Genomic DNA, 144,179 nt, shown 5'->3' with positions numbered 1-144,179 from the left:
GTGTGGTGTGTGTGTGTGTGTGTGTGTGGTGTGTGTGTGTGTGTGTGTGTGTGTGTGTGTGTGTGTGTGTGTGTGTGTGTGTGTGTGTGTGTGTGTGTGTGTGTGTGTGTGTGTGTGTGTGTGTGTGTGTGTGTGGTGTGTGTGTGTGTGTGTGTGTGTGTGTGTGTGTGTGTGTGTGTGTGTGTGTGTGTGTGTGTGTGTGTGTGTGTGTGTGTGTGTGTGTGTGTGTGTGTGTGTGTGTGTGTGTGTGTGTGTGTGTGTGTGTGTGTGTGTGTGTGTGTGTGTGTGTGGTGTGTGTGTGTGTGTGTGTGTGTGGTGTGTGTGTGTGTGGTGCGCGCGTGTGTGTGTGTGTGCACTGTGTGTGTGCGTGTGTGTGTGTGTGCACTGTGTGTACCGTGTTTATATGTGTGTGCATGTGTGTGTATGTGTACGTGCGTGTGTACTGTGTATGTGTGTATGTATGTGTGTGTGTGCGTGCGTGTGTTATTAATAGTGAACGTCCACATCGGATGATTAATTTAAGAGCGAGTTGGCTATGAACAGCACCGACAAAATCTTTTCACATGATCGCTTAAGCCCGTCGCGACATTCTAATGTAGACGAACGCTACAAATGGCAAACATGCTCTCACTAAAGTGTCACCCACATAATTTATTACATCCTTATGTACACGAACGCTACAAATGGCAAACATACTCACACTAAAGTGGCAGTTCCATAATTTATTACATCGTCTGAAATCTCGCTCAGTCACTGATTTGCTTGACTGTAAAGCTGCCTTCATTCGCAGGGCAGTAAAGTATGCAATAGGGCTCAACAACTCGCCGACGCGCTTTCAAAAAGCGAATGAAAAGATCGGGGTTAATTTTGCAGCAGAACGCACGGAAAGTTGGCCGAAGTTTCGCCCGCATAAATAATGAATACCGGATGATATACCACTTATTCGAAGAACTTTTAATTAAAATCCTAACTTCGTCGCACTGATGCGCTTTCTGCTCCGACCTACTGTGTAACAAGTATGCGTAGATAGGCGCAAAAAAAGGAAATGAAAAAAAGAAACGAATGTGTTACCTTATGGATATTAATGCGTCGCCTTGCGCAAGCTTTTAGTATGCGAAAAACTGTTTTGCTCTACACAGGCCCTGTTATGTTTCTTTTCCAGTTTCTACTCTTTAGAAAAACTGCGCCCTGATATCTCCAAATGCCGTCCTGTACCCGCATATCGCCTCACCAAAGACAAATATTCGCCCACAGTTTTGAGTGTCTGCACTAAGATGGAAATGCTAGATGGATAATTACCCAAGTTAACTGGGCCAGTCTAATGCGTATTTTACATTAATTTGCTCTCTGTGAATTGCGTATGATTTTATTATATTCCTAATGTACAAGCACCATAACAACCATAGTTAATTAAAGGTGTTTGCATATACAGGGTGTCCCAACTATGATGTACCAATATTTAAAGATATGCCAAATGCCACGTAGCTGAACAGAATCAAGATAGTGTTGTTTGCCGTCGCTTGGAGATACTAAGATTATTTTTGCATTCCGCCGAATTACATAATTAGTTTTAATTAACTAATCAACCTCTCAGATATTATAATTACATTAAAAGTGACAATGAGAATATTGTAGAGCAACACGAAAAACCCCTGATACAGCTTTCTGTTGCTCAATAGCTGCTACATAAAAGTGTTTTTCCGAGCGTGAAAGAAACCCGCGATCACGTACAAGCCAAGTGCCTCGAGCGGCCAGTCGCTCCCAACACACCCAACGTTCAGAGGGAGAGATAAACGAGATGGGAAAGGCAGGGACGTTCAGTACTTCTAAGCCCTATATGTCCTGTATATATGTCCTATCCTGTCCTGTCTATATGTCCTGGCTGCACAAATTCAACTCAAGGGTGATATCTGAGCTCGTATTGAAGGATTGCCGATATGCTAATGAAGCATTCTGCATCAGACTGCCTTTTTTTTACATTTTTACTAATGTGGGTGGCTTCAAGAGAAAGATATGGATGCAAGTCTAGATGATTGAATGCCTCTCAGTAAAATTACTGCAGTAGCATTACCTATATATAATCCCATCTATATATACTGTGCCGAGGAGAGCATATGTCGTTTTGAAGAAGACAAGTCCACTTGTCGAAACGTTTGCTCCTACTCTCACCTTGTTCTCGTTTTGCTCGTCGTCTTGAATTTCCATCTCCCGCATTCCCCGTGTTTTCCCTGCAATAACATTCGAGCCATCATTCAAATATATATATATATATATATATATATATATATATATATATATATATATATAACTCTCTCTATCTCTCTCTCGAGAGAGAGAGAGAGAGAGAGAGAGAGGGACGGAATTTTTGCTATTTTATCTTATCTGAAGCATAGAATAGCAGTCAGTTGCGAGCATTCGCTACGATCCAAACAAGGAAGCACATTTTAACTTCAACTAAAACGTAGGCAGGCATTTTAGAACGCTTTGAAAGCAAACTTAAGCTACTCAAAAAAAATAATTATATTTACGGGGGGGGCTCAAAACTAACGAGAATTCTTGTACTGAGGCGGACGGAAAAATAATACCAAAGCTTGTCACTAGGCTCGTGTTCTACACTACCCCCTGTATCATTTGGCTGAACAGTGTCCTCGTGTAAAATTTCATCCGCTTACTTCACTGCTGTCTTTTGAGCATCAGTCGCTTTCTGTGTTGGTTTAGCGATGACGGACGTCAATGAACGACATCTATACATGAAGTTCGGTGTCCTCTCGGAAAAGCTGACATCAAAAAGGTTGCTAATTTTTTATTTGTATCTGAAGTTCACACGGTGAATTGGTCTTATTTTGCGTTGAAGTGTCCAACCGGCTGCGTGATGGTAGTTTCAAGAAAACGCCCTGATTTGTGGAACTCACGCGAGTGGCTTGCATACCACAGAGCCTGACGCTCACACAGCAATAAGCGCGTGCCACTAATCGATAAATCGTGGGATGGGATGAGGGCATTGCGTCTAAGCGAAATCCTATTGAAATTAATTCATGTACGTCGGACAATGTTGGACGAAATGTTCGAATTTCAAAAGTGCTCATTACTTTTGGACCTCACCTGACGTGATAATTATGTTGCGACAATTCGGAAGAATCGTGGCACGTATGACTGCGAAAATGCTCTGTTAGGTACTTCCCGCGTGACTTTACTGCCTCCTGTGTCCGTAACCAAGAGGAAGGCCACGTATTCATCATTCAACATAACCACTCAACCTTCGAGAGCGCGTTTGGAACTACATGCAACACCGTTTGGAACTACATGCAACACGCGCTGGCGCTTATGAACAGTTTTCAAAAGCCCAGTGTAGCCCGCATAATATGTAGCGTCGTTTGCAGCGATGATAGCTTCTCAAGGTTCTTCCATGTAATGACCACTAAACAAGTATCTAGCGAGCTCATTATTTGTCTGAATATTCCGAGCGCATTCCTTTAATTACTCCCTCTTGCTGTTCCCACTGAATTATCAGCTTATGATTTTTGTGACGGCTTGTGACACAATCTCTCCAATGTTATTCACTGCATGCTTAGAAGTATTCAAGCTCTTAGGCTGGGAAGGCTTAGGAGTGAGGATCAACGGCGAATATCTCAGCAACCTTCGGTTTGCAGATGGCATTGTCCTATTCAGCAACAATGGGGATGAATTACAACAAATTATTGAGGACCTTAACCAAGAAAGTGTAAGAGTGGGGTTGAATATTAATATGCAGAAGACAACGATAATGTTCAATAGCGTGGCAAGGGAAAAAGAATTCAGGATCGCCAGTCAACCTCCAGAGTCTGTACAGGAGTACGTTTATCTAGGTCAAATACTCACAGGAAACCCTGATCACGAGAAGGAAATCTACAGAAGAATAAAATTGGGGTGGAGTGCATACGGCAGGCATTGCCAAATCCTGACTGGGAGCTTAACACTATCGTTGAAAATAAAAGTGTACAATCATTGCATTCTACCGGTGCTAACATATGGGGCAGAAACATGGAGGTTAACGAAGAAGATCGAGAGCAAGTCAAGGACCGGAAAAAGAGCGATGGAATGAAAAATGTTAGGCTTAACGTTAAGAGACAGGAAGAGAGTGGTGTGGATCAAAGAGCAAACGGGGATATCCGATATTCTAATTGACATTAGGAGAAAAAAATGGAGCTGGGTAGGCCATGTAATGCGTAGGATTGATAACCGGTGGATCATTAGAGTTACAGAATGGATACCAAGAGAAGGGAAGCGCAGTGGAGGACGGCAGAAAACTATAGGTGGGGTGATGAAGTTAGGAAATTTCCTGGCGCAAATTGGAATCAGCTAGCGCAGACAGGGGTAATTGGAGATTGCAGGGAGGGGCCTTCGTCCTGCAGTGGACACAAAATAAGATAATGATGGTGATGAAGATGATGATCATCATTTATGACAACGTTTTGCCATCAGTTGCAGCTTCTTCAAATGCACAAAGATCACACAGCGACCGGAAGCGACGACCGGGAGTGGCTAGCATTTGAAGGTCGGTACGTTGCTTTGCATAAATCTGTGTGGCGCGAACAGCGCATACTTTGCGACACAAGAAAGGCGGGGAAGGAAAAAAACGCAGCATTAAATATTTCAGTGCGTGTGTAATCAAACAAGCGCTCGTCCTCCTTTTCTTTCGTCTTTTTTTTTCTCTCTCTTTATTTAGTCTTCTTTTTTTAGTTTTTTAGCAACAAAAGAAATCTTGATGGTGTTCGGCGCCATCGTATTTTGTTCTGCTAAGAATCGCGATGTGAACCTCTGAGACGATGAGCAAGGATGAAACATGTTTTGCAAGTGCTTGATCCCTCTACGAGTTGTTACTGTTGTTACTGTCTTCATATCTCCATGGTCGCAAATATTTTCGCACGGACGCAGAAGCAGAGTGCCCCAAGGACTGCGCTCTTGGCTGGATATGCGTTCCACGAGGTCGCGTCGTGTTGCTTCTTTTCCACACTTCTTCTACGCCTATTCGCTTCATTTACGTCAGCCTGAACACGTATTTGAATAACATAGTCCAGTGTCTGCGCATCGTTTGTATGGAGAAAACCTTTTTGCTTATCTCATACGCGCAAAAAGCCATTATCTTTTTATGTCCATTTATTCAAAAAAGCAAAGTCCCGAAATTTTCTAAGGCACGCCGAAATGTGCTGAAAGCTTTTGCGTACGAGTTACCGCGACTTTGCCGCTATCTACTGTAGATAATCTATCTGTTACGTATGCACGCACTCTGTACCACTCTGGCCATTGGCTAACCAAAGCAACGTTTATGTATAATAACGCCTGATCTGGGTGCTTCAAAAAATGCGTGCTGTGCGTAAGTCCCCTAAGAATACGCCAATACTGACGGAAGTGAATATTTGGCAGCTGTACTCCCGTAATATACTCCGGCGAGAAGGAAATGGCGCAAGAACAGCACCAGCTCCGAAAAAAAATGGCAGTTTCGGCCCGGAAGGCGAAGCAATATGATAGCGAAGCTTCGAACGAAAAACGTGCCAACACCTATCGCCAGAGATATCAGTCACCTAGTAACTAGGTGAGGAGGGGACAAACACTGAAACTATAAAACCTGTGTGAAAAAGAAAATGTTCAAAAATATTTAATCAGAATATACCAGTAAATGTTTCGTTTCAATTATTTTTGATGTACTGTCGGATAAAACCACCGCGTTCAAGTGAGCAACGTCGTTCCGCACGAAATAATAGCTGGTTTGTGCAGTCTTGCTAGAGTGGTCAAGTCTTGCCAAGTCTTCGGCCACAATCGCTGGTTGGTATCACTATGACTCTATCACTATGAACGAAATAATAAATTGTAAAATAGAAAAAAAGTTATCATTTGTTGATAATTGTTATTTCCTTGCATACTTGTTCAAAGTGTGGTGTGCGCTTCACTTCAAATTTTGCGTGATCTAGCGCACGGCAATAATTGGTGGAAGGTGTGAGTGCAGGTTTGTTGTTATCATGCAAATTCACGCTGCGGCATCCGAGGCGCTGTGTTTCGTCACGGCGAGAAATGCGGAACGCCCCACGAAGAAACGTCGCGCTGTGTTCGTTCACTGTCCGTAACACAGGCTCTGAGTGTCCGACGGGCACCAAAATTAGTAAGTCGAAAGTTTTCTAAATGTAGGGCAATGCTGTCTTGTCTCATAACTGTTGGATATGAATACATGGTGTCGCACGGAATTGCGAATGATTCTGTGAAAAGGCTTCACATACGGTGCTATACGTTACGACTAAGAGCTACCCATAGCAGTTTTCATCCATTGAAACATGGTTTCTTTGGTCAGTTATATATTGGTTCCACTATCCTAGACGAATAAAAGTGAAGTTGCTTTTGAAACCCCGGTGGCACTGTCATTTATTTCCATCCTATTCACCCGCCTTCCTAAGGAACGTACTGGAGGAATTCCCGTCAATAACAGCCTAATTATGTTCAAATTAAGACATACGCCACTCCTATAGTTTAATGACACGCTGGCCCTTCAGCTGAGGCGAGTCACAAGCTCGCCTCAGCCTCATTAAGACATTCGCGCGAAGCAGCATAAGATCTTGACCTCGCTTCCATTTTCGATTGTGACGTCACTTTTTATATTCATTTTTTTTTTGCTTGCTGTTAGTTGTCCCCTCGATACGTAGATGGCCACAGTTGCAACGAGCAGCCAATTTCTTGACACGTGGGCTTCCATGGAAGCTTCGCTACCAGTGTACATATACCTCGACATGGCGCGAATCAGCACGCAAGGCAACTCCTGCTGTGCAGAAGAGACAGCGCTCCGGCAGCTACCAGGCGTCTCAGAACGCTGGCGCGATGAAGCGAGCCGCAGGTGGGCGTTGGAGGCGTCGAACCTCGATGATACTCGCTTCGCTTAAACTCTCCGCTTCGTTTCGTCGTTTTTAAGGCGCAAGCCTTATATGCCCCATGAAGCGAAAGATCCTGCGTCTGTCCGGCGTTAACGTACGATGGTACCAAAATCCACGTGACCAAGTGATGACGTCACGTTCCCGGAGCTGGACCTGGTGCGGCTCGCACTGCGAAATCCCACGGTGAAGTAGAGTGAATGAAGGTGAATTAATTGAAGTGGATTAAGGTGGATTAAGGTTGCTACAAATTAGAGGAAGGTGGATTAAGGGGGAGTTTCAATTTAAGGGGATAACTTTGACAAGTGCTCATGATTTCGCCTTCAAATCACGTTAAGAATACTTAAGTGACTGTCAACTTCCGCAGCCAAACGCGCGTCACTGGAGACCCTCTAACCTCTCCCGCGCGCGAGTCGCCAATCACTATCGCATTTGATTGCTTTCTTCAATTGGTTGTATCGGTTTCCTGATCGCTTATGTGCCTATCGTACCAAATGTCTTGTCGCGCCGGGGTGTCGAACGGGGTGTTCTATTGTATCGGTACCAGAATTTTTTTTTTTTAATTCACCCGTGACGTGTAGCACAATTCTACTTGTTGAGCTAGATTACTCTCATAGACAGGCATTATTTCCACAACAAATGAAAGTGAATGTCAGACTAATTAACAATTATCTTAATAATTAACTTCTATACTAATTGCTTTAGCCACATATTGCAATCTACAAATTGTAGCCGGTGACTTCCGATGATGACGACAGTTTCGAGATATGCTTTCCCAAAGTTTGTGACGAAATGAATTGGTGTTCCAGTAACTTTTCAGCTTCAGTGCACAAAAGAACGTCTTGTTAAAGAAATAAGTGAAACCACGGTGCATTTTTACGGCAAGCTTGACTGCTCTTACTTCAGAACTATCGCTAGCTTCAAAATTTGTTCCAAGTGGATGTGCCTTCTGAAATCACTGGTTTCAATTCTTGTATAGCGGTGCACTAATATAATTACTTGAAAAGTTGATTTGTAAAATCTTGTTAATTATTTATTATGCGTATTGATTTTCAATATAAGTAATTTATACCTACTCGAGTACTCCAGCTCAAAAAGTAGATTTGTACTAAATGTCCAGGCGATGTTTAAAAGTTTGTTCAACATTAAAATAAAACACCCGGTAAATTGCTCATCGATTCAAGCACGCCGACGCTAAGTGCTCTTCACTGTACACGTCGTGTGTGTGTGTGTGTCTATGTATGTTCTTGTTAGCTCATCGCTTGATGTAATTTCTGTATATTCGTTAGACAATGAAACATTGGGGAAAAGCCGGCGACGAAGGTTGCCAACGTTTTCAACATCATCAAACAAACCAAATCAAATCGAGCCACGACGCAATGGTGACGGCGGCATCGTTGTAATTGCTTTCCATTCATCAGGGATCAAATATGAAAGGCGCTCTTTCGTTCCCAGAAGCGTGTGCTGCGTGCCGTTGTAAGCACGCCTTGCCTCGCGGCCGGTGTTGTCATTAGACGACCACTCCCTGCCTTTCCCGCGTCCTCCAACTCTATCTACGGTATAGTCAGAGACGGCGGCAGACAGGCCCCGTTGCCTGATGAACAGAGCTTGCTATGCCATCCACTTACCTTTGTTGTATTCTTCTACTTCACTGGGATGGCAGCCTTCCTCTGATGCGTTTATGTTTCGCCCAAGTCAATAATAACACACGACAAGACTCGCCCATGTGTTTCCTCACTCGTTTCACGTACGCTACCTCGCTCTGGTCGGGAGATGCATTCCGAAGAAATTTGATTAATTGCTTCCTTAATGCGAGCGTACACCCCTTTCTGTGTGTCTATACGTTATGTTATTTGCTAAAAGCAAGCGCGTTTGGCAAACAGCGAAGCTCGTTAGGGTCTCCTGCTCTGCGTGGCCCGCTCTAGCGTCCTGCAAACTGGTTCCCATGACTTGCGTCTGCCTGCTTGTACCGACAGTAATGATGAAGCGAGCAAATCAGTATCGCGATGCGAGCTCAGTTCGCTGCGCCTGTTCGGCAGTGTTTGACTTTCCTGCGCTGTCTGACGTAAGGTTAGCAGTAAAAACGCGCTTTTTTCAAACACTCTGTCCTTGTACGCTCCTAGACAGAACGAAAGCAAGAGTGGTATGCCTCCTAGTTGTTGTCTGGGCAAACTTTCGGGGATATTGCGACGCGTGGAATTGTTCATCATCTTCCTACTCGCGAGGCGATGTAAGGCAAATACCGAAATATTTGTTGTTGCTTTTTGACGGCAGGGGTTATCGCCGGGATTCCTTAATTACTTGAAAAAGCATAAACTTTGTACGGCAAGGCGCTTTCCATGAAAAACGTTCCTCGTGCGCTTTGTTTGACGCTCTAAAGCTTGCCGGCTGAACAATGAGGGCCTTCAGAAATGATGAAGGAACTTATTATCACTGCTTATTTAAGTATAGTTAACGATGGTTTAATGAATACTTACTATTACACGAGACACCATCCAACAAGGCTACGTTAGTTTGACCAAACAAGAATGGGCGATTTTTTGTAAACCCGTATTATTACTACAGCGTACCGCGGCTTGCGGTATCTTAACCTCTGAAGTTCTGAACATGCCCATAAAACATACGATACTCAGGTACAACCACTGCGATTCCGAAGCCTTTGCGTCTGCAGTGAGCGCGAGTTTGAAAACAAGTTACTTTCCCCTTGCGTTAGACACACGACGTCAATGCGTCACCTCTGTGATCGTGCTACATAAGAAATATACACAAAAGAGCTGCCATCTCAGTGGCCATCATCCTTCATTCCTATGATTATTCCTCATTCATTTAACCATTTAACGCTGTGAAGAAGCATATCGACATACTGTACATGTTTCCAACATATTTATTTTATGACAAAAGAATAAATCAAATCAATCCCGTAGTACTATCAGGACAGAGGTTCAGAGGAAGATAGGGACTTAAGCAATCTACGGTGATTGAACAAGGGACCCAGCTCTGAGTTTGCAGCCAGGTTTCCGACAAGTGTGCTTCACTTTGTCAAGGTTTGACGGGAAGAAATAAAGATTAAAATAAGATCTGGCGCTTTAGGTACCAAGACCACGATCTGATTATGAGGCACGCCGTGGTGGTGGAGGGGGAACTCAGGATAAATTTTGACTACCTAGGGTTCTTTAGCGTGCAGCTAAAATCTCAGTACATGCGCGTTTTTATTGCGATAGCAATTATATGGACACTCCAAGCGGATTTCTGCCATCGGCGTCAGCCGTCACCGTGAGGTTCCGTATAAAGTTCAAGGGCGATAAAATCGTCGCCGCGCGCCGTACGCTGTATATGCGAATGAAAGCGCGCGAGGGACGCGCGCTTTCACGGAGGGCGAACGCACGGCGGAGAGCAAACGCGACGTCTTCCGTCAGCCGGAGGGCCGTGGGGGTATTGGGGGGAGGGAGGGAGGGGAGGCGACGCTGTGCTGCGGCACCAAATGCGTATCTTGCGACCGGGCGCAACGGGAACTGGCGACTCAATCTCCCACGCGAAAGGAGGAAAGCGGGAAGGCAGCGCAGGGGGTAGGGGGTGCGGCTTCTACTCTGCCAGCAACTGCGTATTTGTACGTTGCGCGGCTGCCTGCGGTCGCGCGCATCGTATCTTGAAAGCGATCTGCACATGGCTCCTATCTTTGTATGCGCTGTGCTTTCGCCGCTCGGTTTCCGTTGAAGCGATAGACCGCACGAACTTTCGGCTCGCTGCTGCTGTCGCGCTTGCTCACGCCAGCGTTTTGACAGTGGTTGTCTGCGGTCATCGAGTGTGATCGTATTCATATTTGCTTGTGCGCGCTGACACCAGGCTTGTTATATCAGTTAGTAAGCGAATGTGTCCAAGTTTATGTAGCCGATAAAACTACTATCCTTATTCCGCATAGCTCTCTACTAATTTGCTGTCGCAATTGATGCTTCGCCTTTCGGGCGAAACTACGACTTTTTTTTTCGCCCCCTTTTAAACACCCGCGACCTCGAGCTCAGCAGCGCAACGCCATAGCCACAGGGCTACCGCGGCACAGTGACGGAGGCAAGTCCCCTGGTCGAGACGTTCGTTAATCGCCAAGTGTTAATCACAGTAGTACTGTTAGTTCTTTAACGTGGCCCGTGTACAGCAAACACCGGCAGCACCTTCGCAAATCTAAAACCACGTGAAACAAGAGCACTACAGCACTGCCGCTAACGCCGATAGCACAAGCGCCAGCAGTGGCACGAACGGCGCTATGCCATAACGCTATCTGGCTGTGCCGTGTCGCATGGTCGGCCAGCGCTCGACGCGCTGTCGCTTCGTGATAGAAGATGGGACACCGGTAACAAGGCGGGAAAGAGGTGCAGAACGCAAATATGTGCCTCTCGGAAATGTGTGCTTTCTATCAGGCGCGATTGTAGCGACAGCAGCGTGAGCAATCGAATTAAGCGCTCGCATCTCACTCGAGACTCCACGGCCTGTGTTTGCGAAGGAATTTTTTTTTCTCTTCCCATCCCCATTGTTTGAGCACTGCCTATTTGCTCCGAACTATGCTCGTGGTAAGGCGCCGGCCGGCTCTGTTCAGTGAATCAGCGAAGTTCTCTTTTTATTCGGCTGCTAGTTAGTTTGCGTTGTGCGTGCGCCTCATTAAGCGCGGACCGTGACGGCACTGCTCCGTTAGAGCCTCTCATGAAACATAATGCTCACTCTGTCAGCCGTGCGTTTCCATGTATAACGACCTCCGCTCGCAAAGCTTCCCGCGTATTTGCTTTATTTCGTTTTTTTTTTCTTTTTTATGATAAAATAGCTTTCAAGGCGCCTCAATACAGCATGAATAACGAGGGCAAGCTTCAACAGTGCATAAATAGACATTTATCTGTCATTACCATCGTCATCATAAAAATTGTGCTAGAGCCAGTTCCACAAAATGTCAAACCTTCTGTCGTCGCAGAGGCGACTGACGTCACAACAAAGTTCTCTAACTTAACCGTAGAACTGGCTCTGTATTGAGGACACGACGGTGTGTGCAGCACGAAATAAGCGTTTACCGATCGAACGACCGCTTATCAAAGAGCGGTAAATCAGAGGAACCGTTTCTTCTCGTTGACCCATTAAAAATGAATTTCTGTACCTTCAAAAAAAGCTCGTCCAAAATTATAATGCAATAATATATAATGCTGTAACAATTCAGTAATATATAATTTAGTGTTATTATTTAAAGAAGATCGACACACTAGAAAGCGCCGTCGCCATCGCGTGTCTCGCTAACAATTCGCCCATCCAGCTGCGGCAACAACAAGAGTTCAACTACTACTACTACTCCTACTAACGACGACTAATACTACTACAACAACAACGACAGCAGAAGCGGCTGGTTGTTGTTGTTGTTGTTGTTGTTGTTGTTGTTGTTGTTGTTGTTGTTGTTGTTGTTGTTGTTGTTGTTGTTGTTGTTGTTGTTGTTGTTGTTGTTGTTGTTGTTGTTGTTGTTGTTGTTGTTGTTGTTGTTGTTGTTGTTGTTGTTGTTGTTGTTGTTGTTGTTGTTGTTGTTTTGAGACATAAACAGCAGCAGCTGAGCTCTTGTTGCTGCCGCTCCGTTTCTGGCTGTCGCTCGACGACTCCTACAAACATCGTCCCATAACGTTAACAATATAATGCGTGTCCTTTGCCGTTTTCATGTGTCCATGTCTGTCAGCCCTAAAACAGTTGTTCACCGGGAATAACCCACTGCCCCAAATTACCACACTCAACGGAGAACCCCCAGCTGTTAGGACAGAAACTTTCTGTTGACTCTGTCGAGCGAGAATTGCTAACAGCCTGGTTCGAGCAAAGCACAAGGTCCACTGGAAGACGGAGACTGGAATTGATAGTTGGCGAACATAAAAACTCTCAGACGGAGACAGGAATTTGACAAAAGGACTTTTCTTCGTCAGAGACTTGACGAAGACAAGTCTCTGACGAAGACAAGTTCACTTGTCGAAACGTTGGCTCCTGGTTCACACTTCCCTTGTTTGCCCTCTGTTGGTCATATAACAGCCTGTTTGACATCTGCAATAATACACTTCGAATGAAATAAGGATCTCGAAAGTACCCACAATACAAAGAACGTTTAGAAATCCACCCTCAAACCCCACTCCTTCGTTTAACACGAGGTCTGCAAAAAAAAGTATCAGGAAACGTGGGGAGAAGATAGCCAACAAAATGCAATAGCGAGCATTGCTACACTCATCATGCCGCCATTGCATTGTAATAAACGGAACAAGAACGAAGAAGCGTGTCATTAAAATTGGTAAACACGAAGTTAAATAGGAACAGGAAAGAGGGAAACGCACGCTTATGCAAGCATAAGAGAGGACAGGAATGACCGTCACCGCTGCAAGGCGGCCAAATCTTGTTTTATTACTGTCGTTTCATGAATAAGAGACAAACGAAGGCCACAGCGAGAACATGTTCATTAACTGAAGTAAGGTTTACAGATCAGAGACGCGTTAAGTGAGTGGACAAGAGAAGCAAGAGGACGGCGATAGCGAGGAAACAGAGAAGGCATAGGTAAAAATTCGGCAGGACTCCTCTCACGATGACTGTCGGCAGTTATTCGTTTAGCATTGAATCAATATAGCTACACAACGTATCGCCACCGTCGAAACGAATTATGTATGAGGCGTGTACTGCAAAGGGACTCCTCTTTCGCGCTTCCTTAAGAACACTCGGCGCCATCTGGCACTGCCATCGCGAAGCCTGTGCATGGCCTCCGAAATGCACGGCGCACCGATGCGTGCTAACGCTTAGAAACGCGTCATGCGGCAACCGGGCTCCTGCGTCGCGCTTCTTTCTGGACACGCCGCGCCATCAAGTGGCACTAACCAGAAGTCCGCGCGTGGCCTCAGAGACGAGAAGCGTGGCGCGCCGGTGCCTGAGAACGCTGAGAATGCTGCGAACGCTGTTCCCTCGCTTGCTGCATGATCAGTGGCACATATACTCTGTGCTCCAAGTCAGCGTCGAAATATTTTCGCCGCATAGCTGTACCTACCCAGTCCCCGCATCTACTGTGGCCCATGTCCGCGTGAAAGAGGTTCGTTGAAGAGTGGCACACGTGATATATACACATTGTCACATACTCAGCGACCCAAGTTGTTCCAGCGGTTGGCTTTGAACCCTGTTCTCTCAGCACAGTAACACGATGCGCTACCCGTTCGACCAGTGAATACCCAGTGACCCAGGTTCGCGGGAAAACGGGTAGATTCAAACATACCTAGATAGATATTTGGTCCCTGAAAGTGCGTGAAGTACCTTGAGAATGCTAACGCATCAAAGGCAGGTTAGTTGATTGATTGATTGATTGATTGATTTGTTCCAGAGCCACAGATAATTATTTATCTCGTGTTCAGTGGCTTTTTACGAGCCGCTCTGCAATCAAAGTGGTGATTTGGGCACGTTGGTTATGCATTTCGAAATGGTCTTTGCGCTAGAAGACGCGGACAAAGAAAGGAGCCATGTTGCGTGCACCAGTATCGCTGCCTGAACACAAACTCTGAAGAACTTTGTCTTGCTAGGCTACGGAAAGCCTACATAGAGCCTACGAGTTTTACATACACTCCTTGCACTGTTTATAGACAATTAGCCCATGTGTGGTCATAAGTCACCGAACCTCCTGTGACCCATGCATTGGAGTATTTACTTTATTAATTAACTATTGCACATGGGATACAAATACTTTATGCGTAAAAAGTACGGAAATACAGAGGGAAGTAAAGTTAAAACTTTTAAGGCGTCTAGATGCTGTCCATATGCCGTCGCTTTCTACACATATCACGCGAGACGTCGCGCGCTGTGCTTGGGAACGCATTGCAACGTCAGCAGTGCACTCAAGGAGCCATTTAAATAAGAGATCAAACCCTCCCAAAACCCGCAAACTATTTTTGGTGTGTGCCACAATCTCCATCTCGCCACGAATAACAAAGTACAGCTTAGTCCGTTCGCCCACGCAGAGAACGTCGCGCATGTATACCGCGGTCCGTACACGTCGAAGCCGCTCGGTGGTGTCCGATGCAAGCGCGTTGATGCCAGCAGTCGCTGTCGTCTTCCGGCAGCTCTTCGTCCCAGTCCGCGGGCACGCTACTGCACCTGCCAAACATGCGATCTCTCTTGCATACGGAACGCACCGACAGCGCTGCATAAGAAAGGCCATACATATTGTATCGACAAACCACCAACCCGGCGGCTACACGAAAAACGTCTCAACAAAGTCGCTGAAATAACACGCTCCTCAGAGAACTCCTAGCATCTTTGGTTATTGTCCCTGCATACGATATACAGGGGGACTACACTTTTGTACCTTCCAGCGCTATCACTTCTGAATTGTCCTTTTGCGTGCGTGCGTGCGTGCGTGCGTGCGTGCGTGCGTGCGTGCGTGCGTGCGTGCGTGCGTGCGTGCGTGCGTGCGTGCGTGCGTGCGTGCGTGCGTGCGTTTCGACTCTTTATGCACTCAAACAAAGCTTCTCTGTATATATAGATTCCAGCTTGTTGGATCTGCTGCATTTCTTTGTGTTGAAAAAGTAGCAGAAGAGCAACGCACAAACGAAGCGGAGCAGATATAGCTCACCAGATCACGCGCGTATCATGCTATTGGTTCTTTTCTTTTAAACTCTTTAGCACATTGCATAAGTACTCTGAAACAATGTTCACCAGCCTGCTGAATAAAAAGGCACATGTAACACTATCGGGGAATATGCAACCAAGCGGCTTTGCGAAACAACAGGTGCCACCCATAACTCGTAGGTACGTTTGTTCTTATCTCTCTCTCTTTCTATCTATATCTATCTCCCTTCCTCCCTCTCTCTCTATCTCATTATCTATCTATGTGTATGTTTGTCTGTGGCTTCCTTCCCTTCCTTCCTCCCAATCTCTGTTTCCTTCTCACGTCTGTCTGTCTATCTGTCTATCTATATGTCTGTCTGTCTGTGTCTCCATCCCTCGAATCCTCTCTCTCTCTTTCTTTCTCTCTCCCTTTGCGACTGAGCAACCGGAGAACTCTAACTATCGGCTCTTTCATTCTGCGTTGTCACAAAGAAAAGAAAAAAAAACAAAGCTGGTTTTGCATGCCGCTGACGACATCGCGGAGGGAGGCTCCACTAAATAGAGTAACTAAGTGCGAGCACAAAACGGAGTAGGGAACGCAGCGCTTGCTTCAGCAAATCAGTTACATTGTTGCGTATGTGCGGCGAGAAAGCGATACAGCGTCAACGGACTTTTGAAAAGCGAGGAAATTGATCGGACTGATATCCACCGTTTTTTTTTTTTTTTTTTTTTTTTTTTTCTGGGTGTGCACACGGTGGGAGGAGAACAACAGAACAGAGTCTATGAAGGTCTCCGGGCGCAACTTGCGAAAGAATGCGTTTGCAACAGCCCTTTTGTTTATATGCGTTACTTTATTCATCCGCGTCCTGAAAGTCGGTGTGAAACTCTGTGTGCATACATTGTTCAAAACTCTGTGCGCGAATATGGGATTCGCATTGTCTGCTCACCACAAGGCTGGGTATTGCCCCGCGTTCGCCTTTCTGCCTCTACTTCGTGTTTTCAATTGGCTGCAGGGTCGTCTGCGCTCCAATTCTTATCGTCGCTGCTCATTGCGCAGGATCTTCCTTCTTATGAACACATTGGACTGCATTCCGTGCATCTGCGGTTGAGAGTTTCTCTTCTGTTTTTCTTGCACGACGTTGATGCTGGACCGCGGAGCGCCTGCGTCTAGCTTCATTTCGTTTTTAAAAAAAATCCGCCAGAACCAACCTCACGATGACTGCGTACGTTTAATGCAACTGACATTCGAGCATTGTAGAGAACTCCGTATTGCTGAAGCCACGTTTATTGAAAATCTGTCGCGGTCACTCTGAGACCGCTCTTGCTTCTGGTATAAGTACATGCAGTGTTCTCGGTATCGGCCCAAGTTGCTATGGCACTCGATTTCCAAGGTCGGCCGTGAGCATCACGGCACGCCGACGACGTAGTGACGACGTCAGAATGACGAAGGAGGAGTGACGTCAATAGAACGACGAAGGAGGAATGACACGACGACGGCATGAGGACAATCGGATCACAACGAGTGTATGACGACGACGATCGCGTGACTACGACAGCCTGGAAGGCGGGCGGGCTAAAAGTGCTTGCAGTAGACAAACAATGATAACCGATTTCAAAAAGAAATGCGCATCCAGCGCACATGTCGAAATCTATCGGCCCATTTTACTCTGCTGGAAACAAACCGAGCAGACGCGCCAAGCACCGGGGAAAAAGAACTTAAAATGTTCGCTTTTTTAAATAAGAGAAATATGCGCCCGAATGCGTATATTTTACTTGGCCGTATTCGCAACACTGGCGAACTCTGGTCAACGTAGTTCCCAGGTGATTAAACCTCCCATTCCTTTGGGGATTTCTCTCTCTCTCTCTCTCTCTCTCTCTCTCTCTCTCTCTCTCTCTCTCTCTCTCTCTGCAAACACAAAGTACCGCATCGGGGCGTACAACCATAAATTCTAGCGCGCGTGCGCCAGCATGTACGGGCATACGCACCGATACGCTACATACGAGTGTGATGCCAAACAGAATGAGCTAACATGTAATTTAGCGAGCATAGCCTCCGAACCTGTGAATTTACCAACTGGAAACATTCATTTATGCGCCTACCTCGAAAGAGACCGATTCATTGGCACGTGGCGGATCACTGCGACTCGAATATTCGCTGGTGATGACGGGTAAGTCAAGGCGCACCATCAAGTCCGCAATCCTCCTGTCCCGTCACGCGTTACGGGTGCAGGATGAGTGGAATATAATAAACAAAACTGAACGCAAATGAGCGCAGTTTTTTTTTTTTTTTTTTTTTTGGGGGGGGGGGGGGGGTAGGGTGTTCGACACGGCATAGCTTCAGTATGAAATTAAATATAACCATGCAGGTTCGTTTCACGAAGATATACCGTCGGGATAGAGAAGAGCTTATTAGATCGATAGTTTCAGCGGACATCACGTGCACGCATCATGCAAATGAAAGGGTCGGAGCAGAAATCGTGCCTCGGCGACGTCGTTTGCGTGGCTCCAATTGGCATGCGCTTCCTTTCGCTTTCTGAGCGGCGGCACCTAGTAGACAGGATTCCTTTTCATGAGCGCTCCCTGGAATTGGAGACGAAAACGAAAGTCCATTAGAAGCGTGAAGGTATTTCGAAAGGAGTCGGCGCATCGAAGCAAGATATAAATGACAATGACGGTACAGTGGATTGAAGAAGAGCTTTCTGCGAACGCGAACGCAAATGGAGCGTGACTCACCCAAAGGCAAAAGCTGGCATGGCACTTTACGGTCAGTGTCCCCGAATGTGACGGTCACACGGTGGCTGAGCTGAAATTTGACGAAGAGGCACTTCCAGCGTATACGCGGGATATTCAGGAGTGAAGGAACGTTTCTCAAACAGCTCATGATTGAAGGATTTGTCGAGAAGCGTTACTCGAGCGCTGTGTCTGCTTCAGCGAGACGGCGGATCTGTACTATTACACATGGTGGAGTCAAGGAAAAGTTTCAAGCGACTGGCTTCTTTGTGAATAAGGAATTAGACCCCGGAGGAAGCCGGCGTGCTGTGATTCTTTGCATATGCACCGATGCTCTTTTCACTACCGTGCCGCACTCTTCGCGAGCGTCTGTTTGCGTCCCTTAGTGTTTCTTTGTTTCGGGTCCTCCTGCATAATGAATTCAATGTTACCCAATCAGCGCTCGTCACTAACGCGTCTCCTCTTTTTGTTGCAGTCATTAGAGAATGCCCGACAGTATTGTAAACATTCTGGGCTAACAGGCAGGGAGGGTTCGAGGGGAACAATAGCGAATCATGTGGGAGCAGGGGAAGGGAGCCCTTTATTTACGGTCCTTTCTTGCGGGACGGGTTTGGCGGTGACGACCCAACCTGGAAGAGTCCACGATCCAACGGCTGTTCCCATGGTCCTGGCTCGCGAAGGCCCAGCATGGAGACTCTCAACGCGGGCCCCGTGTCTTGACATTAGTCCTGATTAGCTCATTGACTTCAACTTGAGGATATTCTAGTACGTCCTCATATTCTTTATTATTTGCGCGAGGGTTGATGTTGAAGCGTTGAATTTTTGGTTTGAGTCTCGCGCGCAATCCCATATATATGCTGTCCGAGTAGGCCCGACAGTTGCAGCATGTATTCTGGAGAGAATACATGCTGCAATTAAATTAAATTAAATTAATTGGAAAGTGGTGTTGCCTGTACGGTGCGGAGAAATAGTAAACGTTTTCAGCCACGCGCCATGCGGTGGTATATATTGGTAAGAATGAGCGCCGACAAGTTTAAATAACTTATTGATTGATTAATTGATTGATTGATTGATCGATTGGTTGATTGATAATCATTCGTACCACGCTTCGCTTTGTGATAACGCCTACGTCACATGCGCTATCCCTCTTTCATCGCTAAACCATTTTATCAAATTGATTACATCTTGAAGCATCGCAAACGACGCCAGTGAGCAAAAAAAAAAAATAACCTGCAGCCCACCAGGAGGAACCCCCTGCTGAGTTTTCGCCGCACCACACCGGCGGAGGATTTACGACGACCGTAGGTGGGCAGGTAATCATCGCTTCGCCTGCTTCTGGGTGCCGTGATTTAGAGGCTGCTGCGCTTTATGACGGCCTCATGCCAGCCGAATAGCGTAATGCGTCATACGCACCCGAATAAAAGGTTAGCCGCGAAGCGCAAGTCCATTGACCATGCCGTGGAGCATTTTTATTACAGCTCGGCGTATTACTCGTAATACAAGCACGTGAATCTTTACATCGATTCCCACAGTGCGTGGGATTCGCTTCATTTTTTTTTCTTCCAAGCACAGCTAGCGTGCACTCAACTGACTCTTAACCCCGGCCCACATGGAGCGAACTTTCATGGCGAACTTCGCGCGGCCCGCACCAGCGTGGCGGAACACCAGCGTGCCGCCGCGGTGCTGCACCAACATGCTACGAAAAACAGTCGGCCACCGCCGCCACGATTTCAGTGTTGCTAGAAACAGCGTGATTCCATTCCCAGTAAAATGCAGTGAACAAAAAATAGTTTTTTATCTGCAACTGTACTATTAATCTGCAACTGAACCGTTAATCTGCAACTGAACCGTTCATCAGACACTGGACCATATTGGTCGCGCCTAGACAGCTGTGATCAGTCGATCATTGTACGCGATGCGCGCAGCTTTTGTCGCCATGTTCGCTCTAGGCTCTTTGGCTGGCTATCCGATTCAAATGCGGCGGCAGGAAGTCGGACGCGACCGCGCCCTGATTGGTCCTGCGCTGACAGCCGTCATTCGCCGCTTCCCACGAGCGGTTGACCGCCTGCGAACATATCTAGCCCGCCTTGATCGACGGCGAACAGCCGCCGGCCGCAGGGCGGACGCCAAGCGCGGCCGTTCGCCAGTTTCTCGCAAGAAAATAGCTCCATGTGGGTCGGGCTTTAGACCTATTGAAAAATCCCTTCTGTCCCATATGGCCTGTATATCCCTTATCCCATACTCTCACGTTGTAGTGACAGTGAAGAACGACGCGGTAGTGTCAAGACTGTGAATTATGAATTTAACTCTACCGGCCGAACTTGTACCCAGCAAAAACAAGTAGCACTCGAGCAAAACGATAGCGGCGAGCAAAGTCGGCTGGTCTGCTGATCAAGCGCGTCGGCTTTTATACGTGACTCGTAGAAGGTTTCACCGCAGTTGCTGATGTGCGCGTGCCTTCCAGAAAGTACTAAACAAGTCGTGTCGCGCATGCAATATGATTACACAAGGTTCAGTGACAACAGACAACGGATAGAGCCGGAAATACGATTCGAGAAACTTCCGATACAGAAAGGTGCGTCTTGCGCTGCGCGATAACATTGTAAGAGAGACTGACTCGTGAAAAACGGTCATCGATAACATATATAATTTATACGCATGTCAATAGGATCATATAGGACCCTGTATGAAAACTTGTATGTTCTTATATAAACCCATAAGTACGTATATGATTATGCTACAGGGCACATGGGCATTTTCCAATAGGGATAGAGAAGGTTCGAGTGACAACTTAATGTAACTCTGAATTGAAGTGGGGTTGCAGTTGTCGTGGAACTACAGAACCTGACCAGTGGAGTAGGGGTACCTCATTTTGCTCACCGACATTGGACCACAGTTGTAATGGAAGCTAAAAAGAAATTACATATGGACTCGAAGGACCATTTATAAGAGAAAACTCGCTTGTCTTTAAAACAATAAGTTGCGTTTTGGCCTCCTCGTCTGTAGTGTGCTTGGTGCCAGCCGCGCGAAAGAAACCTCTTCGGTTGTCAGCTGTTTGCACGGCCACGACAAATGTGCCATACCACGCATATATACATTTGTATACCGTACGCGCACTCGGACACGGGATTTGTGAGAAATAACGAAACAAATCCCTGCCAAGCGTGGGCTCAATAACCTTGAATTCAAAGTTTCAACATGTATTGTAGCTTTTGCGTCCTACGCAGTGATCAGTTAGAAGTTTCATTCCCTAACAGAGCAGATATTCACATTTGTCGTGGAACTTTCGTGCCCGGCTGTACAAGCAACAGGAACGACGGCGCTCGAGCTCTTGCCGATAGGACAAGAACCAAATATATGAGCTTGCTTTACTGGTTTTCTTCGCTCTTTGCTGTCTCACAAGACTTCAGTATATACGTACCACGTTCCCTATAGACATTTTTTTTTTTTTTCCTGGTGCACTTTAACGTCACGGGGCAACGCAACAGCGTCAAACAGGACGCGCACGCAGTCTACGCGGTCGTACATTATCCCCGGAGTTTATAGCGCGATAGTTCCCAGCGCAATATATTTTTTCTTGCGGTGTATGGCGGAAGTTGAACGAAATTTACGATCTGTGGGATATTGGTGAACGTCTCCCGAAGGTTCCGAGTAATTGACGCCCTCGAGAAGCCACATTGCGTGGCCCCATAGGAGCCGATTCCTCATCTCCGAAAGTGGGGCCAGTTTCAGGAACACACGTTCATTTCTCGGCAAGAAGAAGCATGGCGCGCCATCAAATCGGTGGGCCGCGAAGAACAACCGCGTCGACCGCGAGCAACCTGCGCCATCAATAGCGAGGGGAAAACGGATTCGTTTATTAAGGCGAAAGCCTTATATGTCGCATCGTTCAGTCGTCTTTCGATGTGATTGAGCGAAAACGCGTCGACGACACGAAACTATCATCATCAATGGCTCATACCCCCATATGTCTTACCGATATGCAAACGCTCACACAACAGTTTTGATGGTGTGCGGGTCACCGTCTTCGATTAGTAAGCGAATTAATACGAATAAGGGGGATGACTAAGCAACTTAGACTAAACGAAATAAGGTGGTCAGTATTTAATGCATCGGCACTTGGGCTTTCGCCTTAATGTCGCCTTAGGGATAACATAAGAGACCCTGCGAAGTTTACGGCTGCTTTTTTTATTTTTATTTTCATTGGCACTGCTCTTGATGTGGCGGATTGGCTTCGTGCTGTCTTTTACACCTGCATGGTGTAATTCAGTTGCGTGGACTTGACGTCAAGCTCTGCTTAGCTTGTTGAAGAAAAGGGCTTTAATTATAGAGCTCGTGGGGATTCGGTATTGTGCGACAAACGTGGACAACCCCTGTGATATCGTGCACCCGGATGGAAGAGGGGAAAGATCAAGAAACATAGCGCCGATGTAGTACTACTGTCCGGGACTTAGGAACCTCAACTTCCCCAGAAGCTGTAGATTTCGACCGATAGGCAGTCCTTTGTGTAATCTATATTATGCTAGTATACAGGCGGGAGATTGTTGGTATAGATAGAGATCTGCAATACTGCAAGCGTTGCCTCATTGAGTACTTTCTGCTGTTGCGCTCATGCGGAAATAACATGGCTCATGCCCACAAGGAAGACTCAGCAGCAGTACGCGTCTTTCTTTCTTAACTGTTGGCTATGAGAGGACGCAATATCGAACGTTATGAAGTCTAAAAAAAGAGACATCGCAGCTCCAGACCCTTAGGAATTATCTTCACATCTTGTTAGCGTCTCTACTTCGACAGCGAAGCTTTCTCTAAGAATCCTCCCGGACTCTCCTGGCTGTGGCTGATGAGTGCTGCGGCTGTGTCGCCGATTAGATCACACTTGAAAGAAATTGAGTAACGTGCCCGATGGTGAGATCGAAGCTCGGTTCCCCATCACAGCAACCCGATGCCCCAACCAGAAGGTCACAGTCTAGCGTATACTGTTGCGCATAATGTTTCCATCTTGTGTGTGTGTCTGCGTCTCTCAGTGTACGTTTATGTTTGCGGGATGTGGGGGAGGGGGAGGCTCGCATGCGTGCATGTGTGTGTGTTCGTGTTAGTGCGCGCGCTTTGGTGCGCGTCACACACGCGTCATGGATAACACTTGCGGGATCGTGTGTATGAGCTCGACCACGCGTCCGGTTACATACCGGAAACATCAATCTTTATAAATTGCTCAAAATAGCAAAGAACTGCCTCCCGGCTCTTGAGAATTGCGTGGCCCCGCCGGTAATATCTGCTCCACCCACGCCAGCGTGCGAGAAACGCTTTCTTGAAGTCGTCGCTACCGGGAAAGCATAGCTGATCATGCATCATCTCGTTCGGTGTCGCGCCGAGCGGCACAAAAAGTTTTGCCTTCGATGGGAAGCGGAGTGATGCGGTTCTATGAGAGACGATCGTCAATCAGAGTAACGGCAGAATAAAGTCGCACGAACTGCGCGGAAACGCGATATTTTATAACGATGCTGCAGACGCGAGGCAAGTATAAACATTGAGAGCTAGATATTTTAGAAGACGCTCCCCGAAGAAGTTTGCCATGCGTTTGGACCGAGGTGAAATAAATTCTCAGAGACAGTGCATACAACAGCGTGGCATCGACGCTCAAAGTTACAAGGCCCTTTGTTACCTATGAGGTCTTGGCCAATAGGAAATCAGGCATCAGCGTACGGACTAAGATCTAGTCCGTGCGAAGAAGCCTGTGAAGAAGCCTGCAGTGCTCTCACTGCATGCTGAACTCTTGATGATGATCGCAGTCAAGTAGCATCTATACACTGCGATTGTAGCCACAAGTGAGCTTAGCTTGACAATCCAAGCCTTCAACGACTCTGCTAGAGCCGATCTCTTACTTAATCCTTTCTAGTCTAAAATCCGCACTTTCTAATAACAATTGGTTTACAATCTGTGCGTCTGAACTGTAAAAGGGAGGAAATTTAAGAAAAAAGAAACATAGAGCATATATATATATATATATATATATATATATATATATATATATATATATATATAGAGAGAGAGAGAGAGAGAGAGAGAGAGATAATTTTTCTATCACGAGCTCTAAGATCCCAAGATACTAGTGGGCCATCATACTTGTCAATCGGCAATCATAAGGCTGTGAGGAATCCCAACAAATTATTTTGAAACTGCTATATACCTGGAGCCTAAGGCATGCTACATGTCTTAGGTGACATTCTTTAACGGTGCGGCTCAGATACTGCAACGCGGGAATAATTGAAAAATATTATAACGTTACAGGCACTCTGTTATGTTTTTTTTTTTCAGAATTGTGTCGGCCGATATTGTCTGTCTACTCACTTGTCTGTCTATTCACTTCGTCCCGTCCTAGCGCTGTTTGTTCCCGTCCTAACGATATTGTTATTCTGCGTCGAATATTCTTTGCAAATCATTATAACCAATGCAGGATTAATTGAATCAGAAAAGTTCGAACACTGATGCAAGTCAATAAATGTCCAGCAAACTGGTGTTGCCACAACAGAGCCACCAAAAGTCTGTCAAACCGGTGTCGTGCAGGAAAGCTACGATGGAGCCCCCAGGAAACGCCAAGTTGCAGCAACCAACAACTGCGTAATTTTACTACTTCCATCGTTTTACGCCCTTAAAACTGTTGAAGAGAACTGCCAGCTCAATCCTCCACATTCTCCACAGGGTTCAATCATCGGTAGTGCCACCGAATACCCGTCACACGAACTGCAGCAGCCGCGGTAGCTTAAACATTTGGGCGAATTGGTGTACATGGATTCATAATCAGTTTATGGTATCTTCCTTCATCTCAGTCTGTCTGGCTACCCTCAACGTAATATGAACTGCAGTATCGATGAGCAACTGCAGACTGGGTCTCGTATGAGATAGTATGCAAGGACTGAGCACGCTGCATCCCCTCATTATACGGTATATCATTATACAGGAAGCTGAAGCGTATAAGATCAAAGTATGCGCATAATATGTTTCTTCAAGAAAGCACTTAGCCAAGGACTGGGGTAATTAGAGGCTTGGTATGTGAGTGAGCCAGACAAGCCCGAGGCCCGAGGCTGGTTTGGTGGGTTAAGGTTGCTTACTATAAAAGCAGACGCGCTCGCGAGAAACAGGAAACGTAGTGTGCTATAGGCTGGTACCGCTACCGTGCCTCTTCGTAAAGTCTCGATACTGCAGATTCTGAGAAAACACACCCTTTTCACTCCTCAGCTATCTTCGCTGAAGGCAAACAGTGGTGAAGTCCCTACGTCATCGCGCATACAGATGGTAAAAGAGACTGTCTGCGAACGGGCCCATAGCGATTGGCACTATACTACCTACACTAGCTATCACGACTACTGTGACCTCTCGAGCATCGTTCACTGTACAGCACGGAAAAGACAGAATCAGGCATACCAACCTCAGAACTGAAGAAATACTGCAGTCGAAGCCAAAGAATACTAAAATTTGGTGGATCAAAAAAAGATGGCTGACTAATGGAGTAGCACACGAGGAATAAGGATTATAAACAGGGATAAGGTGCCTCAGAAAGGCTGGCCAACGTTTCGATAGGAGGACCTATCTTTGACGAAGATAGGTCCTCCTATCGAAACGTTGGCCAGCCTTTCTGAGGCACATTATCCCTGTTTATAAAATTTGGTGGAAAAATCTAAAAATTATTTGCATACTCAATATGTTAACTGTTTATTCGCAGGCCTTGTACTGATGCGAGCGCTGCGAACAAGCGCTCTGCTCTGTGGCCACAGCAAGAATGATCTGCACCAGGGACAATCGGAAACGTTTATGAGATTTAATCGTGAAATATTTACGTCACATACGAGATGGTACGAGTCCCAACACGTCTTCTGTCCCGTTAGTCACCTGACGTCGTCCAGCTGTATACTATCCTTCATCTGCTGCGACGCCTTCTGCAACAGCGGGTATACGTGAAACTCGATGATGATGATGATGATGATGATGATGATGATGATGATGATGATGATGATGATGATGATGATGATGATGATGATGATTCATCGGCACCTACCCATTCGGGGGGATTGGCAAGATATTGCCAGTGCACGAAATGAAGACGACGTCGCGGCTTGTTTCATGTAGGCTGGCTTCCATGTTGGCCAGTGCTTGCTATATCTGTCAACATACGTGTAAATAACTTCCCGCCTACTTTACTTCTACATAAGAATATTCACGTAACGGACGCCGAAATTTCGATTGCAGTTATGCATTGGTTCTACACCCGCCGTGGTTGCTTATGGGCTTTGGCGTTGCGCTGCTGCAGCAAGAGGCGGCGAAATCAAATCCCGGCCGCGACGGTTGCATTTCGATGGGGGCGAAATGCAAGAACGCCCGTGTACTGCGCATTGGGTGCACATTAAAGAACCCCAGGTGGTCTAAATTAATCCGAAGTCCCCCACAACGGCGTGCCTCGTAATCGGATTGTTACTTTTGACACGTAAAACCCTAGAACATTACATTGGTTCTATAAGCTGGTGTTACTGGTGCGCGGGTAAGTCAGTATATAATCGACGTGTTCCTAAATATAGGGCAAGAAAAGCTCACTCAGCGACTGCATTTGTATTATTTTTTAATTGGTTTTCCCTAAACTAAACACAGAGAGAAAAATTGTAAAATATTTGGCGTCAATACGACAATCGTAAACAATCTCTAAAAATTGGCCATAATTGCGACAATATCGCCAAAGTTATAGCCAATATCGTCATAACCCTAGAACTTTACATTGGCACTATAAGCTGGTGTTGCTTGTGCGCGTGTAAGTCCGTATATAATCGACGGGTCCGAAAAATTGGGCAATAAAAACTCATTCAGTGACAGCCTTTGTATTTTTAATTGATTTTCTCTAAGCTAAACCCAAATAAAAAATTGTAAAATATTTGGCGTCAATACGATAATTGTAAACAATCTCTAAACATTGGTCATAATGGACAGGGCGAAGGTAAGAGCGCTTCTTGTCACTGTCTTTCTGTTTATGACGATGATGATTATGATGATAATAATCCTCAACTATGCCACATACTCACCAAGGAGGTACGTGCCGGGATATACGCAAACAAAAAAAAATCGAGAATGGTATGTAATTAAGCACTGAGACCGACTAACCAAAACAAAATTACAAAAGAGGTGTGAAAAACGGAGAGATCGAAGGGTTCACGTCTTCTCTTACTTTTCTCTTCTTTTATTTTATTCATGCTTCCGTGGGCTTACGAGTAGTACAGAACATAGACATAAGCGTTACGTTTAATCGCAACTCGCACCTTTAATGTGTCGCCTCAACGGCACTCACGTCATATAGCACTCATGTCAATCTGCGTACGATAATATGCAGTTTCGCCCGTGGGCTACCACAGCGGCGGTCCCTGCAATCACTTCCTTGTTATTTATGCGCGTGTATTTGTGCACATGTATTTGTAACCTTGCTCTGGGGGTGTTAGCCAGCGCCATTCTCTCTCTCTCGGCAGCGAACGTGACACATCGGTCGATGAATAATTTAATGTGTTAGGCCATGACCTGTTGACCTGCCTTTATGTTTACTGAGGCAGCTTGCAGACACATACAGGCACATATAGACACACAGATGTATATATGGACATACATATACCGACACATACAGACGTACATAAACATTCCACAGACTTGTGGATAGTTAATAGGTTCTCTATAGAGAATCTATGGGTTTTATGCAGCTTGTAGATATTGTCTGCAGTCAAAAAAAATTAATCAGCACTGGCTTTCCCTGGAGTCACGAAGTAAACCTCCACAACAAACATTGACCAAAAAAAAAAAAAGGCTGGGGAGCAATAAAGTCATGTATTTAATCAGCGCCACAACCGATAAGAAAAAAAAATGGGGGGGGGGGGGGGGGGGGGGGAACTAGCTCGACGCAGCCAAACTGAGAGAAAATAAAACTGAAGGCTAATAATACAAAGTCACTTGCACAGCTCCTCACCGAATTTTTCGAAACACGGCATGCTGAAGTAAAGCTGAATTACGTCGAGGTCTATGCATGCGCTGCCCGTAACGAAGTGCACTAAAATTTTACGAAGTCTGCCCCGAAAGTTAACAAGTTTTGTAAATATGTGTTGTCTGCAATTTACTAGAAGCTATGAACTTTTTTTTTTGCCTTTGACACACCGCTACAAAAATCCCTGTGTACATCCTAACAATTACTGCTGAGATCCTATATCGTCCGATAAGCGTCATTTAGAGGGCGGAAAAAACATCAGCGCTTTTGTGGCTGTAGGAACTCTCCCTTTAACGCTCGATATTGAATGCTTCCCAACCCCGCTGTCAATTATTTTTTTTCTTTTATAGTGCGAGTGGACCCACACCGCTGACTTTACAAATTTATTTTAATTTGTGAAACAATCCTGAGGCCAGATAGCTTTAAGTTCGAACACTTTTTAAGGCTGTCATAGCGGTGCGATCAATTTCATTGCGAGAAACTCTTATCGGCAGTGACTCGCCGGGATGTGTGCTGTCGTGGGGGAGCATCCGCTTCCCTTATCTCCAAACCAGCTGCCTTTGCTTCCGCACTATCTCTCCAATAAGCTTCACAGCATCCGTATAACATTTCTTGTATATTTGATTTTTTTTCTGGAAGTTACTCACTACAAGTGACAAGTTCAAAACCGACAAAACTACGTTGATGGCACTCCTGAACGAACGTTATCTTCAGCATTCGTTTAGAGCGTTAGTTTAAAGCCTTCCCTCCGCTTTTTTTTTTTTTTTTTTTTTTGCGCTCCATAATCTGTGGGATAAATTTAACAGTGTTCTTTTAGACATCCGATGATCCAACCTCGGTAAAAAAATATATGCAGATCCAATGCACATGTTGGAACCAATGCGCAGCAAAGCTTAGCTAAAGAGAGAGAGAGAGAGAGAGAAATAGAAGAGAGGAAAGGCAGGTAGGTTAACCAGACGCACGTCCGGTTTGCTATCCAAAGCTTTACTAAAGCTGTTAATTAAGTACCATAGAGCTAGCGATGATGCGTACAATTGTGTTTACTTTCGTCGCACGCAACGTGTAAATTCAAACAATCCAACACCAAGTGTTTATCCCCCTACAGAAGTCAGAACATTAATCACATGCAATTTTTATGTTTATGCACTACACCGGTCACAAGTTAGGCCTAAATGCACCATGCAAACGAGGCGGATGCACAGCGTGTGATGATTACGCAGCGATGTCGAGAGGACGAAGGCGTTTTATGATGCCTGTCGAGGGAAGAATATGGCGATGAGGGATGTTTGCACAGAGAAGCACAAGGCACGTATGTAAATACATTCGAGGCTTCCTGCGTCACAACGGCACGTGCCGATTCTGAGAGAGGGAGAGAGAGAAATCAAAGCAAAGGAAATACAGGGAGGTTAACCAGAGGATATCTCCGGTTGGCTACCCTGTACCGGAAAATAGGAAAAGGGGTGCGAAAGATGAGAGAAAAAGAATAAAAGAGACAAACACAATACAGAACTGTCTCTGGGGGCGCGCTGTGACAGTCTGCGATGGCGCCACATAGTCATACACGGTGTCAACGTCCCGCTAATCCATTCAACGTCACACAGTGTACAGTCACAATTTGTCACGCAGTCCAGTACGTCTTAAGCAGCACAGCAGCGCATTTGTAGCGGCTTGCACTGGTGTCCATGTAGGCCACTTTCCAAGAATGTTGTTTTCCGTAAGTGGGCGCTTGTCTAGCTGGTGCATATATAGGTGTGGCTGAGAGCGGCTGCTCCTTGTGGGTTGAGACGATGCTCGCAAAGTAGGCTATTGACCATTTCAATGGTAAAAGAGTACGCATTTGAAAATGCTTCTCCAAGCCATAGACGGGCTAGAAGGGTGCAGTCGCGTCGTGGGAGGCCGGACGGAATCCGAAGCTGTAAATTAGGGTACAGGGTACTAAGCCGTGCGCTTTTAAAGTCGCGCAAACCGCGAAGTTTTTTCGCTGCGTCGTCTCTCTAAAGAGGTATTGCAACGCAGTTGACGCCGTCAAGGGGCAGATCGGGCCGCTGCGTCCGCTTGATTTTTTGCGTGGATGCCACAGTGATTAGGCAAACATTGATTATTATATATTATTAAGTATTGATTAAGTATTGATTAGTAAACATTGATTATTATGATTATTAAGTATTATATCGTGTCCTTCGTCAACTATAGTGGACCTCTCTTGCGAGTGCCATCATTTCAACCCGCAAGGAGCAGCCGCTCTCAGTCACGCCAGACCAACTAGAGAAGCGCCCACTAACGGAAAACAACATTCTTGGAAACTGGCCTACATGAACATCGTTTTGGGTGTTGGCTTGTTATGATATGATAAATAAAAATTGGGCCCCTCGGTTCCCTTTCTCCTCGTTCATTACATAACGAGGGTCTCGAATCCGGCAACATTGATGCCTTCAGGTAGCATGTATGGGTTTATTGACCAATTGTCTTCACCCAAAAAGTTCACGTAGACGTGACGCCTGCGGCAGAAAGGATGTTCCACATCCGCCGCCAAGGCTTGTGAGTGGTGGCGCTGGCTAACACTCCCATGGTTAGTCGTACTAGTAAACTATAAATACCTCAGAAAGTGGATGGGAAAACGGCGCCGCGGTAGCTCAATGGTAAGAGCATCGCACGCGTAATGCGAAGACGTGGGATGACAATGACAATGACTTTATTTCCAACAAACATTGTTGGGGGTCCTCCAGGCGAAAAGCTGTGACATACAGCTTGAATGTGCCTGAAGGCCCTCACATGGCAGCAGTAAGTCCCCTATCGGCATACGTACAACATATCAACACTCATTTGTTAGGATGAACAATTACAATGCAGCAGAAAAAAAAGGAACATGTAACATGGATCGTTCCCCACCTGCGGCAAGTTGTTTTTTCATCCACTTTCATTTCCATTAATTTATCATTTCTTTATTTCAATTAGTAAGTACACGTAATTTCCCCTATGTTGACCTCGGTGTCTATGTCTGCTTGCTTCTTATGATACGATTAATAAAAATCGAGCCCCTTGGTTCCCTTTCTTCTCGTTCTTCCCGAGGGGCCCGATATATATATATATATATATATATATATATATATATATATATATATATATATACACGCCGAGATACCGATTGACTCAATAGCAGTAGCCACGCCAAACCCTGGAGGGTATATAGGAAAGAAAACTTCGCTTTCAAAATAACCTTCAAGCCAACGCCTTGATTTTGTACGGTTTTCCACTTTGACTGACAAAGATAATCGTCAAATGCTACTGATTAAAACCTCAGATAAACGAGTGTAAAAGCGCCAGAAAGGAATACTTTAAAGCACTTTATCGGAGATAAATGCACACGTCAGACCTGCGCAGTGCGCCACCGAAATCTTAGCTGCGCTCTATGAAGTCGTTTTGCTTTCTTTTCGGATACAATGTAACTCCTTGGCATTGGTGTGTTTTCAGTGTGGTTTTGCCACGTCATCGAGTCAATGAATTGTCATTGGGCATGCAAAACTCTTTCAATAGCACGTGGCATGATATGGCTGCTATGGCATGAGAACCATGTGCCTTCTGTGACATTACGCGTGCGTGCGTGTGTGTGTGTGTGTGTGTGCGTGCGTGCGTGCGTGCGTGCGCACAAACAGTGCTTGAACATTATAGTGCACCTCTTCCTTTTTGGTCGGCGTTTCACTGTTTTCTTTTATTATGCCTCCTCCCGGTCAGACGAATTATCGTGGAACCATCGATTTCATAAACCATTTGTAGAAGTGTCGCATACTGCCGACGTCGTGGATATCAAGAAGCCAGGTTTCAAAGCAGCCAAAAGAAAAAGATTATATTCCTAGCCGCATTGGAGCGCGAACGTGATGAAATGGATGGCGCGACGCGCGGCCCTCCCGTCTTGTAGAAGAGTGTTTGATATGTTGTACGTATGCGATAGGGGACTTACTGCTGCCATGTGAGGGTCTTCTTGGGCGAAGTAGCTGGTATTATGTTTCTGTGTGAACTACGTGCATAACGGTCAAGACTCCACGATATACATACAGTTTACGTACGTGCTTGAAGCATAAACATGGCGTTTTATTCGTGGTGCTTCCCAATTTGCAAGGTCTGATTTCTTTCCTTTTATTTTCTTTTATTTATTCTCCGATCGCGCGTGGCCCGGAAAACCACGCTTACGCAACGCTCCAGCGCCGCATCCCTTCGTCATGATCTTATGTTTCACGAAGTTTCGGAGAGCTAGTCCTTGTTTATGTGGCGTGCTCATCGAAGCCCTCCACTGGATGCACGCAGTATGCGTCAATCGATGAACAGCATCGCATGTCCTGTCTGCTACATGTCCTCGTAATACTTTCGCGTGCTGAGAACGTCCTTGTCATATCCTGTGTGTTATGTATACATTTTTCTTGGCCAGCAGCCCGGAGTTGTCGCGCCCCAGAGCTGCTGCGCGGAGCCTTCAATAAGAATGTATATGCAGGATCAGAAGCAAAGCCGATGGCGTGGGTTGATCTGACGAGAAAACCTTGCTCTTTCTCTGGGGACTGCTGCACGCGAAACCGAAGTGGTGTAGTACGCTTATCAGAGTGGCATACAAAAACGTTTATTGAATACAAATAAACAAATGAATAAATAAAACATGTGCTTACGATGGGGTGTCTATAGATTAAATGTATTGTTTTACTCATTAGCGGTTAAACCGAATCTGTCGCAGATGACTTTCCGGTGTCTCTCCTGGAACGATTGCTGATTATTTTTTTTTGTTATTATTAGACTGGATTTCCACATGGCATAATGTCGGAATGAAATTACATATAAGCATATGGAGGCCCGTTTTATGCAAATACTGACATAAACCGACTAAATGTTCATTCAGGTCAATCGCAAGACTTGGTAGTTTCGTGCTACATTCGGGTGGAATGGCAATTTTTTTCTTTCTTATTACTTTTCCTCTATACTTTGCAGGATTCCGCAGGACTGAGTTACCATATTCAGTGTGCCTGCATTTTCGAGTGGTTGATTAGTTCGTCCTCGCGCATGCGACCTGCTGGTTTTCTTGTTAGCTCAGATGGTAGATCGACTTCCCCGGAAAGGCGTTGGTCCCGGGTTCGAATCCCGGACCAAGACTATTTTCTTTCCTCAACTCTGAATGTTTCTTTCTGAGAAACGCGTATGGGATTTCCTTGTAGTCCCGTGCTGCATTCCGGTGGATGATCTTTTTTTTTGCTTCACCACACTGTCCTCGACCTTGCGGAATTCCCCTTAACTGATTTGCCATTGTCTGTCTGTCTTTATGAAGCAGGCCTGTTCACGTGAGCTCGAAGTCGCCGAACAACTCGAAGAGATCAGTAGATTAAAGTGTGGTAAACTGACTACCGTGGGTGGCGTAAAGTTCTCTCTCTGCCTGTTCCCGTTGCCTCCCCACCTCCGAGCTCTCCATACCCTTTTGGAGTTTGTGGAACTGAACGGAATCACCGCCCATCGCTAAGCGCTCGCCCCCAGCAGGCCACCGCCTCCATCACCAGCCTCCTCCATGATCGGATGAGACTCTTGCTGCTTCTTCTTCTCTTCCCTTCCTTTCAACATTTTTATCTCCTTTTTCCCCTTCCCCTGCCGCTGCGCCGTGCTCCCTATTGGGCAGCAGAAATAAGCGTCATTTTCTTCTTCAATAAAATCACTACTACTCTCTGCACTTTGACTACGTATGCATACATTCTCTCACAGAACGTTGGGGGCAATGCCCCCAGACGGTTTATGAAAGATGATGTGTGTCACAGACCCCGTGAACGAGGCACCAACGCCGGACCAAATTCCAAAGCCGACTTATCCGCTTCCGAAAATAATCCCACGAAAGCAAGGACACTTAGTAATGGGCCCTCTGGTGCGACAGCGAACGCCGGTTGCTCTCCAAAGACCGAGTCAGAGCCCAGAGTTGTCAACACAACAAAATATATTCTTCACACCAGGCAGTTACACACACACACACTTGCACACTTAGGCTCGACACATCACCATACAATTAAGATGGGTATTCACAAAACAAAGGAAAATAATTAATGACAAGCACTAAGAGTCCAACACGTAAAGTAAAAAATGAATAGGAACACTAAGTGTCCAATCGTATTCACCCGTGCTGGTCTTGAGTCGGACGATCTCGGCGTAGCTCGGGGCAAATCTCAAAGAAGGAACTTCTTCCGGAAATGCAGACTCTCGATTAACTCGTCGACTAGCTTGCCGGGGAATCCCCTTCTTCCGCAGACGGTCAGTATTCACGTTACATCTCTTCACCGGCGCGGTCTGAACCCCCTTCCTATTCCCGCACGCTGCTTTTATAGCTTTCACCAGGGCTTCTGGAAGCTTCGGTCAAAGTTGGGATTCCGTAGCATGGCCAAAGCCTGGGAACCTTCTAGTCAATCCTGGCATCTTCGACCGCTGCCGTCGGAGCGTCATCAAGGGGGGGGGGGGGGGTGATGAGTCATGCGTTGGCGCGCGCTGTAGTACTCTCTCTCTCTCTCTCTCTCTCTCGACTCGCCGGGTGAGAAGGTGTCTCGGCGCCCGCTCTCTCTCTCTCTCTCTCTCTCTCTCTGGTTACCATCGCTTCGTCGATGCTTCTAGACGTCTAGACTCCGTTGGTCGCGTCGGCTGTTTGAGCCGTATACGCTCTACCCCTCTGTTGAAGCCGCCGCAGGGCTGGCGTGCGTCTTTCGCTGGCTTGCGTGACACGCGGCGCGCGCTTTGATTACGCGCTCTTTTGTGACAATGTGATTCGGCAAAGCAAGGTGGACGGTTCTCTGCTGGATTGCTTCGCTCGAGAACGGTGTTCCAAAAAAATGTCTCTCCTGTGAGAGTGATAAACTGTATACGATGATGCGTGGCGGAGTACGTCTATGCGGGTGATCCAAATGCGGCGTTAGGAAAGTAAAGAACGATTCAGGCGACCCTTACACTACACATGACGAAGAGCGCCAAGGAAAGTTACTCGTATATATATATATATATATATATATATATATATATATATATATATATGTGTGTGTGTGTGTGTGTGTGTGTGTGTGTGTGTGTGTGTGTGTGTGTGTGTGTGTGTGTGTGTGTGTGTGTGTGTGTGCGGTGTGTGTGTGTGTGTGTGTGTGTGTGTGTGTGTGTGTGTGTGTGTGTGTGTGTGTGTGTGTGTGTGTGTGTGTGTGTGTGTGTGTGTGTGTGTGTGTGTGTAGCAAAAATTCTTGAGTCATCCCGAGTATGTCCCCACATTTATATATACTGTTTTCTGCCACATATTTTTACCACGAATTCTCGTTTTTGAATTCAAGCCTTCTACGGGAGGTTGCTTTGAACTCGTTTTCAAAGCAGTCGTTCGCAAACCGTCGTTAGCGAAGGCGGACGCTCTGCCCAGAGAAAGCACGCGTAGTCTGTCCTCCGAAGCACATTCCCTCCGTGCCTGACAGTCGCTGCAAACGAGACCACGAACTGCTAACACTATCCATAATCGAGTTTACAGCGCGTAAGTCTCTGCCAAAGTACCACTAGAAAAATTGTCGCTTCCATGCTTATTTCGAAATGATTTATGCAATGTCTCGTCTGTTGCATCTTCAAAAGCTTGCTGACCACGTTTAGCGACTGTTAATATTTTTTTTTTTGCTTCGTAGGAGAGCACGCCGCCTGCAATGTTCGTCGGATGACGTCCCCTAATTCTACTCGACACATGACAGGCCTGCTGTCATGGTTAGTGCCAGTTTTATATCATTCAAAAAACACTCGCTATACAGGAGAGTCCTTAATCATGCCCATCGCAAAACCCAGGTTCAAATTCAAGCCCAGGCTCAGAAAGAGTCATACTCTTTTCTCGAACCAAGCAAATGCATGCATTGCTTAATTAAAATGAGAGATCGCTCTAGTTGTATGATATTCACAGAGCAACTACACAAATAACTGGTGAACTTTCGAGGCGTTCTCTGCAGCCCCTATTTTACTTGGCCTTCTACATTGAGCCATTCAGTTATCTGCAGGACGCACAAATTACGTGGTGGAGCGTCACTTTGTAATGTCAGTTAATGCAGCTGTTGCGAAATTTTGATTGGATTAATTACTGGCCAACTAACGGCTCCCTGTTCTAATGAGGGAGTTATGAGGAAGAAATCCGAGAAAAACAAGTGTATTACGTTACAAGCACACCAGGATTTGAACTCGGGTCATTTGAGACCGTAGCTGATGCAAATTACAATTGCATAAACATTAATAAAAATTGGAAATAGAAAGGAAAGCTAAGGAATCAACGACGCAGTATTCAGTCACGTAAACGCACGCATCGCAAGTCTGTGCGAAATAAGGACAGATTATAGGTAACTCGTATAAAAAATCAATAACAATTTATGGAGAATGTATGGACTAAACAACCTCAGCCAGGCGGCGCTGCTGCGCTTTAGTGAAAGCGCCCTCTTGTGGGAAACAATTCGCATCGGCGGTCGCACACGGCGCTCCGTCCGCTTCTCTCTCGTTTCCCGAGCGCTCGCGCTGTATGTTGAACAGCAGTGCGTGTATTTCTTGGGAAACAGCAATGTGTAGACTATAACGTGGCGTTTTCTAGAAACTGTCCGACGCAGAATACCTCTTTCGCGTTGGGAACACCAAGAAAGGCGGGCGTCTGCTGCGCCTGTCATTCAGGGCGTCAAATAAAACAAAATGCGGACATTAGACGCAATTACAAACGCCGAGTGTGTTTCGCACATCAGCGACAAGATCTTCTGCGGCGTCGAGCGAATTCAATGCAACAAAAGCTACCGTGCTTAGAGATGCGCGGAAAAAAAAAGTAAACGAGTGCTGTTTCTTTCTTTCCGCTGCCAACTCAAAGCAACAGAAGACGCCGTGCTTATAAATGTGTGAAACCAAAAACGAATACTGTTTGTTTCTAATTTGAAGCGCGCTAATATTCCTGGGGTGTTGAGTGCCATTCATATATTTTGGTAGGTGCATCTGTATGCAAACGATCACGTTTTTGTGCTCGTCATGCCTCAGAAACATGGGCGCGATGTTTTGTGCAACCGATTTCAAAGGCTTTGTACAGAGTAGCCACGTGTTTCATCATGCCCGTGCACTTTAAAAAAGAAACTGCATCACAGAAATTTCTGTTGTGTTACGCGTTTAAAAAAAATATAGGAAACGTTAAGCAGCTCGTACTCCGATCTTGCGTTGTTCAAAAACGATTAGCATCACTTAGATTGTGAACGGCATATTTAAAAGAATTATAAAGTATATTTGTCTTGGCAACGGCTACGTGCAATTATCCGTGCGAAGATTTGCAAAGGCCTGTGACAACATAACAAACTAAATGTTCAATGATAAACAGTGCGTAATTGCCAATTGTCTAAACTACTATACAATGTGTTTCAGCGAACACTTTCAAAATTTATTTAAGGTTGCCTGTGGCAGATAGCCCAATTATAGTTAATGAGCTGGTCTAATCGAAGAGGCGGACATTACTTGCACGTACAATTGAAATGCATAATCGACTAATCAACAAATATTCACTAATTAAGTTTTTAACTAATTACCTGATGACCCATATTGCAATTTACAAATTATAGCCGTGGAGTTCATAAGGCGGATCCACTTGGAATTAATTCTCAGGATGACACCAGTTTCGAGATATTAATTCCCGAACTTTGCGGAGAAATGCATTGACGTTCCAGTTTAGTTCGTACTTCAATGCATAAAGCGACGTTTTGTTAAGAACTTAACTGGAACTGCAATGCATTTCTCCGCAAAGTTCGGGAATTATTATCTCGAAACTGGTGTCATACTGAGAATTAATTCCAAGTGGATCCGTCTTATCAATTCCACGGCCACAATTTGTAAATTGCAATATGGGCCATCAGGCCATTAGTTTAAAACTTAATTATTAAATTTTTGTTAATTATTCGATTATGCATTTAAATTTCTTGTGCAAGTAACGTCCGCCTCTTCGAGTAGACCAGCTCATGAAATAGAATTGTGCTATCTGCCACAGGCAACCTTTAGGAATTTTTGAAAGTGTTCGCTGAAACACCCTGTATATGTATGTCACGGCGGGGCCGCCTCACAGGCTCGCAGAGCGGGGATAGAATTTCCGGAAAAACAGTCATGAGATATGCCCTTTCCATTGCTGCCAGAACATGATATCGCAATTACAGCGTTCTGAAAAGCCCGCATTGTGCACTTAACCACAACGTCGGGGTTTCTCCATCAGCTGGTCCTGCAGCGCACTTATTCTTGAAAGGGGCAAGCATTGAGCAAACGCGCCCGTATGTAGGAAGCTTACTAAACTTTATCGCTGTGTACGTAATGTCCACTCGATTTTTCATAGAACACGGATCGAAAGAAGGCATGCGAACAGAAAAATGCGCGATTTGACTCTGCGTACAGCGTGGCGCTTGTTTCATTGCGAATTTCTGTGAAATATGCAGTTTCGCGGGCTGGTGTCCGCGTTTCCTGTTTTCGATGCTGTTGTGTCACTCAACGACACAAAAATAATGTATACCAGGCTTGCGGGATGACGAGGCCACGCTTGTCATCTTGGAAACGCAACCACTGGTAGCACGCGCTTCATGATCAACGCAAACGGGCGCGCGCTCACTCCGACGGGACATAAGGTTAATATAAATTTTCTCTTCAAGTTATGCGCAATGTTGTATTATCTCATCTTGTCCCCTGCCTTCTTACTGGACACTGATGAGCAGCTGCACAAAAGCGAGAATTCTTGCGGGGCTAACATCTGACATTTTCAGCTATAGATTAGGTACAGACCGCCAAGCAAGCACTTCTTTTAATCGCGCCAAAGATTGGCCGGCCGGCTTCCCAATTGGAATCTCGTCCTGACGTCAAACTACGACACGTGACCTGCGTACGCTTTCGAGCCTTCCCAATCCCTCTGGACTGGCGGTCGCGAACGCCGGGCTCTCGCTGCATGGCTGAGAGTCCGTCCCGACAACTTATTTTGCTCGTCTACGTTCTCACTCATTTCCTCTCACTTTCACCTACTGCTGCTCAATCCGTTCAAAGGGCGCCCTTTTCTTGGTTGCAGAGCTTTTTAATGCGAAGCATTCTTTGCCGCATTCTTTGCACTTTGCAGCAGCTGGTAGGTAGCTAGGTACGGTCCTGTCTCGCTTCGCTTTGATAAAAAGAAAGTAATGTGTGCCCTACGGTGGAATGGAACATCTTCCATCGAGAACAGCAACCCGATGCTCTAACCATTAGGCCACGATCTTTTCTTTTTTTTTACATGGTATTTATTGTATCATGTACTATACTATATCCGAGAAACGTGCAAGCACTTGTCAACACGTCACATATTGATAACCTAGAAATGGCCTATAAATCACGATAACGAAGTTATAGTGCATTGCTTCATAAGTTCTAAAGATGCAGTATTGTTTTGGGATGTTCTTCAAAGGACTTTTAAGGAAGACTTCATCTTGAATCAGCATTCTATCGGATACTTGATTGCACCCCACGAAGAAGACATGCCATTTGACTTCTTTTTTTTTTTTTCCTAATTGGACTACATAGAATATGGAAGACACGCACGTTGAACTGAAACTTTGAACCCATTGTTTCGTCTAAATTCCACTGTGCTCAAATGATTGGTCACTTGAAGGACATGTATGACCTAACAGAGTTTCAACTGGACTGGTACCACCTCTTGATAAGTTGCCGGTCATTGTCACTTATGTAAGTTCAAAACTGCTTGTAGTTTCTCTGTGGTGCATGCATGGTGTGCATATCGTGATTTGTTAGGTCACGATCACACTCATATACTTTTTTTTTTTTTGCACTTGCCAGTTTATGTCACAGATGTCCCCGATTCGTCGTCGGCGCGAAGTCGATCCACGGGGTAGACAAGCTGGTTGGTCGTTCCGTACTCAAGCGAACACAGTGAGAGAGTCAGAGTCTGTAGTAAACAAAAAAAAGCAAGATATTTATCGGCTGACAAGTATACACAATGTAATAAAATAAAGGAATAAAAAACACAAGACAGACTAACACACCTGAACGTAATATAGCACAATGATGAAGACAAATAAATACGAGCAATTAACAGTCGATATAAAAATAAAACAGTGCGAGGAACAAATACACAAGAATACACTTCACGGTATTTCACTAAAGCAAAGTTCAAAAGAAGTCAAAGTTCAAAAGAAAACAAATGGTGTCATACGCATGGCCGGGCAGCAGCAGCAAGTCCATAAACCGTGAAGTCGGCGCGCAGAGCTTTCCCCGCATCCATGGATTGCCACGCGGCATAACGTCACAATGGAGCTAAATATAAGCATGCAGGCCCGTTTCATAGAAATACTGCAACAATGACTTATAAAATGTGTTGTTCCTAATCCATAGTTCATAGTCTTCAGCTTGATCAGTGTTCAATTTCACATCATTAAGTTCGCTTTCGCGAATTCTCTTTGTCCCAGGGCACGTCCAAAGTAGATGACGGGCGTCCGCTGCAGACGCAGCAGCGGGGCACTTCGGACACTGGACAATGTCTTCCTATAGTTGGCCCTAAGCACAAGTGAAGTCTGGTTGTAAGGGCCACCCCGGCCCGAAGTCTCCGGAGAGAGGCCTCCTCCACTCATATACTTATCTCGTTTCAAAGCCAGCCAATTCTTTGAAACGCTCGGCGCGCGCCCCCCGGGCCACTAATTCGTCTTCTTTCGTTGTGACAGCTCGCGCACTGAGGCGCCGTGTTGGACTTCGCTATCTCCAGGACCGGCCCACTCTCCTCAGCACTTTCCTCGTAGGATCGGGGTCATTCCACGCCAACTGTCCCAACCATGGCGCTCGACCAATATCCATTTCTCTCAAAAAAAAAAAAAATACAAGAAAGTTCTACGTACATAAGCATTAGTTGCACAGTATTTTCGCAATATAGTTTGAGTGGGAACAACTTTTTTGGTACGAAAAATCAGGTACGAAATAAAATTTGCCAAAAATCGACCGTGTCGTACATTGTTTCAAAATTTGCGATTTTGCGTTGTCTGAGCATCTTTCTTTCATTAGAAAACAGTTTCACAAAATATTTTCATGTTCCTTAGCCCTTAACACTGAGGTAAAAAATGCGCAAATTACAGTGTTCCTGATAAATTTTACACAAAACGCGGTCGCGGAAGAAAACATAAAATTATTTTCATAGAACTGTGCCTAAAACGTAATATCATCTAAATTTTATTTTCGCCTCTGTGCTGCGCACAGGATCTAAAATAAATGACTGAATTTGGCACAAATGATATACTTTGGCCTATGTTTAAACGTCGGTAACACACTAAAGTGGTCCATGAAAAAAAAATGTGCAGAAAAGCGGATACAATTGAGAAGCGTAACTACTTTCGTCGCAGAAATGTTAATCGAAGTAATTTGCGTTTTGCGAAGTAATTTGAGTCACCATTGCAATATTTTTGTTCGCGCTTGAACTTCACCTCATAGCATATTGGTGAGTGGTAGAGAGGGGCCACAAATCGCTTTCATGATCGTGAGCTGGGAGCACCACTTGCGTTTGCGCGACACACGTTGAGATCCCTATGAAACCAGTGAAAAACGACGAATACATTTGGTGAATATTGTTGACAGGCAGCTTTATTGAGCATATTATATATATATATATATATATATATATATATATATATATATATATATATATATATATATATATATATAGTTCCGTGATATGTCTCTACTATTATTTCAGCCACTTGGGGCCAGATAGACAGTAGTCGACAAAGTTTATGTTGGGACACGCAGCACAGGGCCTTTGTGATGTCAAGCCTGAAGAAACCAATAAGTGCAGTTGTTTATTACTGGGGGAATTGTGGTACTTAAGTCGATGATATTGGTATATTTTTGACTGTGTTTGTTACCGCGCTTATATACGGGGAGGGGGGGGGGGGGATCCCTTGCAAGTTTCACGGAATTTTTACAAACATGCTGGTGCAGATGACATAATTCTAGTCCTTGAGCGGGATTAGTGAGAGAGGCGCACATTACTTGCACGAGAAATCAGAACACGTATTCAAGTAATTAACAAAATTTCAATAATTAGCTGCTTACTTAGTTACTTTACAGCACATATTGCGATTTACGAATTGTAACCGGTGAGTTTACAAGGCGTAACCACTTGTAATGAACTTACAGAATGACACTAGTTTCGAGATATGTGCCATAAAACTCACCGCAATAATGCACTGTTCCACTTATGTTTTTAACAAAACGCTTTTTTATGCACTGAAGCACAAAAGTAACTGAAACGACCACGTATTTCGTCCCACACTTTGGGAAGTAATATTTCGAAACTCGTGTCATCCTGGAAATTCATTTCAAATGGATAAGTCTTGCAGGCTCACCGGCTTCGATTTGTGAACCGTAATATGTGCTGAAAAGTAACTAAAGAAGCAGTTAATTTGTGCTAATTAGTTGAGCATGTGGATCGATTTCTCGTGCTAGTAATGTCCGCCTCTTTAAATAATCCAACTCAAGAAAAATAATTATGCTACCTGCCACACGCGATTTTTAAAAATTACGTAAAACTTTAAAATTATCATCCCCTATAATAAACAAAGAGTACAGTACGAAAAAAGAACCGAAAGCCATATGCTTCGCATACACCACCAATTTTTTACGCAGCAAATTCAGTTGGTTTGTGTGTCCCGCCAACATGCATAGAGAAACGGACAAAGTAAGACATTGCACCTGGATCACGCTCATGCAAGGTGTCATGATGTCCGCAGGATGTGGAAAATGTGGACAAGTCGAAGCGTGAACCAAAATATTGCAATGGTGAGACTCAAATTCAAAGATCTTTTTTCTCTGCGAAAACGCAAATTACTTCGATTAAAGTTCCGGTTCTCAATTATATCCGCTTTTCTGCGTATTTTCCCATAAACCACCTTGGTGTGTTACCAACTTCGAAACATAGGCGGAAATTGCATGTTTGCCAAAGCCAGGCTTTCATTTTAGAGCCTGGGCGCAGCACATCGGCGAAAACTAACATTTTGGAAGATAGTATGTTTTAGAGACAGTGTGTGTGTGTGTGTGTGTGGCGAAACAAAAATTTGCCTAAACTCGACCGTTTCGCTCATTCTTTCAAACTTTGCGTTTTTGTGTTGTCCGAACATTGTGCTTTAATTATAAAACAATTTCACAAAATGCTTTCTTGTTTTTCAATCCGGAGCACCGAGCTAAAAATGCGTGCATTATAACGTTTGTTAACACACACGATATAACAAACGTTGGTGTGTGTGTGTGTGTGTGTGTGTGTGTGTGTGTGTGTGTGTGTGTGTGTGTGTGTGTGTGTGTGTGTGCGTGTGCGTGTGTGTGTGCGTGTGCGTGTGCGTGTGCGTGTGCGTGTGTGTGTGTGTGTGTGTGTGTGTGTGTGTGTGTGTGTGTGTGTGTGTGTGTGTGTGTGTGTGTGGTACTATTCAAAGATGAAGATAGCACATGTGTCCTCTCATCCCATTAAATATGAATGCATTTCATTGCAACGTACATGCTTTATACAAAAGTGGCACCGTCTGCCGCGACCAAGGGCCGTATTCTGAAACGTTCGCCTAGGCGAAATTTCTTTTTTCGCTTTCAGGCGCGCGCTGATTGGCTGGTTGAACAAAATTGAATGACGTCGGGCTCAACCACCCAATCAGCTCATCCAATTTTGCTAAAACAGCCAATCAGCGCACGCCTGAAAGCGAAAAAAGAAATTTCGCCTAGGCGAACGTTTCAGAATACGGCCCTTGGTCGCGGCAGACGGTGCCACTTTTGTATAAAGCATGTACGTTGCAATGAAATGCATTCATATTTAATGGGATGAGAGGACACATGTGCTATCTTCATCTTTGAATAGTACCAAACAATACCCACTGCCGAATGGCGTGTCTAAACATTTTAATGTGTGAGTGATCGTGTTTAGCCCGAATGTTGAATGTTGACGAATGTAGCCCGAATGTTGAATGTTGACGACGTGATGACCCGAGTGAGTGGGATGAAAGATTATCGCATTTTTGCTTCAATTTCACGTTTGATCGTGTATAGTCGACGACGTTAAGTATTCAATTAATATTCGAAAAATATTCGGATTTTCACATTCTGACTATATCGGATTCGAGGATCGAGTTGAATACAGGGCCTGTAAAACGAAGGAGACTCCTTCACTTCCGCGCTCGCCTCTAATTTCGCGTACGTACGTGTGCCCGCGAAGTATCTACCCGACCTTGCTGCGAAGGAGTAGCTCGTGATAGACAATGCAAGGCATTGCACCTGTATCACGCTTATGCAAGGTGTCATGACCTCCGCAGGATGCAGGAAATGTGGACAAACAATTGTTCGGGGACATAAAAAAAATATTGCTGGAGTGCAGCCAGTGCCACCATATTGTGTGCAGCTCAATTCATGGCGTCTTACAAGCGTCTATAATGGTCCAGACGGAAGTGAGATCGTCCAGCTCAGGCAACTCTTCACAAGATATTGTTTCAGTTCTGGGTGCATCTGCCTCCACTACTACAATGTGTGCAACCACTGAGCTTACAACAATGCGAAGGTTTGTCATCCTACAACCAGAAGATCACGATTACACAGACCGGATTGACTATCCTGAGAGCCTCTCCCCATTTTCTCGCTCTGTCGTGCCTTATATTGCCGGCCTTGTTGCTCACAAAATTGCTATTACAAGCAGCTGTAAGGAGTGCGTAGAAGCTCTTCACAGAGTGGATACATCGCTGTTGATGGTACAAAAAACTCAAAGAGGGCTCTTTTCACCATCTGAAGATGTTGTATTACTGTGCGAAACAGCGGAGAAGGGGCTGCGTCAGCTGCAGGCTTCCACTCAATGCATTAAGAACATAAATGAAAAATCCTGGAGATACTGAGTCAATCACTGGAAAAGAGGTGGTTTTCCCAATTGGAACAGTATTTTTTTTACTCGGACGTGTTGGACAATCACATTTACTTTATTAAGCAGGTGTTGGAGCTGTACATCAAAATCAGGCTTCACCACATGACAAAGGAAAGAAACTGGGAACTAGTGAAAGATAAAGTTGGTTCTTTGCTTTCAAGACTGATTGTTTTTAAAAATCAGTGAAACAAATAGGCCCTAACGTTCATGTTGGCTTAAGGCGAATGAAGCTATAAGAATAAAATTCTGACATTTGAAAAAAAAAAAAAAGAAAGAAAGAAAGAAACGTTGCACAGACTCTAGGAATGCTGCATAGTTTATTACCGAACGGTGACTATATAAGTACGTTTTTCCTTTAGTAATGATGATCATTTGCGGGGAAAAAGAAAAACGGTGGCGAAAGCGCCCGATATGCTACACGGCCGGTTTCCTGCCCACCACAAGATGGCCGCCGGTGGCTTCACTCGCCTCCAGCAATTTCATTAATATCATGCTAAATAATCTACTAGGTCAACATTTTGCGAACATTATAAACACCAATTCTTGAGCCTTTTAAACATTGTAACAAGACAATATCAATAAAATCTCTTAAAACCGAATACATATCACTCACTGTTCAAAAGAATGCTCTAAAATTTTCGACTATAAGACGCGCTATGAAATATGGGGCTTCCCATATATTTAGCATGCATCACCCACGTTGAAGCTAAGGAGGATCTAGGACAAATTCAAGGGACCACAGATTAATTTTTTAGTGTTTTGTTGTTTACGAATATTTTATCCGCTCGGCGTTTGCAGCGAAGCAGCAGCGAGTTGTTGGTCTGTGATCTAGCAGACGCCAAGTTTCGGGTGTTATCATCATCATTGCAAAAGCAATATGGCAGCGCCCGTAGAAACGCAACTGCTGAGAACCACACTCGACATGCCGCTGATGTCCTGTGTGACCTGAGTCGGATTCCCAAGAACATCCGCGTTTTACGATGTTGTCAGAAAAAGTGCTTTTCTCGAAAGTGCTTTGCCACTTACGGCGGAACGTTCCGATGTGTCGGTGGTTGTGCAACTCTGCGTCGTGCGAGCTGGATCCCGGTGTTAAACAGAGAATATCCCGGGGTCCTTCGCTCGAGCATTTCATTGCCAACTCTGCGAACAGCCTTGATGAAACTAAAGTAGCGTGCTCAACAGAACAGTTCCAACATCCCTACGTTGCGGCCGATGAAGTCCGGGGAAAAGGGAAGAAAGGTGAGCAAATGGATGCTAAACTAAAGTGACTGTGCCCTTGGTTGTACTTGCATGATTAAACACTAAAAACTGAGCCTTCTCGCACCCCCCTTCGACGTGCTGTAACCAATTAGCGGCCTTCAACTGAGCGCGTCTCTTGAACAAGCTCGAGTAGTTAACTGCATCCTAAGCACTTCTTGCACAGAAGCTCGTGCAACCAGAACTATCAGCAAAATTCTGTGCCTATTTTGATGTCAGTATTGAGTTCGTATATACTCGTTTTATTGTTGTTATTGTTATTATTATTGTTGTTCTTTAAAAAATACTGCATGCACCTTGTGTGGCCCAAGCAGTAGTGGAAACAGTATGTCCAAAAAAAAAAAGTATAATAAATACACACTCTTCGAGGTTGCCTTGATATCTCTTTGTTTTCCTTTAATGTCATAGTTGTATAGCATAATTAGTCATAGTGTTTTCATCATTGAACATTGGATGCACGTTAAAAGAACCCTAGGTGGACGAAATAATCCGGAGACCCCCCTACTACGTCATGCCTCATAATCAAATTGTGGTTCTGGCATGTAAAACCCTAGAATTTAATTTAATATGTCCTTGCAGTGCATCACACCCACCTTCAGTGCACGTTTATAAAAACTAATATAACTAGGCATGTGTGTGTATATGTATGTATATAATGAGCAAGATTTGCCTCTGTGCATGACAGAAGCATTTATTCATTTATAAGAAATGACTGTGCATGTGTGCTTCGAGTTCATTATAGTTATCGGAGCCATTTTCTGTTTTTCCAGTACATTTCGAAACATATGGGTGTCAGATGAATGTTAATGATACTGAAGTAGCCTGGTCCCTGTTGAGAGACGCCGGCTTTGAAAGGACCAACTCTGCAAGTGAGGTATACTTCAACTTGAAATCAACATCCAGCAGGCTACGAAAGCTTTCTTTACATTTCAGGCTGATGTTGTGCTCATCATGACATGTGCCATACGAGAGGGTGCCGAAGGAAAGATCTGGTCGAAGATCAATCACTTGAAAACGCTGAAGAAGCTGCGCAAAGCTGACAGGCGTGGGCCCCTGCAAATTGGAATCTTGGGTGAATTGTCATCGAAAGCATTTTCTAGAAAATTGACATTATAGTGGCTGAAATCTGTGGTGTATATTTACACCAAGCAAGTGCGTGCAGGCAGGCACATATTTTTGCTGTCTGTCTTTCTCTCGCTGATACTACGCAAACTCTTTCATTTTTCTTTTTTTTTTTCTGATGTGAATGTATGTTGTAAGACCTAGAGTTTCCAGACTTTTGTTTTATTCTTACTTCATCCTATTAAACAGAAAAAGACCTCTTTCGGTGTGAAGAAGTTATGCTGCAATATTAACATATTCACTCTGATGTGGATCACAGCAGTTATTATCTCTGTGCAGCTGTGACAATGCACATCTTCACATCTTTCGTGTAATGCATAAGCACTGTCCTTGTGAAAAAGTATTCAGGAGAAATCATTGGAGGACCTACTGAGATACGCTGCTCGGAACGCTTATTGGTTAGATCTATTTGTCAATGCCCTGATGTGTGTGAATGCTGTGACACGCTGCCTCCAGTATTAGTGTGCACTACAAACCACATTAAAGACTTTGCAACGACGCTTATTGTGCAGTGGTATCAAGATTAGCCCATCAAGTCGCCACCTTTGATAGCACTGTTTCCGGGATCAGCCCAGCTAACTCGGCCAGATATTCGTCCACGAAAAGTGTGGAAAGAGCAAAGGAAAGCTTTACTAAATAAACACGGATGAAAAGTTCTTCTTGTTCCAATTGGAAATGTAATGGTGTCATCGCTATGTAGTGACAGAGAAACAAAGGTGCTTGGAATTACTGAAAGTTCAGCAAGTTGGTAGGGATTCAGCTTGCAGGTGTGCAGACACAGACACAAGTAAAAATTAAAAGGGCAACACAAACGTGTTGTCCTTTTCATTTCTAATTGTGTCTATGTTTGCATGCCCGTCTTTCAGTAACAAGCTAAAGTGCGCAACTTTCTCCAGTGAGTTACGACATGTCTGAGGGGCATGACATGGGCCCCACTGTTGGGGAACGGTGACACGCAACTATCCAGATCTTGAAAAGCTGTAGTTAAGTTCTGCCGCAGTGAACATGTTAAAGTGCACAACAGAGTCCATGAGTTGACTGTGTTTTCTTATCTTGCACTTCTCGTGTTATGTCTAGACCTGTTGCTGTCACAAAAAAAGGTGCTAGAAATAAACAGCCCTAACTTCCGACCTGCATACTGCCTTTTATCCCGTGATCATTGTAAAATTTGCCTACGGTGTTGTATTATTACTTTTTTTTTTTAATGTGTTATTTGACTGTCATATAGTCTACAAGTGGCAGTATGTTGTTGCCTTGTTGAGACCTGGTTATTTTACAGGGTGCATGGCTGAGAGGCTTAAAGAGAAGCTTATAGAGAAAGAAAAGGCAGTCGACATAGTTGCAGGCCCAGACAGCTACAGAGATCTGCCACGTCTCTTGGTCCTCGCCCGTTCAGGACAAGTTGGTGGTAAACTGCTTATTTGTTTTTATTCATATGGAAGTGGTTGTGTGGCATATGCTGGTACTCAACTCGAGGAGACATTAAATGCAAGGATGTGCTACTATGCTTTCTTTTTCCAGTGAACGTTCAGCTGTCTCTGGATGAAACCTATGCGGATGTTGTTCCTGTTCGCCTTAATGAGAACTCAAAGTCTGCATTTGTGTGAGTCCATTTTCAGTGCCTCTAAAAATCGAACATTTATATTTTATTTCACTTCATTTCACTTATTATTGCGATAGCAATTATATGGACACTTCAGCCGGATTTCTGCCGTCGCCGTGAGGTTCCGTATGAAGTCCAAGGACGATGAAATCGTCACCGCGCGCCGCGCTCGGGGGACACGCGCTATCACGGAGAGCGAACGCACAGCGGAAAGAAAACGCGACCGTCGCGCGAAAGGCCCTGGGGGTATGGGAGGGAGGGAAGCGGGGCGACGCTGTGCTCCGGCACCAAAGGCGTATCTTGCAACCGGGCGTAAGGGGAATTTGCCACTTAATCTCCCACGCGAAAGCAAGAAAGCGGGAAGGCAGCGCGGGAGGGAAGGGGAGGGGGGGTCGCGCTGCTTTTACTCTGCCAACAACTGCTCTCCTACTTTGCCCGCAGCTATGGCGGTCGCCCGCACCGTCTGTTATCTCCACACGGCTCTGACCTTTGTATGCGCTGTGCATTCGCCGCTCAGTTTCGGTTGAAGCAATAGACCGCACGAACCTTCGCCCGCTGCGGCGGCTGCGCTTGCTGCCAGCGTTTTGACAGTCGTCTGTGGCCATTCAGTGTGACCTATTCATGTTTGCTTGTGCGCGCTGACACCACGCTTGTTAATTCAGTTAGTAAGCGAATGTGTCCAAGTTTATGCAGCCGATAAAACTACTATCCCTACTCTGAATAGCTCTCTACTAATTTGCTATCGCAATTGATGCTTCGCCTTTCGGGCAAAACTGCGACATCTTTTTTTATTACCTTGAATGCTCTTGCATGGCTCTTGAGGGACAGCCACACTTTATTTGAAGTTTTGCAAATGATAAGTAATATACCACACACTCAACTGAGCTGCCCAGTGCTTCTTCACAGTGCAGCGTTTTACAAGAAAACATGGTTCACAGTGTCACGACTCACTCTGACTTACCATAACTACTGTACTAATTGTCTTTGTTTTGTGATCCAATAGTCCATCTCTGTGTGTACTTAACGATGAAGTGTTAGTAAAGCGTTCGGTTCATGCTTGCCTGCAGTGAAAACATGAAGGGTGCCGAGAAGAAAAGCACCCAATGTACAGCCCTTGTAAAAGAAATTGAAGACACTGCACGTGCAACCACAGCTGACTTCTGGACGTTTAGTCAGTGTGCTGTCACATATACATTGCTCAAAGGCTCTGGAAAGGAGGTGGACAATTCTTATCACCCACCACAGCTTTTGAGTGCCAGGAGTTTCTCAGGTGTTGCACAACATAGTCAGGACTCAACACCATTCCTGCTCCTTGTGGCTTAATTTCTTTTGACAAAGGCTGTACAGGATAAACTGAAGACAGTCATTGGTTTAACTATTCAGAAAGACAGACCATACTACTCAAAGTAGTGTTAGAAAGAACCGTGCCTTCATGTCTCTCTGGCATTGTCACAAGCTGCAGTATCCAAGACGTTCAAGTGGTGATGGAGAGACATTACTGCACTATATGCCAGTAGTTCGCCTGCTCTTGAGGCCACAGCAAACGCTTGTGCCTCCTACTTATAAACACATATGTTTATGTGCTGGTCATTTGTGGTGCAAAACGTGCCTTGAAGCCCAGCATATGCTGCTGGTGGTCACCGTGATGACTGGTGTTTAAAGCAGTAGCTGCAACTAGAGGTTTTGTTTCACTATATACATTATATACAATAGTTTGGAGATTGTGAAAGTTACGAGGATGCTCAAATTATTTGCAGCTTAAGCAGGCAACCCCCAAACTAAAGGTGCAGCTGCTAATTGCAGGTTCCAAGTAGTATGCTTGCTTAGGTTGTGAAGTAATATATAAGGTTTTTTCCACACTCCAAACACTTTTGTGAGGAGGTATGCTTTATTTCATGGCATGCATCGGTGATTAACTTGGCCACCGATGCAGCATGCTGTGCCAAATTCTTAGACAAGTGTCACATTACAAAAAACTGCAAGAATGCCAGTTGGAGAGCAGGAGTTATTGCTGTGCTTGTTTCATGGCTTCATATTAATTATTCATGCACTGGAGGCTGCATGTGTCTTTTGGGACAACCCCCCACGGTGGCTCAGTGGCTATTGCATTCTGCTGCTGAGCACAAGGTTGTGGGTTCGATTCCGGGCCGCAGTGTCCACATTTCAATGGGGGCGAAATGCAAAAAAAAAACGCACCTTAAGAACCCTAGGTGGTCAAAATTAATCCGTAGAGATCCACTGTGGCGTCCCTCATAGCCCCCAGTGTTGCTTTGCGGCATTAAACCCCACAAACCGATCAATCAATCTTTATTTTTATACAAAGTTACCAAAAATTAACCTGAATTCTTTTGTTTTGCAGTCTTACATGCAGTCTGCACAAAAGTTAGTTATAACACATAGCGATCGTAGGTTCACTACAAACAGCCTATGTTTATCAGTGTGATTAATCATCATCATCATCATCAGCCTATATTTATGTCCACTGTGGGACCTTCACTCCTATGCTTTTAGCCTTAGTAAAACAGACTGTTGGGAAAACTGGTACATGTTCGTAGCAAACAAACTGAGCCTGAAATGAAAATGTGGACAAGAGAGATGACTGGACAGTCCAGGCAAGAATTTGTCAGTACATAGCTAAGTGTGCCTGCCAGACTGGACAAGCTTCTCTCTTTTCCTCATCTTCATTTGATGCTCAGCTTATTAGCTCTTAAGCCTAACTGACCTCATGGGTCTCAACTTAGCATTGTTTATAAAACTGTCACAAACCTCATTTTTACTAATGCTTTGCATTAATAACCTTTGCTAGCTTTGGGCTTTAGTGTTTGTTCTTGCATTGACTGCTCTTCCTATGCATCATCATACTCTAAGAAAAGTATTCTAGAAAATGAAGTGCCTGCAAAAGTTCCGGTTGACAATTCACAGCTAATTTATCTACAGGTCCATCATGCGTGGTTGCAACAACATGTGCTCCTATTGTATTGTTCCATTCACACGTGGTCGAGAACGAAGTAGACCACTGGCGAGCATCTTAGAGGAAGTGAGAGCCCTCTCAGATCAGGTCAGTACTAACAGCACCCTAACAAATTTCCCTAGACCACTAGTCGGAAGATTATCGAAATTCACTAATACGAGGTAAAGATTTGTTGAGAATAGATACTACAGAGAGTATCATGTTCACCCAGGTTTATTCAAAAGGTATAAAGTTTTTGTCTTTAGATGTTAGTAGTGGCTACTGGTTGTTTCTTGTTTCTTCAAGTGGCACATGCATGTGTGTATAAAATTTAAACCTTTCAGCTAATGATCTGCCAGGTGGCCTTTTATCTGCACGTCCATTAATATTTGGCATGGGAACACTATTCTAAGTTATCCACGTGTGCTCTCAAACCAGTTTTAATCCATATTTGCACAGCATCCTGCTACAGGATTATTCTTGATTGCTTTAAACACAAATAATGCAGTATGTTAAGAGAGTGAATGGCAAGTAGCTGCATCAAAATGTGCAAGAGCATTCGAGCCATAAAAGGTTAATGTTTCTTTCTATACTGAGTACCTGATGCTAGGCCAATGCCAGACCGCCACTTCAGATGTCAGGTGAAATGTTTGTCGGCTATTTCGGTTCACAGGAGACTAATATACGAGAATTAGGTGCAGATCATGTTTTGAGGTAGTGTAGGTTTCTTGTGATTATGAATCGAACCAAAATGCTGATTCAGCCATAAGTAAATGACACATGTATTAAACCATATCTCGGTGATCTTGTAAAAATGATGCATTTGTAACACTGCCATTCTTTTGTCCTGTGCCAGGGTGTTAAAGAGGTAACCTTGCTGGGGCAGAATGTCAACAGCTATCGGGACACTTCAGCTGAGAGCCAGGCTCTGATCGAACGTAGCAGGGATGGCCCGGAGATCTTGAGTCCGGGTTTCCGCACCATCTACAAGTTGCCTGTCGGTGGGCTGCGATTCGCCGATCTCTTAGACAGGGTCTCACAGGTGGACAAGGAGATGCGCATTCGCTTCACCTCACCCCACCCCAAAGATTTCCCAAGTGAGGTGAGCATAAGACTGTGTATTAACTTTGCGAAGCCTGTTGTTCAAGTTACTACTGCAGACAAGTGCTCACATTGTGCTTCTGTTTCCGGGAGGTACTGTAAGTTTTCATAACTATGGGGCAACTCAGCCAAATTCTAAAATGGTCCGTGGTATTAAAAGCAGATGTAAAAAAACACTGGCAAAAGAGAGACAGAAAGGACAACACTAACGCTAACTATGAGCTGAAATGTTGTACTGTGGCAGTAAAGAAAGAAAACGGGGAAATCTCTGCACATGCTCAAGCAAAGGCAGCACCAAGGAATGAAGGAAAGAGTGGAGAAGGAAAGGCAGGGAGGTTAACCAGTTCAGCACAATCGGTTTGCTACCCTACACATGGGAGCGGGATGAGGGGGAATGAAAGATGGGGAGGAGAGAGAGAGAGCACACAGCACAACACACACATCGTCAGTCACAGTAAGGCAGCACCGAGCCGTCAATCATGCATACTTGCGTTATTCTGAAATGTGACCTCACAACTTACGCAACTTCTAATCGTTCTAATATTTGTTATGGACTTTGAACAGGTGCTGGAGGTGATCAGGGACCGGGACAACATCTGCAAGCAAATCCACCTACCTGCTCAAAGTGGGAACAATGCCATTCTTGAGCGCATGCGCCGAGGCTACACACGTGAAGCATACCTGGAGCTCGTGCACCGGATACGTGATGTTCTGCCAAGTAAGGCATCCAACCTATAGGTTCCTAGAGAAGACGGTTTTGCTAGATACAATCTTACAGCAAATGCCATTCTACATTGTTTTGTTTTGTGTGGGAAATCACATGTACATGGTAGGCGTGTTGTGAAGAAGATGCACAGAATAATGGAAAACATGCAGTGCACCTACATGCTTCTGTGTGTTATATATGTTCTTTACCTTGTCTCTACTCATTTGCTTCTTACAACCTGCACTTTAACAGCGTGATCAAACCTGCCTACATCATTAACGTACATAGAGCTTGTAATTCCTTTTACTATGCTTCAAGCCTTGGCCAACAGCCATGTCATGTTGAATATGTTTGTTTTCATCAGATCATGGAGGCTAAGCAGCGTTGTGCTTGCTTAGTCTTTGAGAGGGTAAGTGCTTGAGAACACTGCGTGCTGATGGCGTCCCTGCTTCTGCGGAACAGTTTGGGTGTCCACCTTGAGTGAGACATTTACGACGTCCGTGGCACATGATGTCACCTCCTCCAACCTTTAGCATGCACTATAAACATTATTAATATTAGTTTTACTCCAAGTCATATTCTGTTGCCAAACTGCCACCTAGTTTGCCACCACTGAAGCGAAAGCTGCTTGGATGTTTAGTACTAAAGAGGAATGATTGGCTACAGGCAAACAATCTGTACAAACATACCTCATCATGCAACGTGTCCTCAGCTCCATATTTGAGTCTCCATAAAGCACTACCAGGTACAGATATGCTTGAGAATTCTTTGCACAATAACATCACAAGGTGGCTTTTGTAGCACACTACAAGGAGTTCTTGCAGCCTCCTGTCATATGTTGTATCTCTTTCCTGTTCTCCCTCAGATGTGGCCCTGTCTAGCGACTTCATATGCGGCTTCTGTGGTGAGACTGAGGCAGCCCATGAGGAGACCATGTCTCTCGTAGACCAAGTCCAATACAGCGTGGCCTACGTGTTCCCTTACAGCCTCAGAGAAGTATGCATGCTGTCAACATTGTCCCTCTTTTTCTGTCCTTTAACAGCGGAGCTGTTTAAACCGGCTGTTATTCCATTAGTCGTTCACAACAAATGTGGGCCGATCCTGGCGGTAGTGCAGAAATGGTCCAAGCGCAAGCAGGGCACATACCCCTGTGAACTAGCAAAGCTGAGCCTGGCTAAGTCTACCTAAGCATGGTTGGGACTACTTAAGCTTAGTCAGTCATTGATAGCCAATCGATAGCTAATCAGTAGCTAATTGATAATCAATCAATAAATTGCAGAAAATGCTGGGGATAACTTGGTAGTGTTTAGCATAGCCCAAATACGTAGCCAATACCTTGTGATAGCCAATCAATAGCTAATCGATAATCGATCAATAATTAATAATTTCCGGAAATGCTGGGAATGACTTAGTAGTGCTTAGCCTAGCCCAAAGGCCTGGACTAGCTAGGTTCCCATCAGCGCCGCTGTCTCCTTAGCGTAGCTAGGACTGGAGGCACAATGCTAGTTTTCTTTTTTTTTTTTTTTTTGTAACTACAGTTTGTAAACTGACAGGAGCTTATTGTTCTTTGAATTCAAGAGTTAGATGACAACTCGCTGTTCAGGATTGCTCATAGTCAAGTGTGAAATGGAAGCCAACCAACAACATTAAAAAAAAAAGAAAACAATACATTCTGGCTCTCATACGGGGGCCTTGTTCACAAATCTGTCACGATAGTTTGGCCATATGCACAGCGAACAATAAGGAAATCAAGACTTTGACGAAGACTCGACTGGTCAGGATTGCTTATAGTCAAGGGTAAAACAGACGCCAACTAAAAACATAAAAAGAAAAGAAAATGTCGTTTCGGCTCCCATACGGGGGCTGAAAAGTCTTGTTTTCTTTTCTTTTTATGTTTTTGGTCAGCATTCGTTTTACCCTTCACTCATTGTTCTTTCCACGAAGAAAGCCCACGGAAAGAAATTCAACGCAGATTTAATGGACATGGTAGAATCTAGGTGAATCAAACCTTTGTATAATGTTTGTGCTTAAGTGCATCTATGTTCGAGCTTACACTAGTGCATATGCTTAAGAAATGAGACCTTCACCAGAATGTGTCGTGAGGGCAAAAGTTGTTTATGTAAATGTTCCCACGGCATAGATTCCAACGTGTGCATTGGATATGCATAATTTGTTTGCACACAAGTATACCTGCGTGTTTCGTGGCAAAATGTTTACATGCCTGTTCAGTGCGATGCCTCTTCTTGGATTCCACTTCCTTGGCAGTTAGAATGCAATTCAGTCTCATGACATGCACCCACTACTAAACCCTCACTGACAATGCACAGGTATAGCATTTACGACCATAGCATTTAGCCGGGTGTGCTGCTGCTTAAAAGGCGACAGGGCAACCGTTATCACAGCACAAGTAATAACGGTTGCTGGTGTAAATTGCACAATTAGCACCTGCATCGCTTCCCTGCCGCCTTTTAAGCAGTAGCACACCCTGCTAAATGCTATGGTCGTTTGTATGCGGAACGTTTGGGAGCACTGCAATCACGGCGCGCAAGTGGGCATGTGACGTGGCATTTTTTTGTATTTCGCGGGGATCTGCAGTAAGTGGGAAAAAACTAATACTTAATAGATAGAAAGTTAGAAACAGTTTAATCAGACATTTTGCAAACCGCTGTACAACTTTCTATTTGGCATTTTTAAAGCGAAGCTTGTATTGACTCAAGTTTCAGTGACATTGGAGTCCCGCAAAAGCTCACGTGTGGCGCATACCTGCATTGCATATGTGGGTATGAGCCAGGGACAAGAAAGAAAGAGTAGATGCGGCAAAATCTGCGCCGGCGCCGGATCACGTGACGCGCGCAACCAATCAGGGTCGTTTGGTGTGTGGCATGGAGGGAAAGGGAAGGAAAGGGGGTTGGCGTGCGCTCCACCAGGCTTGCCTCGCCTCAGATCAGTTTCGGCAACCAGATGGGGATGCAACCGTGGTGCGTTCTGCCGAAGAGCAGGCTGCGTTTGAGCAACGCGCCGGGAATGCGCTCGGGAAAGGGCTCGTCGTCGATGTGCCGATTCTGGCACGAAAGCTTCCTAAGCCGAGATGTCAGCGAAGCGCCGCGGACCCCGAGTTGCGGGAGCGCTATGTTGAGGCCAAACGCCAGCGAAGAGCTGCCGACCCTGAGTTGTAGGAACGGAATACTGAGGCCACATGTCAGCATCGTCTAGCCCTCAAGGAACCCGACAACGGTGGTACACGCCTTGGCAACGCTAGCGCCAACTTCCCTGGTGCAACGGCCAGGTTTCAACACGAGTTTCCCAGCCGGACCTTCGGAGCCAGCTGCAGTGCGTGTGACCGGTTGTTGTTCTAGCACAACGTGGTACTCGTCAGTGCAATTCGTTCCGAGGAACACCAAAGAAACACACGACAAGCTTCGCTTACCCCCATTTTCTCGACAGGGGAGGGGCTACTGAATTTTTGTCTAACTTTGTTGCTTCAGAAGTTCGTTAATTAGTATTGACTATTTATGCAGTTAAGTAGAACAGAAAAAATAGTTTGACTTACTTCATAAAATAGTAAGCAACATGCATTTGGGTCGTCTTAGAGTGTATTGGCATATTTTTTAACTCTGGCTAATTTAGCTGGGACACCCTGTATACTTAGCTATTCTACTACTTGGTTTTGTGCTTTCCAAGTAAGATCATTTGATGTTTCATTCGATACAGTGCTGTTGGACTTTATAAACACATTAACATTTCTTGACAGCCAATGTTTTCAAAACTGAGCATCTATAATGTAATATGTTGTCTTTCCTGTGTTCTCACTTTTTTTTTTTTTTCAATTCCACCTCTCGCATTGCATATCAGCAAAAATACCTCAGACAGGTTTTCGTTCATAAATACAAGACCTTCTGATCATATCAGTGAATTGCATATTTTGTAATTTTGTGAAGAGCTGTGCGAACTGGCTCCAATCTCTCATATATTGTGATTGCAATATTTGTTCTTCTAGTTTTAATATTCTATGTTGAATTAAGAAAGGGACATAAAACATTGTGTCGCACCTGGCTGACTTTGCGCCTTCTGCACTCTTTGCCAATTTTCAGAAAACACACGCCCATCGTCGCCTTGAAGATGATGTCCCACTTGATGTCAAGAAACGCAGAGTTGGGGAAGTGTTATCTGTCTTTCGTCGTCGTGTAAAAGAGCTCTTCGAGCAGCAAATTTCAACGCATCAGCTTGTCCTGGTCGAAGGAGTGTGTATACTTATTCCTTATACGAAGTTTTGTAGAACAACAGGTCTTGAGCACCTGCAGTTCTGAATATTCCATAGTGGTCAAAGAGCAATCCAGAACTCACTCAGCAGAAGCATCTTGGATCAGTGTTGTTGATGGCCATTTCTAAAGAAATCCTGACATGAAATTTCAATTTATTTTTCTTGTTCACACTAATGCCACCAGCATCATGTTCACCAATTGACTAAAATGTATTTGATTTAATTTTAAAGGTAGTGTAGCCAGCCAGCTTTCGGCGACTACGTGCAGACATTAGAGAGTTTTAGAATAGGGGCCCCAAAAGTTTGGGGCCCCAAAGAGCTTTGCGGGTGTTAGCGTTGGGGCATGCAAGAGCGATGAGTTTTAGAATAGGGCTTTGCGTTTGCGAATACCGTCTTGCGCTTGCAGCGCCACTACGGTGTCAAAGAAAGGCTATTATAAATATTAAAATAAACTATACCATTTTATGATGGAAAGAGTAATTTTGACTTACGTGGTTTTGCGTTTAATTGCAATTAAGGTGTTATTCTATTAGCAGCAAGCGATTTATTACGCCTAATTTTGAGTAACCAACTTGACGTGCCTTCACCAGCCAAGCTAATCCACGTTAGGCCTACGAGACATGAAATCGACAATCGAATTCAGAATCAGTGGCGTCTAATGAATCAATCTTCATTACACACGTTAGTTGAAAGAAAGCGCTAACCGCAGTCACTTCTCCTAGCTTACTAACTTCACGCGTTACCACGAATCAAGCCGAGTTTGGTACTCGGAGAGCCGCCGCTTCGATGGGTGCCGCCATGTTTGTTGACGCAAAACTTTTGAGGCTGCTTTTGGGGCTCCCGCTAAATCGGCGAAATAGCGTGCCCAACGCAAAACCCAAACGCAGTTAGCGTCTCGCGCATGCGCAGTGGTGTCGACGCTATTTCTTTGGGGCCCCAAAACGTTTGGGGCCCCTATTCTAAAACTCTCTATTATGATGCCATAGCCTCCAAAATAGCATTAAGTTACACTGGTTCACATGAGACTATTCACAAACATAGGTACGTAGTAAAAGGCCTTGCCTGTGCACGAATGTCCTGTCATTTGCCTGAGTGCCCCACATTCACATGGTAGCACTCTTAGAACTGTAGCGGGACATTGCTTTATGCTTTCCTGTCCCAGCAGCCAAATTGAAAAATAATTGCTGCAATTAATGCTGTAATTTATTACTTGCAATGTTTCTCTACAGCTCTTACTTAGAGGTCTTGATGTTTGGTTAATTGCCACACATCAAAGCTGCAGAACATGGAAATGAAATACTACAATCTGGGTGACACACAATAATTAGTTGATAACAGATTTGTGTAGTAGTATTGCTGTGAAACAGTGCACATTATGTTTGTGCTCCTATTCAGCTCAATGAGCAGCGAGTTTTACAAGTGTTCAACAATCACTTATTACCTGCCCACTAAATAACATAATAGATTATGCAGAAGGCATTGTTTTAAAGATATGTATTCTTAAACAGCCTTTTAGATCAATTAGTACAGTAAATATATCCCACTCCCCCCTTTTGCTTGTTTAGATTTGGAAGTGTACACAGTTCACAGGTGTACACCTGTGAACTGTGCACAAATATAATGCACAAATATAATGCGAGTGTTGTTATTGTTGTTGTTGTTGTTTTTTGAAATTTTTTAGCCTCAGAACATGCCTCGCATTATATTCAGGTTTGTGACACGTGTAATCGTAATATTTCTTTTTTCTTTTTTTTTGAGAGACCGAAAGTCCCCCCTCGCATTATATTTGTGGTTGTGTTATTTACATGATAATATAGCATTTAGTTTTTGTCAATTCACCTATTCCCCCTTGCCATTTCCCCACTTTTTTACTACAGGATAGCCGACGTTCGCCAGAGGACATGGTTGGCAGAAATGACAACAACGTAAGGGTTGTATTTCCAAAGATTCTTGTCCCAGAACACCAGTCGTCTTCAGTGAAGAAGCAGGTTCAACCAGGCGATTATGTAGTTGTTCAGGTACTGCAACTGTCATCAAAGATCCTTTCTGTGATGGCATGTGGCAAGCAGGGTGTCATTTATACATTTCCCAAGAAACGTCTTGTACTGTTTGTTACATAAATAGGAGCACCAGATAGTGTGACTCATCTTGCTAAACCCCGCTTGCTCATTCATGCTCATATTTTGCATAGAGGTAGAATTCTGCAATGAGTTTAGTTTGGTCCGTCTGGTTCCCATCTACAAATAACTTAATAATTAATAAACTAGAGAGCGTGCAAAGAAAAGCGGTAAGGTTTATTTTTAACAAATACCGCATGTCTGATTCCCCCACTGAACTAATAGAAAAAGCCGGAATACTAACCCTCTGTAACCGTGCCAAACTCGCACGCCAGGAAATGATGTTTCAACTTTTTCACAATGCGCTTCATATTGATAGCACCAAATACCTATCTAACCCAGAAACTAGACCCTCACGTCATAAAACCCCCATTTTCTTCAGGAATACTGGTTCAAAAAAAACTGCTTTAAGTTTTCCTTTTTTCCGCAGGCGATAAGGGAATGGAATAGTCTGCCTACTTATATAACTACTTGTCATAATCAAGATAAATTCATATCACTACTTGAAAACTACCTACGTGTTTCCCAAATATAAAGTATTTGTAGCGTTCTAACCTTACCGTTTGCTTTGTATAAAGACGTTGATTAAATCCAGTGCGACTTATTCATTCACTACGTGTGTTTTTATCTTGGAGCACACTTTGTAACTCCTGTATTAATGCTTCATTCATTATACATATTATACCCTATGTGCATGTTAAATGATTGTACGTGCAACTCTACCCTTTTGTAATTACTCCCAATTCTTATTTATGACATGTTCAACCATTTTACACCTGTGTAATATGCTTGTTATATGTATGCCCTTCCTGCTGAAATCCCCATTGGGATTGGCAGTATGTCTGAAATAAATAAAGGTACATTACATCTGCAGGCATTACATACAGGTTTGTCTGCAGTAAATCTGAATTAGCTGTCGTCTGCAGCAACGCCACTAAAAATGTTTAATTCTGCTGCAACATAATGGCAGTGCCATCCATAATGTCAACAGAGAAAATACAGTGTTCGCTATAGCCATGACAGATGGCGCCACCATTTTGTTAAAGTGAAATCAACATGTTGTGAGTGGCATTGCCACAGACAACATTCAATCGTATTTATGGTTGACCAATCTGGTAGGTAACGCCTACAAACTTTGTTTCAGACTAAACTAACTACGAAATGCTACAGCCTCCGCACGAAATTTGAGCGCAAACAAGCAAGCATTCCGGCAGGAAGAGTCATGTATATCTGCCACTCCTATTTATGGAACAATCTATCCTTCAATTGTCATTTACTTTGTGGTGCACATCATTTGTTTCAGATTCAAGACTGCTCGAGCCAAGTGCTCAAAGGCGTGCCTTTGTATGCCACTTCTCTGCAACAACATATGGCTGAAGAACGGGAGCATGTGCGCTTAAGACACGTATAGTCACTGTAGCTTCCTCACTGCTTATGACTAAAAAGATGTGAAATTCAGGCTTCCTGGTGGCAATTCAATAAAGCTTATTCATGCGCATGCCATCTGTCTTCTGTGTGCATGCTTACATGCACTATCCCTAGTAGCAATGCGGACTAACGTTGGGCGAACATTATTTGCCCAATGTAGAGTCAGTGTGGCGCATTGTTGGGTGTACACTGGCACTGCTTCCTATGCTGCTAAGGCAGCTAAGGGTATATGCCTAGGGTTGCCAATCGCCCCGTATTTAGCAGGAGAGTCCTAGCTGACGACCCATTCGGGAGGACCAAATGGGTCAAGTCAGACAAGGACTCTTGCATTGTTTCTACTGAATAACAACCAGTAAGTCAGGTTTTCTTTTTTTAATGCTGAGAACTGGGTTGCACATTTTTCTTATTTGTCTTCTGTTGCAGTGTCATTGTCAATTTGAATTTGATTTCTGTCGCATTACGGAAATCAAATTCATGAACTGAACAACCACATTTTGCACAAACCTAGGCATAGGGAAATTTCCCATCCGAGTTAGGGGGAAAAAAATTGGAGGACGCTTAAGCTTCGCCTTTGAAAGTAGAACGCGATAGCGTTATCGGGACCCGTTCGCGTCGCATCGTTCGCACCCAGCAAGCAGGCTTCATTCACTGCAACACAGGGGCCGTATTCTGAAACGTTCGCCTAGGCGAAATCAGCATGCGCGCTGATTGGCTGGTTGAGCAAATTGAATGACGTCGGGCTCAACCACCCAATCAGCTCATCTAATTTTGCTAAAACAGCCAATCGGCGCACGCCTGAAAGCGAAAAAAGAAATTTCGCCTAGGCGAACGTTTCAGAATACGGCCCCTGAACGTAGGAAAGCCAGCTTACAAAGACGGGGTGCATGCCCTAGGACCGCCGCTTCGCGTCGGCGCCCGGCAGCGGGGCACAACCGACCGCGCCGCCAAAAAGAAAAAAAAGAAGAAAATGGTGATACCAAGAAAAGAAACTTATTGCTGAGGCGGGATTCGAACCCGCGTACCCCCAGTCCCAAAGCGAGCGTCGTAACGTTTGTAACCACTAAGCCATGTTGTTCGCATGGGTGCCACTGTTTTCACACAAATCCGTGCAGGGACGGGGCCTCGCCTCGATGACGGATCACCATTTTCTTTTTTTTTTTTTTTTTCCTCTCTGTTTGGCGGCGCGGTCGTGTGCGGCGCTTCAGTTCGGATCAGCTCATTCCACGTGAGCGAGAAGTTGGCGCGCTCATATTCGCGGCGTGTGCTGTTTTGTTTCGCTTGTGATAGCGCGGAATGAAACGATAAGCGAGCTTCATGACCGACAGAAGGTGATCGAAAAGTACCTCCAAGGGTTACATCATGAAGACGGCTACACCCATGGCTATCTTGATTCACCTTTTTGAAGATCGGGTTATCATTGTTCTGGTTACCGTTTCAGAGTTCCCCTGGCACCGATTTATTTCGGTTTGAGTGGAGTATTGTTCTGGTTACCGCGACATGACCCGATCCTCAGGAATTTTAATAAACGTAAAAATAACGGAACTGTTATTTTTCGGTTTCAGTCATGATTAGAACCGCGCATGCAAGCTAATTGTGACTTTAAAAAATGTCGCAGTTTCGACCGAAAGGCGAAGCATCAATTGTGATAGCAAATTGGTAGAGCTAGGGTGGTAGAGCTATTCGGAGTAGTTTTATCGGCTGCATAAAGTTGGACACATTCGGCTTGGGCGATTGTTTTGTAAGCATCTGCGCACGTTTTTTTTTTTTTTTTTTTTTTTGAACATAGAATTCAATTCATTGAAATTTTAATTTTATTTGAACATTGAACAGTTCAATATCAGGCCTATGCCTTGTAGCATGGACCACGGATGGCACACACGGCCGTGTCACGACATGGAGTACAGCTATGGTGACCCTTCTAGCCACCATAGTACAGCCCCACCGCAATTCGTGTCTCGTGTTGCGCACGATTGCTTTTTCAATGTTCCCTATGAGTTCCGAGTTCCCCTCTGAATGTTCAACAGCGGACACGTTTACTTTGCCCCTGAGAACCCAAGCAAGGAGGTCAGAGGAGCCTAGACTTGCAGCTGGGTAGATTTCTTCACATTCTAATAAAACATGTTCCACCGTTTCTCTAGCTTTACCACAGCAAGCACATGTGGCTTCGTCCTTGGTGTACCTCGCTTTATAACTGCGCGTTCTAAGGCATCCTGCCCGCTTCGAAAAGTAGTAAGGAGCTTCCCTTTGAGTTTTCATAAATTGTTTCTTTCCTGATTTTCTTTGTTCCTTGGGGTAGTTAGTCATAGCAGGTTTCTTTTCCATTGCCGCCAACCATAACCTTGTCTCAGCCTCCCCATAGAATAAAGAACGAACTTTGGCTTCCCTCCCTTTGGTGTGCGACTGTTTTCACAACAAACCCGTGCAGGGGCGGGGCCTCACCTCGATGACGTGGCCACGCCTCGATGACGTATCACCATTTGCTTTTTTTTTTTTTTTTTCCTCTCTGTTTGGCGGCGTGGTTTAGCGTGGTTACGGTAGTTGGACGTTTGGTGGCAGAAAAGTAGGGAGACCACAAACAACGGAGACGTAATACGTACAGAAACAGAGTTCGCAGAATGGGTCAAAAAAGTTGATGTCTGGAATTCTTTGTATTTGTGTCATAGAGTTTCATATTACTATAACTTTTAGAAACTCTATGATTTGTGTGTTTCTCAAAAATGAAGGTAGGACATTAGGCAAAATAATAATAAACGTTTGGTGGCGCAACCCACCACCCCGTTTCAAAGGGGACGCTCATAGCATCCATCCATGTATCTATCCATGGGCTTGGGCGCAAATACAAACACGCCGCCGGGCCCCAACGCGGCCACTACATTTATTCTATGCTACGGTGGTGGGTGAAGAAATCCAAATGCAGTTTGTGAGTGCCCAAGATGAAGAGACTAGCCTAGAGGGGGACATGCTGGCCAAGCTACGCAGCCAGAAGACCAAGATGCTCTAACGCCGAATCTGCAAGGAAGACGACAGTGCCCCTTCAAGGATAAGGTTGCTCTGCCCGAACACCTCAAGGAAGAAGCCAAGCCCGTAGCATCCGCTGAGGTTGAGGAGAAGGTGAAGTCCGGCAAATACATCCCGCCGAGTATGCGAGAGGGTGCCAACCGTCACGGAGAGTCGATGGCGCAGTCGCGCACCAGGGACGAGGCGGCCACTATCCGAGTGGCCAGCCTCTCTGAAGACGTGCGTCACTCTGACCTACAGGAGTTGTTCCGGCCCTTCGGTCAGATTAGGAGGATCTATCTGGCTAAGGACAAGGTGACTGGACAGTCCAAGGGATTAGCATTTATCAAGTTTGTACGTCGCGAAGACGCTGCCCGAGCCATTGCCAATGTCAACGGCTTTGGTTATGACAACTTGATTCTCTCCGTGGAATGGGCGAAGCAGTAAACGATGAAGTGTTCAGGGACTACTAGTAAAAGGAATAAAAAGGGCATGTGACAGTTTGACCTACTTGTGTTCAAGCGAAACAAGGCTGTTAACAGCATTCTACCCACATGTATTGGGGAAAAAAGCAAGTGCACATTCAGTTTTGGCTCATATTGACAACTCAGCCAGTTAGAAATGCATTGACCAAGGCCCTGGTGTATTAACATTAGTCCCACAAAACCAGGTGTATCATCAGACATTGATGTAGGACACAGGCAAACGAAACAAGTTTTCGGTTCCTGATTAGGTACTAAAAACAAGTTTTAATGGCTCATTATAAAAGCAACACAGAGAAAGTTTTCATGCCAGTTTGTGGGCACCAGCTTTCCTTTTCATGAATCTCAATCTGCCTTGTGAATATCTTTAACACATATTTGGTTAATGGGTGTAGTTGTCAGTTGGCCATCTGCTATAGCACCTGCTAGATAGGCAGGAAAATTCGGAGAAATGCTTGCGTACCATACGGAACATGACCAATGATTGGAACATTTTGTGAAGCGTTTATGTACACCTAACCAAACAATGACCAAAAGGAAAACTTAACTACGCATGTGCAACCTTTTTGCAGTTTCCATACAGCCAAGGTTAAGATTTCTTCTTGGTCATTTGTTCCCATGTGTGTATATAAATGTTTCAAACAACATCTGTTTGTAGAGTGGTTGTTAGTCATGCTCTGTTGTGTGTCCCTTTCTAAGTTGCCTCATTTTGTACTACACAAAGCAGAGTGCTTGTTTCTTCTGAACAAGGGCAATGTTGCCGGAGAGATTCTCTTGTTAACCTCCCTGTCTTTCATCTCTCTCTTTATCCTAAGACTGAGGCACTCTTTTTTTTTTTTTTTTTCTGCGTAGTGGTTTTCTTGTAGTTTCCTGACACTTTCATTTCACAGAACTGACTTGCTTAGTTACAGCACGAAGCGTAAACATCCCCGTGCTGTGTGCACAATTGTGCACACCAAGATAGTGCATCAAAAGCAAAAACTGATGAAAATATTATTAAAGTGTATGGCAAACGTATCGAAACACTTGTGATTCGACCTGTGCCACAAATTTTAATATATGTAAGGTGTTATAGTAAATCAAGCAAGGAAGGTAGACATGTTTTTTCTTGGTATCAGTATGCCATCATGTAGTAAGTTCACTTCTTTCTTTGTTTTTCACAATGTTTTACATCCAGCGTGAATTTCAAGGGACTGGGTGGATGCTGTTCAAGTATGCTAGACGTGAAATAGCTTGTTCTCATATTAGGCATTACTGTAGGAAGTTCCTGCATGGAGTCCGCATTCTGTAAACTTGACAGAACTCGCTGAATAATTTAAAATTCTTAATCCTCTGCAGCAGTACACTTTTCATGATTTTGAAGATGAAAAAAATGTGAAAATAAATTTTCAATCAACTGAATTAATTCGCGCCTGAAAGGGATATTTGCAGCCATGCTTGCGTGATTTCACTACGAATTGTTTACAACTTTGTCATGTTTTACGTATATCCAAGCAGAATAAGATTAGGTTGTGATGCACCATCTAACAGCACGTGCTGCTTTGGAGTCAAGCACACTAAATTGTGGCCATTTACTATATATGTATCGTGTAATTTTTTTCAGAAGCACTTTTGTCTATAAAAATACTGTTTGCTCTTAGTGTCTCATTTCATGGCCAAAATGTCATCAACTGGAATCTTCGAAATATATATGCAGGCATCAGCCTTTGTTTATGCACACTTCATTCAAAATCATGTGCATTACTGTTTTATGCATGCCAGTATTATGTTACTTCACAAGGGGCTCTGCAGGCTCGAACTCCTTCATGGTTTGAGTTCCATATATACAGTACCTCTATTCTTGGGCAGTGAGAAGGCCACAAGCACCATGACAAATGACGTCGGTAGTACTGGTACGCATTCCGCCGATAAGTCAGACTGCCCATCGTTCTAATGAGGCGTCACGCTGGATGTAGTAGGAGGAATAATTGAAAGCTGCACCTAAATAATTGAGCATGGCAGGACTCACTAAAATTTATCTACCTGATTTGCATAACATCCACTTCACCTAGCTTGTTCTGAGAAATGGCATTGTGCCTTAGCTTGGAGAGATGATTCCACTGATCTGCTTCATCATCATCATCATCAGCCTATATTATGTGTCCACTGCAGGACGAAGGCCTCTCCCTGCGATCTCTAATTACCCCTGTCTTGCGCTAGCGTATTCCAACTTGCGCCTGCAAATTTCCTAACTTCATTATTCTAAGCTTCTAAGGGTATTATTCTAAGCTTGACTACATATATTTTGTGACCACATTTGCCACATCCAAGCCAACAACCAAAAAGAAAAAGAAGCCATAATGGTTTTTTATAAGCCCTCGTAATTGCATTGGTCAATCTGTCTCCATAGTTTGTTTACTTCTTCACTGGTTGCACAATGCAGTCACTATTCAGCTACAGCGCCAAAAGCTATACATCCTAATGCACAGCATGGTTTGTAGATGGGGGCCTGTATTTTCTGTCAATCACTGTTGAGGACACTTTCACTTTTCTATTATTCAACGTTCATTGCAACAGCCAGTGGCATAGCCCAAATTTTTTTTCAGGATAGTAAAGATGGAAAGGCTGCATACTAACAGAGAATTATCGAAACGGGGGGGGCACGTGCCCGGTGTGCCACTCCCTTGCCACGGCACATTGAAGCGACAGGCACCCTATGTCCACTGGCACATCTAGTGAATAACGCACATAAAACGATATCCCCTAAAGTGATCGGCCAAGAATGTGGCCCCTCAAATTTGTCACAAAGCTTAGGTATTGATGTAAGTAGTGTAACCAGTATCTTTTTTTTTAAGCAGAGGTTTCTAGTACAACCCATAACCCACAGACATATTCATGTCAGGGCAGCTGAGAATACCTATCTGTATGGGTTCGGACCATAATACTTTATTGTCTCCTAGTCACAGATTGGTGAGAAATATCTTTAACTGCACATGATGCACGTATGCAAACCAAAAACTTGGCTGGAGCTGGGAAAAGCTGGACGACCTTTTACTGCCAGTGCTGAAGCGGATGGGTGCAAAGCAAAAGCTGGCAAGTTTCTTTCTTTACCTATGCGTATGTGAATGCCAAATTCCCTAGAGTGCAATCGCGCAAGCTGCTGGCTTTTCCAAATTTTCGGTTGCCCTCATGATTCGCAGGGCGCCGCGCTTTTGTCAGCCGCCGCCATTGCAGCAGGGTAGGACCACAACATGTGCAAACGTCACGTTCCTATCAGTCATTCTCAAACCGAATGCACTGTCTCCTAAGAGTGGAATGGGTGGCGAGGTCGTTTGCTTTGCCGTTAGCTTTGGAATAAATGGCCGTTTCACTCATAGCAGTTGACGCGCTTGGCGTCTGCTTGTAATGGCCTGCTCATCATCTTGTCGTCGCTCGCCCAACCTTGGTGGCTGGCATCGCAGGACGTGTTTTTCTATATGAAGGTGCGTTCCGCCGCCACTTTTGCAACCGCTTGGTGGGTATTCTCGGCAGCCAGTGAGCCAGTGCCCTTGGGATGCAGAAGAAAGTCTCTTGTGCTCTCCCGTTTTTCAGAACCGAAAGTGTTCAAAGTTCCTTAGGCAACACACATATTACTTTTTGCAGGTTTCTGTTTTCACCGTATTATCACTATTATGTAGTTGTCGCTTGATGCAAGACGTGCTTACAGTATCTGAAGTTTCTTCAACGTTGTCGCCATTCTATAGTGCAATGCGATTTTCATTCACGTTCACTACGCAGCTTTATCACGTTTCTGCTGTCGCACAACAGTGTGCTCGTGCTATCAACACGTGGTTCTTGAACGTAGCAGTACTGTATTTTCCTGAAAGACGGACCCATTGTGTATCAATTTGTAGGTGCGCCAGTAGATGATTGTGGCACATTCTAGAATTTACCTCATCGCCGCGAGTGCACCTGGAAGATTCAATGACGCATGAATGCATAAGTGAGCAGACTCTAGTGACTTTCATTCGATTCAATGAGAGTGCTTGTTGCTGCCATTGTAATTTAACTGACGCTTGTCTTTCTGGGAACAAGTTCCACCTCCAACACAACCTGACATTATCAATGTCAAGGTCATTGGTCACCGATGCCATGCACGAAATGGCCAAAGTGATATAACAGTGGTGGGCCAGTACTAGCACATTCCACTTGCAACCAACACCAAGGTCAGCGCCAAGACAGCTTTTTCGTGCCGCCGCTGTATTCCGCACGCACTTGCCCCAAGAACTGAGCCCAGCCAAGCACCGCTTTCACCAGATCTGGATGTTATTTCATAAAAGGAACAAGCAGGTTGGCGATGAGACGTGCAAGGGCGCAAGTGAATGTCCTTATGGGACGACAGCATGACGGAAGAGTGGACGAGATGTGAACATGCACTAGTAGACAACAAGTGACGCTGTCCGCTTGTCATACCACCTAGCGGCCAAAGAAAAACAACGAGGCAATTAAATTGTTTTCACTTTCAAGCATAACTTTTGCTGCAAAGATTTTATGTTGCGAGAGCAAAAGAAAGTTTTCGGTATAAAACATTTATTTTTTTAGTCTAAGGTGTAGCTGTGCAAGCCTTGCGATACTTTCTTTTGACAGAACAGCTAACTCCATGAGCACAATGCCATAGACATAATGCAGTTGCCTGCATACAGTCACTACAGCTATCACAAACAAGCATTCTCTCAATAAATGGCATTCTATGGAGTAACATGACAAAGTTGAGCTGCACATGTTAAACTTTACAGTTGTGAGCTATGTGATAGGGAACTCTCAATTCATTTTGAAGCAACAATTAACTTGCTATGCACTGATTCCAATCTGAAGTGTGCATCCTTTAGGTACCGGGTGTTTCTTCCGAAGTGCAACAAATTCAACTAGGCATTAACAGTCTTTAAAATCAAATGTAATAAGTTATATGCTGCTGAACATTCTACAAAATTTTTAATATGAAAATTCGTACAAAATTTAGGATATATATTTAAATTAACTAAATATAATTAGTCTTCTTCAGGCAGAATGGCCTCTTCGTCGTTGTTGTCATTGTGCCTTGAAGGCACCTCGTTATCAACATTGAAGTCCTCTGAATTCGAGTTAATAAGAGGTGCGCTAGAATTTCTGCAGCGTTCAAAAAACGCACAGGCTCTTTACGCTGGTCCGCTGTGTCAGAAAACAAGAGATGCAAGCATCACTGACATTCAATCATCTTTGTTGTGCAATTTGACCTATAAGAACAAAACCTACCATAACATTTTAGTTAGCCAACTTCAGAATAGATGGCACCACGAGTTTATAGATGTTCCGCGTTCTCAAATTCTCTCGGGGCTTGCTAAAGGGTGTGCATTGGCTTGGATGAGTATAGTTGGTAGTGGCACTTAAAAGGATTAACTAGCTTTTAAATTGAACATTTATTCTCATAGGACACTTGTGTGTGGTATGCATGTTTGGCCACTGCGCCTTCAAGAAAGTTTGAGTGTTCCTCTCTTTCATATTGCTCGAGAGAGAGTGCATAACAGTGGGTTCATTACAAAATAAAACATTTTTTATTTTAGTGCCATTAACACGGCCACATCCTTTCTTGCACCACTCTAGACTCGTATGGATCAATACCTGGAGGCTTGCCAGGCACCACCCAAACCTAAACTGTTCCCGAGCAAATGGCTTACTAAGGCCATGAGCAAACTGGCACCAGCGAAAAGGACAAAGATCCAAGGGCCACAGCTTTCTGAAGATAGCGATTCAAGCTAACGGACACAGAAGGGATGCGTTCTCGGAGCCAGCCGATGGCGCAACATCGAATCGTGCACAGGAAACTCTGCATGCCTCCTGCATTAGAACTGAAAGAACAGCTCAGTACATCTTCAGCTGGGGGGGGGGGGGGGGGGGGACGCTGTAGTAACATACCATTTGCTTTGTGTGGGACATGTATTTAAAGGCAGTGCAGTGGCAATAATTACCTTTTTAGCAGCACATTGTTCACAGGAGTATGCATGAGTAAATTTTTTATCACTAATTGACTTTGATTTGTCAATTAGTGCTTCATTGCTTTAGGGCACACATTGCAATTGCAGAATACAAGCCAATCCGTCCTCAAGGTATGTGTACAATTACTGGGAATCCCAAGAGCAGCACCGGTTTCGCTATGTTTTTCTTAAAACTTGCGAACAGTTGCCAATGGCATTTCAGTTAATATTTTAATTAAACGCCACCTATGGCAATCGGTTGAACGAGCGTGGGCGCAAGCGGCTCCCATAGAAGCCGTATATCTGTGCAGGTCTGGAGTTCCAGTAGGTCGTGGTTCTAAGCATGGTTTCTGAATACCAGTGGCGCACCGACGGGGGGGGATTCGGGGGTTGGAACCCCCCCCCCCCTGAGGCCGACTTAACACCCCCTTTTGTTTAACCCTTTTTCTTTCCTTACGCATTTGAGTACTGCAACTAAGATGTAAGACGCGCAATCGTCTGCACACTCGCAAAAAGCGCATTTTTTTACAATTTCCCGTGAAGAAACCGAAATTAGTGCTGTTTAGATGGTATTGGCAAACTGTCAACCCCCCCCTGGCAGAGATCCTGGGTGCGTTACTGCTGAATACCATGTGTTCCAATTCTGGCCAGCATCGGAGACTGTCTACGTAGATAGCTAAGGGGACAGCTGAGACAGCGCTTCGAACCCATGTAATGGAAAGCGTTTCGAACCGTCTGGATGACGCGTCTGCGACGATACGCCACCTTGCGGCGGCAACATTATTTCTGTATTTTAAGTCCTTGCGCCTGCGCACCTATGAAAAACACGATGTGACATATTCAGGGCGTAGGAAAGCATTTCTACATTTTCTTGTGCGCAGACGACCTTCCTGTCAGCTTTTCAAGCATGCTGTTCAGCCGTTTCCTGTTTGGACAGGAAAGTAGCCTGCATCATTTCCGACTTCGATGCTGTCTTTGCAAAGGTGTCTACTTTGACGCCTTCGTTACAGTGGCTAGAATTGTACCTTCGTGAGAAATGGAACGAAACTTAACATGGCCGCTGTCGAAATTCGCAATCCCGTTTCACATGGATCTACGGCAGCTGCGTTTTTCGCATTTTTAAATGCGAAGCAGTTCTTGCCGGCGGCTCTGACCGTCCGTCCCGCGTACCACACCCCCACAGCGCATGCGCGTCCCCTCCCCCTCTCTCTCCTACGCTCCCTCCCTTTCTCTCCTCCAGGAATCCGGAGCGGCGCGCACAACAGGTGGTGCGACAGCTGCATACTCCGCTGGAGGCGCCACGGTAGTTCCGCGGTATGAAAATGACGGAGCGCGCGCGCGCCTCATTCTCTCTTCTGTACAGCGCCGCCATGAGCATTCGGGCCGCTGCCGCGAAACCATCTCCCCGCTGCTTCGCATCCACACATGGTTCCCTTTAGCGGGGAGGTGGAGTAATTTTTAAGCATTCTGACTGGTGATGACGTATGAGCGAGCCGCCTCCTATTGGTCGTCTGTTTCCACCGCTACAATGGCTACCACGTCGCATCTGCGTTTTCGCAGAGAAGTTAAGGACGCCGAACATCGAAAAATCGCACGCACGAAGGGTCCGGCGGCCTATTTCCCGCAGCTGCGAATTCGCAGACAAAATCGCACCATGTGAAACGGGCTTTAGGCGAGTATTGGAACACAGCCCATACCAGAACACGTAAGCGTGGTAATAAAATAAGGGTCACCCCGGTCACTCATACAACACTTCACCACTAAACAATAAAACGAAATTAGTCACAACCTAGCAGCACAACTAGGCGTACTGCTACTTCTAGCCACTGTAGCATAGAATAAAGACCCAAGTACTGCGTTTCCAAATCCCGGCTTCGACCGACGCGCCATTGGCGAGTGAAGAAAAAAATAGAAGCATAACAAACGGCTACGGTGTAGGATATCGTGCAAATGAAGGTAAGCGGGGGAAAAAAAGGAACTGGGAGAACTATTGCTTGTTTATTTACAATGACCCTGAATGAAGCTTTCATTTGTTTTATCGGCAACAACCAGGTAATGGAGGGAAATTGGCACTCACTATGATTTTGCGAACACAGATTTTTTAAACACGTGACGTTATGTGGAGCGCGTACCGAACATCATTTTTACGAAAGAGCCCAAATGCACTCAACAGGCCGCAGTGGATCATGCACGGGTTGGTACGGTTACACTGTAGTACGGTACCCACGTCCGTGACCACGTCCAACATGTACGCACGTTAGGGTGCCTCGATGCCAGCGCCGCCGTTCAGGGTGGTGCCAACCTTTGACCGCCCCCGCGCCGCCGCTTTCTCGCTGCGACGCCATATTGTGTCACAGCGAGCCGTTGCGATTGCTTGGTGCCGGTGCTGAGTTCGAGGCACAGTGCGCGCGGATGCTTCGCGGACGCTTCTACTTGCTAGACAGTGTTCAGCCGCATGACTGACAAGCTATCAAGTGCATCGTGTCGACATGACGGGCTGTTGTGTTCCCAAGTGCGCCGGATCGACGCGTAAAGGACTGCGTTGTTTTCGCTTCCCCCGGGACCCAGAGCGACGGAAGAGATGGGAAGCCCAAGTAAAGCGCGATCACTGGAAGGCAACGGATAACTCCTGCATTTGCGAGGTAAGTGTCAAGAATGTTTAGACTACCGCACCGTGTTTTTCATTTAAATAAGAAAGTATTCTCTGATCCTCGCTCACGTACCTACGTTCGCTCACGAACTAAGTAAGCACTGCACCGATGCTGTCTGAGTAGCGTATGGTTTGCGAGCGCGCGTCGCATAGGCTTTTTTCGTTTTGATGGGCGCAGTCTGTACCCTTATTTTAAGGACTGACGAAGATGCTTAGCCGCGAAATAGTCTTACATTAGCTACGAATCGTCACGTAAGCCAACTATTTTCCTTTTTCATGGGAAGCACACATCGTGTGTGTCTCTTGTGTCTTTTTTTTTTTTTTTTGGTACTGGTTATTTGGGACTAAAGAACGCAGTGCTTCGTCTGGGGAGAGCGGCTGTTTTGTACGTGGTAAGCGAAACATTGTGATTTTCTCTGATTTCTCAGGAGATATCTTGCGGACCTCAGGGTGTTACGTTACATAGCTGATTTTTTAGACTTGTACATATTTGTAGCGTGGTGATCGTAAGCCGATGGTCATTCGTGCTCATTCCCGATCGTAGTGGGTACTGTGACGGTCTTTAAATGCCTGTGCACAGTATGCCCAGGTGTAGTAGAGTTAAGGGGCATCATGGGACCAAAATGTTTCGGCGCTTTCTGGCATGGTGTCTGTTGTAGCCAGTGCATTTCTTCGAAACGTGCGAAGCGAGGTAATACATCATTACTTCTGCGTTAATTTATTTTTAAACACTGCAATTGGTTCTTTTTATTTACAAGGCAACTTTTCCTATCAGTTTAAAGGTCAATAATTACTTTTGTTGTTTTATTTGTACTTAGAAACACTTTGAAGAGGACCAGTACGAGGGAAATCAATAATCACTTTTGTTGTTTTATTTGTACTTAGAAACACTTTGAAGAGGACCAGTACGAGGCAAATCGACAGGATGGGCGCCGTCTGTTAAAGTCAACAGCCCTGCCCACGCTGTTTCAATTTCGACGTGAGTAATAATGTACTGTGGCATATTATATCCGCAATCTTTAGTGGACGCAATACAACAAATGTTTTTTTTTTTTCTTCATGTCAGCTCGGCCTAAGCGAAGAAGACCTCCTGCGAGGCGGCCTGCCGCATGTGTACTTGCTGGTACGGAAAACAGCCCTTCCTCAAGTATTCCTCAAGAAGTTGACCTTGATGACACCGCAGAAGTCAGTCGAGATAGTTGCGAATTTTTTCTTTATCTCGTCTTTCAACATAACCTTCAGGCGCCACACAGTACATATATTTTTTCATGTTTCATGAATGACTGTACTAGACATTACTAAGTAAATGTATTTTGTGCATCGTTTGGTTTCTTATGTGTACTACGCAAGATTGACACAGACAAGTTACGTTACATTTTTCTCTACAGCACTAACTAAACCTTATTTTCACATCGCAGTTATTTTTACACCAGCTTAATCCTGTCAGCGCACAGTTTTGTGGGCAAAAAAGCAAAAATTGCGCGTAGATATCGTCAAATAATTGCAACGAACGCGAAGAGCACGCGCAACGCAAGGGAAACTAACCGCCGTGCGCGAGTGGCTGGCTACGGTAAAGGAGGCGTGACGTGTAAACCAAAATACAACAGCGAAAAAGAAAAACTTCCACACACAGGGGGTAGCAAACCTTATATACCAAGCATCGAAGCGCAAAAAAAAAAAAAAAAAAATAGTGCGTATTTCAAACATACACACGACACGGCATGTTCAATGTAAATTGAATTAGGCAACTTGGGGCATGTTCCCGGCGCCATACATTTACGTCTTCGACCTTCGACGAGTTAACGGCTATTGGTTATAAAGATATGGAGATGGGACACCGATAAAAAAATCCTCATTAAGGCAAAGCACTTGGAAGCGCGCCGCGAGTAACACTTTATGAACGCAAGCGTAGCTCAATATGGCGGCGCCAGCGGGATTGTCTCCACCCTGGACGGCGGCGCTGGGTATCGAGGCACCCTAACGCACGTACGATCACAGCGCCACGGTGCCACGCTCGACCCGCTGGAGGGAGTTACAGGTGCCACACCTCTGGAGGCATTGGTTGAGCTACAGTGCCTAGTAGTTGAGCCGAGCTCGATCTGTGAGCTCAAGCCCAGAGACGCGCCAAAGAATGCTGAGCGCTCAGCCGCGGTTACCGCGGGTCCGTGCTTGTCAACTTGCAATTTCAACAAGTGCCGGAATCGTGATTCTGCTGTCCCAGTGATCGTGCTTAGTTTGCAACTGTGAGCAGTCAACGCTTGTGTGATAGTTTTTCGGGAAGTGGCGTGTGAGACTGTTGGCAGAAGTTTGTGTGTGTAGTGTTTACGGTTTCGCGAGTCAAATGAGTGCGCTTGTTTCTGTTGTCACGCGCTTGTTAGTGTCTTGTGGTGAAGTTCCGACTAGTGTGGTATCACACTGGCGCCTTCAAGCTCAACTCGTCTTCGTCCATGTGGACCGTTGACCATCATTCAGAGCGTCGTGAATGTCATTTGATATCCAGGTTACTTCGCATCATGTCTGATTCACTCGTCAGCAGCGGTACCGGATCGGCAAGCCCGTTGAGCACGCTCAGGCAGTTTAGGTTACGAAAGAGATGTTCGCAGCACAGTCCTGCCTCCAAACAATGTCCATCGCAGAGAAACCAGGACCAGAATCAAACGCATGGTCATTCTTCTGCGCTGGGCCGAAACGAAAGTTAGTCTATCAACTTTTGGGTGCTTAACGGCCGACGAATATCGAGTGTTGTGTTTGCATGTAAGAGCGGATATGTGTGTTGATTTGCAGATGATATTGCCAGCCCCGGCGGGACTCCTGAATCGGCACTGAATAGACCTGGCCGGGACTTGGTCAAAAGGCGAGTGTTGTCCATTTGAATTGGCATCATGCTAACATTGACAACTTGCTCTCGAAGAGTGTTCGCCTGTTCTCTTGCATGAATATTGGCTTGCGAGCTGCTTAAGTGACAGAAAGGACACGTTTCATTAGAACTGTATTATAAAGCAGTATGATAATAAACGCAACTCATTCTCGTATAATATCACTACTGCAAGAATAATATTGCCACAGAATTCAAACATTATAATTTATTAGATACATAGAACCACTTACATACATTCAACTACGACCTACTCAAGTAGTACAGTAGGTCATGCATTCAACACAGGTTATGTAAACCGCTGTTAGTTTGTTCTAATGAATGTGAAAAAAAAATAATTCCGTGCCTTTTTCTTTTTCTTGCACACTAACTGCAGTGCACAAAAGTCTCATGGTGAACGACCAAGTGGCTCGAAAGTTGGCTTGGAACTAAGTCCATCAACAACCAGTGGAGTGAAGCGAAAGCTTTCAGAATGTGGTGGAGTATCCAGAGGATCAGGAAAGCCTGCTCAAAGTGCCTCAAAAAAAACTATCAAGGAAGAGAAAGAGAGCAGTGAGGAAGACAGCTCAGATGAAGAGGGCACAAAGTATATGACTGACAAAGAAAAAAGTCTCAAGCAGATTATTAAAGAGTTCAAAGGAGCTGATGTTATGGTATGTAGTAGCATGGGTAGTTGTACTACTTTGTGCTGTTGTGAGCAAAAGTAACAGACCCGCAAGCAGGTTTCAAACCGCAATTGGGCATTACTTTATGGAATAGTTACCATTCATTCTAGTTTAAGGCACACACGTACATATATGCCTGAAGAACATCAACTGGAAACAGTGACAACTTTGCTACATATATGAAAATGGAGGTTAAAATAATGCTGACATTATATTTTCAACTTGTGTGTTTTGTGTTAATTGAATAATTGAAAGCCCACGTCCTCATACCTCCCCCCCCCCCCCAAAAAAAAAAAAAAGAAAAAAAGAAAAGGCAAACTTTAGAGTGCTCAAAGCCATTTACTATAATACTTGTTTCTACGAACCAGTTTTATTTTTGGTATGTAGGAACTGGATGTGTCGTGATGTCATGATGCACTGGCTCATTTTATTCTTGCAATTGCTGTGGCTGCCGTACGCGTCGGCCGCATCACAATTTACTCAATCAGTTATTCGTACGCTTCATCGATAATCGATTTCTTCAGGGGAAACATACCAAGTCATGTCAGGCAGAAGAAATGCACACGGCACTCTTTCTTATTTCATTTATCAGCCACGTCATCCTGTATAGCCTTAGTGTTACATTGTGTCAGAATATCTTGCTTGATGTCATGACACCACGATGATTTCGAATAGCACCAGGACCATCATTTCAAGAACAACTTTAGTATCAAATTAAAATATCTTGCAAGTGTTTCCCAACCCTCATACTAGCTATATGTCATTTTCGTACATGTGAAAAGCATGTGGTAAAGCTTCTACAATGTCGAAAAATATTTCTCAGTACTCCTTTAAAATTAGAGGTGAGAGGGATTGGCCATTATTTTGCACTTGAGGGTATGTATCTATCACGGTGTTGTGAGCTGCATTGAAAACAAAAAAAAAAAAAGAAACGGCGTAGATTTGGTTGAGTTGGTCATCCGTCTTGACAATCGGTGCAAGCATGAGGACACATGTGAAAAAAGCAAGGGTAAGCACTGAACCTCCAACCGTGTTCTTTTTTTTTTTTTTTTTCAACATGCGCACTTGGACACTTATTGAAATTCACCTTGATTTCTTCGAGAGGGTTTAAGTGGCAGTGCTGATGCATGAAGGTGTTCTTTGAGTGCCACTTCTACACAAACACAAACTTTCTTTGTGGCCTTTCATCCGTGTACCTTTTTTCTTTCCTTGTTACTTATATACTCAGTTGCACGATTGCACATGACCTGGGTGTATTGCAATACATATCTAAGCATGTATGTTTGAATAATTCTTAATTGGAAGTTCAGTGCTTTTTTTCGTCCATGTCCTCATCACTGTGCTGGTTGTCAGGAAAGGAGGAGTTCCCGTGTTCCTCCTCCTACTTTTCCTTTGTCCGTCTCACTGACTACACCAAAAGTTAAGCGTCTGCTTTGTGAATCCTTGTTTATGGCTGTACAACATATCCGTGGTGCTAGAGTATTCAGTACTAAGTCAATTGCATATTCAATATTTCCCTGTCACTGGACTGCATTTTCAGGTTTTAAGCTGTCGTGTTAATTGTAAATGTAATGAGTCATTGGACAAATGCACAGGTGCTTGTAAGCATTCCTAGCCAGCCCAGTAACAGTGCAAGTATGCACACTAAACAGTTATCAACCAGAGTATAATGAAATCGCATAAAAGTGAGAACTTATACATCAAGCAAAACAATTGCACGACAGAGCCATAAAGAAGTGCTAATGAAGCAGCCAAAGTGCCATGTGTCAGGTAATTGTAAGAGTACAAAGCATTCATGATAAGCAGCAACAACATGAATGTACAGCACACCAAATGCTGCGGTCATAGCAGTTTTGTGTCGGTTAACTGAACACATGGATTCAGGTGTTCAGTTTATAGCCAGCACAAATGACTACATAAGCATTCCACTGGTCGAGAGTTGAGACTTAGAGTCATGTCTCTCGGCAAACTTATTATAGATAAAAGTTGCATGAAAACCCTGAGTGTTCTTTCTGTAGTGAGTGCTTACAGTTTCATAGTATACATGTATGAAGCTCTTCTGTTTGTTGCAGAAGTCACATTTTAACATCAGCACACAAGCATTATGCATTGTATGGAAATATGAATTGGTGTGATAAATTTGTTTTCCGTGGCATGAAAAATGGTGCCCTCTAATGTCAATTACTGTGTGTTTCAGGCTCTGCAAGATGCCTTGGTGACATGTAAATGGGATGTCTGTGAAACGCGTGCATACTTGCTGGAAAACCCGCCTCGTCGCATGGCTCCCAACCCATATCGCAACGCGCAATTCAATATTTTTCCCTCGTCTGGCAGCAGAGATGCGGATTCTGATAGTGAAGAGGAGGGAGAGGTGACACCTCAGGTATGTCTTCCAAGCCACAGTGGTGAGCAAGTCACCCTTGGTGGACATCCTAGGCAATAGTGATGCTTACTTTCAAGTTTAACCTAATTAAAATGGAAAATGAGAATGAGAAAATTCAAATAAGAAAATGGAAATGAAGATATTAATTACTTCTCTCCACCTAGCGGGTTTCCGCTGAACTATTACGTCAAACACTTGCCTTTGCTTCGAGTTGTCAATGAATTCGACTTTGCCCTGGCATCTGCTAGCCGCCTGGTTAGCTCAGATGGTAGAGCGGTTGCCCCGGAAAGGAGGTGGTCCTGGGTTCGAGTCCCGGACCAGGAAGAATTTTTCTTCAACTGCGAGGCTTTTTTTTTTAGGAACCCGTATGGGTTAGCTTTGTAGCAATTGCTATGATTGGGTGGATGTCTTATTTTTCATTTTAATTACTTCTATCGACCTAGCGGGTTTCCGCTGAACTGTTACGTTTAACCTAATTAAATGGTTGCCTCTTCTTGAGTGACCACCACTCGGGCACACTTTTTCCTTTAGTCCTAAGCTTTCATGCATATGGGCAGCCAAATGGTGCTGCAATAAAGCATTGTGTTAGACCAGTTGGTGAATATCAGCATCACGTAAAATCTGCGCAATGAAGCACGGACGAAAGGATACCACAGATATGACAGAGATGAGTGCAGAGGCAACATAACTGCGCGCATCTCTGTTGTTTATGTGCCTCCCGTTTGTTCACATTTCACCGTGCAGTTTTTACTTCAGAAGGATGGTTCACTGGGCGAGTCGCAGTTTTTGCATGAAGCTAATATGTATTTTGGAAGTTTGTGAATGGTAATGTTTTTTTAATTTAATTCAAAATGGGCATTTGGGAAAGTGTCTCAGACATCAATTTAAAGGCTGAATATCTCTAAGGAAGTTAAAGAACTGAACAAGCAAATGGTAAATAAAATCCAAAGCCTGAACTATATTTTTATAAAGTTCATACAGTCAAACATGAAGCTATAATTAAGCTGTACTTGCTACTGAAAACGGCATTGGATGCAGGCTGCTCGATTGCAGCATGTACATGTATCCAGTGAGTGAGTGTTTGAGAATACCGTATTAACTTCTTTTGTAATTAATGCAAATAGAAAAGGCAGACACTTCATTTCTAATGAAAAAGAAGGAAAACTCTATTTTTTAAAATTAAAAGCTCATCATAACTATAATAACATAGCTGCCAGTGGAACGTAAAAAAAATTGTGGTTCAGCTGTGTCAACTCTCAGGCCCAATCCTGTCTTGAACCTAAATTTCTGTATCTGGCATTGGTCTCTTGTCACAGTTTCACATTACAATGCAGGAGACAGTCACTACAAGGAATGAACCACCAGCGAAGAACACGATTGGTGGCCTGCCCAAGCCCCAAGCTCCCAGTGACACTGATTCGTGCAACTCACAAAAGACAGTGGAGCTTCTGCCAGCGAATGCGATAAAGGTTGAAGCTGTCAGTGACAACGAAGAACAGATCGACGGTGATGTCCACGGTTTTACCAGTGACACTGATGAAAGTGATGAAGAAATACATCGCACACCTGTAAAGGTTGAACCGCATATTATTACGGGCTACGTGGACAACGCTTCTTCCGATGAACTGGTTACTATCTCTGTCTGTCAACCGAAGGTTGAAGCTGTTGAAGAAAACGAGCCACGTGAAACGTGGAAGACTGCGGTGGGTATTTTCTATCTCTTACTTAAAGCCGACTGTAGTGAAATGCCACTCTAGCTTAAAATACTATAAATAAATGAGCAGTAGCAATAGTAATACTATTGAAGCAATCTTATCAAAGCTGTAGGACGAAAAATTGTCAAATTTTGTCATTAACAGCCTTTAGGTAACACCTAAGCAGATGTTACGTGCGCCTGGTGGTTAGTGAATGTGACGCAAATCTTGCAAGTCACCTCTGAGAGTTTCAGCATGCCATAGGCACTACCTAACCTCAGAGGTCAGGCCAAGGAGCTGCGTTGGTTCTCAACCTTCTGAGTTCTGCATAATTTCTGGCGAGCCGTAATGGTGGTGCTCTAATTTTTCTTTTCTTCTTCGTTTTTTTTTTTTTTTTTTCAGCATTGGTAATCTTAATGGGGGTTAATGGGGATCCCAACTTGGAAGCAGTCCAAAACCTGCCCGGCCCGTGAAGGCGGTGAAGCGAGTTCTGAGCACTCAGGAGAATTTCGACAGACATGTCGTGTATTTTGCAAGTTTTCGTGACGCATTCACTCGTATTTCAAGTTTAAAATTGTGCACAAAGGCTGCTGTACACCTCCACTATCTGAAGCTAGGCCTTTATGCAGTGCCAGATTTTTTTGCAGTTGACCTTTTAGCTGCCAAAATTCCAGCTTTGATTGAAAGGCTCTCAAAACTGCTGGTGATGAAGGAAAGAATAAAACAGTTTACGAAAACCATAAGCACTTCTACCTCAAATAACATCCTGTCATCGAGTGTTGTACAGCAGAAGAATTGTCCCAAAGTATTAGTCTCGCAAATACATTTATCTGAACAGTGCTGCACTGTATAGTGTGGAAATGAATAGTGGTAGTGAGATGTGTACCATACCTAAAGATTGCTGCAACTATAGGAATGCTGTCGAAGCACTGCTTTCTTTGACAGCCTCCTAGCCCTAATAGTGGAAAGGGCACTTTGTCAGCATGAAGCATTGTTTCACTAGGCTTGGTCTAACTTGGTAATTTAAGCAAACAATAGGTAGTTTACCATAGAAGGTAAATTTTCTTTTGGTTTAACATTCCACAGAATATTTTTTACTGAGAATAGTGAACGAGGGAGCACTATTTATGGAACTCTGATTGTTCCAAGTGTAATTTTTTCCAAGCATAGCGTTGTTTATGAAAAGTTCTTGCTTTTTCTAAAGACAACCTTTTGGAGAAAACAGCACACACATTTGTGTTCTGGAATATGATCTAATCACTTTCGTTCGTTGGATATTCCTATTCTTCAGACTAACCAACGAACACCAGAGGACGTGGCTGGCAGGAAAGACAACAATGAAGAATTTATACTCCCCACGGGTCATGTCCCAGAACACCTGCCATCTTCAGTAGAGAAGCAAATCAATCCTGGTGATTTTGTGGCCGTTGAGGTACTATCACTGTTGGCAATGTCTCTGTATATATCTAGAAACAATTTGCAATTGCTTCTTAACTTCTTGTATCAACATGGTAGTTGTTTATTTATACAAGTACTATCGCATTCAGTATGAGTTGTAACAGACGATGCATGGCCGCGGTAATGCTCTTGAGAAAATAAGTGAAGGTTCTGCAATTAAAGCAGTATGTATACCCCCTGAACTACGGATCATTGCTTTCCGTCATCTGCTTTCTTTGTGGAACAATAATACACTGGTCTGCCAAACAGCTATCACTTCATCGTTAAAATAAGAGGGGGAAAAAAGAATGAGAATAGTTACGAAGCTAGGGCAGTGGTGCAGCCATGACAAGGCATGCTGTGCTAAGGGCAAAGAACGTTTGCATTGCTCCACGGGCAGACGGTGCAAAGCACTGGAATATAGGCATTGCTGGAATGGTGAGGTCAGTTTTATTTGGCATAACTGGCTCTTCCCACACCTTACAACTCTTACACCGCCACCGCGCTCACACACCTGCACACACACTGGAGGGATGTCATCACAGAATGTGTCTTCCGCCACCATGCCCATGGGGCGCTACATACTCTCTCCTCCTATGGATTGATGTCCGTGGCTGCCACCATACCCAGGGGGCACCATATACTCCCTTCCCTATGGATGGGTGCCCTTACAGTGAAAACCTCTCCACTTTTTTTTTGAAAGTGTCACTGCAGCCACGGCTCGTGCAACGCGATAGTACCTAAAGCGCATTAAAACTTCTAAAGGCAATGTACATTGCGTGTACACTGTGTGTGCATTGAATGATGAGACCGTACAAGCCACAGTACATAATTGCAGCATTTTTAACAGAATATATTCTAAGAAAGAGCACGAAAGAAGTAGGCAGAACAACTTCTTTTTCCGTGATGGCAGCAATAAAAAGAAATTCAGCAGTAGGTTGAGAATTACTCTGTCAAAGGAAAAGGAGACAATAATGGTGGTGCAGTAATAATTCTATCAGGGAGGCAGGGATCGTGTTGGAGCTTCTTCCAGCTGTCAGCATTTTCATGTACTACCTACATATGGGTCATGCCTCAAAACTAGCTACCGCACACAACCTCATAGTTTCTTCGGGTATTTAGGTGGCAGTTATCTAAATGTGTTTAAGCTCAGATTTGTAAAGCGTTAGCAGTAACAATAATAAATTATAGTGGAAACATTTCTTTCAACCTAATATTGTAGTTACTACAATGCTGTGTTCTGTGTTTTATGACATAAGCAGTGTCAGACTGTCATCATAGTAAAAGTGGTCCCAAAGGAATACCGATAGCAAGGTAATGGATTAAAAAGTAATTTTAAAGAAAGTAAACATACAGAGGAATTAAAAATAAATGCGAACGCCGGAGTATGCTGTATGAGAGCATTGCTGTACTCTCCAAGTGACAGTTTCGATAGGTTAGGCTGTAGTCTGACTATGCCGTTGGGTTCGATATTGCGCACACATGCAGCTTCTGAAACCTGGAGGTAGAGAGCATGGCAATGCTCTCGGACCGCATCCTCAGGCATTCTCATTTCTTTTTGATCCTCCTGTACACACTTGTCTTGTAAACAAGGCAACTGAACAATGGTGAACTGTAAGGGAACACTGAATATTTCACATAAGCATGCTGTTTAAGGACAGTTGGGTAGAAAAAATATTGTGAAGTGCCACTGTCGAAGAAGCTCGGTTCTATGGCTAACAGCGGGAGCCGCTTCCTTGCATGGCTTCAAGCTCTGCATAAGGTTAGTATAGTATGACCAGGCAGTTATAGTGCCAAATTGTAGCAACGAGTGACAATAACAAGTCATTGTGAAAGCCAAGTAGGGAAATGGTGGTGCCAAAGTTCTGCTTTTATGTTGCGTCGCTGTTTTTCAAACTGTTCCTCGCCTTTTTATTTTATGTTCTGCTGCTGTTCTTTTCATTTTTTTTTTTTTTTTTCAGATTAAAGAAAGCTCCAGCCAGGTACTCATGGCTGCATCTTTGTATGCCACTGCTCTGCAACAACGTTTGACCGATGAACGAGAGCGCACACGGTTGAGGCGCGTGCAGCCACTGTAGTTTTCTCACTGCCTTATGGTAAAGTCTTATGCAGTGTGGGGAGCACACGCACCCATATTCTCCCGCATACTCCCATCGTCACGTTCGCACGTTGCGGACACATCGGGAGCTGGCGTAGACATGCGAGAGCGGCACTATGCCCTCTCTCGGTTCCCCGTCACCTCTCGCGATGTGCATAGCCTTCACCCCCCCCCCCCCTCTCTCGGTTCCCCGTCACCTCTCGCGATGTGCATAGCCTTCACCCCCCCCCCCGGCTCGCTGGAATGGGAGAAGATGGGTACGTGTTCTCCCCACAGCAGCAAAATGTGTGCAGTCAGACGTCTTCCTGAAGGTGATTCATTAAAGTCTACACGTATGCAGGCTGAGTGTTTTTTCTGTGCACACATGGACAGTGGAATTGAATAGTTGCAAATATAATGTTAAGTTTCATATGTACAACACAAACATATGCACTAAACTCAGTAATTTCAATATTTAATCAGTAAAAATTAGTAGCTAGCTAATTGAATGGTTCTAGTTACTCAGGCAGGCTGTGTCTGCATCTGTCTACAACCCAGTCGTCAACGTGGTATATACCCCGGGTGACGTTTAAACAATCTCAATTAATTTAAGAGGTTTTTGAAGACCTGTAGCCACTGCAGTGCCTGTAGTGCACTGTAGTAAAACACTGTGCTTGTTAACCCACAACGTTGGTGGCATGTTGGAAATGTGCATGTACCTTAGGGCTATCTCGTTGAAATAAACGTATAGCAAGCACACCACATGCATAAATGTGTTGCACATCGCCCACATGTTACAAGGGGTACTGTCACCAAATTTTGTGTTATGCTCTTACTGCTTGTATAATTTCTTATTTTTCTTTATTCAGTAGAAGTATGGAGCCTACATAGTTCCATGGTTGGAAAGTTACATCATCATTTAACCCTTTAACTGCCAATTTAACTTCCGAAAAACATACCAAAATCGCCAATTTTTTTTTTTAAGTAATAATTTTTGCCATGCAATTCTGATTCGGAAAATATATGTTACATCATTGATTTTGTTTAGAATTAGCACACCGAGCAGCAATGTATGCTACAGCATAATTGTTCGTCTCCGTGACGATTAGGTCAATGATGCCGCAGTCAAAAAATACATAAAACCAGCCGAGAATGTCATTCTCCTCAGTGGGCTGCCGCAAGATTCCGGGCACTGAAGAGAAGAGAAATCGCGGAGGTGCAGGTGGCTGTTTATCGGTGCTCTCGTGCTGCCACACACGTGCACAGCCCAGTGCGTCACCGTCGTCGTCATCGCCGTCGCTCTCGTCATCTGAGGCAATATCCAGGGTAAAGGCAACGTCCGAGTCGCTGTCGGGCACAAATTTCATGTCTTCACTAACGCTGCTTTCTGTACTGCTCCAAGAAGCACCTCTTTTTCTTGGAGCATCGCTGCCACCAGCATTCTTGCAAAGGGCCATTATGAAATGACTGTTACCAGGCTTAAAACATGCGCAAAAGGCACGAAATTCTGTTTTTATAGACAACTACCGCCATCTAGGGTTGAAAATTGCAAGCAACGCAATTGACGACTTTGATATGTCTTTGGCGGCGGAAGGAGCGGAAAATCGGGCCGGATGAGTGTGACTCGTCGTTGGCGATATGGGTAAAAACTCGTGTGACAAGTACAGCTCGGGGTTGGCTGCTAAAGGGTTAATGTGGCCTAATCAAAATGCATGCTTAGTGTAGTACAGCTTCACCGCTAATGAGTGAAGGCACAGCAGTGTCAGCTACCTGTTGTCATGTCATAACAAATGTACTAGTCAGCCTCATGTCATGGTCTACGGCAACACATTCAAGGTAACTGAAGCCCTGTACACTGTGACTGTGATGTTATTAGCAGTTGTCTACAAAGACCAACACTACTGTTGAAAACTATATTTTGGATGCTAGGCATCATCTGTGCCCTCTGACAGCCTCCCCGCATCATGCAGAGGGCTGTTGGCCTCCCGTGTTAGGTGGACAGCTTACTGCATGTAAGCATCTTGCAAAACGAACAAAATCACGCCCACTCAGCGTGTCATATAAGACTGCAAAGGGATCGCCAAAATGAAATCAACCAAATGAAAGGCAGGTGGTAATATAATGTAGTTTAAAATTGGCCCAGCAACACATTTTATGAAAGGTGTCGAACATGTCTGGTATTAAAGGGCACCACCTCAAGACTGTGTTTTAACAAAACGATTTTTTTTGAACGGAGTTACGAATGTTTGTATAAATCTTGTATGAATAGAGTTATCTGCAATTATATGCAGCTGCTGCCACACCCTTGCGCCCTTCCCTTTCTCCTTGCCTTTCGAACTGCAATCAAAACTGCACTGAAATTTACATGGCAACAATGCCCATCATATCAATGCACTTTTTTGTGCCATGGCATCGAGATCACATGGTGCCATCCTTCTCCCCGCTGCCCTATCTTGCAAGGCACATTAGCCGGCCTCATCTTATCATCTTACTTGCCTTCCTGCCCCCCTCCTTTGAAGCACATTTGAAGTGTCCTTCTTTCGAGCGACAGTTACTGCACTGCACAGACCCACTTTCTTTTCACCTTCCCATTAAACAAACAAGAATCAAGCCGGCGCAATGCATGCTGTTGTCTGCCACAAGATAGTGCCGCAATCCCATGAGTGAGATTTTCCGCTTCTGTACGAGGCACTGTGCAGTTGTGATGTTTAAAAAAAGAATGCCCAGTCACCATTGTGTTTACTCTGACATAAGAGTAAGGGGGTGAGAAGTGTGGTGGGGGTGTTCAAAAGTTGATGGAATAGCCAGGCAGCCTTTAGAGCGAAATTATAGGGACCCTTCCGAACGCAGAGGGATATCTGGCTCTTACAATTATGGCGCTATTGTCTAACGATCTAAGAAAGTTTATTTACCACGTGTGAAAAGTGTTCCAGCCCAGTAAAAAAAAAAACATTGCGATTTCCAATTGGGCAATTTTTTTTTTTTTTTAGCACAGTGGGACCCAACTGGACCCGCACACTCTGGATTCAACTCGTTGGGACCATTGTTGGGGAAAAAAATGAGATGGGGCTTAACTTCATACTACACAGGTATACTTGAGAATCCATTTGAGAAGGCTACTCATGCATGTAAACATTATATGGCAATCCACTATTCACCCCTTCACTGCAAGAGGTACACCCGTGAGCAAAAGTATACGAACCAGGGGTTGTGTGATAAAGCCGATTTTTTTCCTCTGCCTGTGAATGCAACTTGAAATTTGAGGACTGCAGTCCAAACTTGACATTGCGAACTTTTCAGTATACCCATTAATTCCAGTTTATGCTTATTAATTACGAAGAAATTCAGTTTTTTCGGAGACACTGTGGTCCATATACTTTTGCTCACGGGTGTACATGTTAGGTGCTGTATATGTAAGCAAAATTTGGTTCACCAAGTGATTTCAATGCAACACAAATTAGTAAAGTTTCAAGGCAAATTTCTAAGCTCACAGAAAGCTAGATTCTTCTCTCCATTGATCACACCAATAACGAGATCTTTTATTTGAAGACTCACATTGGAATTGTGCTATTATTATGAACTATTTTGTTGTTTCATGGGATTACTCATCCAGTGACTTCCAATTTGGTCCAATGGAGACCAATTAGCATACCAAGCCTATGCAGCGATGTTCAATTGGAACCAAATGGAACTGTCTTGTTACTAATTTGAACTGCAGTGATCTCCAATTGGAGCCAACTGGGCCTCCAATGATGTCAAATCGGAATCAGTTGGGTCTCATTGAAAAACCTGGCCAATTAAACTCAATGGCTTTTATTTATATATTTTTGTTTGTTTGTTGTTTGTTTGTTTGTTTGTTTGTTTGTCTGGGAGGGTTGCACTTGTGGGCTATGAGGACCACCTTAGCGGAAAGCTTGGAATTGATTTTAGGTCAACTGTGCGCAAAGCAGTGCTCCATCATTGCACGCTCGGCTTGCGCTAAAGCTCGAAAGCTTGAGTGAGCAAAGAACTTTTCTTATTAAATTATGATTATTATGAGGCCGAAGATGGTAGGTGGATAATTAAGTGGACAGCTACGATCAGCAGATTATTTCTCTCTTGGGTGATCACTGCCGCACGCCCGCGAATATGTGCAAATTTGTGCAGTCTGCTGTGTTCAAAACGCCTCACATATCGGACGGTCGGCCTTGCCGCTTGACTGGGGAGGCCTCCTTCCTCTTCTGTAAATTCTATTCCCCTCACCCCTCCCCTGTGCAGTGCTGTTGAGGTGTTCTCACAGCGAGAGACAGTTACGGCGCTCCACTTTTCAATTTCCCTAGGTTGGAGGACGCGCCCATGTCACGTTTTCGTAAACTATGCCGTTCGTGACGGTGTCACACTAATTCTTACACGCACGCACACAGAACTTGAAGTCATTGGAAGATGATAAGTTTATTTATTTTTTTTAACCCCTATGCTTTCATGTCGAAGAAGAAGATATTGATGCACGCACGCTCGTTCGAGTTTTCTGTTCTCGTGCGTTTCACTAAGCGGCTCATATGATTACAAGCCGACGGACAGAAACACGGGCATGAAACTGGAGATGGTAACACGAATCGCTTTGATTATTGTTACAAACTTTTGCTTTCCTGTATAACGCAGTTGTAATGCAGGGAAGCTTGATTGGCAGAACAAAATTTGGTTTCATATTTTTCTGGAAAACTCCTCCGAAAAATTAGATCTGACTTTATCGGTTTTAGTTTAAAATGTAAGCCTTGGATAAGACTGGGAAGCAAGGTAATCGAATCGGTTGTTTTTAATTTATTTTTGTTTTCGGATTTGTCGGCTGAAAGCGCTGAGCGATACATGGGAATGTCCACCTAACCAATTTGGAAACTCAATTCAGGGACACCTTTCGGCGCCGTTAATGCTGTTTAGGAAGTTGGTCTGGGGTTGCTGTAACGCCGACCTTTTGAAAAACGTGACCGTGCGTGGTAACACCTGGTGGGCTCGTGGTTTAATTACGGCATATTTAGTTAAAGTGTAAAAAAAAAAAGCGAATAACTACACTTGCTGCATATACCAAAGGCCACCGAATCGCGGCATGTGGTTGTAAAAAAGCGCATATTGAAAAAATTAAAAATTTGACGATCACACAACCGTCGAGGTGCTCCATGCATGCACTCTTGCACTTCCGCGACCGACAAGTAAACCCAATCTGGGTCATTGCCGTCCTCCTTACAAGCCTTACTTTGCCCTCGCGTTGGCTGCATGGGCATTGACACGCACTGACACAATGAAAATGTTCTTTTCAAGCCGTCTAAAAGTGACAATTAGCGAGAAATTATAAGTTAAGCCTAGCTTTCTCATTCCAGCGGCCAACGAGCCGGAGCCGGCGACCACAGCGCCACGCTTGACCCGAGCCGAGCTGCTTCCGTTCAGACCCGTCCGAGCCGAGCGCTGAGCCGCGGCTACCGCGGGTCCGCGGTTGTCAAGCTTTTAACAAGTGCCTGGATTATGTTCCTGTTAGCGAACGAGTTTCTGTTAGTTCACTGTGAAAGGCCCTGAATACCAGCGGGGCACAACTTTTCGGTGGCGGTGTTTAGGACTTGAGATTATTGTTGTTTTGTCTTTGTCCAACCACTGCCGGAATTGACAACGTGCAAGGTTTCGCGGGTAAAGTTTGTCTTGTCACACCGGGCTAGTAAGCGTTGTGTGGTGCTGTCGCGGCTGCTGTGATATCGGTCGATCTGTCGGCATCAAGGAGCTGACACGTAGTGACCCATCTGTGAGTTGGTGAATGCGATCTATTTTCCCGGGTACTGCGCATCATGTCTGATTCAATCCTTGCTAACGGCGCCGGCTCACCAAGCTTGTTGAATACGCTTAGACAGTTTAGGTTTCAAAAGAAATGTGCGCAGCAAAGCCCCGGCTTGGAACCATGTTCGTCGTCGAGCGACCAGTGCCAGAAACAGCGACATGATGTTCATGGTTCGCCTGAAAGAAACGAAGGTTAGTCTGTCGACCTAACACTCGCCGAATATCGAACACTGTGTTTGCATCTAAGAGCGACTGTGTTGTTGTGATGTGCAGATGATCTTGTCGTCCCCGAGACTCCCGAGTCAGCATTGAAGCGGTCTGGCCCGGATAAAAGGTGAGCGACGTTCTGAGTCAACTGTCTGTTATTTCTATTGAACTCATTCATTCTTTTGATGCTTTGAGGTGTGCTAACGTGATAATGAATCCCGTCATTACGTGTTAAATATAACGCATCTGAATCGAGGAATAATGCTGCCATTTAACGCGGATATTTCTTGCTGTAGACATTACTGGGGAGCGACGCTGTTTACTGCCTTCTTGCTATCATTTTCATGCGTTTCAGTTTTTAAGGCACTGCAGTCTATTGAGTAATGTTTTCCAATTTCCTCACATGCATTCGCCGCGTCATGCCAGTTTTATCTCTACTTTACATGCTAAATGAAACGATGGAGAATTTGCAATAAACATAACTTAAGCTCATGGTGTTGTAGGTGTGAACCTAAAATGTGGGGTTTGTATAAAATCAGCTGCTTACAGTTAATCAGGTTGGGCACACTGCTGTGCTTGTTGTTTTTGTGCATTTGGCATAGAGCCTGATTTTGCGCTCAATTTTTTTCTTTCATGTCACCAGTGCTGAAGAGTCTCCTGACATAGCAGCAAGCAGCTCAACCGCTGACTTGGAAGAGGAAGAAAGTCCAGTAGTAACAAATGGAGTTAAACGAAAGCGTGTCCTCTCAAGCAGCTCTGAAGACGATGCAGGGAACAGCGGTACAGGGCAACGTGTTTTACATGCCAAAAGGAAACCTAACCAGATAGAGGATGACAGCAGTGGGGATAAAGAGTCGGATGATGAGTGCACAAGGTACATGACTGACAGGGAGAAAAGTCTCAGGCAGCTCATTGAAGAGTTCAGAGGAGCCGACATTATGGTTGGTAACTGCATGTTGCATATTTTGCTTGCTTACAGCTGGAAAAGATATGCTTGACTTACTATTTCAAACTGTTACAAACTACATATGGATTAACAGAGCAATAAATAAATGAAATTGGACAAAGCATGGGTAAATAAAGAATTTTTACTTATACGCTCGGATAATTATGCAGACCACCTTGTGCGGACAGGCATTTATGCAATGAATCCGGTTACACAGGTCAGCAATACCAATTCAAGTTTAGTCGGTTCTGCTATTTCATCAGCATACATGGCAACCTGACCATTAAATGCTGGCATATGTCGACCCTGCATGCCTTGTGAACGTCCTCCAGCCAGCTGTGTTTAGCCACATTGTACCAGTGTCACAGGGCCACATTAGATCGCAATTATCAACCTCTATGTGATAGCACTGTGTGACACCCATATAACTCTGCTCTTAAAAGCCAAAGTTTGTGTGAACTGAAATTCATGATTGACTTGTTTGAATTGGGCAGTCTTAAAAGCCATCAAAAAGATGACATGCCAATGAAAATTATTAGTTCTAATTGAATTAGTTGTAATTTTGAATTATTCAGGATTTCATTTACTGGTCTAGCATGTTACTATTGTTCCATTGCTGAGGCAGCCGTGTAGTTCTACAAGCTTCTTTTTTTTTTTCTTCTTTTTGACAGCATTGTTGTGGTCAAGTTCATTAGAAGACATTGCTAAATAACAAGATTTGACAGGGCCAGCATTCTTGCCTCACCAGTCAAGAAGAGAAAACTAAAAATAGGAAGCTTTTTGTTTAGCTTCTAGACTACATTTTGTGTGCGCCAGCTCACATACTGTTGAGCTGTTATACAATACTTGATGTTGCTAGTATCACATAGAAAAAAAGGTCACGGTTGTTGGTGGCAACATCTCCTATAAAACAATAAAAAAATGTATTTACATTATGTACAGGAGTTCAGCAGTTGCATTAGTAGACAGTCCTTAGTGCAATCTCCTCTTTTTTTCCAGTCTCCTATTTACCACGATAATGCACATATTTGTCTGCTGCTTTTACTTCTTCGCTCTGGCTCTCAAAGGAAGAAGAAATATTTAACACGCATGTTTCTTCGTGTGAAAAATCTGCATGCATGACATAAAGACCAAGTTATTTAACTTCGTTTGTGCTCACTTATTATGCAGCATTTAACGTGTACTTCCGGGCATTTTGGCTTCATCCTTCCAAGTTCCAATTTCATTACCTTATTTAAAGAAATACAAAATTGTCGTCTTGTTCGGCATGAATTCCTTTGTAATCCAGGACCTCCAAGACGCTTTGGTGGCATCTAAATGGAACGTTGTTCAAGCACGTGCATACTTGGTGAAGAACCCACCAAACCGCAAGGCCTACAGCCCTTATCGCAATGCGCGGTATAAAACAGTTTCCTCATCCAGCAGCAAAGGGGTGGACTTTGACGGTGAAGAGGAGAGGGAGGTTACGCCAAAGGTACATCTCCTAAGCCGCAGTAGTGTGCAGAATACTCTTGTGATAACTTAAGATATCATTGGAATTAAGTTGAAGCTTTTAGTACATTTAGGACAGGCAAACTATTGCCTTTAGCCACATTCCCCGATTCTGCTGTATATTATCTGTACTTTGCATCTCAAAATTCTCAACAAACAAATAATTGCTTGTTTGGCAGTGATTGCTACTAGCTCCTTCTTGCGTATTTTGTGCTTTAAAAGCATAACACGCATGTTAGATAGCGAAATGATGTACTGTGCTTTAAAGGAAATGTTTATTATTACTGGAGAGAACAAAGGGCAGACGTCTGTTCTTGATACCTAAAGCACAACGCCCGTGACATCAGTTTCACGCCACAGATTTCACTGTATTTTTGCAAATTTTGCCATTTTGGTGCACAAAAAGTGGTTTTCAAAAGATTGATGTTTCGCTGCTTCAAATGCTACGTAATCTTTTATCAGTCGGCATTTAACTTGCACTAGAATGATGCTGAAATACATGACCTCACAAGAAGCTGTTGTGGGAGTTTCAGTGTTGTCGCCATCTGTACTTTGTTTCTGAGCTCTGCCTGGTTTACCAAACCTATCATGCCAAGATTGACATTTACACCATTCCATAAGTGAAATCAACCTACCTAGTTAAACTTATTTATTCTAAACAGTGTCCATTTGAGCTCTGACACATTGGTGTTCTTGTCCCTTGCCACATTCGCAGGTCAAGCTGCAGGCAAGTGTCGCTACAAAAACTGAATCGCCAGTAAAGAGCTCGAGTGCTGCAATAACTGAGTCACCTGTGAAGAGCTCGAGTACTGGTCTTTCCAAATTTAAAGCCTTCAACGATCTCAAGTCACGAAGCTCCTACAAGAAGGTGGCACAGCGGCCAGCAAAAGCACTAAAAATTGATGATGCCAGTGATGAAGAAGAATATTGTAATGAGGACATCTATGGCTCAGCCGATGACAGTGAGGACAGTGGTGGAGAGTCAAATGACACGCCTGCAATGATAGAAACCAAGCGTGCTATCACAGAGTTCTTTGACACTGCCTCTTTTAATGAACTACTTGCGGTCCCTGGCTGCAGTCGGAAGAAGGTAGATGCTGTTGTGGAGAACCGACCATATGGAACATGGCAGAATCTGGTGGGTTATATTACTCTCAGTGATACAAAGTTTTGTCTAGAAAGGCCATGCTTGGTGCGCTATTTTCAGTGCTTTAGTCATTAAATTTTAGTCCTTGAAGTAGCGAAGTAAACAAACTTTCCGTACTCCTTTTCTTAAATCCTAGCACAAGTAGAAAATAAATGCTGCCTTGATTTGGGATACTTCATCTAATCTTCTGCGGTGTGTGGTTGCAAAGTTACGCATGCTTGGAGAATAGTACCAATTTGCATCCATGCCGTGGGTGGAAAAAATGTGGTACATTACGTGCCATTGGCTAAACATTGCCACATTGAACTATTTTCTTGTATAGCAGCATCTTGTTCTGTACTATATACCTACATCAGTGTAATACAAATAGTAGCTTGTTTCTATATGTAAGACCTGCACTCAAGAGCATTGCACATGTGCTTGTATGGTTGTAGCAGATGGGCTACCTGAGAACAGATTCGACCGTCTATTTAGCTATATGTGCATGTGTTTGACCAGGGGAGGCATTCTGTAAGTGTCCACCTACTGGATGTGTCCATTTTATCTGCTGCTGAATTGCTGGTTGGCTGGGGGCACCTGTCACCTTCTGACACATACCCCAACCCAGCCAATCAGAACTTAAACAGCAACAGGTCCACTAAGTGAAAACTTACAGAATACCCCCCCCCCCCTCCCCTCCCCTAGTAGTGATTCCGATAGTGTTGCCACAGCGTTATAATGCATAGGTTGTGTGATGTCATGGGCAGAGCACATGGAGGGTGACATTGTAGTCGTGCTCTAAAAGTCAGCTACAGCTTTTGCAGATTAGGTCAGATCTAATTGACTTGTGATTTTTGAGATATTTGTTTGATGTGTACAGGTATAAAGATTATCTCGTGTTTGTGTTAACCCTGTAATTATTTTATCGCAATTTGAAAATTTTTATCTTATGCTTATTTCTTAGACATAATGAGTTGTTTTCATAGAAAACATTCAAGTAACAAACTAGTGAGTTTGGGTGAATGAGCTGGGCCTGTCGAAAAGGATTAAAGGCAGTGCGAAATGAACAAAGGACAGAAGACTGACAGCACAGGTGTTGTGGTATCCAAATCAATTGTCCTTTGTTTGCGTCATGCTGTTCGATTTCGATGTTAACCTACCACCTCACTGAGCTTGCGATTTTGATCATTAAAGGCAGCATTTCATAGTTCATTGCTGCCTTGTTTTGGAGCGCATTGTTACACTAGTGGCGTTTGCCATTGCAAACTTGCACCCTCTTTGTCCAGGTGTATAAGTTCGAAACCTGCAAGAACTTGACGCCCGCTATGCTGAACAGTTCCAAGAATTTGCTTCACACACGTGGTGTGGTCAATCGCCTGATGGCCCGCTGCCAGAGCATATCAGACCAGATGCAGGAGATTGTGTCACGCCTTGTGAGGGGTGAGAGTGAAGACTCTGACGAGTACATCAAGACCCAACCATCCCTGCTTAACCAAAGGTTGCCCATTCATATTTATTTCTCGTTTTCTTCTTTCATCCTCTTTTTTGGTAATTTGGAGAGTGATCTCATATACCTGACAGTTTTGCATGAGTGATGGTCAAGGAATGGCTGAGGTGGATGCTGCTCATCCTCAAGGAACTACACAACTTAACACTTTCGTTACCGCGGGAAAATCGGTAGTTTTCGGGTAGTCTGGCTATTATTTTTTTTCCTGCCACAGGAAATGATTCATGTTGAAGTGTATGGTATTAAATTGTAGAAGAAGAAATTATCTTTCCAACGGTATTAATTTCAAACAGCATATTAAAAATACTACGAAAAAAATTATCAAAACAAAAAAGTCGCATCAAGAACGAGAAAGATCGATAAAAACATCAATGCTGCTTTGCACACACAAAAAAAAATTGAAATATACATTTTCAAGAAAAGGGATATATGAAATCAGCCTGCAAATGTAAGCTCTGTATCTACAAAAGTTCTTGAGGCACACGGGTACACACAGCACTGCGGAGCGCGATTCCAAGGTGCACTCCCGGCCGTCTTCGTGGACAAAACTCGACTCTCTGCGCGACCGCCGGTAAATGATCCCGTCCGAACGACGTTTACATCTTGCAGATAAGAACTGTGACCTTTAGAACATGCCGGAAATCCTTACGTCGATGCGCGGCAGCGATAACACGGTCCGCGAAGAAAGCAAAACTCAACGGCGGATACCCGTCGATGTTCCGGGGCGGTTTGCCGCACTTTTGTCGTCCGTAATGAAGTCCGACGAATCGAAGTCGTCTTCCGAGTCTGTGCTGCTACGATCATCCGCAAATTCGAGCCCAGATGCGTCGGAAACCGTCGAAACTCGCCGTTTCCGTGGAGCGGACGCGCGTGACCTAGATGCCAAACGACGAGCGCTCGTCACCCCGACTATGCAGGCGCTTTAAAAATCCCCGCGGGGTGAAAAAGAGTAACACAAAGCCGAAACTGATAAAATAGTCTCTCTTTAACCCGCTCGGTGGCACTAGCTGTCCAAAGCACTCGGAGAAGCGCCAAAATTCGAACTTGTACTAACGAGAAAATACTGTCGACGGGAATAGGCGCGGTCACGAAAGTGTTAAATTATGAGCTATGTGACTGAATTATATTTACTATGTTTAGACTTAGCTGTTGTGTTTGGATTGCCTCCTTTCGAACCTTGATAGTTTGGTTTAGGCTGGAGATTTCCCGAATGGAACTGCCAATGTGCATCCTATCTATAGCTCATTAAATACAGTTAAATCTTGATTTAACGAAGTTGATAGGACCAAAGAATTACTTTATTAAATCAAGAGCCTCAGTAAATCGCGAACACTCTTGCAAATAACACTATATTAATGAAGAGCCAAAAGATATATGATGTTCACCATCGTATGCACTTATTGTAGACAGCAAGCCTGTGAAGCGTGCCTTGTTTTTGTTCATGAAGCGGGAAACCTTAATAGGTCAATGGCGCCCATCACCTAAACTGACACTCAGCATAACCATATTCAATGCGTAAGTATTTCTGCGCCTGCACAACGAGGAATCCCGTCGTTCACGTAAGACGAATCGCTATAAAGAAATTAATGTAGATAACAAAGTAAATTCAAAAGGGAGAACGGCACTACGGAGTTTCAAACCTACGCCCCCATGCTCAGAAGCTAAGTGTCTTACCCAGTGGGCTAAACACCAGTGCTTGTAGAAGGTGAATATATCTGAACCCTATGAATGTGTTGTACCGGCGGCACAAAACAAATGTCAAAGGAGAACAGTTTCTATGAAGGCTTTGTTGAAGGATTTGGTGATGGTGGAATAAAAGCCATCTCTAGGACTACTTGTAGAGCTGACTTCGAGCATTGTAGACATCGGGAAAACTCCGACTTTGCAAAAATGCAATGTCGAGCACACCACATCCCCGATGCGTTTTAGTGGTCGCGGGACGTGCCTGCCATTGAAGCGTTCCTTCACCAACCGAGGTGCCACCAATCTCTGAGGGCTCATGTGCCTCATATTGAGCAATACTGACAGATAAGCAGTTAGTGAGTTGATCAGGGTGACCCGCCGCGGTGACTTAGTGCTATGGTGTTGTGCTGCTAAGCACAAGGTCGCAGGATCAAATCCTGGCCGCGGCGGCCGCATTTTGATGGTGAATTGCAAAAACACCTGCGTCCCGTGGATTGGGGGCATGGTAAAGATCTCTTGGTGGTCAAAATTTATCTGGAGTCCCCCACTGCGTTGTGCCTCATTATCAAATTGTGGTTTTGGCACGTAAAACCCCAGAATTCAATTAATAAGGAGTGATATATGGATCTCGTCACAGTTGATAATGGTTCAACACGAATGGATAAGGTGCTAAAGAGTAATAAGGGCTTATAAGGACCGGAGCCACTCTGATAAGGTTGACAAGAACCTCTAATTGTTAAAAAGGGTCGGATCATGTCCAATAAGGTTGGTAAGGGTCAGATCGATTGTGATAAGGTTGATCAGGGTCACAAGGTTGATAATGACGCTGCGATGCATGGAGATAAGCAAGTGGCACAATGCTTATGGAAACTTGGACAACTTGAGTGAAGTTTTTGTGTGAATTCATTTTCTCATACTTCTCCCTAAATCTTAGCTAAATCTGGCGAGACGTTCAGTTTACTTTGTTGCTTCAAGTTTTTGAATGCATTAGGCTCTGTAAATATGTGTCAGAAATCAAAAGCATTTTGCTAAATTGAAAAGTTCACAAAATTGTGGTTTATTTGTATTACTGATTTGATTAAATGATAATATTGGCTGTTATCAACCTTTCAATATTTAACAATCTTCTAAGGTTGATAAAGACTGTGGCATGTCCTGATGATTTTTAACATAGCCACATAAGAAATGCAGGCATTATATTGTGATCAGCTTCGATAAAGGTCAAAAATCACACTTGCATCTCGCTTCACACTGTGCTCCTTTAGCATCGCTAACACTCGCTCTGTGCACGTAAAGTAATGGAATGTTAACCAACGGCATCTTGGTTACGCTCAGAACTACAGTCTGAGCATAACTGTACCTCTGGTCTCGACTACACTGTGTAATGTACGATGTCGGTCATGCTACCCAGTTCCATCATACAAGACCTGCATATAAAAGCGCAGGATACACCGCATTCTTACTTGCGGCTCTGTGAGCTTTGCAGAAGGTTAGAATGATCACGTTCAGTCTCGTCATTGCTGCAGTACAGAGTGAAAAAAACACGCTTCGTACTAACAGTATCAGCCCAATTTAACTTGCATGAACACCAACTTGGCATACACGCACACTATCCGCAGCCATTTCAATGCACATAACATCCATATACAGTAAAACCTCGTTAATACGTACCCGCTTAAGTAATTCCAGTTTGAATATAGTCGCGATGAATCCCCCGCCATGTCGCCATTGAACCTAATGACTGCTTAAACCGTAGTCGCTTAACGCATACCACTCGGTTAGTGCATAGTATTTACTTCATTTCTTGGCGCGTACAAGTGTGGAATCGGTGAAATGTCGCATGCACAGACCATAGATAGCGAAATTGCGGTTCACGTTCCTTTCCCAAACTGCAGTCTCCACCAATAGTGACGTCAAAACATGGCAGTCGTGACGTGTTTCCTACTCCCATAGCTTCTAGTGCTTCCATGTCGTTGTCATGGATGATGACGTGGATGATGGCCCTTCCGTATTTGATGCGGCTAGTGCGTTGACCGTCATGAGGGCGTTCGCAGAGAATTGGGGCTTGATGGAGAAACTGTCTTGCAGCCTTGCTGAGTTTGAGGATGCTGTCGTCACTGTAAGGCCGCCACGGTGGCAAGTGGTTTTTGGCTGCCTGCTCACAAATAAAATTTGTCTGCATGTGTGTGTGAGTGAGAACATGTTTTTTTCTGGCCGGTAAGTCTATAGCAGCTCATCTGCCATAGTCGGTTAATTCGTAGATCGCTTAGTGTGTACCTGATCCACGTTCCCCGCTGACTATGTATTAACGAGGTTTTACTGTAGACAGTGCACTTGCTCTGCAGGTGTGTCTTCACACAAAGCATGGAATGTAAATTCACAAACCACCAGCAAATCTACCTGCAGACAAATGAAGCAGCTGGCCAGGCCTGTGCCATTTTGCAAAATGGCTGACTGGATGTTTACAAGGGAGCTGGTTCCGCCGCTGTCCCAGCCCTATCTTGTAATCTTGCATTCTGATTGGCTTGCAACAAGTAATGCCTGTTTTTCTGGTGACGAAAATTGGTCTGGGGACTGATTGGCGTGACAAGGGCTTTTTCGCCAGAACTATCTGTTACCGATGTAGATTTCCTCTTCACTGATCTACATCAGTGACTGGAAATCCCCCAGCCTTTAGAACCTTTGCTAGAATACTGCTAACACTTGACCCCTCGTCTCTCTTCATTCTGTCTGGTTCTAATCTGCCAACCCATGAGCGATTAATTACCGTAGTGGCATGAATCTAATGCGCACCTTTAAAAAAAAGAAAGGGTCCAAAAAGTGCCTGTGCATTACAGCCGGATAAGAAATCAAAACCGTGTTCATGTCGCTGGCATCATCCTACCGTCAGAGCAGTCAGATGTAGCGTCATTACCATCATGAGATGGCGACAGAGCATGCTTTTTTGAAGGTATCGGTTGGTTCATTTTGTGCTTGACTACGATCACTGTCCGAGATCATACCACTTTCGTGAGATTTCGCGCGACTCGGCTCCGGACTCATCGGCGTATATGGCCACCAGCGTTGTGCTACGTCAAGATCGCTATCTGCACAGTGTCCCAGGAAGCCTCTTGACTGCTTATTTCGCCCAGTTCATGCAGAGTCACGTAAAATCTCGTTAAAGTGATAGTAGTACAGTCGAGCCCGAATATATCGAACCCACTTATAAAGAATTATTTATTTTGTATATTGAACAGCTGTAAAATCTCCTTAAAAATTCCATGCAAATGTAAACTTTTTTGTAATCCCCTTCAGATTCTGTGGCCAAAGAAGCACAAGTGGCGATGTCAACATGCTGCTTTCATTATGAAAGCTCACTTTAGAAAATCTTTTCCTTCTTTGAAGGGTAAATTCTGCGTGTCTAGTTTTTTTCTGATCGCGTACATGGGGACATCTTATATTTTTCTTTTATAAATTGGGCGCATGCTACATTCTGGTGCAACTTACGTTCAGAGTCACTTTTCTTTCTTTAAGCCCATGAAAATTGGGGGCACGTTAGAATCGTGCAAATACGGTAGTCTTCTGTGAAGTATAGATGTCAGGCTGTCACTTTACACTGCTCTAGTTAAGAGCCGTATGTGATGAGCACTTTTGCTACGGCTCATAGCTATGTCTCTTCGTCTGAGCTCATGCAGGGAATAGGTGAACTATGCAGGGGGATTGTGGATTATGACGTCGAACTGTCTCCTTTCCAGCCTGCATCTTTCCCCATATCAGCTCATTGGCCTCAACTGGCTGGCAGTGATGCACAAACAGGAAGTGAATGGCATCCTTGCTGATGAAATGGGCCTGGGCAAGACCATCCAGGCCATTGCTTTCCTGGCCTACCTGCAGCAGCAAGGGGAAGCCTCGCCACACCTGGTCGTGGTGCCATCTTCTACTTTGGGTACGGAAAGGCTGTTTGGCCTCCTCTCTGCTTTAGATCATTTTGTGTGCTGTTCATAGTCCACACAGTGGTACTGACTGATTGGTTGATCGATTACACACTAATGCTTTCTCACCGCTGTTGACAAATATGCAGATGCAGTACAATAAAACCACATTAATTCGACCCTCATTAATTCGGAAAATCGGATAATTTGGACGCGATCCTGGCAGGCGCATGCATTATTTAATGCGATCAAACTCTGGTTAGTTTGGACGTACTTGGCCGCACATAGGTTAATTCGGACAACTCTTGGAGCTTGGCAAACACGGAGCGCCTCAAATATGCGACACAGAAGAGCAAGAACGGCGCTAGCATCCTACTGGAACGATGCGGTGGAGACCGCATTGCCTTAGTCATCAGCAGAAATTGTATGTGAATAACAGCAACGCTGTAACACTTTATCCCTATTTGTGCCTTTAAAGCCTTTATTCTTGTTTACTGCCACGCATAACATCGTGTCGGCTGCGTGCCTTCAGAACCGCAAGGTCACCGTCTATCATGGGGTTGACAGTGGTGGCAAACACACTTTTGTTATGACTCAGTGCAAAGCTGTTGAGGATGAATAGCACCAGCTACATCGCGATGGAAGGACGACCTGTTGGCGACCAGCTCACTGGTGAAAAAATAATCGGGATGAGCGTGGTAGTGAAAAGCGTATCTCAGATAAAGACGCATGCTGCACCCACGCTGTGAAGAAAGTCGCGTGGCCTTCCCCGCAGCGAGCGCTAATCACTCACGAGATCGCAAGAATTGCAGCTTCTGCACTGCTTTTGTGCAAAATAGGAACAGGATTAAATTAAAGCGTGTTGATGTTGTAAGCATTTTCTTTTTCTTCATACCCTCGACAATTCCACATTCGGTTAATTCAGATATTTTTCTCAGTCCCGTGTCATCGGAATTAACGAGGTTTTACTGTATTGGGCACTGTGCAGTTAGGCTGCTGTCAGCACGTTTTCATTCACCTGCATAATGAACTAGTCATTGACTCACTCACTGATTGATTGAGGGATTGATTTTGTGAAGCAGCTTTTAGCTGCATCTTTACAGTTATGTTGCTTCCATATGGGTAAGCAATCTGTTGCATGTCTTTTCGAGCAGTGCTGTCAAGATAGCAGATAAAAGAAATCATTGTGTTTACAAATAGGGGTTTCATTCCTTATTGCCCTGAAACTTGGCAAGCAGATAAAATTTTCCTTTCGTCACAAATTCAGCATTCACCAGCACACTAGGAGGGCACACTAATTGTACCACATACATTGCTGGAAAAATAATTTGAGAACCGCTGAAGAGGAACCTAGTTGCCACCAATTTCAGTGGAAGCTCCTGCCCCATCTGGCTTTCAGCTGTGCATTAGGTTACCATAGGTAACCTAAGTCATAGCAACATGTCACAAAAACAAGTCGCAAAGGTAAAGTGGAAGAGCAGTGACTAGCATTGTTAAGGTGGCCCTCTGTACTTTTTTTCTTGTCATTATGGATTTCTTGGACTTACGGACCTTCTTTATATGTTTCACATTTGCAGAGAACTGGATGAGAGAGTTTACGCTCTGGTGCCCCTCGCTCGACATTCTTGTCTATCATGGCAGCCAAAAGGACCGACGGGAGCTCAAGTACAAGATTCTTGTGGGTGAAGTGGGAAACTTCGATGTTCTCATTACGACGTAAGTGCATCTGAACCTCTTGGGGAAAATGACGGCTGTAGTCATTCAATACACTTTGTGTTACATCAGCATGTTCTTGTGCCATCATTTTGCATTTAATAGGGAGGACACTACTGTGCGGTTGCACACACTTGTTTTGGACCAAAATTTTTTTAGAGCGCAGCTCTTAAACGCCCATTCCTGCGCTGAGCGTCGGTGTTGCAATACCTCGGAACCGAGCGAACGAGCACGGTGAAAGATTAAAGCGAATGTGGAGCACAGTGGCAAATTAGAGAAGTGTGCGCGAGGAGGAAAGTAGAGGAGGAGGCTAGAGTGAGAGCATGAGTCGGGAGCGGAGGGGGAGACTGCCTGCACATGCCCCGAGTTGCCTGGCGGCCACGACATCTTCAGCTACGTGGGCGACATCTTCAGCTACGTGGGCGATCTCATCTGCGCTTCTAAGGGAGTGCCAGGGGGGTGTGAGGTGGGGAGGGCTACGCTCGTCCACGGTGTCAGCTGCTGAGATCATTCGCAGTACCAGCGTGTGTGACGGGGATCACTGCTTTTGCATGAGGCGATGGCGAGCAGCTACGAGTGAGGCTCGATGTGACGCTTCCTTGGGTGTTGTCTTTGCTGACACTGGTGGCACGATTTCCCCGCGACAAAGGGCCATACTCGTCGTTGGTGAAACGAAAGCATGCGAAGAAATGTGTAGCGCCGCGCAAGACGGTCTGTACGTTGACGATGGCTACGATATAGCACCAGAGTAGTGCTCGTCGTCGCTATGGAAACAGAGCGCTCAATGAGCTGCATGGCGGCTGCTGTGAATCGAGGCCATGTGGAACCCACGCGCTGCCTCTCCCGATTAGCGAGGCGGTCACGCCACTCTTTGCTCCGTTTGCAATGTGCCACATGAGACAGATTGTCCGCATCAGCTAAGCTACTCACAGCGTTCTCTTCCTAATGAAAACCGTATACCTATATAATCATAATACAAAATATCGACAGGCAAAATGAAAGCACCTATAGAGCAGCGCTCAAGTTTCACATTAGACAGTACAGTAGAACCTCGTTCATACGTTTTCAAAAAATACGCGAAAAATAAACGTACGATCCGGGAAAACGTACGATCCGAATCCAGTAAAAATTGAAGCTGACAAGCCCATATTGAGGTGCAAGGGCAGAAAACATTTATTTCTTGCAAACATAGTTACAGTCAAATCTCGTCTATTCGAACTGACGCTGTGGTCCCGTCAACGTTATGTGTATTCCAATGGGCGAGAACGCTCGGTAATTCGAAAGCGAACGCATTTGCGACGGTTAATTCGAACACAACTGCGCACCGACAATGCTCTCAGCAGCACATCAAATCATGTGGCAGCGCCTCCGACTGGCAATGCTCCGACACCGCCTTAAAGCAAAAGCTTTAGAGACCCTTCAATGCCGCGCGGAGAAATAAAAAAGAAAGAAAAATACCGCGGCGAAAATTTCCTATCTCAAATGGTAAGGTCGCCGTTTCAGCGAAATGCGCTTCCCTGCCGCCTTCCTCCCTCACCTTCGGCGACGCCATGCCGGCGCGGTCCGCTCCCTGAAGTTTCGTTCGCTGCCGTTATCGGAATGCGAGAGAGAGAGAGAGAGAGCGATTGTGGTTGTGAAGAGGAAGAGGCGCTATCGGGATGCGAGCGTTGGCCGGCGCGGGCAGTTTCGTGGCCCTCGCTCACTATGTGCTTGCGCGCTGCGATATTTCACGTCTCGCACCGTTCGTACGTAGCGCTATGGTGCACAAATACGTCAAAAATAAGTCCTTTCAGTTTGAACAAATTTTCGGGCCCCTTCGAGTTCGAATTATCAAGATTCGACTGTATTTTCTGCTGGTGCGTCACACCCTTGGACAGGAACAACTCCTTTTGCGCACATTGCAGACCCTTGTCCGCATTTTCGTTGTCTTTCGTGCGAAAGAAGCTTTGTAAGGCTTCCAGGCCAGCAAGGGCTTCGGCGAAGGTAGCCGGTGGGCGCAAGCCTTCGTTCTCGCCGCTGTCTTCAGGCGCCTCATCCGCCACCACCTCCGCTATGATCTCGGCGAGTCGTAGCGCCGCGCATGTGCGGCGTTCGCCGCTTAGTAGTTTGCGTTGAAGCAAGGGGCGAGATATCGCAAAGGTCAATTCGCTCGCTGCTGCTGCCGTGCTTCGTCACTTTGGGGCGAACGAGCAATGCAGAGAAGTCGCGGGGGGCGGGGATTGAGCACTGCAGAGAAGCCGCGCGGCCGCTGTCTGCCGCTTAGCGCTTCACAAGCACATGAGAGTGGTCTTTTTGCACACCTGAATGATAATTTTTCGCTGCAGAACGTATCATACGACCGCAGTTTGCCACAATGCTGAACGTTGCTGCCGAATGATCGTATTTTCCGGGAACGTATTAACCGGAACGTATTAACACATTCCTCTATGGGGTTATGTTTATTTTTCGCGATTGCGAACGTAGGAGCCGGGAAAACGTATTAAGCGGGAACGTATCAGCGAGGTTCTACTGTATTGTAATCGTCGGTGAATTTTCTTGAAACCTTACTCGTCAATTTATGGTGCTGAAAATTACTAAATGTGCAATTTATCTGCTTTATTTGAATGCCAGGTCCAAATTTTATTTGTCGCAATTGGTTTAAGCTTTATACAAGTTTTATTTACCTAATTTCTTGGAAAAATTTGCAATAGATCAGTTCGTCAGATTTTGTGAAATAGGATGTTAATGTCAGGGTACATTCTGCTCTTTAAGGTGTTTTTTTTTTTTTTTTTAAATTACTTGTGCACTAAGTTCAGACTTGCGCTTGGTCTTAAGGCTCATTGTGCAACCCTGCCGTTGTGAGAAAGCCGAGGCAGAAAAATGGCACACAAATTGCGTCACCTTCACCTAACTAAAAAAAAATGTGACCACGGGAAGGTTCGATCGTCGGCCCCATCGCCACTGCTACTACTCCGTAGCTGAGCACGCTATCCACTGCGCCACCTTTGCAACAAGCAACAGTGAAGAATATCTTCAAGCCTGTTCATGTTGTTTGGCTCTGCTTGGCGGGCGATTCACTAGACGGCAGAGCAAGCGACTGCGGAGTGAGCATGGCGAGCTGCAGTCGCTCGCTCTGCCATTCGTGTTATTGGGGACTCGGAGACGCCGTTGCCGAAGCCCATGAATGACGATTATGAATAAGATGCAACATACTTCAGATACCCGTCGGAGAGAAACTATGACATCCCCCAGAGTATGAGATGGAGTTCGCCTACAAACCTTATGAAGAAGTGTAGTGTCAACACCATGATCCCGCTCGGAAAAATACTGTCATCGAGAAAGAACACTCAATGCGATCACTCAACACTCAATGCGAACACTCAGCACTCTCACATTTACGCATAAAAAAAATCGCTTAGGTGCCCCCTATAGTTTTTCTTTTTTTAGTTTCACATAGATTTTCAGACATTGAGTATTTCGTGGCTTTATGTTATATTGATTTTGCACATGGTGTACTTATGTATGTTGAAAGGAAATGTGCTATTTTTTATCGCGTTCACGTAGATTCGCAGATATTTAGCAGTGACATTTTTCAGGATTTATTCGCAAAAGACCATTTCATCATGTATGCAAGTAAGTTCCAGAATAGCAACAAAATTAATAGATGTGTGACTTCATTTGTATCAATCAGTTATGGTCATGCAAAATGTGTGTGCCAAAGATTTCAGTGGTGATAAATTTGATTACTAATCAGTAATATCTGATACTTTATTGGTATATTATTGCACCAACCAATCTTTAAACCTTGAAATGTAGCAAGATTAAAAATCGGTTTATTGCACCAAGAGACATTGTCGGCAGTACTGTGATTTTTGTTTCTTTTCTTTTTTTCTCATGCATTGTTTGGTGTTGCTGGTCACACACCTCATTGATGATGGCTTTTTCTCTCTCTATGCCTTGTCGAGGCAGGTACAACATGATTTCTGGAAGTGGAGAAGACAGGAGCCTCTTCAAGAAAGTAGCATTTCATTATGTGATCTTTGACGAAGCCCACATGCTCAAAAACATGGCATCACAACGCTATGCCAACCTCATGAAGATCAGTGTGAGTGCAGCTTTCTCATCTGTATCTTCGCTACTGCTGCTGTAGTTGGTTAAAAATGAAATACAGTCAACAACTGATTTTTTGGACATTCCCAATAATTTGGACGCCTGTGCGGCACCGCCACGTACCCCATAGAGTCAATATATAAGAACGTCTGAAATTTCGTACGCAAGAACCCTTTGGCGTCCGATTTCCCAGACTTCTTGTCATGACCGCAGGTCCAAGACGGCATTATTTGAAGCCACCACCGCCGCCATTTTCATTATCTCTCAGCCTTGAACTGCTGCTCTCACATGCCGATCCAATCCACTGGCAGCCGCAGCTACCATCGTACCTACGCTAGGCCTAGCTGCTTTGAAATTTGCTAACCAAGCTTCCTGCTTTACGGTGCCATGTTTGTCGTTGAAAGAAAGAATTTGCCGCTGTCAGAAATGGTGCCTACTCCACCTTTGTAATCCTTGCCGATGGCCTCAAAGCATGGAAAGTAGACGCGTTGCATAATGCAGTTTTACAAATGTCAGCTTTGCTGAAATACATAAGTGTTCAGCGGGGATGCATACGCGGTGTATTGCGGTGAAGCATACCAAGAGTGGAAAGGGGCAACTGTCACAGGACACAATATGTATTTCTTAATTATACATCCATGCACCCGCTGTCTCATGTCGCAGTATGAGCACCGATATGCCTAATAAGTGTACTGGCAGGCCTTCAGAGCTATTTCGGACGTGCCTGTGGTGATTTGAGCCCTTGGGAGCACTAAAAAGACATGCATTCATTTTTTCGGACATTGTTGATGTTGAGTGTATATTGCAGTCAGATTTAGTTATGTTGCTCTGTGCACAAGAGAGTTCGTTCTTTGGTACAGTCGCCGATGGATTTTCTGGACTCCAATAATTCGGACTTGCTGGATATTTGTGTTGAGACACCAAATTTGTGGCTTGCACGTTCTTTGTTTCAAACATTTCTTATTGATCCAGGAAGCATAATACACGCTCAAAGATTCTATATTTCTAATATAATTTCTAATTATAATAGATTCTAATTTTATATCGCATTATTTATGTGAACGATTTTCGGTTTTGGTTTCTGGGCGTCAAGTTGGACAGTGACGTCACTGTCTAGGAAGCTTGGTCACACGGGCCCACAAAGCTGTGATGCATGCACTGCTGCATTGTCTGCTCTCGCGCACACGTTCTGTACCAGCGCAGGCAAACAAAACCATGCCGACAGTTGTCATGGCTAGCTGCGGCAGCTCCGATTCCGACTCTACGTCTGCGTCCGATGCGGCTCACTGCACTCTAGACTCGAGGCTCTCTAGCTTGCCCGGTGCTGTGGGTTACCGCTCATTGTATGTCACTCTAATGTGGCATGACGTCGCTAAAACTTTTGTTATGCTTCTAACACAGTGACGTCGGTGTCAATTGCGCTAGCAATGGGTCTCGATCACAAGAACGAGAATTTAGGTACTCTTTAGAAGCGAATTAAAATATATTTCAAGTGTTTGCTTTGTCCAACACTTCATGCTGAGTGTTCTTGCATCCAGAGGAAGCCTACAGCAGGCTTTTTATAGCCTCAAAATTTGGTATCTCAACCCCTTTAAGTAATGCACTGTCAGGGCTAATGCATTTTCGCGACCTATTTTTTTGGCGAATTTAGGCCCCGAAGTTCGATTTTCCGGACTAAATCGCTCGTCCCACACTTGATACCAGCCATGTTGGATTTCCCGCTGGCTTGGCCGGGCTTGGCTTCCAGTGGCCTGCTCTATAGCTTCCAAGATTTGGGGACACTTGCTATGAATAGAGAGCAAGGTCAATTCACATGGTCGCGAAGGCAAGGCTGAAATACGGTTCGAAACCTATGAGCAGCGACATCAATTACGGTCGTGCGATTGAAGCGCGATTACATCTCGCGGGGCAAAATACTGGTTGTTGGAAATTATGCATCCAATACGTCTCCAATGGAAACATTTGAAAAAGTAGAGACAATTCCGTTAGAATAGCAAAATGTGAAGTCACAGGCTGCTTGCTTCCATCCACGAATAATTATGAGTACGAAACTATGCAGGCTTTCTGAAGTTTGCTCATGGCGATGGGTGCTGAGATATTCTGAGATTGTAATGCCATCAAAACTCTCTTATGTGTAGCCATAAAAAGTAATGGCTATACAGTCAAACCTTGATATAATGAACCTCGATTTAACGAAATTCGTGACGTAACAAACTATCTTTATTTCCCTATCCTAGTTCGATTGAATGAATGAAACCTCGATGTAACGAAGGTTTTCGCTGCAAGTTCAACTTCGTTATACCGAGGTTTAACTGTATATATATATATATATATATATATATATATATATATATAATGTTAACCTTCTAAGATTTGATCAGTTTATTTTTGAACTCCCTTTTCACTGAATATTATGTTTTAGCTGTGTCTTCGGTACCAGAGATAAACTACAGGTGGCATGCATGCTGAGTTTGTGAAGAATAAAGTTTGGTTTTTGTGAATCATTTCAATCTAATGTTGATTTTATTTTAACACCGAAATAACAGATGTGTGTTGGTACTAATTACGCATGGATACGGTACTTCGTTCAAAATCTTGGTGCACCTATTGCTCTGAATTCATGCGAAACTCTCAATGCTCACCAGTGTAATGTGTGCGGTTATAGAATGAGGTGTATAAATATGGATGGGAGTATTTATGTTAAGATTGTGACGCGATGTTGTGGCGAATGTTCTCACTTACTACCCTTCGTTTATATTGTTGTGTGCTCAGTATAAGTGACGTCATAGTGATGTGGTGTGAGCTGGCGCAGTAGAGTACTTAGTGCAACAAGCCTCGGACAGTAAATGTTGATTTTTTTCTGCCAAGAAGTTGGCCCTGCGAAATGTAGATGACATTGCTGTGCTTCCACAAGCTGCCATTGCAGGACATACGGGCTTCTATGGCACCTTCGCTACCATACGTACATATACCTTGTAGAGAGCATGCGCAATCCTCTAGTCTGGGAGGCCATGCCCGCTCTTCCTTAGGTGACAAAACGCTCCAGGAGACGGCATTTTTATCTTGTTTTTCGGTGTGCACTATTGTCATAATCACTGAAGGTGGGATCAGTTTTTTTTTCTCCTCGGTTCCTGTTTTGGATGTGGTGTCATCAGAGTAGGTGCGTCTCGGAGACGTTGCATCTTTGTGTATGTTTGTGCGGCTTCATATTTTTGTGATCGTGAGAGGCAAGTGGTGCAAAGTAACATGGCTTGTTTTTTCTTTTTTTTTTTTTTTTTCAATCTCCATGGTGATCTCCGGCAATGGAGATCGCCAACGCGTTGAGGTTCTTGTGGACTGTATTTGGAGACACTGTCGGTTTTGTGCAAATCCGAGCAAATCTGATCGCCTTCAAGCGGCAGGGCATTTTTAGAGATTTTTTATGCCGCTCTAAGCCTAATAAATTATATTTTTGGGGATGAACGAGTTTTTTTTACTATATTTTGGTCCCCGCAAGGTCTGTAAAATCGGTTGGCGACTGTATATTAAAGTATTTCACTATCAGAAGCAGGCACTCCAGCAGAGAAGTTGCAGTTTTGAGAAATAACAAGTTTAAATTGCTTGATCGATGGCCACTTCCATTATGTAATATTCTTGTGCAAACAAATTTAATAACAAGAAAATGAATCTTGTAGAGCTTAATTATGGCCTTGTAATAGGGGGTTTTATCCGGTTTTCTTTAACCCTTTCAGATGCTGTGTACACAATTGTGTATGCCAAGAAAGTACGTCAACAGCGATAGCATTGATGAAAGTAATGGTACATTTAAAATGTGTCACATGCATCTTGAAATGGTTCTGATTGGAATCATGTTGCAAGTTTGAATAACGGGTTCAAAATGTTTTATAGTAACACGAGTGGGAAGGTAGATGGTTGTGTGTACTTTCTCGGTGTGAGTATGTCGTATGTAGTGAGTGTACTCCTTTCATTGTTTTTCAGTGTGTTCTATGAGGCGTATTTTTCAGGTGCCTGGATGGGTACTTTTCAAGCCTGCTGAGACATGAATTATTTGTTCTCATATGTAATGTTCCTGTAGTGAGTTTTCTGATGGAGTCCATGTTTTGTAAACTTGACAAAGTTCTTACTCTGTTCTGCAGCTGTATGCTTTTTACGATTCTGAATATGCAAGAAATGCGGTGAAAATAAGTTTTCAGTCAACAGAATTCATTGGCGTCTGAAAGGGTAAAATGGTTTACCTACTTTACGTTCAGTACATTGTTCATGTGAACATTCTGAGAGCAGTCAACTGAGAACGCACCTAAATGTGCACATTGTTCTGGGCAGCTGAATTGGTCACACCAAGGGAAGTGACAGCTTTCACAAAGCTTTTCTGGTGTAAAGCTGTTCAACAAAAAGTGCTTGTGCACCTTCTCAAGTCGAAGGATGAACGACAGCCTCGAGTTAAACTTTATTTCTGCAATTGCAACATTTAGCTGTGTGAATTCTTCCCTGGCAGGAACAAAACATTATGGCAGCACACTTCAAGATCTAAGACCGCTTATTTGTTTGCATCCCACTTTTCTGCTTGCAGGCAAAGCGAAAAATTCTTCTTACTGGGACCCCACTGCAGAACAACCTCGTGGAACTCATGTCTCTGCTCACATTCGTCATGCCCAACATGTTTTGTAAGAAGGCGGACCAAATCAAGCTCATGTTTTCAGCAGCCGCTGTGAGTTCTTCTTGTTACAGTTAACCTCTTCTAGCCTGTTGTCGCAATTTCGCGACAGCAAATTTGAGCTCATAAATTCATAGGGAACTCTTAAGCAAGAGAAATCCTGATTTTGACGTCATGTGTGGTCATGACGTCAAGATCAGGATTTCTCAGATTCCGTGAAAAAAAACCTTGCCTTATATTTGAATAAATATGGTAGTTTTAAGTTTGGTAACAAGATTTGCAGGTAATGTATTGTACGTTCATTTTTCTGTGCTACATTTTGTTTGAATTATTGTGTGGAAAAATAAATACTGCACACAAATACTGCCATAGTGCACATTGTCACAATGATAAGTTCACTTTTACAGGTCTGTTTCACAACTGGTCCAGATGACTATTACGTATGATGGGGGTTGTGTAAGTTAACAGTGGTGCAGTTGTAGCTTCCGTGCTCATCATTGTGTTGCCTGCTAATAACGGTAATCACTGTTTAGCATACTTGCAGTTTTCCACACTGCTGCTTACAAAAGCAGTGAAGCAAGCACACTGCTAATGCTTACTCACTAGGTTTGGCATCCTACTCCGTAGAGTGCCTAATGTTAATGTTGAAGCATTGCCCACTTATTAGAAGTCAGGACAAGAATGATCTTGTCTGCAAGAATAGCCAAGTGTAAAACATTATTCCAAGGCAGTGCTATAAGCAGGAGTGTCACATCCCAGAACCTCATCAATGCCACAGCAATTTGTTCCTGCTTGAGTATCACATCTCATATTTACACATTCCATTTTGTTGTGTTATTTCTTGAATTTTCATTTTTGAGGCCGCTCTATGCAGTACTGCAGCAACTGATTTTATACCGTTCACGTAATAGCATTGTTATTCACTGCTTGTCCACAAAAAGTATTCAAAGTGCTAGAGTAGGAATGATAGGGGTGAGAATTGGAAGTCTCCGACAACCAGCTCCTTCATTACTCACCTTAATTTTTCGCAGAAGAGCCCTCGCTCAAGTTCTCAGATGGATATTTTTGCCATAGATGCCTTGCAACCTGTTCTAATCATAGGATTTTTGCTAAATGAGTGCATTTATGTATTACTTCCTGGCTTCAATTCTGAAATTTCAGCATGTGTCAATGTAAACTATTGGTCATTTAGTTAAATAGTACATTGGCTAATTAAGCATTGTTACTGTTGTAGTTTATCAAGCAAGTAATGTTTGTCTCTTTCCACAATTTTCCTAAAGAGGTGGAATGTCGCAATCTGATATGGTTTATAAATCTTAAAAATTCATTTCATGTAAAAAAAGAAAGGGAAGCAATACACCTGGCTTATGTAGTAGTGAATCTTGGTGACAGCTGTTTTTTTTTTTTTTTTTTTAATAAGAAAATCATCGTGGGTTATAAGGAGAGCTTAGCCACAGTTGAGGAGTTGTGGCCGTAAAAATAGAGCTGGTTGAACGACTTCAGTTGTGTTACCTCCGACTGCAGAAAAACGAGGAGGAGCAAAGTGGCTTTGAGCGGGACCGAATCGAGCACGCCAAGAAGATCATGCGGCCATTTATCCTGCGGCGCCTGAAGCAGGATGTGCTGCAGCAGCTTCCAGTCAAGCACGAGGAGGAACGATACTGCACCATGACTCCTTATCAGCAGACCTGTTACCTCAACATGGTGGCGGCACTCTCGAAGGAGGTGACTGCATAGCATTGAGCAAATGCCCATTGAATCCTGCACTCACTATGAACATTTAAGAATTTTGTACTTCTTTTGTTGCCAAAGCCTATATTGATTTGTTTTCAAAATAGCAAGATAATGGTGCAACCCTGGGGCTACTGTGAGCTTCCCTGTGGGTATGAGGATTTAAAGGGGGAAGTACCATGCTCTTAAAACTATCTTCTATTTCTTTAAATAGAAACTCACACTGTTTGTATATCTTGGCACACTATGTTGTATGAAATATTTTCCATTGTGTTGTTTTTCACATTCTTCTCAGAGCCCTAATTGTGATGACCCCTCGGTTTTGATGACATCTTTGCTTAGATGGAGCAGTACCCTGGTTTTAGTACATATAACACTGCAATTTCTTTTTTTTTTTGTAAGAAATAGAGACACCTGGATTACTGCAACAAAAAGTTCGTAAAAGAAGTTTTTTTTTTTTTTTTAAAGTGCCAGAAATAGATTTGACTCCCAAAAGATTTTTTGTTCTATAATCTTGGTTCAAGTTAGCCTAGAGCTTTACTTTATCTTTATTGCATGAATCAGTTACTGTTATTGTGCAGATACTACAGATACAACTGCACTCGAACCTCGTTATATCTGTTACTTCGTTATATCCATTATTGCCATTTACTGGAGTATATGGCCAAAGGGGTGCACAATTGTAAACATGGAAATAAGAAGACGGCTTTGCAGCCCGCGGAACCACTACGCAGCTATGCATGCGATGAAATTTGAATAAAACAACAAAGGAATCGTCAACATGTGCAACATGCGACAGCCTTTAGAGAGCTGCCTTCTGTTCCATTGTGATGGGCTTTCGTGTCCGCTTTACACTAGGCTCGTCGCGGTCGAGCAGCATGTGGCACACAACATCCCTCCCGGCTGTGTGATCGAGGAGGCGAGCGAACTTCACCGCGCCCTCCGAGATTGCACTGATGTTAATGCGACCTCATAGGCCACGCCCAGCTGCCGGCCCGTGCAGCGCACCACAGGGAGGGGGAGAACGGAATGCGCAATCTTTCGCACCACGGCACGTAGCCGCACAGCATGGTGCGACTCGCGCAGGCTTGTGCATGACCCCCCGAGATTGCGCCGGGGAGATCTCGGAGGCCACGTCCAGCTGCGCCTTCCTGTGCGGTGCGCCGCGTAGCAGTGAATACACTAATCCTTCACAGCGCGCATGTGGCCACGCAGCGTGGCGTGGCTCGTGCAGCCAGGCACACGCAAGAGAGATAGGTCGGTGGAGTAGTGCGATAGTGAGCTGTGGCATTGAGAAAGACCAGTGTTGCTCGACGACCTATTCGAAAACTGCCGCAGAGAACGAGTGCCGAGCCCCGCGGAAAGCGATGTACTCGGCGCGGAACGGTCGGGTGTTTTTTGGTTTTGGAGATGAATTTAGTTTGTTATATCCATTAGCAGAACAATTTCACTTCGCTAAAATGAGGTTTTAAATACATACCTAGATCTCTATGGGGATTTCAAGGGGAAGTTAATTTACTTTGTTATATTCATTATTTCATTATATCCCGTTTCGTTATAACGAGGTTCGAGTGTATAAAATTGTTGCTTTCCCACAAAATATTATCGGTACTACAGTCAAACCCACTTACGATACCGGTTTTAACAATATATCAGATATACCAATTTAGCAGCCCATGAGCCGTCAAGTTTTGTATGTTATCTATTGTAAAATAAACAGCTTACTACAAGGCTCCCATGCCACGTTTATAACAATAAATCTGGCTACTGGATGTGCGTGCCGAAAGAAAAAAAATTGAAATTCTTAATAAAAAATAAAATAAGAAAAGAAACAGAGCACACAAGCTGCTTTGCCAAGCCTGCCTTTGTGCCACACAGCCCGCATGACACGTGTTCGTTGCATCAAATCACCAGCCTTGCATGCCCCTCTCCCGTCTTCCTTCCACCCACTTGCCAACGGCAGAGAGGTGCAAGGCACAAAAGTGGGGCGAAGTGGTTTGCATTTTTTTTATTTTCCGGGTTCTTGCATTCCTTTACTTTTCGGTGCAGGACACCCAGTAGCCAGATTTAATTGTTATAATTAATAATGCAGCATGGAAACATTGTAGTAAGTGGTTTATTTTACCATAGAACACACACATAAGTTCACTGTGCAACAGCTGCTCTTTGTTACATCCGAGTATTGTTAAAACAAGTAATGCTATAAGTGGGTTTAACGGTACTTCTTTCTGTGTAATTAAAATGCTTAGATGTTTGTCCACACTGCTTTTTTCGTGCAACTAGGTTATAACTATAGGAATTTTTGGCACTTGAACATTGTTATAGGTGGGTTTGAATGTAGCACTTTTTTGCTCCTGAACTCTGTTATGCTTTCTAGCATGCATCTGGCACTTGCTTTTGTTGGTGTTCGTGTTCACATATTTCTTCCTTGTGAAAGCTTGCCATGTTTTCTACACTAGCCAAGATGTTGAACTTACTGAGGTGCTTATTCTTAAAAAATATGGTCCTGCCGCAGTTCAAGGAAAATCATGAGGGCCAGTCAGGAATGCTGATGAAATTACGGCGAGCTTCAAACCATCCACTGCTTCTGCGCAACCACTATGACCTGGAGAAACTGAGAACGATGTCCCGCGTCCTGCTGAAGGTAGTATTTCTAATACGCTTCACATTAGTTTTTCTTGCTAATGCCACTTGTTGCTCCAACTTACAGGAGCCATCTTAATATTGAAGGATATTTTCACCAGGCAACTGGTTGGGAAAAGGCAAATGTTATACATTAAAACCTCGTTAATTCGGATTTCACGTTACTGAAAAAAAAATGTCCGAATTAACCGAATGTCGAATTGTAGAGGGTACCAAGGAAACAATGAACAAATGCTTGCTACGTCAACAGGCTTTTGCCGAGCTTCGGGAGTTGTCTGAATTAACCAATGTGTGGCCAAATATGTCTGAATTAACGAGAGTTTAATTGCACTAAATGCATACGCTTGCCGGGACCAAAGGACAAGGGTCAAATTAACGAGGTTTTACTGTACAGTCATACCTTGATTTAACGAAATTTGCGAGACAAAGATGTTTAGACCATAAAATTTCTTACTACAATTACTGCGATCATTGAGCTACGATGGGAACGATGGTTAGCACATGAATTTGTCTGATCTTCGTGCTTGTGGCTTGAGACGTTCTTGTGGATTTGTTTACTATACTTTACCTACCTTTAGTGGCAAAAATTTGTAAGCAATCCTAGTTTTCTAAACGCAGAAGGCAGCAAGACTCCGTGTGCACATGCATAATAACTGAGATATGTGGCATTTATGACGCAACAGGGGGTGTCCAAATTCACGCCCCAGCGATGGTTGCCTCTGGATAACAGACAGATCTCGAAAGCTATGTTTTTGCTAACTGCATTCGTCGAAAGCAGTTTCAGAGCCAAAAACATGTCATAGACGCCGAATTTTAGACACCACCTATATTTTGTTGAAAATGATCAGTTTGCGAAGTCACAAAGCCATTTGAAGCCAGAAGGATGAAGTTGAGCCAAATCCATGTACCATTATTCCCATTACTGGCTCAACTGCCATGCTTGAAGCTCCTGCAGATGCTAGTGCCAGAGTTCCCTCTAGTGATTTTTGAAGGAAACTCTATGGTTTCAATAAAACAACTTCTCTTCATCAGGGTCCTGACAAAAACAAGTCTCCTTGACGAAAGATTGGCTCCAGAGGCGTTCTTTGTTCGACCGTTGTTAATTTACTGCCAGTGTTCTGTTGCGCAACTACAGCACTTGGTAAAGAGTTGATAATTCAATGTGAAGCAAACCCGGGGAAGGCTGTATGTGCTCAAACAAGAAACGTAATGTCCTTGGTAGCGTTTATCCCAAATGTTTCTATCTTTGCTTGGCATTACATCCCATTGTGTTGGGCACAGCAGCTGTGCTGTATGTCTGTGTCATACACATGGGTGGCACAACTGCGATTTATGTTTATTAGAGAGATTTTGCTTGTCCGTAAGCTTATTACCAGGGGTGTGTGAATACCGAACAGTAGATTTCAAATAGAATATCGAATCGAACCTAGAAAAAAAAAAGCCAGATGTTGAATACAGTCGAACTGACCTGTAATGTTACTGGTTTTAGAAATATGTTCGTTATAACAATGAGAAGCTGCTACACCATCAACTTTTGTAAGTTTTCTATGGCGAAGTAACCCACTTACTACTATGCCCCCATGCCACATTATCAATTGTAACGATGAAGTCTGGCTGCTGGGTGTCCATGCCAAAAAGTAATGGAATGTGAAATCCCTGCAAAAAAATAGAAAAGAAGAGAGAGACAAATTCGAGCCACTGCACCCTTGCCTACGGCCCAAACGGCCGCCATGCGCTCATGCAATAGAACCTGTTTTCCAGCCCTCCACGCAGCACCAGCTTCGTGCGCCTCTCTCTCGTCGCCCTTCCACCCTTCCGAACACAAGTGAACGGTACCCTTAACTCTATGCCACGCTACCCTCCGAAACATGAATGGACTGGGACAATAGGTGACCCGTAAAAGAGCGAGGGATTCTGGAATGCGCCGTCTGCTAGCTGTTTCAGGTTAGAGTCAGCGCAGCCGCCACCACAGCTTCGCCGTTGAAGCCCATTGATGCGCTTGCAGTCTGGCTTTGTCACACATGATTACCCGGTTGCAGGCGCCTAGCAAAACCATTGTCGACTGTTCAGCCGTTGGCTGCTCAAATTCAAGCGTTAAAGGTAAACACACGTAACTACTGCCTTACAGCATCCCTTGCTGAGTCAGCTGTGTACAAGCATCAGAGGCATGGCTGCCACTTTCAAAACTGTAACAAGGCAGAGACCATCAGAGAACAAAAACAAGATGAATGTATACAGTGCCACTTAACAGGCGGCCTTGAGCTGTGTAAGGGCCGACGCGGAATGGTTCCCCAAGATAGTCAAACCTCGATATAACGAAGTTGTACTTGCAGTGAAAAACTTCGTTATATCGTGAATTTTGTTATATCGAGGTTTCGTTAATTTAATAGAACTAAGATGGGGAAATAAAAATACTTCGTTACATTACGAATTTCGTTAAATCGAGGTTCGTTATACCGAGGTTTGACTGTATTTCTTCTCTAACATTGACTGAGACAATCAGAACTATTTCAGTACTTGCATACTCATATAGCGGTATTATTAAACATGGTTTTAAGGCATAAATTTAAATGAGACACAGCGAGATAACCCGCCGTGGTTGCTTAGTGGCTATGGTGCTGGGCTGCTAAGCACGAGGTCGCGGGATTGAATCCCGGCCATGGCGGCTGCATTTCGATAAGGGCGAAATGCGAAAACACCCGTGTACAGTGGAACCCCGTTGATACGTTCCTCAGTGCTGTGTTTTCCCGGCTGCTACGTCGCGTTTTTGCGGTAACTCCCATTGACTTCCGTGTATTATGTTCCCCCTTGATATGTCGCCAATCTGTTATGTTCCTGCATCTTATGTTGGTTTTGAACGTAGCGGTCACTTAAATTTAGCGGTGCAGCCAGCTTGTACGTTGAAACAATCAACCGAAGTTTGCAATAATCAACCGAAGTTTGCAATATAAGCGACCAAAGCTTGCAGTAAGCGACCAAAGTTTGCAGTAAGCGACCACAGTTTGCAATAAGCGGCCAAAGTTGCACAAGCTAGGCGCTGCACATGTGCATAGAGCAGTTTGTGAAGCACCCGAAGCGAAGTGTGCATCAGTTGAAGCCTACCGGGAACCACGCACTCTGGGGCAGATCCACCGACTGTAGCGCTACATTTATTTTGGAACCGACAAGAGTCCTACATAAGTAGCATAATTGCTGGTTCTCGTAAGTCAGCTTCACTGCAATGGAGACGTGTTTTGCAGTGAAGCATAAGTAAAATATTGTGGTCAAGCATATTAAGAGTTGAAAGGGGCCACTGTGTCGAAACTTTGTTCATGTTCCCTTAATTATACATCTAGACTTCTAATAACTGTACTGGCAGCCATTCAGAACTGTTTCTGACATAGCTGTGGCAATTTGTGGCCTTCCTCACTAGTTACGTTTTCCCAGCTGTTACATTTTTTTTTCATGGTCCCTTGAAAAACGTATCAACTGGTTTCTACTGTACTCAGATTTAGGTGCACGTTAAAGAACCCCATGGGGTCGAAATTATTCCGGAGCCCACACTACACGTGTCTCATAATCAAGTCGTGGTTTTGGCACGTCAAACGCCATAATTTAATTTAACAGCGAGATACATAATACTCGTAACCAACTAGCCCACATTAGTTCCTTGAAAGCAGATAGAGGTAATGCGCAGCTGTAATGTGTCGGCGATACGGCCATTCCCCCATCTAGTTGACAAAAAAGCAAAAAATTCTAACTATGTACCACTTCAAATGAACCTCGAGTTTCGACCGAGAAATGCCGTTGACAGCGTGCAAAGTTTTCAAGCATTTTAACCACTTCATTTTCTAATTACGCTAGCTGCGCCGTTACCGACGATATCGGTTGCAGCGACGATCACATAGCAGCATTTACCAGACCACTGTAGCCATTGCCTCAGCACCCGATTTTCTAAAGTAATGCTTCTATATGCTTGATAAATTATCGGATAAAGATAACTTTTTCATCTGTCTGACTGATCCACAGACAGAGCAGTCAGTGACGGTGCGTCCAAGCAGTGGCAAATGTTGTAGAGCTAAACCTTTCAGAAACAAAAAAAGTTCGCCGAAACGAAAACCAAAGTTCGTTTATGAATAAAGGCGTATCCTTACCATTCTTGGCTTGTTATCGTTGCACCCAGAGTGAACTGAAACCTAGAAATCGGCTGCATGAATGGCACGACATTGCTGGGCGACAAAGCGGATGGAAAGCTTCGCACGACTGACAGTTGAAACCGCACAGAAAAACATGTGCACCGGGCATGCCGCCGATGCCGCCGTGTCAGGTGTGTCGTCCGTTGAACCGGAAGCTGCCAGCAGACAGCACGCTCCACAATTCCTTGCGATTGCTCAGTTTTACCAGTCGCCTATTGCGCTGACAGCGCTGCTCCTAGATTGCCCGCTGGCCCCTCCTTCTGGGCAGTTTTGCCAACTGATTAGGTCGTTCGTGCTTGTCTTTGTTGGGTGACTTAATCACCACTCTGTGCGTAGCTATCACTGGCGCTGTACACGGTCCACCGTGGTTGGCGCCGATGGTGAAGAGGCGCCTTTTAATTGTCAGGTTCTGCATGATTTGCTACCTGTCAATGATATTGAAATAGGGAAGGTCACAGCGGGAAGGTCACGTGGAGACACACACACACTCCCCTCCTTCCCCTTTCCATCTGTCGTCCGCGCAGATACATATATGCAGTTGGGCGGTCAGTGCACTATAGTCACATGACAGTTTCGTGCCTGTCATGTAAATCTAACGCTACAAAAAATTTACCGATTACGACACTAGTCTCTAATGCGAAATTTGCGTATAGCTCTATACGTGTTTTCATTTCGCGATACAGTAGAACCCCGCTGTTACGTTCCAGGGTGCTGCGTTTTCCCGGCTGTTACGTCGTTTTCGGCCGGTCCCAGCATATCGCTCATAGGACCCAATGTATTGGTAACCCCGCTGTTGCTGATGCCACTGTTGGACCGTTCCCGCATCATGCGTTGTGAACTGCCACCGCGCGCTGTTCCGAGCGGCCATTTTGACTCTTCATGTCGCTTGGCTTGGTACCTCGATGATGGGATTGGCCGCCCAAAGTGCCGGGGGCGACACCCATGATGTATTTTCGGTTTCTGCCAGCAAAAGCATGACTCCATGGCCACGAACTTGCTCTGACAACGCGAGCAAACGCTTCGCACTGTGTCTTAGAAACTTGAGATTACCCGACCCCCTACACTAGATGTGCGGGAATACAGTGCACATCAAGGCACCAACCATCTCAGCTCGGCCTTTGCACTTAAAGCAGATTACCTCCAAGATACAGTGTGTGGCCCGCATATGGACAGCCATGGATAGCCACAGCAAGAGTAGAGGAGAAGACGCATGCGCTCCTCCTCAAGCAGGTGCCTTCCTAGCTTGTGCTTTATAATGCCACCGTGAATTAATCCCCTTACGCTAAAGGAATCATCAGCTCTCGTGTTTCTCCGAACGCTTCGAGCTGCTGTGCGCCCCGCGGCCTCCGCAATGTTTACTAACGCAACAAATGGTGCAGGCTGTGTTTCTGGCATACCATGTCCCAGTGCATACTATTCGATGGTGTTTATGCCTCTCAGTATTTTCATGCGGAAGGACGCTTGCAAATAACTTTTGCCTTGGCTGACATTTTTATAGTCTTTAGCTAGATTTATCCGCCATACAGGTTCCAAGTACATGCTTGAAATGGCTGAAAACTTCCTTAGATTGAAACAGTGTCACAAAATTACTTTGTTATATCGCAAAAAACATTCAATGGAACTAAGATCGGGAAAGAAAAATAGTTAGGAAAATAAAATAAAAAGGGAAATTTTATTTAATCGGGGTTTGTCATGTTGAGATTTGACTGTATTATATAAAGGGTATTTTTGTACTATACAGGCAAGCTAAATCTCAGACAGTAGCACTGAGGCATTGAAGCTGCACATTGCTTGCCATGTAGTCTTCATTCCTTGGGTACGATCGTATGCGGTACACTTCTTGTGTGTGCTTGTATGTAAATGTTTGTTGACTGGCTTTTGCATAAGTTTCTGTGTTCTTTCTATTTTCTCAGGAGCCAACATACTTTGATGCCAATCCCGACTTAATATTTGAGGACATGGAAGTGATGTCGGACTTTGAGCTGCATATGCTCTGTACCAAGTTTCCTGTAAGGAAACCTTTTCTTATTGGTTATCTTACCTGCCATTTTCACCTGTTGTTTGCATTTGCTGGATGGGCTTGAATACAGTGCACTCTAGTCTTAATAATATAATTTTTCATGGGAACAATTTACAGCATGAGCAAGAGACGAAGGCACCGAAAATGACCAACCAGCGCTGTTTATTTGGTAGCACGAGTTACTAAGTAACCCAAGCCCACACTTACTTAGAATGTTTCAGTCTATTGTTGCCTCTTTACCGTTACTCTATCTGGACCTTGAGATGGGTGGACTTTTCACAATAATATTATGTATTGCACCTTGTCACTGCGTGTACAAGAATAGTAGTCCTCTGACTTCCTAAAATAGCGTTCTTAACCACGCTATTCACTTTGGGGCCAACATGAGGTGACTCAAAGCACTCTTAACATGATATTCTGTGTGGAATTGTTTCATATAAAAAAAAATTGTATAATGAAGCAGCTGCAGCATTTGGTTTGTCTACATTGAAGTCACTAAGAGGAGGTGCTAGTGCTGTTAGACAGGTGCTCTCTGTTGAGGAAATTTTTGTCTTTTTTCAGTGGTCTGTTGAGTGTTTCATACAGTCGACGACCGATAATGTGGACTTCACAGGGAACGTAAATAAGTCCGAACTATCGAATGTACGAAAAAACTAATGTGCCCAAAAAAGATAATTTTATTTACGTTTTAATACCCCTGTGCTAGGAAGAAGTGGTCGATTCGTTGCTGCATACACTTCCGCTTACATGCAACCAAGTACGCCTATATTTCTGCCGGTTTTCTGTTGTTGCTGTGCGCTGATGCAAGGACTGCAAAGGCTCGAGTCACATTCGCACGGCACATCATCATCCGAGTTAAGAGTCGCTGTTTGACTGCGAGAGAACTTGCTCAATTATTTCGTCATTGTTGAGTTCGGTACACAACACCGCTCTGTCGACGTCCTGCAAAGTCTTCAAATGTAACGGCGCAGGAATCAGCACACCGCAGCCTAGCAGCTCATCAATGATGTCCGCATTTGAGCTCGTCGTGGTAGGCAGCAGTTCAGGCTCTTCAGTTGCGGAGTCGGGGTCATTCGAACTACGGCTCAAGACTCATTCAGAGTCAGACTGGAAGGGAACCGTTGGTGCCATTTGACGCAGCCTATCATTAACTTCACGAGAAAGACTTCTTGGAGCCAGCAGAGCGCTGTCTGGAACTAGCCTACTAAACAAACAGAATGGCAAGAGTGGGTCGTACGCTAGGATGCTGGAATAGGGTGTGATGATCGCGATCTTCATGCGACCTTACAATTCAGGCAAAGCCTCCAAGATCAGCATTTGTAATTTAATCTCAGGCGTAGTGCTGTGACCAAGACAAGGCATCAAGGATTACCGTTCACATGTAATCTTTGAGGCCATACTTGATGTCTCGTATCTCCGAGGCCATACTTCATGTCTCATTGAGGTTGCCAGAGGAGATAATGGCGGCAGAATCCGCGTATGCTACAGTCACGGACGGAGTTCGGATAATCGAATGTAGAGCTGGCGGCTGTCCGTAATATCGGTCGTCTTTACACATTAAGTCTACGGGGTCATTGGTGGTGCCGCGAAGCTGTCTGAATTACCGAGCATGTCCGGATTATCGGTGTCCGATTTATCGGTCAGCGAATGTATTATTATTGCAGGATGGGGCTCTGCAGGAAGAACAATTGTATTGAACATTGTCATTTAACCACATTATCTGAGCCTCATGTTCTTCCTGCGCTCTCACCTGAACATGGAACACTTGTTTTTCTGATTTTCTTCCCATTTCACAGGTCCTTCACGAGTTCAAGCTCGATAACGACAAAATGCTTGACTCGGGCAAGTTTATAGCATTAGATTCTTTGCTAAAGGAACATAAAGAGAAGGTGGGTTTCTCTCTCTCTCTTTCATATCCTGCAATTGAGAAAGAAATGCTTTGTGTCTTGTGCTGCAAATAAATTCTACATCTGGCTTGTTCTGATTGTTTCTGACAGTTCCAGTGATGTTGCAGTAGCACTAATCGTTAGCGGTGCAAATTATGTGGTGAAGTGTTAGCACTAAGGCAGTGTTCTGTGTGTGCCTGCATGTATTCGTTTCGTTGCTAGGCCTTACATTCAACCAGCAGAGAGTTCTAGATTGTCTGTATCATGTATTACCCTTTATGGAATACCAGGTTCCCGGGGACAAGTCTGGAACTGCCAGCTTGGTCTACACAGAGTTTACTAGAGAGGACATAGGGCTATTATTGCAGCTGCCAACCATATTCTACTTAGCTGCTGGTCTAAAGTGTCAGCAACAGTACAATTGTCAACATGCAGTTCATTTTCATTTTCCTTTAGTGAGAACATCCATTTAACAAAAATGTTTGTAATGTGGTGTTGTTGGACAAAGCGTTGTCTACTGCCATCTATGCATCCAGTAACCCACTTTATTTTGCGAAGGGGGTAATACATTATACACAAAAGCTAAAGCTGTCTAATGAGAACAGTAGTTGCCCAATAAATGCATTTTTCTTGGGGTTGCTCTTGTGGCTTGCATAATTGTTGTTCCTCACATTCTTGTTCCATTTCTTTGTATTGTTCACTCCAGAACAATCGCGTGCTAATATTCAGCCAGTTTACTATGATGCTGGACATCCTGGAGGTGTACCTCAACATCAGGGGCCACAAATGGTTGCGTCTTGATGGCTCAACTTCTGTGGCCGACAGGTAAACACTGCCATTTCAGGATTGGGGCACCTTTGTCTTATTTGCTGAGCAGACACTATGAAAGTATCTGGATATCTTTAAATCTAAACTTCCATGTAAAATTAAGCAGCATGTGTGAAACTTCACAATGCTGATTTGATCTTCTGTATAGCCAAAGATGATCAGAATTTTAAAAGTACCTAAGGGAGGATGAGGGTTTTAAAAAATTCACCGATGATTACGATACACCCTAACGCGAAACTTGAGCACAGCTCTATACCTGTTTTCGTTTCGCAATATATTGGCTGGCATGGACAATCTGTCTCGTGCGGCACGTTGCAAATGGAGCGAAGTGTGGCACGACTGCCATCTGCTTCTGTTTAATAACTCATCTGTCTGCTTTCAGTGCATTGTTTTCAACATTTCTCACTCTTTTTCACCTTTGATGTCCATGTGTGCATTGGTGTTCCTTGACTAATTCGCTTTCTTGTGCTCCTGTTACTACAGGCAAGACTTGATAGACAGGTACAATGAGGACGACAGCATCCTGGCTTTCCTTCTCTCCACACGGGCAGGAGGTCTGGGGATTAACCTCACATCTGCTAATGTGGTCATCATCCATGATCTTGATTTTAACCCTTACAATGACAAGCAGGCAGAGGATCGTTGCCACCGGCTGGGCCAGAGCAAGTAAGAGTCAGTGCCTGCATTCTAGGCTGAGCTCTCTGCTGTGCAGCAACGTCAACCTGCACTTTGGTTTGCTTGCTAATCCAAAGCAGTCATATTCATTTCTTATTGAATGGGCCAACATCCCTACCTTTCACACTTGCGTCTTAAGATGAAACAATCGCACATCTTCACACGTAGTATGGAGAGGCAGGTGCTGTGTACCTCGTTAGAGACATAGGACAGCCGATCACTGTTAGAACAAAAGATATAAGGACAGTGTTCGTAACGTACGTATGGGCTAAAGGCAGCTAGTGCACTATATTTCACTTCCTGCAGTCTACAGGCCTGCAAGATAGACTGTGTTGGTGATGTTTGCCTCCTCAGAATTTCGTGTGCCGATATCAGTTTCCTTAGTTTTTTTCCCTTCCCATCTCTTCAAATGTTATTCTTTGTGGGGTCTCACATGTGCTCTTGGGACAAAGGAACGACAATACAGTAGTGCAAACAATCAACAGGGCATTTATTGCACCTTTCATACACTAATGCACACTAGCCTAATTACTACCAATTGAACATTCACACGGGCGCGCGTCAAATCAAGGAAGTCCGACTCACCGCGACCCGATAGCGAGCGAATACGTTCGCCCATGCTATGACACCATCGCCTAGTAGTTCACGTGTACAGTCACGCGAACGCTGGCGCGCTCGAACGATCCGTGTTCGTCCATACCGGTGTCCCGCTCTAAGCCTCGCGCGACAGTCGCGCGAAGCGGGCCGGCGCACGCGCGAAGCGTCCGTGCGTGTTGGCCGCCGATCCCCAGCCCCAGAGAGCTTTTTCTCCCAAGTGACCCCGGCGTTTCGGTGGCGTTAGCATCGCGACACTAGCGCCATCTCTCGCAACGCGCCGCAACCACCGCCGGTAGCCACGCAGAGAAGCCGGACTACAGGAGACATGCGGGGAAAACAACATCAGGGGACGCGTGAGAGTCGCGCATCCCCACATCCCCCCAACCTTAAATCACTACACATACGCCGGCGAAACATGTCACAAGGCCTATCAACGCGCGCGTCGCGAACAAAAGTTAGTACATGCGACAGTGGCGCCGCCGAGTAAATGTCCACGCGTTATCCACAACGTGCGAGCCGACATTGTCTCTGGGGTGCACCGCTGGCGTCCGTTGGTCACAGCATCAGCTCTGCAGATTCGATGGCACGACTCCAGCACAGGACTCCGGAAACGGCGACGCAGAAGTCGGCACGAGCAAGCGTTGCTTGCGCCGACGCGCCCTGCCGGCGAGAGCCGCCGTAGCCGTTGGTGACTGCCAGCTCTTTTCCCAGCCGCCGAGGGTAGCGAGCCGGACTAACTGGCCACAGGCATCTGCATCGCCTGGGGTAGCTCGATTGTAGTCCGGGGCAGCAGCGCTGACGATGTGCTGGTGACAGCAAACCAGGGGTGACTCCGCTCACGCTGCGTACACTCAACGCACTCGACAAACACTAAAGTAGTGCAAGGGAGAGGAATTCGGCATACGCATCGCCCACGTGGTACGATGTTCAATTCGGCTAGCAAAAATTTCGGGTGGCATTTCAGATGCTAAGTTCACGTGAACAAAGCTTGCTTTCTTGAGTTGAACGAGTAATTTCAATTCATGCGAGGCGAACTAATGAGGGAAGCAATGTGCGACATCTCAACACCACGGTCCACCAGGTTGTGTCCCTCAACGTGTGACAGGCGGCTTTGTTAAGCCTTAGGCCTAATGCGTCGCTACTTTGACAACAACCGGCATCAAAAAAAAAAAAAAAAAAACGAACACCCAAAATGGGCACAAGAACAGGCAGCTGCGAGGAGACGTTAGCTCTGTGAGGTGGTCCTATTCCGCTCGGTGCACACAGCATCCGAGTTGACGGCGCCCACCGTCCCAGACGGTGTCGGAGCACCCGGTGCCAGGCCGTAATACCAGTCAGCCCGTAGCGGCACCCGTGGCCCGTGGCCACCCGGCTCCCTGAGCCTCGACTTCCGAAGTCAAAGATATAGAAGAAGCTATTTACATAAGAAATTCGGACCACCCACGAGGCTTCCGTACTCACTCGCTTCAGGCTTGCCAATGCTCCCCGGGCGCTAGGCCTCGCTCTCCCAGGATGCAGACCACGTGGCTCTCGTACCGACGAGTGTACTTTAAAACACTCGCGAAAAGGCTTAGCATGTTGGAAAGTTCAAACACGCTACAGCAACCGTCGCCTCGCTCAAGAAAGCACACCGCCGACACTAGCGATCAAAATCCACGCTAGGACGAGATGTTTCGGTTGAAACATCTCGAACCGAGCAAAGCTGTTAAAATTATCGTCCGATGCCCCAAGAGCCCCACGTTGGGCGCCAGATGTGGAGTCTCACATGTGCTCTTGGGACAAAGGAACGACAATACAGTAGTGCAAACAATCAACAGGGCATTTATTGCACCTTTCATACACTAATGCACACTAGCCGAATTACTACCAATTGAACATTCACACGGGCGCGCGACAAATCAAGGAAGTCCGACTCACCGCGACCCGATAGCGAGCGAATACGTTCGCCCATGCTATGACACCATCGCCTAGTAGTTCACGTGTACAGTCACGCGAACGCTGGCGCGCTCGAACGATCCGTGTTCGTCCATACCGGTGTCCCGCTCTAAGCCTCGCGCGACAGTCGCGCGAAGTGGGCCGGCGCACGCGCAAAGCATCCGTGCGTGTTGGCCGCCGATCCCCAGCCCCAGAGAGCTTTTTCTCCCAAGTGACCCCGGCGTTTCGGTGGCGTTAGCATCGCGACATTAGCGCCATCTCTCGCAACGCGCCGCAACCACCGCCGGTAGCCACGCAGAGAAGCCGGACTACAGGAGACATGCGGGGAAAACAACATCAGGGGACGCGTGAGAGTTGCGCATCCCCACATCTTTTACCCCCCCTCCCGGGGAAAGTAACAAACTACATTTTTTTCTGATTAACCTCCCTGCCTTCCCTCTGTCTCTCTGAGCAGTGCTGTAAAAGTTTGGTATGCAAATAGTGCTGGTTTTTCTTATGTACAGGAAGCTGATGTTCTAGCTCATTAGCCACCATCCTGAGAAGCTTGAGAAGAAACTAAAGACCGTGCAATAAACAGTGGGATGAACAATGACCGGCCTTACCTTTAGGAGACAGCAAGGCAGTGGTGTGGGTTAGAGAGCACACAGGGTTGCCCATATTCTAGTTGATATGGCAGGCAAAAATGGATTTTGGCAGGCCATGTAAAGTGTAGTGCAGATAACCAGTCGTCTGTTAGAGTAATAGAACGGGTAGGCTAAGGAGAGGGAAGCGCAGCCGAGGACAGCCAAGGATTAGGTGGTGTGATGAAATGAGTAAATTTGCAAGCATAGGATGGAGTGAGCTGTGGCAAGACAGAGGTAATTGGCAATCACTGGATGAGGCCTTTGCCCTGCAGGGGACTTAAATTAGGCTAATGATGATGACACTTATGTACAGCGCAATTGGAATATGGGGACTGCCTAGTTCACGTTCGAGCAAAACAACTTCCACATCTTAACTGTTCTCTCATACACAAGTGACCCATGTCGTTACACAAAATAAAGTGGAAGCTGTAAATCGAATTCAGCATTGGTTCAGTAATGCAAAGAATACTGCTTTACAAGCAGTGTAAAACGACAGCTAAATAGATAACTGCATCTTTACTTGCAGCACAAACGGACCAACAGGAACAAGAAAAACGTAACATGAGCGCTGACTCACAGCTGAAAGTTTATTTCTTACAAACACCACATAAATAAAAAAAAAAACTCACACATGCGTACATCCACACACCAGCCATTACCCTCAACCAAAGTGGGAAACATGAGAGAAGACCAGTATACACAAGATAGTGGGAAGATAGGTGACCTACTTCAAATGCTGTTGAGGGATAGCATGCATTCTTGTACTTGTGTCAGCATAGAAAGTTGTGTAAATCCTTGCATGTCTCATTAAATTGCATGAATTTCTAAAATAATATTTTGTGTAACTTGAATGTAAATGCAATTGGGACAAATTGAAAATGTACGCCTTTTAGCCATTTATTCACAAGGTACACTAAGGTACATTATAAGCAGCTATTACTCCGAATGTACTGCGGATTGCATGTGACAGTTTTTATTTCTGCTTGCTACAGCATCTACAAAAATAAATAAACGTTACTTTCTTGACTCCACTGGGCCAAACCTCGCAGGTCCAAGCATCAGAGTGGCATAAATAATTTACTGTAATTGTTTTTACAAATCCTTTTCAGTGTGCAAAAGGTGGAAACACCACAATGTCATGATACGCTACTGTTTTAGCAATCGCTGCTGCTGCCACACACGAGCTCAGCCAGAATAAACATACATTGCCCCCCCCCCCCGCCTTTTTTTTTTTTGGCATCACGCCTAGCCTTATTGCTACACAATGAAAGGAAATATTTCTCAGTGAGATAATGTCACGATAATGTCGATGACGCCGGGTCCGGCATTTGCAATATAACTTTAGTATCAAATTAATATATCTTATGTTTCCCAACTTTCGTACTTGCTAATGTTATCGTTTTATGTGCAAGAAGCCTGTAAGAAAGTTTCTACGGCTCTGAAGGTATGTGTCAGCACTCCTTTAGGTTAACGTCTCAATTCCTTACAGCATATGGCTGTTCAATCCCCAGTGTAGCTTCGTTGTCCAGTGTTACTGCATCGCTTTCTCACCTGGCGTATGCTCTTTTTATTTTTTCAGGGAGGTTTTCATCATAAAGCTAATTAGTAAGGACACCATTGATGAAGGAATTTTAGCTATTGCAAAGGACAAACTTAAGCTTGAAAGAGACATCACAGACGAGACATGTGAGTGTTGTTTCTGAAGGCATTGTCTTCTCTTTCTTGCTGGCAGTGTGTAATGTGTTGTAATACAATTTTTTGTCTGGTTTTAAATATATGTTAATTGCTTCAACACTACTGTTTATTAATAACATATCTTCTCTAAATATCAAATCTTGTATAAGGTAGCCATGGCACTCACAGGCTGCATTGGCACCGTTTTTGTTCCTTCATCGTAATACCTTATCGTTTTGCTTGTGTATGCTTGCATCACCATTGAAGCCTGCCAGTAGATGCACTAGGGTTTGAACACAGGCCATGAGCGTGCATTTAGTGACTGTCGATGTTCAATGTAATAAATTAATTAATATAACGAAGTAAATCAAAAAATTTTCTCGTTGATATCAGCATGTAACCAATACATGCTTATAACGGATATCCAATACAACAAAGGTATTTTCGTGCGGGATATGAACTATGTTTTAAGAACATTTGACTCTAGTAAATCTTATTGACAGTGTAACTGTGATGCTGGTAATGTATCTGAGTGCTGTAAGTGTATCGGTTCGTGCATCCAGCTGTCGTAGGTATTCATTAAGCTTTAGAAGATGAGTAGCTTGATCATAGGCTGCAGTGTTTTGCAGTGGTGTAGCCTTTCTGCTTGTGCACAGTTGCGTAATGCTGTTCTATTTTGGTCCTTGTCAAAATGCAGCTGTCAGGGCTTAGCCACCGTGCTCATGATTTGAATGTGTATAGGCATTCAAACGTTAGATTTAGGTAATAGTGGAAAAAGGAGCACCACTTGACCGTCTGAGCTTAGAAACTGGATGGTGAAACACTGTGACAAGGTCAAAGTCAAAATGCCGGCCTAGTCTTTATCTACCAGGGAGGAGTGCAGCTCTGTAAAGCTTGCAGGTGTAACTAAAGTGCACAAACTCATGTCTGATTTTTAGACAATCTTTTGTAAACTTTGTCATTTGCTCTAATTGACTTTTGTCTTTGCTTGCTTTTTCATGCAGCCAAAGAAGACGTGGACGTGGCCAGCGTTGCGCAAATTCTCAAAGCTGCGCTAAGCAGCTAGTCGTCCTTTGAGAAATGGACTTTCGCCTTTTATTATAATTTTTTTTTTCTTCAGAGGTACTTCAGTCTGTTCTTCACTGAGACATGTTATGCTGCGATGCAGATCTGTCGTTAACTCTTTTCTTCACTGTACAATTTTGTGATATACATTTCGTTCTTTTATAGTAAAGCTCTACAAAGTTCACTATGTTTCCTTGTGCAAGTATAAAGTACATACTGGCAACTCAGGATGGATGACATGACTGCATCTTGCGAAGTATCACGAAGTCGTGATCTTATGAACTCAAACCGTTAAAATGTTAATTCAGACAATTTTGAAACTTCTTTAGTGAGAATATGTTGTTGAGTATGCTTTAGTTCCTAATTCAGAAGAGGTTCATCCGGTATTTGTGTTAATTCGACTGTCAGAAATGAACAGCAATAGAAAAGATGTAAATTTTATTAAAATTCTTTAGCAAGTTTTGTTGCATTATTATATGCGTACTCCTCACCTGGGCTTTGAAAAATGTTTGAGGTACTAAAACAATGTGCTTCCCTCGCAGTGGTTCATGATAGCGATAAGCAGACCAGGCAACACGTGAGGCTAAATGTGTTGCTCGTTTATATTCTGTATGTTTTAGAGCACTGCAATTGCAGCACACAAGCAGGCATGCTGCATGCTTTTTAAATACGAGGTGTGTTCAAAAAGAAACCGAACTTTTGCTATAACACCTTTACTGCTTATGGTACATTTTAAGTGTTGTCCCCTTCAAAGTAGTCCCCTCTACTGGCAATGCACTCTTCCCATCTTTTCTTCCATTTTAGATGCGAAGCAGCTTATGTTCGGGGCTATGTCACTCTCTCCCTCCCTCCATCCATCCACCGTGCGGTGTCCACACCCGCACTGCGCATGCTCATCCTCCTCCCCCTCCTCTCTTTGTCTCCTCTCCTCTCGGCATTCGTCCTCTCCAACGCTCCTCTTCTCTCCGGATTGCGCAACGAATGGCAACACCTGCGGCTCCGCGCGCGATAATGCGAAGCAGCTTAGGTTAGAGGCGCGACGGTAGGCGCTGCATACTCCGCTGGGGGGCACTACTGTAGCTCGCGGTATAATGACGTGCGCTCCGCTCCTCTCATTCTCCTCCCGCAACGCCGCGATGAGTGCCACGGACAGCGCCAGCGTCAACGCCAGTGTCAGCGCCGTGGACAGCACCGCGGAGAAGAGGGCTCATGACTGCCGATTTTTCTTTACTAAACTTCAAACCTAAGCTATCTCCCTCTTTACCACAGATGTCCATTAATCTTTGCAAGTCTTCCTTGCTGTCAGCCATAAGTACAATTCCATCCACGTACATCATTCCTGGTAATGACTGTTTAATCCATTCTCCTACCCCTCGCTGCTTAACTTCCAACCTTGCTCGAACCTCTGATCTCATGCACAGGACCGCATTGCCGAAAGTTAAACTAGGGACCATCACCCCTTTCCAAATCTCTCTCACCACTTCGTACCTATTATAATTGCACAGTGCCCTATTTTTCATCACATCTGCATTCCTGCTACCTTTAGCCGTTACACATTTTTCGTGTTCCGTTTGGTACTCAGCCCCATTGTTTATCCACACTCCAAGATATTTGTACTTATCCACTACCTCCAGTGTAATCTCCTGCATTTTATGCTTGCTGCCATGATTGTCATTAAAGATCATGACTGCCGATTTTTCTCTACTAAACTTCAAACCTAAGCTATCTCTCTCTTTACCACAGATGTCCATTAATCTTTGCAAGTCTTCCTTGATGTCAGCCATAAGTACAATGTCATCCACGTACATCATTCCTTGGTAATGACTGTTTAATCCATTCTCCTTGCTTGAAAAAGGAAAGGTTGAAGCCAAGTCTGCTCCTAATTTTTTCTCTAATCCTTGTAAATACAGCATGAACAACAGGTGACAGAGGGCACCCCTGCCTAAGCCCCTGCTGTATCTCTATAGGCTCAGATATCTTATTTTCCCATTTTATAAGCACCTTGTTACTTTTATAGATAACTTTTAAAAGGTTGCTTAGTCCATCTTCCACATCTAGAGTGCCCAGTATGTCCCACAAATCCTTTTGGATTACACTGTCATAGGCTCCCTTGATATCCAGAAATGCGAGCCATAGGGGCCTGTGTTCCTTTTCTGCTATTTCAATACACTGCGTCTATGATAACAAATTATCTTCTAACCTTCTTTGTTTCTGGAACCCATTTTGTAGTTCCCCCAGCACCTCCTCTCCCTCCACCCATGCCTGCAGTCGGTCCTTTATAATTTGCATCACCACACTGTAAACCACTGACGTCACTGTTATGGGACGGTAGTTGTTTATGTTGGCTTTGTCCCCCTTTCCCTTATATATCATGCTCATCCTGCTCAGTCTCCACCCGTCGGGGGCTTTACCGTTCATTATCATTTTGCTCACTGCCTCTCTTAATGCTTTCTTAGATTTTGGGCCCAATGTCTTTATTAGCATAATTGGGATGCCATCAGGACCTGTCGACGTGCTACTAGGAACCCTCTTCTCTGCCCTTTCCCACTCGCTTTGTTCAAGTTGAGCCACTGCACTAACTAGTCTATCCTCGCCTGATTGAGCACATGCTATGTTTCGTTCTTTAAAATTTTCTGTCATCGTTGTTCTTATATGTTCCATTGCCTCATCTCCTTCTAGCCAAATACCTTGAGCTGTAACTATAAACCTCTGCTCTAGGCTAGTCTTATTACTCAAGGAGTTGAGATGTTTCCAAAATTTCCAATGTTTCCGCTCAGTAGCTGCAGCACCTCTCTCTGCCGGTTGGCTCGCCATTTCAAAAGTTCGGTTTCTTTTATAACACACCTTGTATTTCACGAGCATTCTTTACGATGCAAAAAAATTAAAGAATTATTACGTAACAAGTAGGAAGTTCTAAGCTGCTGAATTAGCGGTTTCCTGAGCACCCTACAATTTCTTATTGGAGTTTTTACCCTAGTGTTATAGTACTTATTTTGGTTAATTAATCTTGACTGATTATACATGTGTTTAGCTGAAAATGATGAACCTAGAAAGGTGAAACTAAAGAAATCTGGCATAAAATAGTTATACAAACTATGTCATTTGGCACGCATTTGTAAGTAGTTTCATTTAACTTTTTTTTTTAACCAGCAAGCAAGCACGTCGAGCAAAGCAAGTAAATCAGCAGACTCAACAAAAGCGCCCACTGTATCAGCAGTACTGCCTCTCGATAAAGAACTCGCCAGTTATCTTGAACGATGGTCATAAGGCTCGAAACCAGTGGCTGAAGTGTGCTGTCCTGGCCTATGTGAGCCTATTAGCGGCCCAATACCGACTCCTGGGTATATTGATATCCTTGCAGGCAGCGTTAATATTTTGTTTTATATTTTGGAAACAAAGCACAACTCTCGCGTCAATAAAATGTAAAGGCGAAGCGAGGCCGCTGCACGAAATATGCGGACGGCGCCAAGGAAACGCTCCTACCCGTGCGCCTGTCCCGGAATAGTGGCGCCGCTGCGATTGTGCGGAAAACTAGAGATGGCTGCCAAAACCGAAACCAGAATTCTTAGCTCGACCAACGCCTCTTATAATTATTTAGGAGGCGTTGGCTCGACTCAACGACTCGACGCCTCTCGAATACGCCAAGCCTCCTTTATTTTTTCTAAATAGAGAAGGTGTAGAGAAGGCGCTGACTAGCCCTTGGCTAGGGTAGCGTGGGTCCAGCGGACTAGAGCACTGCACGGGCCCGGGCCGGGCCGTCCGAAGCGTTTGGCGGCGGGCTCGGGCCGGGCCCGGATTTGAGGCCGCGGGCCCGGGCTGGGCTTGAGGCCGTGGGCCCGGGCCGGGCTTGAGGCCGTGGGCCCGGGCCGGACTTGGGCTTGAAGCCACGGGCCCGGGCCAGACTCGGGCCCGCCCATTGAAGGGCCTAAGTAGGCCTTCGAGCACACGCGACCGTTATGCATTTCATGGTTCAATGCATTCTGTGTCAAGCTGAAGTGACACGTGCAAGATGACTGTCATCATCATCATCATCCTATATTTATGTCCACTGCAGGACGAAGGCCACTCCCTGCGATCTCCAATTAACCCTGTCTTGCGCTAGCTGATTGCAATTTGCGCCTGCGAATTTCCTAACTTCATCACCCCACCTAGTTTTTGTGCCCTCCTGGACTGCGCTTCCCTTCTCTTGGTATCCATTCTGTAGCTCTAATGGTCCATCGGTTATCCATCCTACGCATTACATGACCTGCCCAGCTCCATTTTTTCCTTTTAATGTCAACTAGAATATCGGTTATCCCCGTTTGTTCTCAGATCCACACCGCTCTCCTGACTATATCTTATCAGATGACTATATCTTATCAAAGAAAACAGTAAAACAGATGAAGTTCTCATTTTTAACAGCGGAGCTGTTTCAGCCGGGCCTAATGTGTCCGCTGAATCCAAATATGTGGGCCGATCCTGGCAGCGTGCAGAAAGGGTCCAAGCGCAATGGCACATACACCTGTGAAATAGCGAAGCTGAGCCTCGATAAGTCTAGCTAAGAATGGTGGGGACTAATTGCCTATCGATAGGCAATTGATAGCCAATCTATAGCTAGTCGATAATCGATCAATAATCAATAAATTCCCTAAAATGCTGGGGATGACTTGGTATTGCTTAGCCTAGCCCAAATACGTGGCCTATACCTTACGACAGCCAATCAATAGCTAATCGATAATGGATCAATAATCAATAAATTCGGATAACTTGATAGTGCTTAGCCTATCCCAAATACGTGGCCAATATCTTGCAATAGACAATCGATAGTCAATTAACAGCTAATCGATAATCAATCAATAATAAATAGATTCCGGGAAATGCTGGGGATGACTTAGTAGTGCTTAGTCTAGCCCAAAAGCCAGGACTAGCTAGGTGCCCATCATCTCCGCTGTCTCTTTAGCATTGCGCCGCCAGTGCAAGCTACGCAATTTTTTTTTTCTTTTCTGCAAAAGCGAACATTGTTTCCGCGTAAGGAAAAATAAATTATACAAAGAACCACTCCTCAAATCATTTCCATGTTACCGCTTTTGCGATCGCACTATTACCAGTGTCGATACTATGGCATTATTTTAGCGCTAAGGCCAGTTACTTTCGTGCTTCAATGCATAAAACAGCGTGTTCCTCAAAAAGTTAACTGGAACGCCCAAGCATTTCGTCGGACACATTGAAAATTAATATCTCGAAACTGGTTCAGTCCTGAGAATTCGTTCCAAGTGGATACGCCTTGCAAACTCAGCGGCTATAATTCGTAGATTGAAAGATGTGCCGTAAAATAATTAATAAAAAAGTTAATTCGCGTAATTATGTTAAATATTCAATTAGGCGTTTTGACCATCCATTAGGCCATCCATGTCAGAATTAGCTTGGAACCGCATAAAACAATTAGCCTCCTTAGAGCGTCGTCGCATTAATGCGAACACAAGAAATCCTCAGATATGGTCAATTCCATACTTCAGAACACTCTATAAACATCAGTCGTTAATACATTACCTACCATTCACTTTGAACAGATACAAAAATGGCGGTAATTTCAGTAAGAAAGAACTCAGCTGACACTTTAGTCGCTTGTAATGTATCTGATGTGATTATTATTCTGCCTTTGTGTATGGTTCTGAGTATATAATGTAATCCTGTTTCGTTTTCTTAGCAAATGTTGATCTTGTAAAATTCAGTCTCTTGCTATGTTGTTGCGTTGTGGATACGCCTTGCGAACTCGGCGGCTATAATTCGTAGATTGAAAGATGTGCCATAAAATAATTAATTAAAACGTTAATTAGCGTAATTATGTTAATTCTTCAATTAGGCGCTTTGATTTCTCGTGGAAGTAATGGCCGCCTCATCGAGTAGATTAGATCAAGGATCATAACTGTGCTATCTGCCACAGGCAATCTTTAAAAATTTCTTCCAGAGCAAGTTACAGCTCAGGCCGACCTCTCTGCCTTTCTGTAAATAAATTTCTCTCTCTCTCTCTCTTTCAGCCAAAATGAAACGCCCTGTATATTTGCATGCTAAGTGACATCATAGAACTATATCGTACAAATCAAGGTAAGTGCATGCGCACCACCAGAAAAATAGTAGCACAGGCAATGGGCCGGATTGCTGATGTTCCCGTGGGAGAAACAAAGATTTCGGCCTTTTATTGCTTATATACAGCAGCTGATTAAACCTCGAGAAGGTGAGGCTGACAGATACGGTACAATCTGTAAGCAAAAAAGTAATTTTTTCTTACAGGCCGGGCCTGGTCATGCACACGCGGGCCCTAGCTAAGCTTAGTAATAAACGCCCGGGTCGGGCTCGGGCTTGGAACCACGGGCCCGGGCCGGGCTGGTCTCGGTCATGTACGCCCGGGGCCGGGCTCGGGCTTTGTATTACGGGCCCGGGCTGGGCTCGGGCCTCGTAAAGCGGGCCCGGGCTCGGGCCGAAAAGTCAGGCCCGTGCAGTGCTCTACAGCGGACGCCTTTGCAAGCACCAAGGGTGAAGCAAAAAACGCGGAAAATGTGGCGGCGCTGCCATCGCTTTATTCTGAATCTCCGGGCAATGAACGTTGGCTGAGGCGAGCTCACACTCTGAATAGCTGTCGCCTGCTCGATGTACAGTCATTGCGTCGTTTGCATTCTTTCCGCCGCTCTTTTTCCATTTTATTTACAATAGATCGGTGGAGAATAATCTCAGTTACAGTGTACTATATCTCAGTGTTACCACCACCGAGTATCCGCCAGTCAAAGCTCCATGCAGCTGCGGTAGGGTCTCCGACGTTACAAGCGTCCGGACGGCAAGCGGGGCCGCTCATTCGGGATGGATGGATGGGTGAGACTGAACCCTTTAAATCGGGCGGTGGCATACGCCACCTAGCCATGACTATTAAGATATTTTGTACTTTGCGTTGGGTGAAATTTCACCCCTGCCTTGATTTTAGCCACCAATCAGATAACCTCTGTTTGGTTATTTCTACCCGCTTAAAGTCTATTTTGCCTTCACTGTCCCTAAACCCCAATGCTTTGAAAAAATCAGCCCCGTTGCTTTGCACTGAAAAGTATGAGGTGTTCAGCCGTTTCCTCTTCTTCTCCACACGCACCACACAGCGCCTTGGTACTTGACTCGGTACATCTTAGTCCGCAATACTCCCGTCCTGGCTTCAAACAAAGAGCTTCCCCTAGAATTATCATATGGCGTTTTTCACTGGTCGATCTGGAGCGGCCGCCGAAATTATGGAGCGAGCGCTCGCAATTCACCAACCCTAATTACATGCCTTCTGTTACATGCCTTCTGCAGCGTCTGCAGATTCACGCAGTTTGTGTGTGGTCTGCGTATACATATCGTCTGCGTGATTCCTTTAAATGTCCTTGTTCATATCAATATATCAAGTTCTTTATTATTGTATTTCTTTATTATTCCATTGCACTATATTTTATCCTATGAATCTTCTGGCAATCATATTTTTTTCCTCTACTGCGAAGGCAACGGGAGGAAATGTTATCGTCTGCCGGCTGTACTCGTTGTTTTCCTTTCTTGCACCGCTCTTCCGGTGGGGATACTGTACCTCGTGATTGAAATGAGAAGCAATCATTCGCAAATTTTGTTTTCTTTTTTATTTTCGTGAATTTATGCATTTACAAACAATGTAAACGATCTGGGGCTGCCGAAATAGCGGCACGAGCGCTGGAACAGATCGCAGAAGCAGACGACAGCGAACAGGTTATAACTAGCGCCACTCTGCTCGTATGTTCTATCCCTAGCGGTAAAAGGTGTGAACTAGACCAGGCATGCTGGAGTAGGGAGATCTGTGCAGGTCTGTAGTTCAGTAGGTCGTGGTTCTAGCCACCCTAGCTTGGCTATGACATTGGCTAAGCATCCACCTTATGGTCTGTCCCAAGCCAACGAAATCCAACAACAAGATTCGCTTTCGCGAATCGTTGTACAAAGGAGGCATTGCGTAGTAGCGAAGCGTACTGTAGTTCATCTTGGTCGTATTTCGATTTTTCTCTACACGTTGCAGCGATCCCTTTGTGTGTTTTATAGTCTCAAATATTGACCCCCTCTATTTTCGTTCATCCACAACCGTCTTCTTTTTCCTATTTGCGCGTTCGACTGGATATCCTTTCGTGCCGGTGGCCGTTGCGGTGGCAGCTATCCTTCTGGTGCTCTGTGGTTCGTGCTGTTCGTGCGCGCAATGTCGGCTGAAGTATCTGAAGCAGGAGATGTGGCAGGCAACTGCGACACCGGTGAGGAATATATTTGCAGTCGTGTTACGATTGCGGTGCTTCCCTTAGAATGTTTGGTCTTAATCGCAGCGCCGGCTGCTAGGCCTGAATCGAGTGAAAAATGTTAGCTTTGCTTGTCGTCTTTCGTTCTCTGGAATAGGCGGAGACCTCGACTTCACCGCAGACGTCACGGACACGAAGGACTGGGATAATGAGACACCGCTTGAGCAAACGTAAGTTCCATTTAACATTAAAAATAAAAGGGGTGGGGGCACAGGTAAACAAAGCGCAGTGCATAATAAACGCTCCATTTGCCAGCCTGTGGCCATCAAGTTTCTAGAACTATCAAATGCGTGATGTATCTTCCTTTTATGAGCATTTCCATCGTGGCCCGAATGTGCGAGGCGCCGATGGAGGAAATTGTATGAAACTTCCCGCGTCGAGCCGAGAATTTTGAAGGCCATGCGACTGCTTCACCGGTGCGCAAATGGGCAGCGATTTTAGCCGACTAGCGCACGAAAAACGCAAGACAGAATGTGTGTTGTGCCCTTTCGGAATACAAAACAAGCCCAAACGCAAATTCTTTCTGGCAGCGTGATTGTCGTTCGGTAATGTGGACACGCCAGTTTCCTACCAACATTGTCCATAAAGCGGGTCGTTCGTAATAATGTATCTTGATAAAGAGCTAATATAATTTGTCTGAGAAAAAAAAAAAAAAAAAAAACCTTGGCGTGCTGTTAAATTTGTCTCTGCACATTCTGACTCGCGAATCGCATTATTCTGATCGCCGCTATTAAAGAAAAAAATCGCAGTTTCACCCGAAAGGCGGAGCATCAATTGCGACAGCAACTTAGCAGAGAGCTATACGGAGTAAGGATAGTAGTTTTATCAGCTGTATAAACTTAGACATGCAGCAGCACCAGCAACGCGCAAAACTGTTGTCGACTCGGTCGCCGTTTTTCCCGCGTTCGCACCGAACGCGCGCGGCGTTGGTTACTGTTGCCAGGGCCTCTTGGGGCGGCTAGGAGGTTTTCGACGTGGTCAGAACGGGAAACTCGTCGAGCAGCGTCGGAAGTCTTTACCACCTTCTCGCGTCGCAACGTTTTTATATAAGTACGCATGGGTGCCACAGCTAAACGTCACCTCCCGTCCCCCCACGGCCTTTCGCGCGACGGAAGAAGTCGCGTTTGCCCTCTCTATATAGTGATTGTAAAGGAGGAAAAAGACGCTTAATTCTGCAGCCCTTCAGGGAGCACGGCGCAGAACGCGCGTTTGTCCTCCGCCGTGCGTTCGCTCCCCGTGAAAGCGCGCCCTACTCGCGTCCGGCGCGCGGCGACGATTTCATCGCCGTTGACGTCTTACGGAGCCGCACGACGACGCCGACGGCAGAAATCCTTTCTGAGTGTCCATATAATTGCTATCGCAATAAAATTTGCTGTGCACTTCGAATCACTCCATGTGCGCCATAATTTGTCACCGTACGGAGCTACCACTCAAAGAAAGTGAATTCAACAGAGGGGGACTGCGGTACAGCGACAGCTACAGCATGTTGACGAAGTTAGCATGTAAGAGGAAAAACTGCTCTTCTTGTCTGTCTCCACATACTATTGTGTATATATAGGATGCCAGTAGACCAACTGGAAGATGTAGAAGTCCCAGTTTTTGCCTCGGAAAGCACAAACACTTCATAAAATAGGTGAGCACTGAAGCTATCAAGTGACTGTTGCGGCGAAAGATATGCTGACCAGTGCGGTTGTGCCAACAATGACATGCCTTGCCGCCACCGGCATGTTGTAGGCTTTTTGGCGCCATTGTGAGCGGGGCTTTTGGCTTCCCTTATTTAAATAAGATACTGTCCGTGTCATTGCCGCTCACATTAGCGTGACAAAAACACATGGGCTTCTACAAGCTTTGTGCTTTTCTTCCCCGTCCATCGTCTAGGCTGCCAGTTCCCACATTAATGAGGCCCAAATACATTGGAAAGGTTGGGTGCGTACAAAAGTTGTCCATAAATCGAGCCATCCATATTAACAAGGGTCATAATAACGAGGCACCATTTGTGCTCATCTCTGGGCTACCTTTTTCATACTAGTGTATATAGTGTACAAAGCACAATATAGGCATGTACAGTATGTAGACCTTTCTAAAGAGAACTCTGGACTTCTGTAAATGCATGCAAGCACCTGGTCAAAAGCACAGGTGACAGCAGCAGCACCTGCACTTTATATTCAGGGGCAACATTCCAGTGGAAAAGTATGCTTGTGTCTGCTGCTGCCGAAAGCCCACATTCTACCTAATGACCTTCTTCAGTCGAAATTACTCCACTGAAATTTGCCCTCCTAATGCTGCAACTTTCATTGTAACAGTCATATCACATCTGTCTCTCTTTTTTTTTGTGTGTACTAAAACCATGTGCAGCGGGATGGCAGTTTAACATTATCATTCTTTCAATCTTTTAGGCCCTTGGAGCACGAGTATGAGAACGCACAGAACGGGGGTGCTGTCAGTGCTGATGCTGAAGCAGGTGTGGTTGACGAGGGGGAACAGGCTGAAGCAACTGCACCAGCTGATGGAGAAACTGAAATGGTAGAGGAGGAAAAACAAGATGAAACAGTTCTGACATCTGCTGAAGGAGCAGAGGAAGAGTGTGCAGGTGCTGAAACACAGGAGAACTCTGCTGAAAACAAAAGTGTATGTACCTTATATAAGCCTTACTTTCCTGATGGCTGTTCTCGGGGGGGGGGGGGGGGGTGATGAGAGTGTAATGCAAGAACACTTCTGTACTTCGATTGAAGTGCATGTTAAAGAACCCTAGGTGGTCAAAACTAATGCTGGGAGTCCCCAATTGCAGCGTGTATCATAATCAGATCGGGGTTTTTGATCATAAAACCCCTATAATTCTTTTTTCTCTTGAGGGGTGAGGCTTCTACTGTTTAGAAATGCATTTCAGTTGCCACATGTTGCCATGAATGACACTGTTGTCAGATCAGTGTTTTGTGTGTGCACATCATTTATTCCGAGGGGCACGAAAACAACCTTTATCCAGTGCAAGCTGATTTATGGCTTGGATGATAGCCACAGAGAAAGGCATAGCTAATGAGCGGACTCTCGTAGGGTCTTGCGACCCAGGTGTCTTGCTGCTGCCATTAGGTCGCCAATTCTTGAATAGACTAAGTTGGAACTGGCGCTTGGGGGGGGCGGGGGGGGCGATGACCTACAAGGACCTGCCAGTCTGTGTGTAACAAAGTTGGAACAATTTTTTTTTGTCCTACCATGTCTCAATTTACAACACGAAAGGTGCAGTATAGTTGCCTAGCTAAGACAGCTATTCATACAGATAAAGTTACTGTGAACGTTTAGGGCCTACAATGGAATTGGAACGATGAATAACACTGCCTTCATATTTATGACAATGCAACAGAAGAAAATAGGGATGAATGTGCCAACTAGCAGTAAGGCATTATAGTTGGGACTGTGGACATTTACTCAAATGTCTGGACCATACTGCTAAACTTAGGACCCTAGGCCAGTGCCCACAGCGACTGGGCAGACTGTTATTAATAATGTTTTTCTAGATCATCGGTGGACCACTAACCTTTGTTCTGGTTTTGGTTTCGATGGTAGACCTTTCACTTCTGGATTCACGTTGAACGCTAATGGATAGTCTGGTATTTCACTTATGTTTTCTGGTGTAAATCACCCTAAAGTTTAAATTCTGCAGCCACGTTCACAAACACATTAACTCTTGAAGTGCAACCCTTTTACTGGACGCGCATCGAGCTGTTCAAGGTAACTTGTTCAGGCAAGGCTGAATTAGCTGATGCAGATTAGGAAAGTATATTTATATCACGGGTGATCTTGCTGTTGTTTTTGATAGTTCTTGCGCTGCATTCCTCTGATGAATGCAATTGGAGGCAGTGATTTTATCAAAGAATATTAATTTTTGCTCACATGTGGTGTTGGCAAGAGATAATACTAATATCGAACATCTGCTGGTGTTGGTGTCTTGTGCTCCTTCTTCCGAAATCTTGAAACTTTCTCTAATTTGACACTTTCGCTTGAAGACGCC

General features: G+C 44.6%; 4 protein-coding genes and 1 pseudogene across 6 annotated transcripts in view; all 5 read left to right on the top strand.

Moving 5' to 3' along the window:
- The first annotated feature begins 45,994 nt into the window (after positions 1-45,994).
- On the top strand, positions 45,995-61,736 carry LOC119460989 (mitochondrial tRNA methylthiotransferase CDK5RAP1-like). Its single transcript, XM_037722158.2, has 12 exons — positions 45,995-46,357; positions 47,146-47,249; positions 47,309-47,447; positions 48,777-48,905; positions 49,019-49,100; positions 52,038-52,158; positions 52,907-53,152; positions 53,716-53,869; positions 54,723-54,853; positions 57,949-58,098; positions 59,996-60,136; positions 61,539-61,736. Exons 1-12 carry the CDS (start codon positions 46,099-46,101, stop codon positions 61,644-61,646), a joined length of 1,764 nt encoding a protein of 587 aa, XP_037578086.1. The 5' UTR covers positions 45,995-46,098; the 3' UTR covers positions 61,647-61,736.
- Positions 61,737-64,483: 2,747 nt separating this feature from the next.
- LOC119462060 (eukaryotic translation initiation factor 3 subunit G-like) lies at positions 64,484-66,122 on the top strand (annotated as a pseudogene).
- A 7,463-nt stretch (positions 66,123-73,585) lies between these two features.
- LOC119460988 (uncharacterized) lies at positions 73,586-85,281 on the top strand. 3 transcript variants are annotated; one of them, XM_049671891.1, is made up of 8 exons: positions 73,586-73,753; positions 74,647-74,740; positions 76,546-76,615; positions 77,013-77,289; positions 79,499-79,684; positions 81,001-81,387; positions 82,670-82,810; positions 84,777-85,281. In XM_049671891.1, the coding sequence occupies exons 1-8, from the start codon at positions 73,601-73,603 to the stop codon at positions 84,891-84,893; spliced, it is 1,425 nt and encodes a 474-aa protein (XP_049527848.1). In that variant the 5' UTR covers positions 73,586-73,600; the 3' UTR covers positions 84,894-85,281. The 3 variants fall into 3 exon arrangements, with proteins under 3 accessions (XP_049527848.1, XP_049527846.1, XP_037578084.1); XM_049671889.1 differs by lacking the exons at positions 73,586-73,753; positions 74,647-74,740 and adding an exon at positions 75,800-76,455 and having other exon boundaries at positions 84,777-85,272; XM_037722156.2 differs by lacking the exons at positions 73,586-73,753; positions 74,647-74,740 and adding an exon at positions 75,803-76,455 and having other exon boundaries at positions 81,019-81,387; positions 84,777-85,271.
- Positions 85,282-90,063: 4,782 nt separating this feature from the next.
- On the top strand, positions 90,064-132,331 carry LOC119460985 (SWI/SNF-related matrix-associated actin-dependent regulator of chromatin subfamily A containing DEAD/H box 1B-like). Its single transcript, XM_037722154.2, has 18 exons — positions 90,064-90,883; positions 90,965-91,025; positions 91,542-91,839; positions 93,133-93,318; positions 94,051-94,473; positions 95,748-95,959; positions 101,386-101,576; positions 103,140-103,278; positions 107,224-107,359; positions 111,935-112,072; positions 113,543-113,743; positions 116,265-116,393; positions 122,481-122,576; positions 124,384-124,476; positions 125,180-125,298; positions 125,785-125,967; positions 130,711-130,817; positions 131,810-132,331. Exons 1-18 carry the CDS (start codon positions 90,703-90,705, stop codon positions 131,869-131,871), a joined length of 2,955 nt encoding a protein of 984 aa, XP_037578082.1. The 5' UTR covers positions 90,064-90,702; the 3' UTR covers positions 131,872-132,331.
- Positions 132,332-139,803: 7,472 nt separating this feature from the next.
- Positions 139,804-144,179, top strand: part of LOC119460987 (uncharacterized) — a 36,881-nt gene continuing 32,505 nt past the window's right edge. The window contains exons 1-3 of the mRNA XM_037722155.2: positions 139,804-140,131; positions 140,271-140,343; positions 142,570-142,801. Of these exons, the coding sequence (XP_037578083.1) occupies positions 140,080-140,131; positions 140,271-140,343; positions 142,570-142,801 (357 nt within the window). The 5' untranslated portion in view covers positions 139,804-140,079. The remainder of the gene's footprint in view (positions 140,132-140,270; positions 140,344-142,569; positions 142,802-144,179) is intronic.

Source organism: Dermacentor silvarum, chromosome 8 (genome assembly GCF_013339745.2).
Source record: "Dermacentor silvarum isolate Dsil-2018 chromosome 8, BIME_Dsil_1.4, whole genome shotgun sequence".
NCBI classification, from domain to species: Eukaryota; Metazoa; Arthropoda; class Arachnida; order Ixodida; family Ixodidae; genus Dermacentor; species Dermacentor silvarum.
Note: the sequence above shows the minus strand (reverse complement) of the source record. Positions and strands in the feature narration are given on the sequence as shown.

Excerpts from the sequence above, each read along its gene's own strand:
- LOC119460989 (XM_037722158.2), top strand. The coding sequence starts at position 46,099 with ATGTTGTCAGAAAAAGTGCTTTTCTCGAAAGTGCTTTGCCACTTACGG. Across the intron at positions 49,101-52,037 it reads AACTCAAAGTCTGCATTTGT|GTCCATCATGCGTGGTTGCA; the intron begins GTGAGTCCATTT and ends ATTTATCTACAG. Across the intron at positions 54,854-57,948 it reads TCCCTTACAGCCTCAGAGAA|AAAACACACGCCCATCGTCG; the intron begins GTATGCATGCTG and ends GCCAATTTTCAG.
- LOC119460988 (XM_049671891.1), top strand. The coding sequence starts at position 73,601 with ATGACGGGCTGTTGTGTTCCCAAGTGCGCCGGATCGACGCGTAAAGGA. Across the intron at positions 81,388-82,669 it reads GTGAAACGTGGAAGACTGCG|ACTAACCAACGAACACCAGA; the intron begins GTGGGTATTTTC and ends CCTATTCTTCAG. Across the intron at positions 82,811-84,776 it reads GTGATTTTGTGGCCGTTGAG|ATTAAAGAAAGCTCCAGCCA; the intron begins GTACTATCACTG and ends TTTTTTTTTCAG.
- LOC119460985 (XM_037722154.2), top strand. The coding sequence starts at position 90,703 with ATGTCTGATTCAATCCTTGCTAACGGCGCCGGCTCACCAAGCTTGTTG. Across the intron at positions 91,840-93,132 it reads TCAGAGGAGCCGACATTATG|GACCTCCAAGACGCTTTGGT; the intron begins GTTGGTAACTGC and ends TTTGTAATCCAG. Across the intron at positions 95,960-101,385 it reads CCATCCCTGCTTAACCAAAG|CCTGCATCTTTCCCCATATC; the intron begins GTTGCCCATTCA and ends TCTCCTTTCCAG.